We start from the raw sequence: 141,007 nt of genomic DNA on the forward strand, positions 1-141,007 counted from the left end.
TGCTTCCGGGTCTGTGAAGCAAACAGAGCGCCAGCGATGAAGAGAGACTGCTCAGCCGGCAGTTGTGAGAAATAATGGCCTCCTGCGCAAGACTGCGCGTGCGCGCACGTAGGCGGGGCTACACGTACGCGGGGCGGGACGTGGGCGGGGTCTCAGCAAGGCGCGGCCTACCCGGCGGCCCCGGCGGAGGCGGGACCAGGCTGCTTCCCGCCGTCCGCTCCCGCCATTGGTGGGCCGTTTGAATGGCGGAAGTGACGAGGTCCTGGCGATGGCCGTCCCGCGGGCACCCAAACGGCTGCTGGGTAGCGGGCTGGCTGCGGACGCCTGTGTGCGGTGAGGTCCGGCCGCACACGCAGTCAGGTGAGTGACGGAGGCCCAGCAGGGTTCTCCGGGCAGGCCGCGAGCAGGCGGGCGAGCCTTCCGGCCCTTTAAGCCGCCCCGAGGCCGGTCCTGCAGGGAGCACGGCCTTCTGCGGGATCCGCCATCCGTAGCTCCCCTGGTACTCTTCTGTCACACTCAGCTTTGAAAGAATAGCAGTCCCAGCCGGTAGTGTTGGTTCACCCAGTGATCCCAGCACTCGCGAGGCAGTGCTGAGGCAGGAGGAGTGCCTCGAGTTCAAGGCTAGCCTGGGCGACATAGTGAAACCCTGCCTCAAGAAACTACAGCAACGAAACAGGGAAAAAGTAAGGCCTGAAATAGTGTCAGTCCGCTAGGGGTGGGACAGACTTCTGAGCAGTCCTGCCTCCTCTTCCTTTTCCTCATCCCTCCGACAGCCTGTGGTCTAAAGACCAGATTTGTGACTGCTTGTGAATAAGTTAGACTTTGTTTACCTGTGCCATTTTATACACACACACACACACACACACACACACACACACACACACACACGTAAGTAACAGATTGAAGTTTTGACATTATTTTAATTGCCCTATTTTAATAATATATTTTATAGGCATTCCTGTTTATTTCTCTTCAATTCAGATCCTTTATATTTAAAATACGCAGAAATGAAAAGAAAGGTGATGAACACTGGAAAACTGAGATTGAGTCCTAATGAGGAAGCCTTCATTTTGAAGGAAGATTATGAAAGAAGACGGAAACTAAGATTGCTTCAGGTATCATTTACTTGGAGTCTAAATTTTTTGTCTTCCTCAAATCCTTGGTATTTTTTGGATTAGATCGTTTTAAATGAAATGTTGCATTTTTGAGCTTTTTCTGTCCTTGAAAGAGCCTTGGTTCTTGTTTATAAACCATTTCTGGAACATTTGAAACATAAGCTGATGGTAAGTAGATTGGAGAAGAGTTGAAAAATAGATAGTGCTTAACTCAAGTATTGGAAAATAGTTGTTTAAATGTATATATACATATACCTGTGTGTGTGTATATATATAGAATTTTTATTCTTTGGTAATTGCATATGTGGATGCAATGTATTTAGAGCATATCCACCCCTCTCATCACCCTCCATTCCTCCTTAACTTCCGCTCACATTCTCCCTACTTAATGCCATCTTTTTCTTTTACTTTTTTTCCTCCCAATAACCCACTGAGTTCCTTTAATTCTGCCTGTACCTGCATGTGTGTACTGCCATCCACTGGAACGTGGGCAGCTTACCATTGGGCCACATGCTGAAGAAAACTAACTCCCTGCAGCTATCAGCTCCCAGGGAGCTCCTTAGCTAGGCGTGCGGCATCATGAGCACTCCCTCTCCATTCAGGAGTAATGTCTGGCTTGATCTTATGCAGGTCTTGTGTCAGCCACCATAAGTCCATGTATACAACAGTTCGGTTCGGTTATATCCAGGAGATATTATTTTGCAGTAATTTCCCTCAATTTCTGGCTCTTAAAATCTTACTGCCCCATTTCTAAATGATCCATAGTTGGTGAAAATTAGAAAAGGAAGCTGGAGAAGACTACTGGAAAGATGAAACAGACTATATATATCAGCTTCTAAGACAAATGTATTAGGAAATTTCTAAAGTTAAGCCTTTGTGAGTAAAGTAATAGCTTTCTATCTAGAATCAGAGATGATATACCCTGGAGAGAGAACCCTTATCTGACCTCTTTGGCTATGAAACTTGTGAAATCACCTTACCATTTTAGTATTTTGTATGTTATCGAGGGTAGAGAGAGCAGTTGAAACAAATCAATTAAGAGACTTTAGAAATAGCTTTGGGGGTTGCTGAGATGGCTCAGTAGGTAAAGGTGCTTTACTGCCAAGCTCAGCAATCCAGGTCCTATCCCAGGGACCCTCATCCCAGGGAACTCGTGCAGGACACACATATACATAAATAAATGAATGCAATAAAAACATCTCTGAGTAACCCTCCCCTTTTTCTCTGTCAGTTGGGTTTTTCTGCTAACCATAGTCCTTACTTAACAAGTATTTAGGAAAATTGATACACCTGAAGAGAATTCATTTGAATTCCTATTCTCAATTAGATTTTAAAAAATGTTTAAACCCCCTTCATATGTTTTGTATGAAATACTCATCTTTCAGGTTCGAGAACAAGAAAGGGGCATTGCCTTCCAGAGACGAGAAGACATAAAACAGAGGCGAAATCAGCAGTTTTCCCGTTTGGCTGAGGAGCTAAGGGCAGAATGGGAAGAAGCACAAAGCCAGAAAATACAAAACTTGGAAAAACTGTATTTGGCAAGTTTAAGACATATGGGAGAGGGACATCGACAGGCTAAAGAAAATGTGAGTGGCTCATCTCATCACTGATTGAGGCAGTGTGGTTATACTAAACTGGATTTATTGAATGATGACATGAGAAACGTGTTTTAACGTATAGAACTGGGAGAGCAAGCTGACCTTTTCTAAATCAGTTTAATCTACGGTGAGAATAATGGTATTGTTTCCTTATAAGTCATGCTAAGCACACCTTTCTTCCTCTGGTGTCCAAGTTAGCATTATTTCTTCTCATTCTTGCCTGTATAAAAGATGGTAACCTATGCAATCAGAAATTGTCTGTCTCAAGCAGTTTGACTAGATCTGGGGAACTAAATTCAGATTTCCAGACTCAGATTCATCCCTGACCTCTAAATACGTAGTAGTGAGTACACATGCACTTAGCTTTCGTTGATGACTTTCCTAAAGGCAGAGGAAAGCTCAGTGTTTGAGCAGGTCCTTGAGCTCCTTTGTTGCTGACTGTGATTTAGGGCTGGAAAAATAGCAGTTTGGCTAGGTGTGGTACACGTGGATGTTTGTAATACCAACCCTCAAGAAAAGAGACAGGAGGACTTCCCTAAGCTCTGAGCCAGCCTGGTCAGCATAGTAAGTTACAGGTCAACCAAGGCTCATAACAGAACTAAATAAAATGGAAACGGGGAGAACAAAGGAAAGAAATGACAGTTTGTCATCCCAGAGTCAGTCACACAGAAAACAGGCTGGCACCAAAGAAGACTAATCTTTAGTAACAATTAATTGAGGAAAAGGAATACCTTGAGGTGATGTGGCATCTTGGTTTTTGTGTGTTTTTACCAATAGCCCTAAGTTCTAATGTCACTTATTTTAGTGATTTATTTTTACCTTTTTTGGGGTCACGATCAGCCTTGTGTTTAAACATCCACCCAAGCCTAACTCATTTGAATGACACTCATATGATTTTTGCAGACAAGACAGCCTACTATATTACTATAAATTTGATGTTTTAGTTTAAATAAAATATTTTATTGGTTAATTTAACCCTTGCCCAAAGTAGCTTGATATTTTATGTTTTTATGCTAAGCTAAATGATTACTATTATGGTATGGCAGTAGCAGTATCATTCCCATACTTTGGAAAATATCTGTGTACTATGGGAAGGGATGACAGAACTGAAAGGTCACTTTGGGGCTAGAGAGGTGGCTCAGTGATTAATTAAGAACACTGGCTGCTCTTCTAGAGGTCCTGAGTTTATTTCACAGCACCCACATGGTGGCTCACAACCATCTGTAATGAGATCTGATGCCTTCTTCTGGCATAAAGTTGTACATGCAGGTAGAGCATCATATACATAAAATAAATGAATAAATCTTTTTTTAAAAAAGATAACTTCTGTGTTGATATCAAATAGACCCATTTCTGTTGATCTACTCTAAAATGACTTTTTAAGCCATATATACTTCTAGGAACCTGACTTGGATGCTTTGGCTCGGCGGGCAGCAGAAAGAAAAAGAAAAGCTGAAATGAGGCATAAAGAAGCCCTTAAAGTGCAGAAAAGTCAAAAAGAAATGCTAATGAAGCAGAGAACCAGGTAACATGATACCTTTGACCATGTTTTCAGCTGATGGCAATGTGGCTAAAAAGAGAGGGCCTTTGGAGGCTGTGTAAGGACGGACACAGTAAGGAAGGTTGTGTCGTTGCACTCTGAACTGTGCTCACTAATGCAGTGGGGATGCTTTACCTAGCTGAGCGAACATTCTGAGTTCAGTGGCAGTTGCTAAGTTTCTGAAGAAATGTATGGACAGTTCAGACTTAATATCAACCCAAAACTGTCTCTGATGGAAAAAGGAAGTAAAAAAAAAAATCTGTGTGGTTAAGAGCATTAAAGAGATCTTGGGGCAGGACATGGTGGTACACACCTTTGGTTCCAACACCTGGAAGGCAGAGGCAGGCAGATCTTTGTAAGTTCAAGGCCAGCCTGGTCTACATACCAAGTTTTAGGCCAGCCAGAGACAGAACAAAATACACAACAACACACACAAAACACAAGGTGGACTGGAGAGCTTCAGTTGTTAGTAGTTTTTGTGTGTTGTTACTGGTCTGCACTGGTCATTTTATACAATGACCTGTCTTTAACATTTGTAGTTCTGCTCTTCCTGTAAAGAACTCTAGACTAATGGTCCTCAACCTGAGGGTGGAGTCAGAGGGCCCTTTCACAGGTCACCTAAGACCATCTGCATATCAGATATTTACATTAAGATTCATAACAGTAGCAAAACTTCAGTTATGAAGTAGCAATGAAATAATTTTATGGTTGGGGTCACCATAATATGAGGAGTTGTATGAAGGGGTTGAAGCATTAGGAAGGTTGAGAACCACTGCTCTCTATGATTATTCAGTTGACCCTCCTGTCTCTAGATAAGCCTCTTGTGGTTGGTAAACATGTTCTTATGGTCAAGCTACAGAGTGTGGACTCGGCTAGAAGATGAGTCTCTGGCTTTTATCTTTTTAGCTCTGGGTAATGATATCAAGTAAATGCATTTCTGTTCCTCTTGGTGACAGCAGGTATTACCTAAGAGACTAATTGGTGGCATCTCTTATTTTTTAAGGCACATAAAAGCTCGAAAGGAAGCGTTGCTTGTGGAAAAAGAAAGATCAGCTAAAGTGGCCAGGCTGCCACCTCCTGTCCCAGCCCCTTTTGAGGTGACTTGCCTAGAGCTTAGTTTAAACAAGTTTTAATTGTGTAATAATATAGGAGTATTTTAAAATTTTAGAGATTGTTTTACCTATAAATACTTCAATATATGTTTTTAAGAATTTTTTAAAAAATAATAGTACTGACATTTTTCTCAGTTTTACCTAATGCCTGCTATGTGTTGAGGTTTCCCCAGTGGGAATTTTGTGTTTGCGAAGCATAGTGGTTTTGGTTTTTATAGTCCTACTAATTGTTCTGGCTTTTTATTTTTTTATAGCCTGTATTTGTCAAAAAAAATCGTTATATTAGTTGTCTTATTTTATAAGACAGCCCACATTCTGGATTTGGCCTCTCACAATCTAATAAAAAAGTAGAGCTCAGATACATTTAAAACTCAGTTTACAGTCATAAGGTCATGAGAAGGTTATTTATAGTAGTAGGGTGTGTACTTTGTGATTAGACTCAATTTTGTTTACATGTTTAAAAGAGTTGAATTTTATGAGTACTAGAATGGACATGCTGGCTCATACCTACATTCTCAGCACTTGTGAAGCTGAGGCAGGAAATGACTAGTGAGCAAAACAGTAAGACTTTGTTTCTAAGGGGAAAGGAAAGAAAGAATCGGTTCTCTTATTTATATTAGCATTTTATAGTCATTGGAGTGGCTATATAGATGACTGTCAAAATTGCAGTTACTTTATGTGAGAAGTTAAATAGAGACTTTCTAAAAAAAGCTTGAAAACTTAATACTGGTGTGAGTATGTCTATCCTGTTTGTGTGTGTGCGTGTGCGTGAGAGAGAGAGAGAGAGAGAGAGAGAGAGAGAGAGAGAGAGAGAGAGATCAGCATGAGTGTCAGGCTCTAGGGTCTTCCCTGCTCTCACTAGGCCACCTGCCATGTAACACCTGATCCAGTGGCACCCAGGTGAAAGTATCCTATTTCAGCCACTCCCTCAGGACCATGCAAGATCGTAGAGTGCAGGCAGTGTTTTAACCTATGATGCCTTCTGATAGCTTTTATTATTTTCCAATATTCATAAGCCAAAATAACTTTAGCTTCTTGAAGTAAAATGCTTTTTCAGAGTGCAGGATGGGTAGAATTATCAATTCCAGGGCAGCAAATTTGTTGTTGCTTCCCTTCCCCCCGCCCTTGGCAGCGGGGGTGGATTTCTTTCATTTTTGTGAGTATCATTCTGAAGGTATTGAATTTTATTCTACACACAGCTGTTGTCATTATTCTTTTCTCTTTCTGAAGTTCATATCATAGAGGAGAAAGCTCTTCAAGCTGGCCCTGAATCCATGTTTCTCAAGTGCTTCTTTGTTCTCTAGCCCAGCAGATGACTGGCTCCCTGTGAACATACACAGCCCCACTTCTGAGTCTTCAGAGAGCCTTGCTTTGTTTGTGTGTTTCCTTGTGTGTTGTTGTTTGTAGCTATATATAGCTCTTACAAACTACGATCTGGGTGATTGTATTCTTGTTTGGTTAAAAAAAAAAAAAAAAACCATGTCTTACAGTAGGTTCTTTATTCAGACCTGCTCAGGTGTTTGGGAAAGAACAGTGTCTTAGAATATGTTTTGAGCTGGTTGTGAGTTTGTGATACCAAAGGAAAGACTAGGACTTTGTTTAAAGGGCTGAGTTGTGGAGTGTTTGGGGACCCTGAAGGTAAGGTGTACCCTTTAAGACCTTGTGTCATATACAGAAAATACAGGTACATCTGGGTCACTGTTTCTTCACATAGATAAAAATTCAAATATGGAGAAACCTGAGGAAAGAGGTGTAAACTACTTAGGCTTCTCAAACTAAGAATATCTTAGCAGGGCATGGCAGCATTCTCCTGGATGTGGAGGCAGGAAGATCAAGAGTTCAAGGCCATACCCTTTTGAAGGAGTAGATGGAAGGGGCAGGGGGGGGGGGACTGGGAGGGGGGGAGGAAGAACTGTGGTTGGAATGTAAAATGAAAAAAATTAAAAAAAAAAGTTCAAGGCCAGTCTTGCCTACATGGCAAGTTAGAAACTACCTTAGACTATGTGAGATGAGACCCACTCATGAAAAACCAAGCACACAAATAAAAAACAAGGTTTTTGTTTATTTGATCCAAGGAAAGAATATAATTTGAATATACTAAACTCTTATCCAAGAACTGTTCCTGTGGTGTAGTGAGTGGGCACTGTTGCATATCTGTGGTTTTAGGATGTCGCATTTACTCACTGTGATAGCGATGCAGAGTATCAGTTATCCCTGCTTCACGTGTGAGGAAAGGTGAAGATCAAGGTTGACTAACCTGAGTAGAGAACCAGAGTTTATGTCAAGATCAGAGTCTACAAGTCCTCATCTTTCTCCTGCACCACTAGCTTCCCATGGATCCATTTCTTTAGACTTCACTGAGGTAAACTAGTCTGCACTAAGGTCTGCGAATGTAAACAGCCATAGTATTGAAAACCTCAGTGCTGTGAGCACTGTAATGTCTGAGGTAGTATAGTGCACATTTAAAAGCATGTTCTTTTTTGCACTGCCTTTGGAGACAGTACTAGATACAGGAGAAAAACAGGCTTGTTCTATTTGTAGTTATGAGACTTGTTGGGTACATCCGCTTTGCTGGGTGAGCCAATGTCAGTACTGATGAGCTCTGCTTTTAGCCTGCACCCTGGTAGTTTAAGTCCAATGGTAGCTTACAGCAGAGCAGAACTCAGCCTGGAAGCTAGATATTGTCTGAGCAATTTAAAATCATTTGTAAATCATCCTAACGGTGCTGACAGTCCATGGACTTATTTAATGAAACTCTAAAGTCTAGCTCACTGGAAATTGTGTTTTAACTAAGGATTGGTAGCAATTAAAATCTTAGCAGGGAGTCCTGATTTCAGTCTGTATGTATAACTAACTACCTTGGTTTTGGGAGTACTGGTTCTTAGAAGTTGCTTGTAAATTGAATCATGTTTTATATTCAGCTTTTAATATCCTTGTGAAGAAGTAAGTTTTGTTTGTCTGGGGTATTTTTGGGTTTTGGTTTTGTCTGGTTTTGTTTTTGTTTTTTTGAGACAAGGTTTCTCTGTGTAGCTCTGGCTGTCCTTGAACTCTCTCTATAGATCAAGCTGGCCTTGAACTCGGAGATCCATCTGCCTCCGCCTTCCAGAGTGCTTGGATCAAAGGTTTATGCCACCACTACCCAGTGTGTTGTGTAATTGTACTGAACTTTAGTTCACAAATTAACTCCTGGCACATATTTGTAATCCCAGAGGTGGAGGCAGGAGAATCAGGAGTATAAGACCGTCAACTATAGCAAGTTTGAGGCCAGCATGGGCTACATGAGACCTTATCACAGAAATAAAATAATAGCTAGTATTTTCATTAGTGGGAAATGTTTTTTGTTTATAATTTCTTTTCTTTCTTTCTTTCTTTTTTCTTTTTTCTTTTTTTTTTTTGCCTCAGTTATAAGACTTTGAATGGGATCACCCTGTTCTCACCCTTTCTTCCCTGTGTTTCCAGGTTCCCCTCAACACCTTCTAACTTGTTCTCAATTTCAACTGAACATTTGCTACCTAGGAGCTTAAAAAATTAATACTAATGCTAGACATTATCACCAAAGTTCTGATTAGATAATTGGTTTGGTGAAGAACCAAGATGTCTAGTTTTCAGAAGCTATTTAGGTCGTTCTCTTAGTTAGCCCATTCATGCCATTTGGTTTTCCTTCATCCTGTCTTCCTCGTTTTGTATTTATTTGAGTGCTGTTTGTTTTTTCCCACTCATTTATGTTAAAGCTGTGTCTGATCATTTCTCAGTCATACTTCTCCCTGTTAATATCCTGATCCTGCCCTTTGGTGCCACTCTGTGCCCTGCCGTAAAAGCCTGTTCTTAAGGGAAAACTCTGCCCATTTCCCTCTCCTCCTCTTCCGCTTTCCTCCCACGAGTTGAGCACCTCTTGAACCCCTTGCTGCCTGCCAGCCCACCGCTGCTTCTGAGGGGGTCCCGCCACACACAATTCCTAACACTCCCTCTGAACTTGTCAGTGTTACCTCTTTGTGGTTTAACAGGTGCTTTCTCAGACACATTGTGAGTCCCACAATAATTGTCACCATGACCATGTGACCTGGAGTTTACCGTGTGCCTTCTTTTTATATCAGCTGAGGGACAGTGCCGGTACCAGGTACAGAAGAGACTCAAGGAAATTGGACTGTTACTTTATTTTCTGTACAGTACCTAGCTTGGACAGAGTGGACACTCAGAAATCCCTTGTTAGTATAATTGATCTAATTACTTATCAGGTCATGATAAACTGTGATGGGCTAAATCTACTTTTATGCCGAAGTGGTGGAAGCAGAGAACTACTTATTTCATCTTCCTGAGACTTGTGCAATTGGTATGCTTAAATATTCACTAGTATTTCTAGACCAGAACTAAATACGTGATTAAACACTGACAAGTGAGACTAATGTGAATTCTAGTGGAATTTTTGTGATTAGTTGTGCTTCTCACTTGATTGGGTGTGTCTCATAAGCATGTTTTTATTCGGGAGATTTGAAAGTGCTCTGGAGGTGGAGCTCGGTGGAAGAGCACCTCCCTGGGTACAGTCCCCAGTAAAGGGCAGAGTGTAGGAGATGCTAGAACAAAAATAATGTCTCTTTAAGTAACTTAGAAGTTAGAGTGAACTTCTGAACCGCAATAAAAACACTGACTATAATATACATATCTAGAAGGTCTTTGAAGTATTATAATACCTAGTACTTTTATTAAAACTTGAAGTAATTTAACTCTGGATTAAAAGAGTTATTTCATTATTAAGCAGATTTTAGCATTGATCTGGTTTTAGTTCATTTTCTGTTTCTAATCATACAGTGCAGTAGGCGAGGTAATTCATAGAGAAGACTGGCTCATGGTCCAAGACTGATGGGCTGCATCTGGCAGTAGCCTTCTTACTGGCAGTCATGAGTTGATGGAAAGCATCAAAGCCACAAATAAGGAGATCTAGGCAAACCAGCGTTTGTAGCAGACTCACCTTAGAAACAACCTTGGAATTCATTAATCACTTGAAAGGATTAATCTGTTCGTTAGAAGAGCTTCCCTAATAACCCCAGAAATTTCTACCCTGTTCCCTCTTAACATCTCCTAGTGGGGATTCAATTTGAACAAATTTTAGAACAAACCATAGCATGACTTAGTACACTGTTTTGTGGCAGTGCATACCTGTAATCCCAGCACTCGGGAGGTTGAGGCAGGAGGACTGCTATAAGTTCCAGGCTACATAGCAAAATACTGTTTCAAAAATAAAAACAATTTTACTTTTTGCATTGGATCTAGATTTATTGAAAATGTGTGCTTTTAACCTAAACTCTTATTTTATGTCCTATTTTCCAGAACATTGAAATAAACAGAATTCCTTCATTGAAGACCAATAGTTCCACCTACCATCATATTTCCACTTTTGTGAGTAGACAGATGGGCACAAAGCAGGTGATTGACTTACTGTTTGTTCTGTGTTTATTCCATTGAGTTTTATCTTGAGTCTACATCTGGTGTGGCCAGTTCTCAAAATTTAAACAATCCTACTAACTATTCTAGGGTAAAAGAAAACAAAAAGCCTTGTAAATTGTGTTTTGAATTTTCATGTCAGATATATGGTTATCCGGTATGAATGGAAGAGTATATGACTATTTGTGACTGTCTTTTAAAATGGTAAATATATTTTTATCATGCATTGTACAAAATAGGTCTTATTATAACATAAAGTAGGTTTTAAAACTTTTGATCATGGGGGGAGGGATGGGCGAGAGGGGGAGAACAGGGGAATCTGTGGCTATTATGTTGAACTGAATGGTGTTGTAAAATAATAATAATAATAATAATAAAAACTTTTGATCATAAAATAATAGATTCTTTGCAGAAATGGAACTTTGTATAGAAGGCAAACTAGGAGAAACATCAATGATCCTATCACCAGAAGACAAAATGGTTAATATCATATGAATTAGAGTCTGTCTTTATTTATAGACATGCACACAAAGGTTTAAAAACAGGATTTTTTTTTTTTATGTTTATGGGTGTTTTGCCTTGTACGTGTGTGTCTGAGTACCATATCACATGCCTGATACCTGCAGAGGCCAGAGGAGGGTTGTCTGATACCCTAGAACTGGAATTGAAGAGTATTGTGAGCTGCCATATGGGTATTGGGAGTTGAACCTGGGTCCTTCAGAAACATAGCCACTGCTCTTTTAACTGGTGAGCCATCTCTCCAGTCCCTAGAAAAAGGATTTTTAACAGCCCCTCATAATTCATGCTCCACTAAATAATAGACACATAATAATTTTATACGTTTATATCTATATCTGACATATATTAAGAATATATTTCTAGAGGAAAAATTCCTGCTTCCAAACTGTGAAATATTTGATAAAATGCATTGCACTGCCTTTTAAAAAGTACCAACAATATCAGAATGGCTGTCTTCCCATTCCTTTATCTTCATAGATATTATGACTTGTGGGAGCCCACAAAAGCTTCCTAGTGAGATCTGAGCTTGCTTTAAACAGCAGGGCTGCATTAGGGGATGGCTTGACCACGTGCATGGTCACCAGGTGTTTGGGATGGTCTGTACTTGGCTGTGCTGCGGGGAGGTCTTCTGTTCTACCCCTTGGCATTCCTTTAAAAGCCCTTTGGCAGAGACAGAAGGGGCTGGTGGGTTTTGACCCAGGCCCTCCTGAGCTATCCTGTGTTTCTAACTGTCTCTCTATATTTATTTCTATCTATATATTTCTCACTTCTCCCTCCTCAAGAGTACCCTGGGGGAAAAAGTGGGAGCTGATCTCTATCAATGACTTAGAAGTCCCTGCCAGTGTTAAGAGGGAACGACTGATATTTCCTTATTATAATTGCTATTACTCTGTAACAGTCATTTTTCCTGTTTTTTTTTTTTTTTTTTTTTTTTTTGGTTTTTCGAGTCAGGGTTTCTCTGTGTAGCTTTGCGCCTTTCCTGGAACTTGCTTTGGAGACCAGGCTGGCCTCGAACTCACAGAGATCCACCTGGCTCTGCCTCCCAAGTGCTGGGATTAAAGGCGTGCGCCACCGCCGCCTAGCATCTTGTTTGTTTTTTAGAGAAAGTCCCTCACCATATAGTCCTGGCTGACCTGGAACTCACAGAGATCTGCTTGCCTCTGCCTCTGTGCTGAAATTAAAGCATGTACTGGTACTCCTAGTGTAACTGTAGTTATAATACTTTTTCATATTGTATATATTTGGCTACTAGGGAAATCAGTTATCAATACAGCATTAATGTGGGATTTTAAATACAACAAAATTTTGGTTGGCTGCTTAATATGGGTGCTGAAGTCAACATACAGCCTGTAGGTTTGAAAACTAAATTTGTTTACAATTATAGGGTTTGGGGAGATGGCTCATTTCCTAAGTGCCTGCCATGTTGTAAGCAGGAACACCTAGGTTTGATTCTCCAGCACCCACATTAAAACTAGGAATGGCAGCACACATCTGTAACCATAGCATTGTTGAGGCAAAGCAAGCAGATCTATGGCTGGCTGACCAGCATAGCTGAGTCCATGAGCTTCCAGCTCCCTGAGAGCCTGTTTAAAAAAATAAGGTAGAGATTGATAGAAGAACCCAGTCAAACTCTGGCCCCAACGTGTACACATATGTCTGCCCCTAGCTTACATTTAGTTACTCTGGAATTTGTGCAATATTAAATACTTGTTGCTCTAAAATACAGTTTTCAGTCGGGCACCTTTAATCCCAGCACTCGGGAGGCAGAGGCAGGGAGATCTCTGTGAGTTTAAGGCCAGTCAGGGCTATGTAGAGAAACCCATTTTAAAAAACCAAAAATAAATTAACTAATCAAAATAAAGCTGTCCGGCCATCCCCAACCTCCCCCCCCACATGTGTGTGTATGTGTGTGTGTGTGTTTTGTGTATTGGATACAGGGCCCTGTATGTGCTAGGCAAGAGCTATAGCTGAGCTACATCCTACATCCCCAACCCTCTTTTTATTCTTCACGTTGCCTACTCCATTATCTCTGGATTAGACATAATTATCATTCATGTTGTATATTGTTTTAAAGTTTTTCATCTCATGATTTTTTTAGAATTGACATTCTGCTTTAAATTCATCCTCAAGAGAGGAGGAGAATTCCATAGCAATTTTTTTTTCATTAAAACTTTATGGCCTGAATGGGTGAAGTGTTTAATGTTCTGTGCTTATTGTAATTTTTATTTAACCTATTTTGTTCTGCCTGGCATTATTTAGATTTGTATAAGTTGGGTTTTTTTTTTTGGGGGGGGAGGTTTGAGACAGGGTTTCTCTGTGTAGTCCTGGCCATCCTGAACTCTCTCTGTAGACCAGGCTGGCCTTGAACTCAGAGATCCACCTGCCTCTGTTTCCCAAGTGCTGAGATTAAAGGCATGCGCTATAGCCACCACCCAGCTGAGAGCTAACTTTTTTTTTTGTTTGTTTTGTTTTTCAAGACAGGGTTTCTCCGTGTAGTTTTGGTGCCTGTCCTGGATCTCACTCTGTAGGCTAGGCTGGCCTCGAACTCAGAGAGATCTGCCTGGCTCTGCCTCCCGAGTGCTGGGATAAAGGCGTGCGCCACCGCTTTCTGTCAGCTAACTCCTTTTAGTAGGCTCATTTGGCTAGTGCAGTCCTTCTTACTGTCATGATCTTTACCTATTTTATCTCACTATCTGGGGACTTTTCATCTTCCTTCTTTGAGACAATGTTTCACTTTCGCCCTTTTTGGCCTTAAACTCAATCTCTTAAGTACCGAGTTTGCAAGAGTGAGCCACCATACCCACTCTGGGAGCGTTTAATCTTGCATGTAAAGTTAATAACTTCTGTTTTCATTATTATTGTTTCAATTTATTGATAGAATTTGATCATATAAAAAACAAAGTTTTTCACTCCTGATTACATTCAAAATGCTGCCTATGTGGCTGAAGACATGGTTCAGTAGTTAAGTGTTTACTGTGCTTGTAGATGACTTCTCATAACCAGCTTTAACTCCAGCCCCAGAAAATCAGATGCCCTCTTCTGGACTCCCAGGGCACCTGCATTCATGGATGCACATGTACATAATTAAAATAAGATGAATGTTAAATAAAATGGTGTGTGTATTTGAAAGTAGATGTTCAAATAATGAAGAGTAACGGACGCATAACTGGCATGGTTGCTGTGTCTGCATGAGCTCTAGGAAACCAAGGTTATGTTCAGATCATTATTCTGCCCTCAGCTGAGTCAGCATTGCTATTTAGAGGAATTTCTCTTTTTTTTTTTTTTTAAGATTTATATATTTATGTATTTTATGTATATGGGTGTTTTATCTGCATGTCCATTTGCGTACCAGAAGAGGGTATCAGATCCTATGGGACTAGTTACACATGGTTGTGAGACATCATATGGGTGCTGGGAATTGAACTTAGGACCTTAACCACTCTTAACCACTGAGCCATCCCTCTAGCCCTAGAGGAATTTCTTAAAAATCATGGAGTACTATCTTTGAATGCACAAAGCCTGATGTGTTTTAAAATGTATTTATAAGACTCTATACTAATAATTTGATCACTTTATAGCCAAATGTTGTGGTTGCATATATTAAAAACTTTTGTACTATTTAATTTTATGTAAGTAGGAAAAATTCTATTAGTCATGTTGCTTTTTAAAGCTATTTCATTGTTTCACATTAAAAAAAAAAAAGATCTAAAATTGTGTTGATTGACTGCTAGCCAGATGCTCATTTGGCTGCTGAAGAAGAAGCTAGGCGGTTGGAAGGACTACGAAGGCAGGCCGCACAGGAGAGATTGGAGCAGTTTGAAAGGGCTCATATGCGGGGATCCCAAGCCATGAAGAAGATCCACTTGGCCCAAGTAAGACCTGACATCTCCCTGTGACCTGTGACTGCTGCTGGTAGGCTGTTTGGTGGCATTGTAGAACTTCTCAGGGAGTTCTGTCCTAGAGTGTGAAGATAGTGTTTCTTACTGTCTTTTATTGTTGTTGTGATCAAATACCCTGAGAAAAGCAACTTGAGGAAGGACAAGTTGACTTTACCTCATGGTTCAAGGTACAGTCCATCATGGAGGGCAAGTCAGGGAAGCAGGAGCTTAAAGTAACTAGTCACATCACACCACAGTGAATGCCTGCAACTAACTACTCAGCTTCCTTTCTCATACAGTCCAGTACCCAACTAGGGAAAATGCCATCCATGCTGTGCAGGTCTCCACCTCAATTAATGCAATCAAGATCATTCCCCACAAGCATGCCCAGAGACCCATCTTCAGCTGATTCTAGATTTTGTCATGTTGACAGCATTAACCATCACAGAAAGTCTCTGATTTGTACAATTACATTAGAATTTTCCAAAAATCCTTCTCTTTTTTTTTAAACTTGGATTAAAGCTATTCTCAGAATGTATCTTTCACATGTTTACTGATACATTTTTTTTACATTTATTCAATCCAAAAAGAACCTGAGAAAATTAATCACTTTTTTTAATGTAGTAATTTTGATTGCATTTGTGTTATATAATTTTGTGTAATTGATTCATTAAGTATTTTCTGAGCAGAGCACTTACTGGCCCCTTTGAGTGTCGATTCAAAGGTAGGCTCATGCCCTTGCTTATTGGTGAAACAGCACAGAAGTGATTCACTTTCTGCATGCTTCACTTTCCCTTCTGAGTTTGACTACATTTGTGTATTTTAAACACCCGTCACCTTAGGAGAAGGTTTTTAAGTGCCTCAGTGGACTTATCCTAAGGAAGTTGACTTGGATAGTAGGGGTTAGATTATAACCTCCTCCCTCAAAGTTTTATTTTCATAAATTGGAAGTGAAATGTGATTTAGTTAACTGTCTGAATTATTAATCATTCCTATCTAAGAAATAAACCTCCAAGAAGTAACAACAGAAACTGTGAGAAACAGTTCTACGTTGAACACATCCTTCCATAAAAGCAGCAGTGTTGAGTGGCCACAGAAGAGAGCTTTCATGGTTTGCCTGGACTTAGCTCTGTAGTATTTGGTAATCTTAGCTCGCCTTAGCTCACTTTCATCATCTGTTTTCTGAGGACTGCATGAAGCTCATAGGAACATGCATGGAATTTAAAAGTTCCCTGTTGTTAGAAAAATACCAGTGGAGTGACACACCATGCTTTGAGGGAGCCAGAGTAATGCATTCACTCAAGTAGCAAGTAACACATCATCAAAAAAAACAGTCATTGGGGCCACTCCTCTTGATTCTAAACTACTATTTCTCAAGTAGGGAAAATCATCCCAAACCATGGCATCTCAGCATTAATAGATTCCATTGCCCTGGCTGAACCTTTGGCCTAAGACATTTTGGTCTAGAAATGGATTTATTGCTGGGTCTGTTGTAATTGGCATTTGGATTCTGTCCACTCTGGTTTTATAGTTTGTGTCTGTAATCCCTTTGCCCTCTGTGCCTTAGGCATACAAACGATATGCTGTTTTCTGGTTGCCTTAGCCGTTCCTATGTGCTGCCCCTATTTTTTCTTCTACTGCTTCATCCTCTTCTGTGTGACTAAATGCTTACCCAGAAACTGAGGAGGTTTCTCTGATCCCCCTTCTTTGTCTTTTACCATCAAAATTAAATTAGATAGCTTCATTAAGACATTCTGATTAAACTTCGTGTTAATAGTACTCTACACATAGAGAGATGCACACATCCCCTTTAATCATGGGAATCAGAATTTGGAGTGATGGGAAGCATCGTCAGTTAAGTCTTAAGTCACTTGGGACTTGAGAAGTACAGAGAGCTGAACTACAGCACCTTGCAGGAGCCCTGGCGGTTGAACAGAAAGTGACGAAACGGCTTTCCTCGGCCAGGAGAGCAGTGGTGGCAGACACTTCTCAGACTTTATGGTCTAGGCCATATCACCTCGCAGTGCTACCTGCTTTGTCCCATTACGAGTCTAGGGTTGACATCTCCCCTGATGTTCTCAGTGTGTTATCCAGCAGACACTTGTTGACCAGAGAAATTAGGGTAGTATGTTTTATGTCCGAGCAAATGGAAGAGGAGGGGAATTGTAGGCCTTATTCTTCATAACCCCCACCCCCCCCACCCCTGCCTCCAGTTAATGTGACTATCTGAAGTTTGACTCAGCTGTCATTAATCTGTTTATTCTTGAAGAACCAAGAGAGACTATTGGAAGAACTCAAACAGCTGCAGAAAGAGGACCTGGCACGGAGGAGGCAGACAGTGGCCCAGATGCCACCACAACTAGTTGAACTGCCGTACAGACGCAGCGAGGTGGAGGAAGACTGGCAGCGCGAGCTGGAGTTCGCCTTTGAGGACATGTACAGTGCAGACAGGAGTAAGGGGCACTCGGGGGCTCTGGCAGTGCTTTTCAATGTCCCGTGGGAAGTCATTTGTAGTAGTGAGCAGTGTTCATTTTGTGATGGGTTATTGTGTAAAAGGGGCCTTAAGATTTTTATAGTCAAGTTCCTTTTTTTCCTAACTATTTTCAGTCATATTAGAAGGAAAACATGTCTCTGTGTTTCTTTATTCAGAGGTGAAAGGAAACCTGATTTTGCATCTTAAGCCAGAGCCTTTGCCTGCCATGTCTGATCAGCTCCAAGATGAAGAACTGGACCTTTCAATGGAGCAAGAAAACCGAGGTGAAGATGAGAACCCTCAAGTGCAGACCCTGACCTAACGTGGTCTAGTGAGACAGGCAGTAAAAGCCTGTAAGCTGAGTGTTACAACTCATGGGAAATAATTGAATCATCAGCTAAGAATTAGGAAAATGTGTTCATTTTAAGCACCGATAATGACTCTCCTGGAAGCAGTAGCAGGAAGTGTCTGCATATTTCTGCCATTAGAGGTCAGTTCCATACTTGTTGGAGGAAGCCATTCACCTGTGATACCATCTGGAGAGCTTCAGGTTGTGTGAAATTCATTTGAAGGCTCAGCAATGTTCAGACTTGACCAGATAATTAGAAATCCTATTACTGCTGGGTACTTCATGTATCATGATGAGTTGTACAGACTTGGATCTCTTATCCTTCACACCGGGCTTCAACGTTGAACTTTCTCACTGGTTGTCCCATAGGTACTTAACACTCATATCCAGCACTTAGTCATCTCTTGCTTACTGAAACCTTTGATTCCTAACTTAAGTGAACAATGGGGGCCAGCACGATATCTCAGTGGGTAAAGGCACTTGCCTCCAAGCTTGATTCCTGGGATCTCCATGGTGGAAGGAGGGAACCGACTCCAGCAAGTTGTCCTCTGACCTCCACATTCCCTTCCCCAGTAAATAAATAAATGTAATTAAGTGAATGATGGTATCACTGTTGCCTGAGGCAGATCAAACAATTTTCTCTTTTACTTCTGTATCTCCTTAAAAACCATCTCCATACCATTGAACTGACCTCATTTTTCCTCTTTATTTCTACCTATATTGCCTTTATGTCCTGCCACTCGGGTTTACATCTCATCTGCCCCTACACCCCTACACTGGAAATGGCTCTGTGGCTCTGACTTGCTGGTGGAGGCTCAAGGTCTTCTCCCTGTCTTTTCTACAAACCCCGAGTCTCACAAGTTTGGTTCTGCTGTGGCTCAGCAGACAGCAGGGTCAGTGCTTACCCATCCTGCTTTTCAGGATTTCCCCAGAAACAGTTTCTTCTGAACAATCTTATTTTCTTGCTAGGCTAATAGTATCTTTAAGAAGACATTTTTTTTTTTAAACCATTTCATCCAGGGCTTAGTTGTTTTAGTGGAGCTTTTTATTCATATTTCTAGTTAGCCAGAATTGAAGCCTATCATTCTCTAAAGAAACACTATTTCCTGCTAAGCCCAGTTACAATCTGGCATACTGTTGCTCAGTCTTCCAGCTTTTCATAAATAGCTAGGAAGCTGGGTGTTGTGGCCCAGCCTGTAGTTTCAGCTGTTCAGGAGGCCGAGCCAAGGACAACCAGGTGTTTGGGGCTGGTCTGAGCAAAATAGCAATACTTTGTTTCTTGAAAACAACAATAACAAAGGGCTAGGGATTCCCATTACCCACCCTTCTTTAAAACTAAGTCCTCTTTGATAAATAATTACAAATAAAAGTTGGCGATGTAGCTCAGTGGTAGAGTGTTTTCCTAGCAGGTGTAAGGTCCTAGGTTCCATCCCTAGTGTGTACACACAAAATACGATGGATGGATGGCGAGAGTTAATCTGCCTTAAAAATGGGTAGGTCACAGACTAGTGGTTAACTGAAAAGCAGCCAGAAAGTATTACTTCAGTACCTGGCTCTGTGTTTATATAGAACTAAGGAACAGGGTAAACTAGTGTGTGGTTGTGAGGTAGAGTGCAGTTAAGTCATCTTTTGGGTGTATTGACTGGAAGGACAAAGAGCCTTGTCAGGGCTGGAGATGATGCACAATGGCCTGGATAATGTTGATAGACACTTAAGTGAAATTTGTTGCACTGAGCATGCAGCTTTTGTACGCTGAATTGTTTACTACATTTTTAATTCTATTAGAACTTTTCTTTAAATATGTATTAAAACATACTACTTGCCAGTTTTCAACCACTGTGGTATTCTTAATTTTTTCTTTGATTAAGCCACAGCACAGTTTGGTTCCCATAGAGAATTTTTAGTTTTGTTCTTAGTTAGCTTATGCTGTCTCTGTGGAATGATGCTTGAAGAAATACCTTGTTTCTGGTTTTTGATAAGTGAAAGGATTTGCTTACAACCACAGAAAAATTCGCTTCAAGTATTAGCAAGAATGATTTGAAAGCAAGTGCTTAACTTCAAGACTGTAAGATTGTTTTTCTCTGTAGCCTGCTAAGAACTGTAAGAAACCTTACAGTGCATGACTCAAACTTAACCTTAGTTACAAGCTGATTAGCAGAGTGAATGTCCTCCTGAGAGTTAAGCTTGAAATTAGTATATATGTATTGTGTTGTTGGAAAATGGTCTAAATTTGAATTTAAGTTTATTTTGTTGAATACACTAACCTTTAAATATTGAAAATAAAGTTGTGCCTTTGCTTAAGTAATTATAGCAATGAAAGTTTTCTTTTTATTTCTTTTTTTTTTTTTTTAGTACCCTTTGCAATGAAGACCCAACAGATCCCCTCAAGAATTCTTTTTAAAAGATTGTTAAATAAGATTCGAAGCCAAAAGTCTCTGTGGACAATTAAATCTGCATCTGAGGATGAAAGTGAAGTGACTTCAAGTGTCAGTGAGCCTGGGAGTAAAGCCCCAACCATGGAGTCGGGAGCTGTGACCCTCGAGGAGGGAACGCTGTCCTCCGAGCAGGAGCAAGGTGCTTTCTCCAGTAGTCCGTTTGATGGCACACAAACCCTCTTCAGATGTTAAAAATGATGCTCAGATGAGTTTGGGGTTTAGCACCGCAGTAGAGATTCAGGGCCCTGGCTTCAGCCTGGAGGGATGGGGTGGGGGTGCATGGTGGTTGTCTCATGCATTCAAAAACAAAGAATAGCAAGCAAATCATATATATAATTCAAGGAGATCTTATTAGTATGATCCTAGTAACCTTGGGAAATATATTTAAGACCCATTCCCCCATTCTTTAAAGTTAACAAATAAGGAAAGGATCTCTGGTGGGAATGTAAAGAAATATAACACACTCAAAAAACACTAATGTGTTTGTCTTTTAATTTTAAAAGTTTTCTAAAAATTCTCATTAAAAACTAAAGATGTGGGGAGGCTGGGCAGAGTGAGCTGATTAAGAGTGCTGGGTTTGGTTCCTAACACTGGAGAGATGGCTCAGAGGTTAAGAGCACTGGCTGCTCTTCCAGAAGACCTAGGTTTGATTCCCAGCACCTGCATGGCAGCTCACAACTGTCTATTACTCCAGTTCTAGGGGATCCAGCACCCTTACACAGACATACATGTAGGCAAAACACCAATGCACATAAAGTAAAAATGAGTAAATCACTAAAAGAAATGAGAAAGGAAAAGAAATGGGTTGGAAGGAGGCTCAGTGTTAAGAGCACTTACTGCTATTCCAGAGGCTTGGGTTCAGTTTCCATCACCTCCTGGTGACTCACGGTCTTCTGTGACTGCAGTCCTACGAGATCAGACCCTCGCTTCTGGCCTCTGAGGGAGGGTACGAGGCAGGCAAATGGTACACAGGCATACAGCCAGCAATTAAATTAATTTAATTAAATTAATCCATACACATACAATTAAAAAAATTAAAGTTAAGAGATAATTCTGCTACTTAAAGGCCACAAAAGAATGCTGCACACGTTAGTGAGTTTCCTGAACTACTGCTGTTGTTCATTGTATGAACTTCTGGAAGTCATTGAACCACATCAGTTAGTTACTTGTAATGTTTAGGCTATTGCTTTCTTATTGTTTCTGCATTATTACTGGTCTGTGGCCACATCTTTGTTCTCTATGCGCGCGTGTGTGTGTGTGTGTGTGTGTGTGTGTGTGTGTGTGTGTGTGTGTGTGTGTGTGTGTGTTTTATATGTATGCTATGCCATATGCCTGGTGATTCTCTCACATCTTTTTGTTTTTAAATATTTATTCAGTTGGTGTGGTGTATGTGTGTGTGCATGCCTGGTTCTGTGCACCTTGTGCACGTGGAAGTAAGTCAGAAGACATCAGAAGATCCTCTGAAACTGGAGTTACAGGTGGTTGTGAGTAAACATGGGTGTTGGGAACCAAACCCAGCACTCTTAATCAGCTCACTCTGCCCAGCCTCCCCACATCTTTAGTTTTTAATGAGAATTTTTAAAAAACTTCTTTAATTAAAAGACAAACACATGTTAGTGTTTTTTGAGTGTGTTATATTTCTTTACATTCCCACCAGAGAGCCTTTCCTTAATTGTTAACTTTAAAGAATGGGGGAATGGGTCTTAAATATTTTTCCAGAGGTTACTAGGATCTTACTAATAAGATCTCCTTGCTCTGATTTCAGTTGTATTTCTTAGAGATTTATCTTTTGGATATATTTTTTAGAAGGTGTGTTTGTATATGTTTGTATATTTTGCTCCCAAACTGTTGAGAGGAAAGAGAGTTGGATTTTATGTTGTATACAAGAAGCCTGGCCTGCATCCTTTACTAGGCCTCCTAACACTTCTCTCGTTTCTCTCCTTTGTGTTTTCTTTTGCTGCACCCATTAGTCGTTGCCCCCAGAGCCCATTCCTCAGCTCTGTTTTCCTTCATTCAGAACTCCCTAGTTCACCTCTCACTCACACTGTACAATATTTTTTATTTACTGATAGCATCTAAAGTGTGTGTTTCCCAAGTTGGCCTCCTTAGATTCAACTCAGTATTTGATGCTTTCACTTTCAGATCTATTACCATCTTAAATTTGCCTCAAATTGAATTCTAGATACTCCCAACCTATACAGCTGCTTTTTGTACCCCCAACTCCCTACAAGTCTCCTACAGTTCAGTACCTGGTAATATGTTAATTTATTTGCTGGAGCAGAAAGGTTTATATCATTCTTGTTCTCTTGTTTCATGACCTACAATCCAAACCATCAGCGATTTTACACCTGACTCACTGTCAGCTTTGTAATATAGCCTGTTTTCTTTACAGGGTACCTGATTGAATTCTCCACCTTTTTATGAGGTGATTCTGTGGTGTTTCTGTCCCTCTTTCAACCTTTGAGCCTCCTTGAGGCCTCTTGCCATTCAGCACAGTGTCCCTTGTCATCCGCCATGCCACTGTAGGTGGCTGAATGAGGGTGCTGTGCAGAATGACTGGCCCCTGGTATGGGGGAATTGGTGTCATAAAATCCCTAGTATCTAGTTAGCCCAGGAAAGGCATATTGACCTTTCTCTAGCACCTCTTTAGTCTTTGATTTTTCTTGTAGTATTTGGCTGGTTAATGTATGTAACTACCAAAAAGATGACTGAGCCTTCACTGAGGGTCCACTTGCTGTGGACCGAGAGAGCGGTTGATCTGATCTAAATAATGCAGGTTATTTTGCTCCCTTTAAGCTTGATATTATCATACTGACAGTGGTATTTGTTACAGTCACGGACTCTGATAGGCTGACGATTGAGTCTGGACCACTGAGTAGTGAAGATAAGCCATTTTTCTGCCAAGCAGGTGCTGGAAAGGAACAAGGTATTTCTGTCACTTCCTCAAATTAAACCTGCGTGGTTCCTCACATCTTTTCCTTCGTAAAGAAGGGTACCATAGTGGGGCCATCTTTCTGAATTATTGGAGCTAATTTTTGTTTGGCGATTCTTGTAGCAGTTGCTGTATTTCCACCTGTCACACCTGTGCCTCAGAGTTCAGTACTGCTTCATCCTCAGGAAGAAGCAGTCAGAATTCGAATGTCAGCAAGACACAAACAGGTAAGCAGGCCCTGGAGCTACAGTTTTGTTTGACTTATTCAGTTCTTCTTAATCTCGGATTGATACCGTGTCTTTAATCTTACATAACATTCGGCTGACAGGATGCTTTCGGTCTCTCCTTACACTCATTTGCCCCTTGGGTGTCTGCTGTGTGCTTCTTTCCCCTTTCTCTTGGTCCTCCTATAATCCCCTTGGCAACACCAATGGCAGATTTAAGACTACTTCGTGGATGAGAAGTCCTTTTGGTGATGACATGTATTTCTTCTTCATGCAATGTATGTGAACTTTTCCCTTGAGAGTCTGTTGTTGTTAGAACAATAGTGCTCTTATTATCTAGATAATGGAGATAGAAGAGCAGAAGCAGAAGCAGTTGGAATTACTTGAACAAATTGAGCAACAGAAGTTAAGGTTAGAAACTGATTGTTTCCGGGCTCAACTCGAAGAAGAAGAGAAAAGGAAGAAGACTCGGCAGCCTGAGGTAAGGATGCCATTGGGAAGCCAGAGGATAGCAGTCATGTGTTTATGTTCCGCCCACCTGACAGATTTCCTCATCAGGATGTGTGCTGTGCCAGTGTGGGTGTGACCAGGTTTGCTAGTGAGCTGTGTGCTGAGCTTTTTGGACTTACCTGTCATTGTAGAAAACAGTAAATTACTTCATTCATTTTTAGGTTTGCCCTGCTCCCATGTCACATGCTACGATTTCTGATGAAGACTGTCACAGGCAGATGATTCGGAACTATCAACATCAGCTTTTACAACAAAACAGGTATGAACTGGGATATAATTTTGTAAGACAGTGTCCTACATCTTTGGGATTTATTATTTGTTTTATATAAAGTTCTAATTGGAATTCCCTTAGGAATTGCCATGATGTTTTCATCAAGGGCAGTGGGAATGTACTTTTTTGTGGTAAATATGGCCAACTTTAGATTGTTACTTACAGGGTTTAATGTATAAATATTTTTTTTTTTAGTTAGTAATTAAAGTAGTAATATTTGTTTTTATATTTGTTTTTGATAGGTTACACAAACAGTCTGTTGAAACTGCCAGGAAACGATTACTTGAATACCAGACTATATTAAAGGAAAGATACCCATCCATGTTAACCACATCACTGATACCTGATTCTGTTATATCAGGACCATCACAGAAATCCCAAAGCCTACTGCTGCATCAGAGCACTGGGATCCATGCCAGAGACTGAAGCTGAGTCTTAGCAAATATCAACTTGTGCAATCCTCACAGGTCCCTGCATTAGATCAAAGTCATAGTCAGGCACTAAGACAGGGTTACTTTTCACAGAGGCAAGGAGAAACAGATGCATCAGAGATATTAGCCAAGCAGTCTGTGGGGTCACGGGAACATCTACAGCATTTCTCTCAAGTGGAAGCACATCAGAGAGACTATGAATTTGTCCCTAAAGATTCTCATGCACTTTCAAGAACTTTGTCTTATGATGGGCCACAAACATTACTGGATGCTGGAGAAGTACCTCAACCACTGAGGGGAATAACTTGTCAAACTTTAGATTCCCAACAGATAACATCAGAGGATAGTGAAAATATATCTTCTAAGCCAACTGAACCTTCTTCATTTCTCCCACTGGTGCCTGAACGTTCTTTTACTAATCTCCCTGTTAAACTTGAATCTGGAAAAGTTCAGGAACCCTTTACAACCATAAGCAAAAGTACAGTTTCCATAAACCACTCGGTAATGGGTCACATGCATGATCAGCCTTTGTCATCCTCAGACACAATCACAGCCCAGCAGGGTAACTTAAAGTTTCTCCAAGAACAGTTAGAACTCCAGAAAGAAGTTCTTCAAGCAAGACAAGAGGCCCAGGAAAAGCTGGCTTTTTGCACACAGAAAGAACTAGAAAAGCAGGCTAGTCTTCCAGTATTCTTCCCATCATCAGCTGGAGATTTCTTTACTTCACTGCCATCTACCTCAGCTGAATCGGGAAAAATCCAGGCATCTTCAGCAGAAAGTGATGCCACTGTTTCCTCAGGCAATATGGACACCCTTTGGGGTTTTTCACTACCTGTCTTATCACAGCAAACTAATTTAGAATTTCTCCAAGACCAGATCAATGTTCAGAAGGATAACCTTCAAGCTAGGCGGGAAGCCCAGGAAGTCTTGTTAGCACATAAACAGAGTAAGCTGGATGAAATTGTACAATCTGAACAGACTGGGCCCTCTGGGCCACATCAAGTGGCTCAGCAGTCATTTAGTTCACTAACATTGGCTGATAGACAATCTAGAAAAATCCAGGAACAGCCTTTACCTACAAACCAGAAAGGTCTTCTCCAAGCCAGTCTGAAATCTCAAGTTCTCAGGATGGGTCTTCAAGTTTTCTACAGCAGATCCTCCCTCTACACAGTAGTTTAAAGTTGCTGCCAGAACGGTTGGCTACACAGAGGGATGCCGTTCAGGCTAGAGGGGAAGCACAAGAGGAATTCCTTCTACACAGAGAAGGAAGTTTGGAAGCACCAGGTCTAGGCCAGGAAATTCTCTCTCCTCGGTGGTTGCTCAGCATTCAGATGCTTCTCGTGTAGTTTCAGAATCTGAGCCTGAGAGGCCCCAGGAACTGAATTCATCTGAGGAGACTATACTTCCCTCTAATCATTTGATCACCCCAGCACTGGAGGAGGAGTCTCGTGGCTTTCCGCACCACGACTTGACAAGACAAGAACAATTTGCAACACTCCAGGAACAGGCACACCTTCAGAGGGTTATACTTGGTGCTGGAAAAGAAATTCAGGAATATGCACACAAAGAAAATGAATTAGAAAAAGGACTTTGTTCTCAACAAACTGGTGACTTGTCTTCTCCATCCCAGGTAGCTGAATGGGAAAGATTCCAGGAGTTTGTATCAGTCAAGAATGATAGTACAGGGCCCTTAAGCCTTAAGATTCCAGGATTTCAGGAAAGACTGCTTAGATTTTCACAACATACATTCCCTCTGCAAAATAATTTGCAAGAACACCAAGAATGGGTAGACCAAGAAAAAGAGAGTTCACAGTTTAGTCCTCAAATTCGGGAAAATTCATCTTCTCAACAGACAGGTTTTTCTTCCTTCATGCCCTCCTTAGGACCCTCATCATGTGTGTCCCTGCCTTCTGCTGCCTCTGGTACCACACAGCAGCCCCTCTCAACAGAGAGTGACAGTAAAGTAACGTCAAGCCATCTTCAGATACCAGAGTTGCAGGACAGACTTTTGAAGATATCCCAGCTTATCCAGCCTCAGCAAGACAGCTTGAAGGCCCTTCAAGAACAATTAGCTACACAAAGGGAAACCATCATCCAGTCTAGACAAGAAGCTCATGAAGAAATACTAAGAGAGTGGAAGGAAAGAGTATTCCCAGAGCAGGTTGGTCCATCTTCTCCCCTGATACCTCAGCATTCATGCGCTTCGTTCTCTCTCTCTGACTCTGAAAGAACTCAAGAACTTCGTTCAACCAACAGTGGTGATGCAATATCTTTAGGTTGTTCTGAGATGCTGGGTTTGCCTGGCAGGGCATTGGGTTTATCACATACTGCTTTACCTCAGCAGAATAATCTGACGGCACATCCAGAGCACCTCCATGCACAAACAAATTCCTTTCATTCTACTGAGAAAGCCCAGGAAGAGTTGGTGTTTCCCAGACCATGCAGATTTGAAGAGATACCTGGTGAACGTTTTATCCAACCTCATCATGGTGACTTGAAGGCACTTCAACAGCAGTTAGATATGCAAAAGAAAGTCATTAGATCTGGCCAGGAAATGCAAGAGGAACTGCTTTTGCAAAGGTTAAATGAATTGGAGCAAAGGGTATCTTGCAAACAGATTAGCTCCTCTTCAGTCTCGTCACAGGTAGCGCTACCTGTTGCCAACTCTGAAGGGACCCTACGATCTTTCCCAACCAAAAGTGATGATACTGAGATACCCAGATCCCGTGGTGAGTATCTGAGCTTTTCACAGCCCCTTCTACCTCAACACAGTAACCTGACAAGACAGTTGGATTTAGAAATGACAAATAAAGAACTGCTTTTGCACAAACCAAGCAGCCAGGACAAAGGTGACTCTCCTGAGCGTGCCATCCCTGCTTTGTTTCTCTCCAAGGAAAGAGAGCACCCATTCATCCCATTACCTTTTGCGGAAGCTAAATCTGAAAGCTTTTGTGAGTTGTACTTACCTAAAAAGGAGCGTGCAGCTCCTTCTAGTGATTCTGTGACCCCAAGATTGCAGAACAGACTTTTGAGTTACTCCCAGCCTGTTTTAACTCAGCAAGACAACATGAGACTTCAGAAGCAGTTGAATCTACAGCGAGAAGCTCTACACTCTAGGCAAAAAGCCCAAGAAGAATTACTTGTGCAGAGACAGACAGCCTTGCAGCAGCAAATTGAAAAACACAGAGAGACTTTGAAAGATTTCTTGGATGTCAGTCAGGTATGTTCTGAATTTAAAACTTCAGCATTACACAAAGTTGTTTAAACTTGATTCCATTTTAATCCTAAACTATCTTCCCTTTAGTTATTGGGAGTATGGAAATTAAAACAAAGATTTACCTACTGCATAAGGTCATTTTAAATAGTTACCATTAAAGAATATCCATCTTCATTTATGAGTTTTGTTTGCAGTGGCTTCTTACCTGACCACAGATAAAGATTGTCAAAAGGACTGGTTAACAGAATTTTTCTTATCGTGTGGTAGATCCTGTTCTCTACTGACTTGTGACATTTGTGTATGAATCAAACTGTATGCCCTCTTTTTCTCTAAGTGTCATATGGTACAGCTGGCATGGTTGGAGGCTGATAGAGACCAGACCTATTGATGACTGCTTACATTTGAGTTGTTGAGAAGACTGGTGTAGTCACTCAGACATTGCCATATATTTATTCTCAGGAATATGAATGGGTCTATTCTATTTTAGGCCATTTCTTACGTTTCGTAGTACAAACAGAAATCTGTAACACCTAGATGTTCAGGAGGCTCTTGATTCTAGAAGTTAAGTCTTATAGTTGTGAAGGAAAAGTAAAGGGTGGGAACCCAGAGGGACAGCAGGTCTAAGCTGTCATCAGGCACAGTGGGAGCTAGGATTGGATGTGGGGCTGCATTTTGCATTAGGGGAGTCTCACCCCTTTAGTGTTGGAAGTATATCTGTTTTAATCTGTCAACATAAAACACAGAGGTTGTTTATTCTAGCTATACTTGGGCATATGGGTTCAGGTTTTTCTGAATAGCATGTTCCACTTGGAAAGTTACAGGAACTTTATAGGCACAGAGCAAAAGAAAATCATAAACTCATGGTGCTTTCCAGGTACATTGTCAGGCCCACTAGGTGGGTGAATTACAGAGATACAGGGAAAACTGCTATAGTGATGGAGCTAGTGAGTCAGCTGAGGTTCTGATTTAAGTGAGATGTAAATCTTGTGGATTCTTCACATGATCCCATAACATACATCCTCATTTCCCTATGCCATCCACTTTTTCAGGCAAGGAAGCTCACAGGTGAGAATGACCTGAAAGTGCAGCCTATAGAACAGCTCAGAGGGTGGCTTCCTCACATCCGAGGCTCTGCTTGGGGAGACTCTAATCAGGAGAGCGCTAGCAGTGCGCAGCCACGTTCAGTAGCTGTCCTTGATGAGCACCGTGGTGAGATGATCCTGTTGTCTGGTGAGCATGCCTCTTTGCCATCATCCCTGCAGCTTGCTGACTGAAGAAAAGCTTCCTGTGTGTTCACAATGTTTCATTTGTTTAACCTTGTCTTTGACCTGATAGGTGAGAGTCTGGGCAAAGAACTGAATGGTAGAGCCTCTAAGCCACCTGTCTCCAAAGTGAAATGTGGTTTGGACTTAAACCAGCATGAGCTTAGTACTATACAGGAGGTGGAGTCACCAGCAAGTGGCAGGACTTCCATGCCAGGTAAACAGCGCGGTAAAATTCAGTGTTTTACTAGTTTGATAGCTTTCTGCCCTTTTTCAGTATACTCAAAGAGCTAGTCTTGAGTACTTATAAAAGGAGAAACTGGTTTACATAAAAATAATCTAAAATTTGGGACCATGGAGATGGCTTTTTAAAGCATTTTCCTGCTTACTGTACAAACCTGACAGCTGGAGTTCAGTCTCTGGATCCCAGGTGAAAAGAGTGAGCCAACTCCCAAAAGTACTCTTCTGACCTCTACATACATGCCATGACACACCTACACACACACCAACACTCACATATTACATGGACACACAAAAATAGAATGTATTGAAGCCCTTATATTTTTGACTTAAAGAAATACAGCACTGTAGGTCGTTCAGTCTCACATGGGGTAGGCCGTGTACAATTTAACTGTTACAGCTCTGAAGGGAAAAGGTATCCTTGCAGTCGGAAGCCAAGGGTTACCTACAGCTCGAAAAGGGAAGGTATCCCAACAAAAGTGTTACAGCCCTGTTTCAGTGGGAGGTTTTCCCCAGCAAAGTGTTAAAACCCTTTCTCCAGGAAAGATTTCCCTAATGCAAGTGTAACAGCTGCTCCAGAGAAATGTTACAGCTCTGCTCAGATTCCTGGAATGTAACAGTTCTGGCCAGCGAGGGAAAGTTTCCCCACCCAAGTGTTGCAGTTCTGTACCACCTGCTCAGCTTGGCGGGAGCCATTACAGCTCTGCTCTGCTCTGCTCTGGCAAAAATTGTTACCCTTAGCATTACGGCTCTGATGGAAAGGTATCCTGGCAGCAGGAACCAAGGAATATCACAGAGTCACACTGTACAACAAACCTCACATAAGAGACTTATTGGGAGAAGAAAAAAAACAGGTGATTGGATGCCTCTCCTTGGGCAAGAAACAGCAGTAACCTGAACGGGATACAGAGCTTATGTAGAGTTTCTTGGGAAGAGGATGGAGCTTTCCAGGGTGGAGATTGGTGGGATTTAATGTCCAAAGATTGGGCTTTTTACTCTGTAGGGTGGAGGCAGGATCCAGCAGTTAGGACAGTGTTCTGTGGGTGGAACCTGGCAGTTAGAGGTCCTCAGGGAGGGGCATGGCTTGAGAGTCTTAAGTTATAGCTCTGCTCTGCTAGGGGGGTTTACCCACAGAAATGTAGCAGGTCTACTTTAATCCGGCCAGAACCATTACAGCTCTGCTCCAGTGAAAGAAAGTCTATATAACAAACCTCACTCAAGAGATTTATTGGGAGGGAGGAATCCAGGAGAGTGGCTGCCTCTGCCAGGGTGGAAGAGGGTAGCCCCAAACTGACCAGGTATAGGGCTTAGGGGAGGAGCTTTCCAAGGTGGAGATTTTTGGGGTGGGGATTGGTAGGATCTCAATTCCTGAGTTTGGGACAAGCTCAGAGATTGATTGGATTTCAGTTCCTGAGTTGGTTAGGAGCAGGGTGTATTTCCTTGGCTCTGGTCTCAGGGCCAAGGTGTTCTTTCACTGGCCCTTTTTACCCTAGAGTAACTAGTTTCTCTGTCTCCCATGGGAAGGCAGGGTGCACACTAACTAGTTTCTCTGTCTCTTCCATGGGAAGGCAGGGTGCACACTAACTAGTTTCTCTCTATCTCCCATGGGAAGGTAGGGTACACACTAACTAGTTTCTCTGTCTCCATAACAAACTAACTAGTTTCTCTGTCTCCCATGGGAAGGCAGGGTACACACTAACTAGTTTCTCTGTCTCCCATGGGAAGGCAGGGTGCACATTAACTAGTTTCTCTATCTCCCATGGGAAGGCAGGGTGCACACTAACTAGTTTCTCTGTCTCCCATGGGAAGGCAGTGTGCTGTGACAGTCTTTATTGTCCCACATTTCTGACACAGTGCTTTCTTTCATGTCTGCCTTCTAGACAGGTTTCAAAGATGAGACTCGGTTCTCTTTTTCCGTCTGCTCTCTACTCCCACTACTCTTCTCCTACATCTTAATGGAGGGTTTTTGTTTTGTTTCTAAACAGACTCTCACTTTGTAGTCCTGGCTGACCTGGAACTCACTATGTAGACCAGCCTGACCTTGATCTTTTCTTGTATCTTTTATAAGATAATTATGCCTAAAACACTGGCTTTACCAACAATCGAACAGATTTATTTGTTTACCATACTACTTTTATGTCCAGACAACTAAAAGTTCCTTCCTGAAATCCTTGAATTTCTTAACAACCTTTAGAGTCACCAGATAATTTTCTTGATGAAATTTCCTAGAGCAGGGCTTATGTAGGAGAAAATTGGCTTTTTGTTGATAAAAAGGCACATAGGAGTGAAATGTTATTATCAGCTGTTTGGGTCAAGCCATAAACTAAGATGCCTTTGTTTCTTACTGAAAGATTGTGGGAAGGTGGGGAAACAGAGAGCCCTCCAAGATTCAGTGCCTTTCTGTTCATAGTAGGAGAGAACATAAGTTTCATGAAACGAGAGGATTTTATCAGTGGTTTTGGAAGCTTTTTTCCCTTCAGGAATTAAACACTTTACCTAATTTAGAATGATTGTGAGGGAAGCCCTTGTCACTGATTCCAGTAGTTAATTGAATCATGTTTGAGATTACAAAAATGCCTTCTTGTCTAAAGAGAAAATCCACTTCCTCTTTAAGGGTTGACCCCTCCCTTGATGTCCTCCTAACACCCAGTAAATTACTATCTCTTAGTTCTCCTCTTTGAGCTCATAGACCCGCCCACTTTCCATTCCCACTCAGTCCTGACTGTCGTGTTTGGTTTGTTTTGTTTTTTTGGATGGCTGCATTAACTCCCAGCATCATTCTTTGTCTCTTTGAAGCAGAGCCTTGCAGTGTAGCTCAGACTATGCTCAGACATATGGTCTTCTTGTCTCAGCTTTCCAAGTGTTGGGATTAAGTATGTGTACCTGGCTAAACAAGGTCATTCATAAAAAATGTCCTTTCCCCCAAGGAAATGAAAACTGGTTGAGGGAAAAGTGGAAAGTCTTGCAGTGTTTTTAATTCACAAAGTAAAGCTTGGTTGAAAGTTCATATGTAAGGCATTTAGAGGGACACAGATTGATAATTAAGTTGGGTACACTAATATGTACTGATGTTTCTTTTCTCTTTTGTACTTTTGTTGTTGTTGTTTGCTTTCTGGATAAATTTCCTTAATTCTTTTATTCCACTGTTTGTTTGTTTCTGAATTTTTATTTTGATTATCCAATTGCAGTTAACAGAAAGTCATTTTCTCTGGTTCTTCCTACACACACCACCTTGGTAATATCCTACTTTTGTTTCATGAATACAAAATAGGAGTTACTTTAAAAGTTAGTTTTTGGTTTGGTTCTCTATTTTCTATTGGTCCAAAATTTTATTTACTGTTCAATTTCATGGAAAAGGTGGGGCATTTTCATCAAGGACCCTCAATAGGACAGTCCAAGCCTGTCTGGTGGGAGTAAAAGAATATAAAGGTCTGACTAAACAACCAGCACTTATCTTCTTGCTGTATAAATTGAGCCTTTAAGAGTTCAGATTTTTAAAAATTATTATCTAAATGGCCATTTTAGATGATAAAACAGCCATTTATGCACTAGAGAGGTGTTTCAGAGGTTGAACACTTACTGCTCTTCCAGTCCCCAGCACACAACCATTTTAACTCCAGTTCCATGAGATCAGTGCCCCTTCTGACCTCCAAGGGCACTGCACATACACGAACACAAAGGGGAAAATACTCAAAAAATAAATATATCTAAAAATAAATGGCCATGTTAGTTTTAACAACTGCAACTTAATGAGTCTTTGTTTTGTTTTGTTTTTAACCCAGGTAAACGAGACTTTTATCAAGACCGAGACCCCTTAAGGGTCTCCATAAGCAGAGAACAAAGTTTCCTGGGGAGTCCACTGGCACGTGACCCATTTGATTGTCACCAGCCACCTGCCCAGAACAGCGGAAGCCATGACTATGATGAAGCAGGTAAGTTGAAGTGTTGCACACAGGACATGTGGACAAAAAGTGGTGATAGGTAGTGTTTAATAGTGGTAAGTAGTTTTGGTGATTGGCGGTAATCAGATCACTGTGGTACACCCATACTCTCTTGATTTATGCCATCATTAATAGTCATGAGATCACGTGAAGCTGAGATGTTTATAGACCAGACTATCCTAGAACTCACAGAGATCCTTCTGCCTCTGTCTCCAAAGTGCTAGAAAATCTTTTTATTGTAAAACTATAGTATTATGTGAGTACCATTACGATTATATGAGATATGATTGAGTTGGTGACTTTGCAGGCCACATTGTGAATACAGTGCCAGGAAATGCTGTTTTTTGAAAATTGTGACATTCCAAGAGAGTGCTGCATGATACCTGTAAACATTGTGAAGCATTTTAAGTCAGCCAATTCCACCACCCAGTACAACCAAAGTTAATTTTCTTGCTTTTGAATTTATGGATACATTATAGATATGAAGATATAATATTGTTTACTAGCCTACAAAACAGAGCTCCAATACCATTTTATTAGCTGTAACATTCTTTTTAAGTAGTTATCTTTCTAGGATTTCTGTTTATTTTAGCTTCATTTAAACACAAATAATTGATAGGTGAATTGTAGCTATTGGAGGGTTCATAAGAGAAGGATTGACTCCAACATCTGCTTTTGTGTTACAGTTGAAACAACATTATAGGACGTTGCCATTTTTGATATTTTGATTCTCCCAACTTTATAATTAATATTTAAATATTTTAAGAGAGTTTTACTGCTGGACTAGCAGTGACTACATTTTTTTAAGTAATGAATATTGCCCTAGTGAGTAAGTTGATATTTTTTTTATTTGGCCTGAGGTAAGGCGATTTTAAGAAGCAAAATATAAAAATAAGGTATAGAAATGCAGGTGCTAAAATTTTACTTTGTCTTAACTTCCCCACCACTATTTTGAAACCTCCAATCCACATTTTAGTTAAAGTCAAGGAATCTGATGCTGAGAATCATGCGATACTGAGTCATGCTGTCTCAGAAGAAGGGTGTACATATCTGGGTCCAATTGTAAAGCCAGATGATAAGGTCAGTGATGCTACTTTGTGTTCTATATTAACCTGTTGGATTTTGTATTTCTGTTTAGTTTGTTAGAAACTTCAAATTTGTCCTCTGAGATCTACTGAGGTGGATCAATGATGAAAATAGCCAAATCTGAGCATCAGAAGACCTTTTGGTCTGCTTGGTGCATGATCTCTATAGTTCTGAGAAGCAAAACTACAAAATAGCTTAAAACAATTAGGGTCTGTGTATGGTGAGAGAAAGGGTGTGTGTGTTGGGGGAGGGGGTGGATGGTGAGAGAAGGGGTGTGTCTGTGGGGTGTGTGATCATTTCTGAGCAATGATGAAAAGGCTTTAGAACTGAACTTGTCACTATGAAGGTTTCTACACTTGACCTGAGCTCAGAAGTGACAACTAGCAATGTTGATCGTTTGTGGTTTTTCTAGATAGGTCATGATGCATCATGATCTAATATTTCCTTTTGAAATTTTAGGCTGAAACACAAGAGATTTCTCAGGAGGCATTATCTTCAGTAACTGTTTCTACTGGAAGCTTCTTAAGTTATGAAATCACAGATTTGAGCCTTACAGATCCAGGTACTATCAAACTGTGTGGATATATTGAAGGAACAGCACTGGCTGCACTGAAGTGTGGTAATGGAGGGAGCATTGCTTTTTCATGTTGTGTCCAGGTGATGTGTTTGGGGGAGAAGATGTCTCAAGTCAACAAAGGCAAACATTGGTGTTGAACAGAATACCATACAGTGTGATATTCTAAAATGCTTTTGGCACATTTTCCCATTTAGTGGAAATCTCTTTGAACAGATTTCTTGGTTGCCCCAATCTCAGCAATATATACTGCTATGACACATTATGTTTGTGAGGAAGTACCCAGACATTAACTTAATGTATTATAAATGTTAATTAAATGTTTTCATTATATTTCATTTTAGAGTCATTTTCAGAACAAATGGAGCATCAAGAACAAGAATCTACCAGTAAACAATCTACCAGTAAACAAGAAGGTATTTATCAGCAGCTGCACACCTTGGGTGCTAATGAATCTCTTTTGCCCTCGGAGGAAGAAAGGGCATCCGATCACACACGTGTTCAGCAGATCAGAGACAAGGATATAAATGAAGCAAATTTGATACCTGAAAAAAGAGACTTGCAGGGTAAAAATCATTTTAAAAGAATGTTTTTTTAGCTCTTCACCTGTCATCATTTTTGGTTTTAAGTATTGTTTGAGTTTCATCTTTTTTATGGCCTGCACATCATTTATGCCACAGATAATATTGAGGGCATTTATGAGGCAGGGCATCTGGGAGCACTTTAACGGAAGAATAGAAGGGGCCAGCCAGATGGCTTGGCATTAAATGTACTTGCTATCAGCCTATGATCTATCTGAGTTCAGTCCCCAGAACTTACATGGTTGAAGGAGAAAACTGACTTCTGGAAGTTATCTCTGACCTACACACAAGCACTATGAATATAATTTTTTAAATTTAAAAAAACAAAACAAAACAAAACAAAGCAGCTTGAAGAGCCTAAAGAGAAGATAATGAGGACATCTTCCTATAACTAAGGCAGGGATCTGAGTGAGATTTAGAGCATTTCCTGGCTATGAGACCTTTTCTTCCATAAAAGAGAAATTGAAATTAAATAAGATGTGCACATAAAGTACAGTACGTGCGCCCCAGCAACAAAGACGACAGTGAACCTTTGTCATTTTCAACTCTTGATCATGAAATGAGCTAAGTAAGAGTTCAAAGCTTATAGTTAAGCTTTCTCATGTAGTCTTATGTGGCCTGCTCTTCCTAATTAACCTGACAAGCCTTTGAAGCTGGTAGAATGGAGATTTGTATTTTAGCTTTGGTCGTAGAAGATTTCCATTTCTTACACCTGGGGAACAATTATGATTGAACTTATTTTGAATGAATCTGGTGAGCACGGAAAACAAACGGAAGTAATCCTGCCATATTAGAAATGTTTAAACACGCTAATGAGCATGTTCTCAGGACTCCTTTGCCAGGTTTCACCATGTTTTTAAATTAAACTTTTCTTTTCCCCCCACTCAAAAGTTCCAGCTGTGGACCTTGACTTTCCAGAATTGGAACACATATTTCCACACTTACATCGTCAGCTCTTTAAACCCTTAGAACCGTATCTAGATTTTGACTTATCATCATCCTCTGGAATTTCTCAAGACAACAGAGACTTTTACGAGGTAAATTAAAGTTCATTGCAATGAGTACTGATGAACAGTTGATCTTATTTTGTTTCATTTTGTTCTTTTTCGTAGTACAAGGTAAAACTGGATATACTGCCAAGACAGTCTGTGCATGTGCTGGGGTTCCAGGTGTGCACCACCATGCCTACCCTGAGTCTTTTCTTAATAATAGAAAAGAATGTCACTTTCTTCACATGCCCATGCTTCAGCAAATAGTCTTCTATCTGTGCTTATGCAAGCAACCCTAGTTAAACTCAACACGAAGACCTGAAAGTGGGCAGAAGGGCTCTGTGGGAGGAGGGAGAAGGAAAGAGCAACAGGGGATGGGGATGACTGTAATTCTTTGTATGTATGCATGAAACTGTCACAGAAGTGTTAATATACACATGATATTTAGTCACATTTTTTATTTGTATCAGTTTTGGTATATTTTACTGTTTTAAATATTAGTACACTAAATGTAGATTACTAAATTTCTTTTTTTTTTTTTTAAGATTTATTTATTGTGTATTGGTGTTTCGCTTGCTTATATTTGACCTGTAAAGGTGTCAGATTCCCTGGAACTGGAGTTACAGAGAGTTGTGAACTGCCATGTGGGTGCTGGGAATTGAACCCGGGTCCTCTGGAAGAGCAGCCAGTGCTCTTAACCTCTGAGCCATCTCTCCAGCTCGATTACTAAATTTCTAAACACACACACACACACACACACACACACACACACACACACACACACACACACACATATCCTAGCATGCACATCACACCCCTGGTCATTTAAATGAGAATCTTGGACTATTTAGACACTATGTATGTACACACCCTGATTTTCCTAGTTCTGATATAAAAAACGAACAGGTGAAGTGATGCACACTTTTAATCCCAGAATTTGGAAGCACATGAGGGATGGAGGCCAGCCTGCTACAGAGATGGCCTCATGTCTAACTTGTGTGTATGATCCCATAGGGGCCTTATGTTTTGTTTTTAAGTGTTTTAGTTTACTTCTTACTTGGATTTTATCTTATCTGTTAACATATTTTAAAAGGTAAATATTTCACAGAATCTTAAAAATGTCAGTTATAAAGCCAAGCCCAAATGTGGGACTTTGTAGCCTGTAGGTGGTTCTTTACATTTATTTTTTGTGTACCATGTACTTGTGTTATGGTTTGAAATGTCGAGGTCAAAGGACAGCTTTGGGGAGTCTTCTTACATGTGGGTCTTGAAGATCAAATTCATACCAGTGGACATAGCTGCAATTGCCTTTGTATGCTGAGCCATCTTGCCAGCCCATCCGTACTTACATAGTTCCTATTTATAAGGAAAAAAAAAATTAAGTGACCTATGTCTTTTTCAGGGATTTGGGAATTTAGACTGAATTGAGCATAGGTCCTTGCATTCATTCTCCAACACCAAGGAGACGTTAGATTTATCAAAAAGTACACTGTTACAGAGTTCACTAAGACCACTAGGAAAAGACAACAGACTCAATCCAAATTATAAGTAGATTAATTTATTAATACTGTTAGCAGGGCAACAGCCTTCCTTAAAGCCAAATTGAAGGTGTGCTGCACAAAAGGGACGAGGGGACTTTTAAAGGTAAAGACCAGTTTTGTTTTTGTGGAATTTGCAGCTACATGAGGTACTGTCCTTCTCCCCCTTGTACACATTGATAAAGGAGCTGTCTAACTCAGCATTAAGTGGGTTTACAGAAACCAGAGCAAGCAGTTCATTATCTCACAGCAGTTACACCATTATGGGCAGGATACAGGTTGCTAGTTCATCTTCTGGGAATTTAGGAGGGTGGAATGGAGTTTCTTCAGCCATCACAAGACCTTGATTATAATGGTAAAGTGTAGTGAAGGAAAAATAGTATTAAAGGTATGTGGTGTGGGTGATTTGACTGGTAATATAGAATCAGTATTCCAGCCTTTCTCTTTCTTACTGTTCTCCGCAGAGCTCCAATGTTAAAGTATCGTCCACAAGCACAGTTTGTTTCACAGCACTGAGGGCCAACTTGCATTCTTCTAACTCAAGGCTAAACCAGCAACCTGATGTTCACCTGGCTCATGCTGCAGCTCAGACTTTTGCTGCTGAGGGTAGGTGTAACTAAATTAGAGAAAGATAAATAAACTCAAGACACTCTTCATTTCTTTGGCATTTATCTCTCACGTCTTTCTTAATCTGTCCCTTTTTTAGTTTCTGTTCTTGTATGATTTAATACTAAGTCTCACACAATGAGAAGTCCCTTTTTTCCCCACCCAACCAACTGTAGTCTTCTTTCTGGATCTTATACACGCATACACTTAAGTATTTTTCAGAACTCTGATGGGAATATCCTTAGCGTGTTGATATTAGGAATGCTTTTTTGAAAATCACTGACCACTGTGCGTTATCTAATGTTTATATACATCAACTTTTCCATCTAAAACTATAGATCATAAAACCTGTTTGCAATTTAACTTAAAATGTGACTTTCTCTTCTTTATACACTGTTTATGCTGACTTTGAAATTTTTTTTTTTTATGCAGGATCTGAACAATCTTTTCAGCAGCTTCTACCAGAATTCTCTTCACAGGAAAGCCAACATGCTGATCTACCAAGTATTTACAGCATCGAAGCAAGAGGTACTTACCAAAGCATGGAAAACCAGAACTATTCTGAACAGACTGAAATACCACAAAATAAGAAAAAAAGTGTTCATTTTCAGTCCTCAACAGAGAATTTGAGTCCAGTCTGCAGTTCACCAGATGATGCTACTGTATTTGATCAGTTACACCTGCAACACAGCACTCCATGTGGTTCCATCTCTAGTGAGTGCTCAGGAAAACAATTAGAAAGCAAAGAAGAATTGTCGGGCTTTCAAGAACTGTCCAGGAAAGTGGTTACAATGTCAGATAGCCAAAGACTCACTAAAAATGAAAATGAAGCTATAAATCCACATGTAGAATTTGACTCGGAGGGAAATTCACAGAGTATTCAAATTAAAACCGAAAGAAACCTATCTCAGCTAGCACAAGCAGAGCACATCACAAATTCTAAGTCATTTCAGAGCTCTATTCCCGTCTGGGTAAGTAGGTGTGTTTTGTACAACACTTAATCACTTTTCATGAGAAATCTTTCCAGCACATCTGGCTCAGCTTATCCTGTTAGCAGTTGTTTAGTTCTAAGCTTATATAGTCAACTAGCTGTGGTTTCCACTTTCTAATACATACTGTGGCTGGAGGAATAGCAGTTACATCTAATGGCTGGGAAGACAGAGATGGACAGATATCTGCAGTCAGCCAAAATCTGTCAAAACAAAGGTCGGCTGATGCTAAGGCACACACCATTAATCGCTTATGGGATTAATCTGTTTACTGTGTAATAATTCAAAATGAGAGGAACATGTCATACATAAATTAAATTCCATGGTTATTGGACACTAAGGATATTCCAATCAGAGTTCTGAAAAATACTTAAGTGTATGTGTATACAAAATCCACAAAGAGAGTACAGTAGGTTGGGTGGGAAAAAATGGGACTTCTCATTGTGTGAGACTTAGTATTAAATCAAACATGAACAGAACCTCAAAAGGGGACAGATTAATGTCCTGAGGACAGCCAGGAGACCCTACCTCATCCACATTTATGTCATAAGTTGATTTCTTTGGCCCTGCATACATGAACATGTACACAACAAAGAACTTCCTTTAGGTTACAAACAATACTTCAGTCCACATTTAGGTTAAACTTAAGTAATGTCATTGCTCCCATATGCTCTGAATATTCCCCAGTCCCATAAGGTCTTCCTAATTTATGTATTGACACGCTCCTCTCACTTTAAATTGTTACACAGGAAACAGAATCTGGCTATGGTATAATGGAAGAACCAGACCTCACTCTAGTAAGTACCAGTGATATCAGCATTGCTGAAACAGATCTTGCAAACTTAACCCTTGAAGACAATGAAGCACAAAGCTGTTTCCAGGTAAGTGCCTCTAAGTTCTGTGTGCACAGCCTTTCTGGCTGGGAATTGGAATCTTCACTTTTTGTCATTTTTACACAGAGCAGGATTATTGGTGAAGTACAGCAGTTTTTTATGCTACCCTTAAGCCATTGAAAACATGATCTTCATGTGCTCGGAAACAAGAAACTTCTGTTTTTTCAGGCAGAAGTTGGTGACAACAGCTTGCATTAAGTACACAAGCACATCCACCCCTAGTTCAGGGTCTCCAAAGGAAGGGGGGGGGGAGGGCAAGATTTGGTTTGAGGCTAGCAAAGCCTCATATACAAGGAAAAGCCTAAGTGCCACAGTAAAACTTTCTCAAAATTTAGGAAGGTGCATTTCTGACTCCATCTCCAACAGAAACCTCTGATTATGGAGCTGTATCAGAGCCTTGTATAAATCAACCCCAAGTGACACTTTCAGGTAAGTGTAGTAATCTAGTATATCAGCCTCTAATGTTTAAGTGAAATGGGTATTTGTAAAAAAAAAAATTAATTTACAGGCACATCAATGAAAAGGAAAAACACATGTATGGGACAATCCTACCAAAAACAAAGAGAAATGCGGAATAAGACTCAACTCCCTCAAACAGGTATGCATGAATGACTCTGGCAACATGTATTGGGAATGTTTATGTGACCTAGAACCAACCCTTTAATCAATCTCTTGATCTCAGGTTCATCCCTGAGCCGCCTGAAGGGTGTGAATAAAGTTCGAGCACCTCTCCCTGAAGAGAGGAAGGCCAGACAAGCCCTCACTCACCAAAGGGCACTAAGGTATAGGTTTTGTTGTTCGTTTGCTTTTAGTGTTTGGCCATTAATGCCATTTAATTCCATGTACATTTCTTCCAGATTATACAGGCAGTTAGCTGAGGTAAAACAGCAAAGAGAAGAAAAAGCAAAGCAAGAAGAAGTCCGTGCCCAAAATAAAGCAAGAGCAAAAGAATTTCATAAGGTGAGCAGGAGCCAGTTTTTACCCTCAAAGGTGCTAACTCAAACAACAGCTAAATTTAATTTTCATTCCTTCTGCAGAAAACATTAGAGAAACTTCGAGCCAAAAATACATGCTGACTTCCTTATAAACTGTGTAAAGGGTTTTCTTTTAGTAACTGTGTAAAAGGTTCTTTTAGTTTAATGTATAAAAAAACCAGACAAAATTATTTATTGCAAATAAATTTTTATTAAATAAATATTTATTCTATGCTGCTTTTCATTCAGGTCACATGGGTTCAGGATTTCTGAAGAGAGAGTTAAGTTTAAAGTTAAACTCTTGAAACTTCTGACTCAAGGAAATGCATGTATCTTCTCAGAAAAACACAGCACTATTGAGTGCTTGTTTTGTTCTGTGGAGAACATCAATCTCTGGTCACAGCGTTAAGAGCTTTTGGTTTCACGGTCCAACAAGCCCTCTTTGAAATGACCTTCACTGTCTTTTCTTGTATACATACCTTTCCTTTCCAAGGATGCTCAGTCCAGTGTTACTTATTATCAGCCCTGCAGGACAAGAACATGGAAAGAGTAAGCAGCTGAGCATTCTAGGGCCATCTACCTCAGAAACAATCATTAGTAACTGAGAAGAGATTTACTCATCAAAACAAAATGTCCCCAACAGGTTAACTGCCAGCCAAGTAGCACATAGAAAACCTAATGGGAATTTTTTTATGGTCATGTCCACAGCAAATGAGAAACTGAATTCTCAAAGCCTTGGTAATGACCATTATATAAAAATGACATTAGAATGACTACTTGCCTTTATTTTTTTTTTTCTTTTCATGAGAAATTCAAGGATTTCTACCTGTGGAAAAAATGTTTTAAATTCACATGGTTGTAAACATTACCAATGTTTAAGTTTCCTGAAATCCACTGCCCCAAAATGGCTAAGTGTTAAAAACTGCCCTGGAGAAAATAAGGCAGGACTGTTAGTTAAGCCCGAGTAGGTAAAGATAACTGCACAACTTCCAAGATCCTCATGATTAAGGGAACAGACTTCCCAAGATCAAGTAAAATCAATCCTTTGGGTCTATATCCTTGTCTACATATATGGTATCTGGAGACCCACCAAAAGTAGATGTTCAGAAAGGCTAATTTCACTCAGCCCATTCAGAGCAGTTGAACATTTTCGCCCATCATCACAACATCATGTCTCTGACAGCAAATTCCAGTGCCTTATCCTCTAACTACAATGGTGTACATAAAGTTAACATCTTACCAGAAGATTTCTGGTGACTTCTTCAAACGACTTACTTTAGAAACCTAAAGGATTGATGATCATAGAGTAAGTATTGTGAAATGAATCATTATCTTGTCTTCACATTAGAGGCAAAATGTTACAGGTCTCATTGTCACCACTGTAATAGATCTACTGTGATGGAAGCATGACCTGTGCCTCAATTTAGCCACATTAACCAGTTCTGGACACTGACTGCCAGTGCCCATTCTTATGTAGAATGAGGCTCAGTGAAAGTCTCACACATTATTCATCAAGTAAAACCAGCTAGAAGCAAACAGAAACAATGCATTACCGTTTTAATGTAAAGGCCTCTCACTCGTTGACATCCTAGGAAGAAGAGCGATTCATTCAGCAAGTGACAGTGCTTGCCCACTGAGCATACCAGCTATTCTCCAGAATCCCCATTGCAGTCAAACTTACAAGTTAGTTGCTCTGACCTCGACAGGGCACCCATAGCCACCATAAATATATCCAGTATAAAATAATAACTGTATCATTAGAAATACCAGGTTTAACATGCACAAAGCCAAGAAACCAACGATGCCAGATAGTGAATTTCTATTGCACTGTCTTTTGAACACGCCAGCAGGAAAGAACTGCTGAGTGCAGATACCATGCAGTGCCAATTCCTAAAACCCACAGCCTGGTGCTCCTAATGAAGACACTAATTAATGGTATGGTCTCTTCTGAATAACCAATGTTCCATATATTAAGGGTGATTCAGAATTCCATCTGATTCTTCATTCCTACCCACACTGGAAAAGTGCCCAAATCAAACTTTAACTTGCCTGATTTTTTCTCTCTTTGGGAACACAGACATATGCACACGCTGTTGGGTACCCTCCCTGATCATCTATTTTCTGGGGGTTTCTCACTGAAGCCAGAGTTCCCAGATTTGGCTCTCATACCGGCCTAGCTTCTAGGGTTCTGAACCAATTACTGGGACCAATTACTTTATCTGTTAGCCATCTAGCCAGCAAGAACTTTATTTTCTGAGGCATGTTTCCAATAGTTTCCCAGGCTGGCCTCTAACTTGGATCCTCCTGCCTTCAGGCTCCTAGCTCCTACAAATGCAGGAGTGGGACAAGTACACTCACTGTACGTGGTGTGTTTAAGAACTCAATATTCCTATTGATTGAGCATTTCTAGGCACTTTGACTGACATGAGAGCACAAAGAAAGGTTTTTTTCTAGTCTATACACAGCAACTGCTTTTGTTGGGAACTATACCATGTAACACCTAAAGCATGAGACACTGAAACTAAAAACAAAAATTTAGTTTCACTTACCAACATGTTTGAAGAGTTCTGCTAATATTCATTCCTAGAGAATAGTACATAAATAAGTCTTTAAAAAAAAAAAGGATAGGATTCCCAGTTATAAAAACTAGTCTTAAGTTCACTGTCCAGACTTAATAGCTGTAGCCAGTTCTATCAGAATTAAGTTTTAGTTCATGTCTGTATCATTCAGCAGTTGAACAGTTTTAATTCATCATATGAACTGTAACTATGTTTTCCCAAGATACAGTGCCAAACTTACCTAACACTCTTAATAATTTTTTGTTATTAAGGATATGCCAGTACCTGAAGTTAAAAAAAAAACCTGAATGAAATATTAGTGTTTCATACTTTTAAATGTCTTGTAGTTCCTCCTTTTCACAGACCTAATAAGCAGTCCTGTGAATCAAGCAAACCACAAGTTACTATATGAGGCGTTTCCAACGATGTGTGGCTATTAGGGAAGCCCCATCGGGATAGACCTCAAAAGGAAAGCATTGTGATGCCAACTTCTGTATGAACATCTATCTACAAATAGGACCTTAAGGAAATCACAAAAGTCATCTCAGAACACTTGCCTAGTGAAGCTCATTCTTATAGGGCCAGGTCCTCAAGTACTCAGCACATGTTATGGATTCTTTACCAAGCTGTTTTAAGCACCAGTACAAAGTAAATTTTCTTCAAGAGGCTAAAAGGGTATAGTCTGACTTCTTTTAGGACAGTATTGACACTTTTGAAAATTAATATGTACTCAAGATTGTACAAATTTCTGCTGTAATTATACAATGTTTCAGAAAGTTTATAGGGTAATGTTTTAACTTGAGTATGAGACCTTATAGCCCTCAGTGCTTATTCTTGCACTATCATAAACATTTCAAATTACTTTCTAAGTATACACAGTTGAACATGCTCAAGGATTTCTTGAAAGCTAGAGCACTCTAAAATTTTCACAGAATAAAACTGGCATTCACAAATATAATGAAGATATAAATTGACAGTATGCTACTTACCACACTGAAACAAACATCCATTCGCAGGTATCTTCAATTCTGCCTTCATAATCAAGACAAGCCTTTAAAAAAAAGAAATATTTGTCACATTGGGCTTTTTTTACTGTTACTTATGCCTTTAAATTATAGGACAGCTAAAACCAACCTCACTAGTACCATAATCCCTTTGTGGTGTCCTATATTCCTTCTTGTATGTATCAAAACTCATACTGAACAATGAGTTCTGGGTTGCAAAAGAGGATTTACTGTTGCACCTGTCTAGCCTGCCTTTGTCCACCAGCTGAACAAAACCATACTCAAGTGCTGCCAAACAAGGCCACAGAAATCGGACACAAAAGCCAGCTTCCAACTGACCGCAATACCAACAATGGCAATATTCAACGCATCCTAGGGGAAGACACGCTCTTATTCCATTCAAGAGTTACACACCTAGCCAGAAGCTGGCACACAGCTGAAGCTGTGTTTGAGAAGGGGTGTGAAAAGGTGACTCAGATTATGATTTGGCTCTCATTACCCATGAAATGGCTGGTGAATAACCATCTTTTAAGTCCAGTTCCAAGCGCCTTGATACCTTCTGACCTTGGGTACCAGGATGCATAGCGTACACACATACACTATGGCTAAACCCTCACAGAGGCTGAAATCAGAGACGTGTGTGGGTCTTTATATTAGCACTTTTCTTCCAGCATCAGAATCACACTTGAAATCAGTTAAATAATGGCTTTCCCCAGTAATTTGTGGCTTCTTTCTCAGGCTGGCTCACGTTGTTTCTTCATCTAATTGGCGTACAAAAATCATTTGTAGTCATGTCTTCCTATTGTTTCTTTTTCCCAAGTGCTCTTTACCTTCTTTGATACTTGTATGTACATCTCCTTTCCAGGCCCTTCCATGTTCTCTCTGTGCAGTTTCGTTGGCCTTAGCTTTTTTAGAGAATGCAGACTCTTTCTTACTCTTCTCTTGCTCTAAATTTTTCTTTGGAAATTCTGAGCTTATTATGAAGCAACTGTCTTCCTGCATTTAATAGAAAAATCGGTTAGTAACTAAGTTTACCACTGACAAGTGGGTGAGTGCTACATCTATTCCTCAAAGTCCAAATAAACACCTACACTGTTTTCTCAAGTGACAGCCTTCATATCACAAGACTAGCTAAATATTCATTACAAAGTATTTTAATGGGAGGTGGAAAGATCACTCAGTGGTTATGAACACTAGCCTCTCTTCCTTTTGAAGGACTAAGATTCAAATCCAAGCACCCACATGTATATTACTCTAGCTCCAAGGGATCTACACCCAATTCCGTCATCCCCAGGTATCAGGCATGCACGTGGTATAGACATGCCTGCAGGCATCAACACCTACATACATAATACTGAAAATTAAACAAAAATCTTAAGAATGGAGCCATGTATAAGCCTGTAGCAGGAACAAACACAGTGCTGGTAGATTAATCCACTGGTCTATGGACTCGGGGTTCATTGATATCTGTGATAAAATGGAGAAGTGGCACTGACTTCTGGCCTCCACACATATATACCCCTACCTATACCTACATACAAATATTCAAACCTGGGGCTATAGCTCATCGAGCAGTAGGATGCCTTATCATAAATGTGAATGCATCGACAAGGTCCTGAGCTTTGAATCCCGACATCAGGGATAAGCAGAAGAGCCGCAAAAAAAAAAAAAAAAAAAAAAAAAAAAAAAAGCTCATTATCAAATATTCTAGAGTATTTTCATTCTTGTTTCCTACATTAAGTTTAAATGGAATTTTAATAGAAACCACTGTATACAACTTCTACATTCCATAAACATTGAAAATCAGCCACTTACAACCAATCTGATATCACATCCAGACTCAGGATTTGTTGCCTCATCTTCTGTTCTGTAACATTAAGTAAATAACTGTCACAAACCTTACCTCTTTATATTCTAACACTACTGAAATCTATGCTCTAAGGAAAGCATTAACATCCTGCCTGTAACTCTCCAAACTAACGTCCTGTGCATATACCCAATAAACAATCCTACAAGTGCTACAATTACATGTTTAAGCATTATCACTGCATACGTGCCTTTAATCATAGAACTTAGTAGATAGAGGTAGATAAATCTGAGTGTAGGCCAAAGCCAAAGTTGTGAGACTGTCTCAAAACTAGTTAAATGTGGAGTAATAGATATTTAAGTTAGCTTTAAAACACACACACAAACCCAGGAACAAATAACTCTTCAAGGTCCAACTTACAAAGGCTCTTCAATAGGAGAAAGAGGACCATCATCATCCATGTACTTGTGTCTCCGGCTGTCAAGGTCTTCCTTTTCTAAATCTTCCCCAGCATGCATTTGCTCCAAGCATTCCTTAAGGTGTTGCTCATACTTCAGTTTTTCAATGTGGTGAAAAAATCCTCTTGCAACAGCTTGCTACAAGTTAGATACACAATTCCTTAAATCTTAGAACATCAATTAATGATAATCAAGCTTGAAATTCTACAAGGGGCTGGGCGACGGCTCACTATACATCAATACCAGATTTGGAAGCACAGAAACCATGTGAATGCTGGGTGTACACAGTGGTTCTACTGTAACTAATTCCAGTCTTGGAAGGTCAAGACAGTACCCCAAGAACAAGCTGAATAGGAAGACAACCTAAATTAGCAACTTCTGCTAGGTTTGCACATGCACACACATGAAAAGAATGACTACATTAATCCTTTCTGATTACAAATTCCAAATAAGGATCATTTGTATTTTTGTAAAATTTAATGCTCAAATATTTGAAAACCCTAATTAATACCTGGGTACTTGAGTATTCCTGATTCCATGTGTATGGGTGTTTTGATTGCCTGTATATCAATGTACACATGCCTGGTGCCCTCAGAGACCAGAAGAGAGCATCCCTGAGGTTATAGATGTGAGAGACCATGTAGGATACTGGACACTGAACCTGGCTACTCTGGAAGAACAGCCATATGTATCTCTACAGCCCTTGTCCTAATTATCTTTAACTCAATTTGACATTGCTCAGAATCACCTGAGAAGGGATACTCAACTGCTACTATTATTGTGTAGAGATTGCCTAGATTGTAGGTGGTACCATTCCTTGGGCAAGGGCTCCTAGGTTAACAATGCACATGACTAGCTAGAAAGCAGCATCTTTCACGTTCCTATTCTACAGCCCTTTCTGGATACTTCTAAAAATGGGCTTTAAGAAATGATAACCTTACTTTGAAATGACAGGTTTGACTTGGGCTACTGAAAAGGTACCTTGAGTATTGTATGCTTGAGAGTAGTTTAGACAGTACGATGAAGGAATCTTCTGAATACAATCTTGGAGCATTAATCTCTAAATTTTTGCAGATTTCACTCAAACACTTGAAGAATGGAGCACACTTCACATAGAAGCCATTGTTTGTCAAAGCAAGTGTTCCAGGTGTACCTCAACTAAGAATAGCCAACACCCACACTTTTAATCCCAGAACTTGGGAGGCAGATTTCTATGAGTTCAAGGCCAGCCTGATCTACAAAATTCTAGAACAGCCAGAGCTATTACAGAGCAACCTGGTCTTGAAAAAGGAGGGGGCGGGGGTACACAAACATTCCATTTTACCTAGTGTATGCCTACATAAGAATGACTCACCTCGTATGTTAAAATTTTCTTCCAAGGTAAAGGTTTTCTTCCATTTTCAGATTCTAAGAATGGAAACACAGCTCCTTTGTCTTTAATTTGTTTGATATCTATTTGTGACCTTCTAGGATTTCTAGCATTTTTTATTCCAGGTGGTCTTCCTCTTGGTCTTAATTTTGGCTTATACTTTCTCTTTTTCCGTTTCCTTTTCTTAAATCTTTCAAAAATAGCCTTCAAAGTCAGAGGCTTTGGTTCCAGAGAGGAGTCACTTGATGAGTCAGTTTCAACCCTTGCAGGTGAAACCACACATTTTGCAGTAGGATTTCTTAGTCTTTGTGTAGGTGAAGGAACATACTGTGTTTTAAATAAGCTATCAGATGAGTCATCACTAAAAAAACAAATAAAAACTGCATTACTGAATTATCACTAAAAACAATTCTCATTCCTGAGTGGCAAGGCAGCTCACAATCATTACTAACTCCCATTTCCTGGAGCTCCACACACACCCTCTTCAAAGAACACATGATACTGCAGCAAAGCACTCACACATCGGACAAACCAGAGAAAATGTTAAAAATTCAAATGTGTCTTTCTTCCAAAGCCAACTCCCCCCCCCATCATACCCAACACTTTAGAATGGAGTAAGTACCAGTTAGTGTGACATACCAGACCACCATGTCCTGGCCATCATATCTAAAACACACAGTTATTTAAAATATTCAATTTTATCTTCCATGAGAAAGAAGCTCCAAATTATCTGCTTAACTTTTCTAACCCTTCCACTACCTACCTACTAGACAAAAATAGGCAAATTTGGGAAAACGTATGTTTTCCTAAAGTAAGACTATGTCCCATTTTTACATATTCAGGTTGGGGAGTTATCTGCAGTAGTTTGCAGAGTGTGTAACATGCCTTTAATCCCAGCTCTTAGGAGGCAGAGGCAGGATTATTTGAATGAAACCACCCATGGCCACCTGAGACCTTTAATTAAAAAAAGAAAGGAACATGGAATAGACTGAATCTAGACGTTCACACACAAAAGGTGCCTTACCTTTGGTTTCCAATGTCCCCAGCTCTATCAGATGTCATGCAGTCAACAGAACTCACTCCCGGTTGAGCCATCACTTGCTCTCTGCCCTCTCCAGTTTTCTGCGATTACAAATTTCAGTGTGATTGATGCACATTCCAGGACACCCAGCACTCAACTGAGAAGTTCAACATAAACCATACCACATGAATTTAGGTAAAATTAATTGATCTAAGGATAGTCCACTTTACATCAAGTGAGAAGCTCAGCAGTTAAGAGTAACTTTCCAGATTGAGTTCCCAGCACTCACTTTGGGTGGCTCACAACTTTAATTCCAGGTCCATGCTTTTTTGGCCTCCTGGATACCCCCACAAAAGTGGCATACATTCACAGTATTTTTTTATCTACAAGTGAAAGCAAAGAAACCACATTCCAATGCAGTTTGTTTTTTCTCCAAGTCTACCTAACAAGAGCACCTGAGTGGCTTTACCAGCAGCCAGCCACAGTACTTCAGCATTACTAGCCGGGCGGTGGTGGCACATGCCTTTAATCCCAGCACTCGGGAGGCAGAGGCAGGCGGATCTCTGTGAGTTCGAGGCCAGCCTGGGCTACCAAGTGAGTTCCAGGAAAGGCGCAAAGCTACACAAGAGAAACCCTGTCTCAGAAAAAAAAAAAACATTACTAATTTCAAGGCGAACCCTTGCAAGGCTGAAACAAGAGCGTCATCATCAGTTCGGGCAGTTGAAGTACACACAGAGATAGTGGCTCACAATTACTGTTCAAAATCACTGTAATCCCAAGAATCAGGGAAGAGTGTACAAGAGTCTCTAGGGTGAGGCTGGAGAAATGGCTTAGCATTAAGAGTACTGGCTGAGCAGGGCAGTGGCCGCACGCCTTTAATCCCAGCATTCAGGAGGCAGAGGCAGGCGGATCTGAGTTCGAGGCCAGCCTGGTCTACAGAGTGAATTCCAGGATAACCTGGGCTGTCTCGAAAAACAAACAAAAAAAGAAGTGCTGGCTGCTCTTCAAGGGCACAGAAATTGGATTCCCAGCACCAACATGGCAGCTTAAAAGGGCTGTAACTGGTGGTGCACGCCTTTAATCCCAGTTCTAAGGAGGCAGAGGCAGGCAGATCTCAGAAACCAGCGATCTACAAAGTAGAAGCTAGGACAGCCAGGACTGTTACAGAGAAATCCCATCTCCGAAAACCGAAAGGGGAGGGGCTGTAACCAGTCCTGGGCAGCGCACGCACGTGGTGCAGACTTAACAGGCAGGCAAAACACCCCCACACACAAAAGGGATAAAAACCTCAACGTTATCCTTGGCTACAAAAATCCTAGAACTAAACTAATCTTATTAATCATAACCTTCAAGGTTAAGAAAGCCAGCTGAGACTTTAGATTGTGAAATACCCACTATATGAATTTTCTTAATATTAGCTCATCAGAACTCCAATGTACCATACTTGGCCTGTTTGCACCAACGATATGTATGTGTGGAAATTCTAAGGTAATTGCAAACTACAGTACAGCTATCTATCTAGAAATCAATCCTACCTGTATGGTGCTTTCAAATGCTGAAACTGCATGTGTGGAAGCCACGTGGTGACTGCCGAACAACCGGTGCGAATATATGCCGTGGGCCGACCGACGAGACCTTCTAAGCCCTCAAAAGATGTAGGCAGGCAGCACAGGACACTAAAAAACCCTTCCTGGCCGCATACACCTTGTCATCTCCCGACAGCGACCGGGAACCACGCGCGGCCCGCGAGGCCCCGGAGCACGGCCCGTTGCGCCTCACCCGACAACTGCGCCGACTGCGTGCGGAGAGCCGCCCAAAGAGCCCTGGCCCGCGGACCCCAAAGCCCCCACTCTTCGGTCGCTCCACACCCGGGAGCCTAATGCAGTACCAGCCGTCTCCCTCCTCCACCGCGCCGAAAAGAACGTCCCTGCTCAATGCAGCGGGACTAAACAGGCCGAAATCTCGCGTGAGCTCTTAGCGGCGGGTGGGTGCGAGAGCGCGGCCACGTGGGTGGGCGTGGCTGTGTGGGTGGACTTTGTGGTGGGCGGGCCCCGGGAGGGGCGGTTCCCGGCTCGTCCCTAGGCTTTGAGCTGGCGGAAGAGATAGGCAGGACCTTGAACCTGTGCTCCTGAGTGGAAAGAAGGCATTCCTGCAAGCGCGAAGGCACTGCGCGTCAGGTGAGCGTCCGTATGTTGGGGGGTCGAGCCTACAGTGTGCCGAGTTCCCCCTCAGACGAAGGGTGCCGGGTGTTGTGGGCACCCCACCATCCAGGAGTTAGCTCCCAGCAGGCATGAGCTGCCTCCTTCAGATCCTGAGTAAACCAGTTTAGCTGGGGTTGCTTTTAACCCTTACAGTACTTTCTTTTCAATGCTCAGCTGGTTTGTGTTATTTTCCATGCTGCACCTCTGTATTGTGTGACAAGCCCAGAGCTGCCGTCCGTGCTGCACCTCTGTATTGTGTGACAAGCCCAGAGCTGCCGTCCATGCTGCACCTCTGTATTGTGTGACAAGCAAGCACAGAGCTGCTTGCCCTTAGTCAGCGCTTATTATCATTTTACGATTGGACACACCTTAAAAGTAAGGTCTTGCTCTACTTGCGAGTGCCAGTGCAGTCGCTGTGAGCTCCCAGACAGGTATCTCAAGCTGTCACATTCAGAGCCCATGTGCTGTGAAAGGACAGGGGGCAAAGTCAAAATACAGGGTCCTGTTCAAAACGAGAGAGACAGATAGCTGGGCACCGTGGCAAATCCTAGACCCGGGAAGTCTGAGGAAGGAGGGTTGCCAGGCCAGCCTAGACTACATGGTGAGACCCTGACTCAAAAACACATTTTTCCGCCCTATGTAAAGAAAAATTAGAATTACTAGCGCAAGTTTTACCATCTTTCGTTATGTTGGTACTGCCAGTGCATAAGAGCTTAATGTGCAGGGGATGGGGGAGCGGCAAACGCCTTTAATCCCAGCACTTGGGAGGCTGAGGCTTGCAGCCTCATGAATCGAGGCCAGCCTGGGCTATGGAGCAAATTCCAGGACAGCCAGGGCTACACAGAGAAACCCTGTCTTGAACAACCAAATAAGAAAAAAGAAAAGAACGTAATGAGTGGAATTGTTGTGAGGTGGTCACCAGAGCACTGTTCAGACACGGGTTTAAGCCAATAGGAAGTCTTGACTAGCTGGGTGCTCTGGATCCCAGTGTAGCACCGAGCCTTTCTTAGGGTCAGCTTTTAAGCATAGAAACCATATTCTGGACGACACACTTCAGTTAAAGTGGACAGTTAGCCAGAAGCAGAACTACAGAAGCTAAAAAGCAAGGTCAGTGCATTTGAGACTGTCCCAGAACTGCGGACTGTGGTGGATTCGCCTTTTAGTTTGGGCTGGTGGTACTGTCCACGTGCCAACTTTTACAGCCTGAATGGCACTTCCATCACCGAGTCAGTTGTCCTCAGGTCTTAGGGCCCTGTTACAGAATCACTGCAGTTTGGATTTCTGCCTCATAACTTGTACAAGTTACGTATTTGTTACTGTAGCTGTGGAACCATGTACAAAACACACTCACCTTCCTTTTACTTCCTGATCCTTGCACGTTTTGCCTGTAACCTGGAATTCTGCAGCACCTACTATGCTAGACATGGCAACTCTACCAGGATTAAGTTCTAATGGGACATCACAAACACCTTATTAGGCCAGGTGGCGGCGGTGGTGGTGGCGGCGGCGGCAGCGCACACTTTTACTCCCAGCACTCGAGAGGCAGAGGCAGGTCAGTCTTTGAGTGGAGGCCAGCCTGATCCACAGACAGGACAGCAAGGGTTACACAGAGAAGCACTGTCTCGAAAAAACAAAACAACCCCCCCAGCTTATTCCATATGTGATGAAGGACATGCCTTGGCCCTACTCATGTTTCTCTATCCTGTGAGTTTTCAAACACAGTTCAGATGTAAAGTTGTTGGCCTAGAGATACAGCTCAATTACAGGGAGCTTGCTGAGCAAACATAGCCCCGAGTTCAGTGCCTGGCACCACACACACACACACACACACACACACACCAAAACCCACAACTGAATGTGTGGTTCGATACATACAGATCTATATGAATATGGGGTCCTGTGTGACTGACTGTACAATTTGCACAGCTGTGAGACCAGACGCCCCTGCCTCTGCCTCTGCTGGAACTAAACATGTGCACCACCACGCCTGGTGTGGATCTGCTTTTGAATTCTGTTTCTGTATTTAACAGCTGTTTGATCTTGGGTAAATCCTATGTCCTTCCTGACCTGTTTCCTCTCCTGTGCACCTGTGCAATGAGAAGTGTAATGCAAGTCTGTCATGGACTTGAGAATTTGAGAGACTTTAAAGGGTGTGACAGTTTGTGACTTATACCTTCAATCATGGCGCTCAGCTTGGTTGCCACAGTTGGCCCATTGTGCTGCGCTCTCTCTCTCTCTCTCTCTCTCTCTCTCTCTCTCTCTCTCTCTCGTTAGCTTCCTGCCTGTTCGCCCTTCTCTACCTCTCTCTGAGCCACCGACCCCCCCACTTCGGTCAGGAGAGTAAGTATTTGCTTTCATCTGGCTAGAGGCTGTTCTGGAGCCTCTCTGGCTTTAGTGGACACTAAACTCCACACACACTCTGTGTGTCGTAACTCCAACCCCACCCTCCACACGCACACACACACACACACTCTGTCCCATGTTCTCCCCTGCTGTCAGCCTGCATGAACTCTACATTTCTAAGGATATCTTTGAATCTAATTTGAATTCTTATTCCTCCTGTGAGCATAATAATTGAAAGTGCTTTCATTTTTCTCCATATATACTGAATTATATTAAGGCCAAGTTTGGAGGCACACATAAAATCCCAGCACCCAAGAGGTTCAAACAGGAGGAGCACTGTTCCAGACTAGCTTGGGCCAAAAAGAAAATAAAAATAATCAACAATGGATGAATATGCTGTTCGTCGTGCAGACTTTGGTGTGTTCTTACATTAGGAAGTACCTGCTAGTTACCTGACACAGACTGTGAGGTTACGTGGAACGTCTGGGTAAGGAAAGTGTGAGAGCTGTTTGTATATGATGTACCAATCTTAAAGTATTTCAAAAGAAAAGTACGATGTTTGAGTTCGAAACAAAGATCACTCCACTGAAAAGGATGTTTAGAGTAATTCAAGTACGATTATACCAGTTGGGGCCCATTTTCAATAGTTACTTGGCTTCATTTGAAAAACAAGAGTAAATGTGTTAAATAACTAAAGGGCAATAAAACCTGATGTTCGTAGGTACTCAAGTAATTGTCACCTATTTAAGCTACTTTGGAGACTGAGGCAGGAGGATGATTTGCAAGGGTAATGTAGGGATCCTATGTCTTAAAAGAAAACTATAAATGTCAGGTGCTAAATATGTGCAATGGCATGTTCATGGACAATATATGTTCTGAAAGTGTAGTCAAAAATAGAAATTGCACCCAGCACTCGGGAGGCAGAGGCAGGCGGATCTTTGTGAGTTCAAGGCCAGCCTGGTCTACAGAGCAAGATCCAGGAAAGGCGCAAAGCTACACAGAGAAGAAACCCTGTCTCGGAAAAAAAAAAAAATAGAAAAAATTGCAGGTCAGCAAGATAGCTTAGGAGTTAAAAGCATTTTTCGACAAACCTGATAACCTGAGTTTGATCCCTGGAACCCACACAGTGGAAAAAGAAAACTGACTTCTGCAAGTTGTCCTCTGACCTCCACATGTGTGCTGTGGCATATATACACACACATGTACACACAAATAAATAAATATTTTAATGAAATCATTTTTAAAACTCCTGTGCCTAAGAAACCCATGAACCTGGAAAATATTTCCAGAGATTCTAGGCTAGAGAAACGGCTCCACAGTTAAAAGTGTGTATGGCTTTCCAACAGTACTGAGTTCCATTCCCAGCACACAGGTCAAAGCTTCCCTTTTAAACCAGGTATGAATTCGCTTTTAATCCTAGCACTGGAAACACAGAGGCAGGCAGGAGGAGCTCTGTGAGTTGGAGGAGGAGTTCCATTATGCAGACAGGGTGTGGATATCCTGCCTCAGAACAAAAAACGAAAGAAACCCACAAGAGATCTGAGGGACCCACTTTTTTCTTGCTGCTTGGGCACTTTTAAACCCCACAGTTTGGATTAAAGAAGTGTTCCATTAACATATTTTTTTTTTTTTGGTTTTTCAAGACAGGGTTTCTCTGTGTAGCTTTGCGCTTTCTGAACTCGCTTTGGAGACAGGCTGCATCGAACTCACAGAGATCGCCTGGCTCTGCCTTCCGAGTGCTGGGATTAAAGGCGTGCGCCACCACCGCCCAGCCTTCCATTAACAATATTAAAGACTACTCCCGTGGTGCTCTGAGAGGCAAAATGCCCTTAGTGATTTGACTGTCCTAGGCTGTGATTGGCCTTGCCATCATCTCCTCACCCCTCCTTTTCCTTCCCTGAATAGCTCTGGTCATCTCACTCCGCTTGTCAGCCTCACCTCCTGAACGGGGTGTGTGTGTGTGTGTGTGTGTGTCTGTCTGTCTGTCTGTCTCTGTGTCTCTGTGTCCATTTCCCTGTGTGTGTGTGTGTGTGTGTGTGTGTGTGTGTGTGGTCTTTGCATATTTGTGTCCATTTTCTGTAAAGTGCTCTTGCTGTGCATTTTTGAGAAACTTAAGATTATAATTGGTTAGGTTATTAGATTAATTTAATGTTAAAAGTATTTACCAAGTAAGTATGTTTATTTATAAATTAAAGTAAAAATTTGACTTTCAGAATCTATTCATTCCATAGGTTTCCATTTCAATTGGTAACTAAAATTGTCTCTTATTAAAATGATAGATAAGAGGAATGATTTGAATGTAAACAAATGAAATTTTACAACATATCCTATAATATAATTTTGTAGCTTCAGGGAAGAAATAAAACAAACTCCTGGTGTCCTGTTTTTCTATTAAAATGCAGCTTTTGGTATTTTGTTGTTACTGAGATCCACTTTTAGAGTCAAATTTGTTCTCCATTGAGAAATAATAATAAGGGTAGTCAGGCCAGCAAGATGGCTTTGTGGGTAAAGGTACTTACCATCAAGAGTGACTGTCTGAGTCCAGTCCCCAACATCCACACGGTGGAGAGAGAACCAACTCCTGTAAGTTGTCCTGTGAGCTCCACAGGTGTGCTGTGATGTACACACACACACACACACACACACACACACACACACACACAAATAAATAAATGCAATATTAAAAACAACTTATTAGGGCTAAGACAATTAACTTCTAGTTTAAATGTCAAATAGAGAGTAGAAAAAAGTGATCTATCATATGTTTTCTATATAGGTAAAACAGTGTAGAATCTTGTAAATGGTGCATACCTACACACATGAACAGAGTTCAACCACTTGTTTGTGATCCTTAGTACCTATCTTTTGTTTCCAGACCACATTCTTAGACCCTCTGTTAGAAAAGCCCAGGTTCGAGCTGAGTACAGCACCCAGTGAACAGTGCTTTCCTGGCATGCCCGAGGCCCTGGCTCCATCTCAGAACTGAACACAGAAACGAAGAAGAACAGGTTCAAATACAGTATTGGGCTGGGACATAGCACTCAGCTGAGGCCCTGGGTTCTACATACAACACTGCCAGGAAGCGGGGAGGGGAAGGAGGGAGGGAGGGAGGGAGGGAAGAACAGAAAAACGGACTGAAAGGGAGACGAGGGAAGAGAGTGGGGAGAGGTCCCTCTCCTCCTGCTCACATGGAGTGGACATGGCGCTGTGTTTGGGGCACTTTGCCCCCTTACATAAGTGAGCTCTGAGGATGTGGAACCTCGATGGCCTTTGCCTTCATCAAGTAACTGAACTCTGGTACTCATTTCCAGAACCCCCGGGGACTGTTGGTGCTGGTGCCCTGTGACCTCTCGTGATTGTTCGCCAACAGCTGCTGTGTTTGAGCAACCTTGCTGAGAAGAAGAAAATGGCTTGTATTGAGTTTTCTTTTCATGTGCCAAGTCTGGAGGAGCTTGCTGAAGGTAAAAATGATGTTAGCCTTGGGATTTTAATGATTGTCCCAGGAAATAAAACCAAAAGATCCCTGAGATACATATGTAGCTAATTACCTATCTGTATCTTATTGAAATGGTACTTTTGATACAGGAATTTCCGTTTCAGTATCTGTTCAGTATTATTTTTAAATTTAAAAAATCCAAAATTCTATCTCTCAAAAATAAAAGAAAGCAACTCTTATAAGTTTTTATGCTATGTTATAAGCATTTTCACTTATTAGTCCATCTTATGGAAGTTGTTTAATTTCAAGATCCTTAGCATCACATAAAACTGCACATAATACCTTAAAAGCTGGTCCTCTCTACATACTGACACGTATTCAGAGTTTTAAATTTTTTGAAAGATGATTATAGATAAATTCAAAATTCCTTTTGTTCCCAACCCTTGTGGTGGTTCCTTCTCTGCTTATTTGTCCTAGAAGTAACCATCATATCTCATTTATAGTGATCTTGTTGTGCAATGAAAACTAGCAGAGAGTTGTGCAATATTAACAATAACAGTATTCTTTAAATATATAGTTTGCTGGAGCTGGAGAGATGGGTCAGTGGTTAAGAGCACTGGCTGAACTCAAGTGACTTGAGTTCCATTTCCAGAACTCCCATAGCTCACAATTGTCTGTAATTGTCAGTTCTAGGGGATTCAGTGCCCTCTGCTGGCCTTCAGCCCCAGACGGTGCACAGACATACATGCAGGCAAAACACTCACACATTACAGATAGATAGATAGACAGACAGATAGATAGATAGATAGATAGATAGATAGATAATCTACTATTTTTGCTCATAGTATTGCTCATAGTCCCAAATATACTTTGCCTGCCTCCTTATTCACAGATTGTCAATTCACTTACTCAAATTTGTCTGTGGATATTTCTTGTGTTTTGTTTACCTTGTTCAAACAAGAATTTAAGGAAGTTCCCCCAATCTAAACCAGAGAAGGAAAAAGATGATTGAATACACAAAATGAAGCCCAGAAGGTATGCATTCAAACCTTTGATGTCTCAGGATCTGCCCTGTCCTTGATGTGGTTAGCTTCCATTCTGTGGAACTCCTGTCTCTGTAACGGTCCTATACTTCTCACAGTGTGCTACCTGGTAGTTAACTGTTCTTGAAGAGACTGAGACTCAAACATGTACCTGCTTTTTGCTTTTTTTAAATTGCTTTCCTATACTATCTTTCTGATCCTTAAAAATATATTGCTCATAGGGCTGATGAAATGGCCCAGTGGGTAAAGATGCTTGTAGCACAAGTAGGACAACCTGACTTCCATCCCTGGGACCAACCTAGTGGAAGAAGAGAACCAATTTCACAAGTTGTCACCTAATCTCTACATGCACCTTAGCGTGCATGGGCATGCATGTTCTATAAATAAACAAAATACATATATTTCTGTTAAATTGATCTGCACTGTACTAGTCTCCCTAGTCATGGAAGAGCCTGTTCTTGTTGGCAAAGCTGTAGTTGGTTTTTGTTTTTTTTACTCTTTTGGCTCTTTGCTCTTTTTGGGGGGCCTGCCCCCCAGCTCCCAAATAAATACACATGGAATCTTATTTTTACTTATGAGTTTCCGGCCTTATCATGGTTTACTCCTGACCAGCTTTTCTTAAATTATCCTGTCTACCCTTTGCCTCTGGGCTTTTACCTATCTCTATTTCTGTATATCTTTTCTTTCCTTCTTATTCTGTGTCTGGCTGGGTGGCTGGGTGGCTGGCCCTTTCTTTTCTCACTTCTTCAACCCACTTGCTCCTAGATCTTCTTTCTGTTTATCCTCTCTGCCTGCCAGCCCAGCCTATCCTTTCTCCTGCACTGCTATTGGCCGTTCAGCTCTTTATTAGACAATCAGGTTTTTAGACAGGCAAAGTAACACAGCTTCACAGAGTTAAACAAATGCAACATGAAAGAATGCAACACATCTTTGCATCATTAAAACAAATGTTCCATAGCATAACAAATGTAGCACATCTTAAAATAATATTCCAAAGCCAGGTGGTGGTGGCACACACCTTTAATCCCAGCACTTGGGAGGCAGAGGCAGGCGGATCTCTGTGAGTTCGAGGCCAGCCTGGTCTACAGAGTGAGATCCAGGAAAGGCACCAAAGCTACACAGAGAAACCCTGTCTCAAAAAACCAAAATAATAATAACAATAATCATCATCCATAACACAAAGCTGTCACTCACTTAATTGGTATCAGATTCTGATTTTCACAGGTATCATTCTTCTCTGGTAAGGAGCTATGGGATACCAGGTTATTGGACATACTTTTATAAGTTATTATTAAAATTCTCTTGAACAGGGTCAGGAAGATCTCTCTCTAAGTTTGAGGCCAGCCTGGTCTATGTAATAAGTTCCAGGACAGTGAGACCTCTTTCAAAAAAACCAGTAAAATAAAATAAAGTTCTTGAAGAAAAAAGTTCTGGAATGTTAAGACACTATGTTTTTCTACATTTGTATTATGGTATAATGCACCTACAATAAAGTATAGTGCTTGCAGAATGTGAGCACCACACTTAATGTGTGATGGTTTGAACAAGGATGGCCCCATTTGTGTTTGAATGCTTGGCCTTGCTGGAGGATGTGTGTCAGTATTGGGGTGGGCTTTGAGGTCTCAGAAGCTCAAGCCAGTTCTCTGCCTGGTGCCTGCATATTCATATGCAGAACTCTCAGCTTCTTCTCCAGCACCATGTCTGCCTGCATGCTGCCATGCTTCCTGCCATGATGATAATGGACTAAACTTCTGAACTGTAAGCCAGCCCCAATTAAATATTTTCCTTTATAAGAGTTGCCATGGTCATGATGTCTCTGCACAGAAATAAAACCCTAACTACATAACTACCATTCAAGTCAAAATATATATTCAGCATGTATATCCTTGTGGGGAAGCAAATGTTGTTCTAAGTCTCTGTCTTTTTATTTTACCAATAAAGACTCAGGAGCCAGATGCTGGAATGAAAATCTGCTAGCTCAGAGAGGCAGAGAAAGCAGCCGGTTGACCTTCCTCCTCTGCCGTCTTAGAAAGAGATTTTTCTCCTAGTCTGTCTGAAACAAAAACTCCTCCAACTCCCTTCTACTTCTTGTGCCTCTCTCTCTGACCTCCTGACTTCCCTTCACTCTCTATGATTACTTCCCGTCAACTGGTTGCTTGCCCCTCCTCTTGACCTATGTTGATTTTATTTAAATAACGCAGTCTCAGGGTTCACAGTGTGATCAGATATCCAGCAACACTTGTCTGTAACCTCCACGAAACATGTGGCTTGAAATCCCTTTCATTGGGTTTTTGAAATCCCCTCCTCAAGGGAAGCTAGCCCTTACTTACTTGTGTGCCATCTGCTTCCTTTCTGCACGTCTTAGTCACTGCTCTGTTGCTGGGAAGAGACACCAGGACAAGACATGACTAACTGTCCTTCACATCATAGAAAAGAGGGACAGACCCAGGGCTTACCCAGGCACCATGGCAGCTCCTATAAAAGAGCATTTAACTGGGGCTTGCTTACAGTTTTAGAGGATTAGTCCATGGTCACCTTAGAGGGAAGCAGACAGGCATGGTGCTGGCGCAGAAGCTGAGAGCTTTGCATCCTGACCCAAGGCTGCAGGAAGAGAGAGAGAGAAACTAGGCCTGACAAGGGCTTTGGAAACCTCAAAGCCCACTCCCAGTGACACACCTCCTCCTTAAGGCCACACTTTCTAATCCTTCTCAGACAGTTCTACTCCCTGGTAACTAAGCATTCAAATATATGAGACTATGGGGGGCCACTCTTCTATAAACCACGACACCAAGGTTAGCAATTATTGGTAAGTATATGTCATAGAGTACATTATATCTTCTGATCATGTCAAAGTCTAATTTTATTCATCAGTAAGACCATTCCTCAGTTGGTGGTACAGGTCACTGGTAGACTGCTTTGTGTCGAAGTCCTGGGTCCATCCCTCCTTTTTTTTTTTTTTTCTTTTTTAGTTTCTCATAACAGAGTTTCTTTGTATAGCCCTGCCTGTCCAGGGAACTCACTCTGTAGACCAGGCTGGCCTCGGACTCCCAGAGATCCACCTGTCTCTGCCTCCCGAGTGCTGGGATAAAAGGTGTGCGGTGCGCCACCACCCTGACCCATCCCTCTTTTTTTAGTGGTCTAAGTTTGAAGGAAGACTTAGTATATGGTGGCCAGATTTTGCCTAATGCTAAATCCCTCCTTTGCTTGTCTTTTATTAGTTTTGCAGAAGGGGCTGACGGACAACTTTGCTGATGTCCAGGTTTCCGTGGTTGACTGCCCAGATTTAACAAAGGAGCCATTTACCTTTCCTGTAAAAGGTGCGTAGTCTTAAAAAAAAATGGTTTCAGTTTTCAGCCATACTCTTCTTCAAAAACCAGTATTATTTTCCTCTATGAATAAAGGCTGTTGTTACAACTTTCAGGCTCAATTTGGCTTAGTTTCTGTGGGCCAGATTTCATTGTGTGTTCATAATCCTTCATGAACGTTTGGTTATGTAACATACTCAGTAGGCTAAAATTTGAGAGCACAAGAATTTTGTTTTTAACTTCCCAATTGACTTATGAAAACTTCTTTTTGGGGCCTGGAGAGATGGCTCAGAGGTTAAGAGCATTGGCTGATCTTCTGGGGGGGTCCTGAGTTCAATTCCCAGCAACCACATTCAGTTCTCATCTGTAATGAGATCTGGTGCCCTCTTCTGGCAGGCAGGCATACATGCAAACAGAACACTATATATAATAATCTTAACAACAAAACTTCCTTTAATTTTTGGTTGTATTATTTACTCAAGCTCAGAAAATCTCTTAAGAGGCCTATATTTGGGGCTGGAGAGATGGCTCAGCAGTTAAAAGTGCCTTTGCTCTTTCAGAGGACTCATTTGGTTCCCAGCACCCACATTAGGTGGTTCACAGCTGCCTGTAACTCCAGCTCCAGAGGATCCAAGGCCCTATTCTAGACTCCGAGGGAGTCTGCATTCCTGAGCACATATGCCCACACATACACACATCATACACATAATTTAAAATTAAATAAGCCTCTTTTTAGGGCTTATATTTGATTCATCTATTAAATGCTTAGACCTCTTCAAGAAATTTGTCAAGTTTGAAGTGAGAAGGGAAAGAAATGACCATTGGTTGAGTAAAACAGTCTCAGTGTGACAGACTGGAGCAGACGTGCTGTGGCGGCAGCATTCCAAGGTAAGTGGAGCGTGAGAGAGACTCAGTGAACTCAGGATCGCCCTGCTCAAGACCAAAGGCAGGTCTTGTTTCAAAGTCCAACCCACTTTGATATGCCCTTTGGTAATGAGGGATTAAAGATCAGTGTGTTTTTCTGTTTCTTTTATTATGTTAATTGACATTTGGTTAAAAGTAATCTGCTTGGAATTCTTAGCCACTAGTCCTGCCTCTCCCTCGTGTCTGTGAACCCCATCACCTGGACTAAGCCCCATAATTTACCATAGCCTTAGAGACATTAGATAGGAAAGTTCAGTTTCATGTTGTGGGAGTCGTCCAGCTCCAACAGTCTGTGATTGTAAGTAGACCAGACGGCAGTCTCGAGTCTCAACACCTGAAACCATTAGAAACCATCTCAAAAACGTTTACTTTATGTGTATAAGTGCTTTGTCTGCAGGTGTGAGTGTGCACCTTGTGCATGCCTGGTGTCTGTGAAGGCCAGAAGAGGACGTCAGATCCTCTGAGACTGCAGTTACAGACAGGAGATGGTGGTGGGTGCTGGGAACTGAACCCCGGTCTAGAAGAGTATCCCTGCTCTTGACTGCTGAACCATCTCTCCAGCCCCAGTGAAACCTTGTGAACAAACAAACTAAAATCGCCCCTTTTTTCCTCTCCCTTGTAATCACCTGTGGCTTCTGATTTCATTTTGAAGAATAATTTGTTTCTCCAGCTGCCTTTCTCTGTCTAGCAGACTCTTTAGGATGCTCATCCCAGGATCTTCCCCTCTGCCTCCACCTCTTTTGTATAATCTTCCTGACTTTTTCATCTAATCTTGTCATTTTAACCAGGATCTAGCACCTTTGAAATTTGTCTCAACTGGCTCTCTAGGAGTTTTCAGTTGTGTGTAGCACAGCTCCGCCTGTGGCTCCCTTCCTTCCTGTTCCCTGGACAGCCAGGAGCCCTGCAGGAGTTCCTCCTCCAGCCACCACCATCTCCATCACTCAGTGCACAATCGGGGTGATTTCTGCTCCTCCCCAAACACAGAAGGCACCTGTAAGACTTTGCATCTCTCCTCTATATAACAGCAGGGAGATTACATGTACTTCAGTGAGTGATGTCCCTGCAAGACTTCTCAAGTAAAAGATCATTTCTACTCTGCTTTAAAACAGTGCCTTCTCCCAAATTGTGTCTCACTTCACTGTTATAATAATTACTAAAAATGTAGACAGAGGGGCTGGCAAGGCGGCTCAGCAGTAAAGCCATTGCTGTCAAACCTGATGAGCTGAGTCTGATCCCCAGAACCCACATGGTGGAAGGGGAAGACTCTCACAAGTTGTTCTCTGACCTCCACCGTCACGCACATACGAAATAAATAAATGTAAGAAAGAAAAACATGTAAGTGGGGAGCTGGAGAGATGGCTCAGTGGGTAACGGCTCTTACTGCTCAAGCCTGAGTTCAGATCCCAGCACCCACATAAAAACCTGAAGTTGCCATGTGTACCCAGAACCCCAGCACTCTGGGGCAGATGCAGAAGGTTGCTGGAGATTGCTCCAAGGTCAGTAAAAGACCCTCAAGGAATAAGGTAGAGAGTGATAGAGCAGGTCACCCAGCATTCTCCTCTGGCTTCTGCTTGTGACATACATGTGCAGTATGTGCACATAAACATGTACGGTCACACATACAACACGCTCAGATATATACACATACAATCAATTAATAAATCAAATATATTTTAAAATGTAAGCAGAGACCCTGGGGAGGGGACAGCTTAGTGGCAGGGTATGTTTTTAGCCCTGGGTTCAGTCCTTCACACAAAACAACAACATACCTACACAACTACAGACACAGAAGAACACAGACGCACAGAAACGTCCTAGCATCTGAAGGTTTTCTGTCAGACTTGGTATTTGTATAAACAACTCATAAAAAGATTTCTCACTGGGCAGTAGTGGCGTGCGCCCTTAATCCCAGCACTCTGGAGGCAGAGGCAGGCAGCTCTTTGTGAGTTTGAGGCCAGCCTGGTCTACAGAGTGAGATCCAGGAAAGGTGCAAAGCTACACAGAGAAACCCTGTCTCAAAAAACCACAAAAAAAAAAAAAAAAAAAAAAAAAAAAAAAGATTTCTCAGCATGGATCTAAAGAAGAAAATTCTAGCCGAGCAAAATGTCTTAAAATTTTAAAAATACAACTTATGCCAAAAGAAAGAATACATTTTTTAAAATGAAAATGCCCTTGGCAGGGGAAGATTTCTAAGGGATTACTAGGCAGATGAATTCTAAAAGCTCTACCCACAAGTTGGCCCCTGTCCTCTCAATAACCAGTGGTTGGTATGCCACCAGCCCCAAGCCACGCTCAGTGACAAGTGATGATGTTGCCGGCGGCAGTTGAAGCAGGACAAGAAGGGACCACTTGCACCTTCCCATCCCTATTAGTTCAACCCTGGGATCCTCTTACATCTGTTCCTGATGAGTCAGTGGCTTCTGGAATCTTATACTTGAATGCTGTGTTTGCCTGCTTTTAAGATGGCTTGTGTTTTTTAGGCATCTGTGGGCAAACTAGAATTGCAGAAGTGGGAGGTGTGCCTTACTTAATGCCTCTTGTAAACAAAAAAAAAGTAAGTATGCTTTTATTCTTTGTATTCACAGACTAGAGAAACTGGGTTGACTCCTGTTTGTCACTAAGAGGAAGCAGTGGACTGTTGTAAAATACAAATCAGGAAATTGTTATACTACAACTTCAGTAACTTTTTTCTTTTTATAGGTTTATGACCTAAATGAAATTGCAAAAGAAATAAAGCTGCCTGGAGCTTTTATCCTTGGAGCAGGGGCAGGTCCATTTCAGACGCTTGGGTTCAATTCTGAGGTCAGTGTGTGTATAGTATTGTTATTTGTTCATTTGACATCTGGTTATTCAATGGCCTGTTAAAATCGACTTTTAGCTGGGAGTGCTGGTGCCTACATGTAGTTCTAGCACTTAAGAGGCAGGAGGATTGTGAAAGTTCAAGGCCATCATGGGCTACATAGTGAATTCCAAGCCAGTCTGCGTTACAGTGGGAGAGCCTGTCACAAAGGAAAAATGAAACCACCTTCTTTTTGAGTGAATTGTAAGTAGTTGACGACTCCAGATTGGGAAGTGGACGACACTCCTGATCCAATGCTAAGGAAGTGCCTATCTTCACTTTCCAGTTTTTTAGGAAACAGGTTAAGCCCAAAAGGTAGGGGTGTGTGTGTGTGTGTGTGTGTTGTATGTATTGTGTGTGTATGCATGTGTATTGAGTGTGTCCTTGTTTTTTCAGGCAGAATCAGGCCATGGAGTCCAGACTGGCCTCAAATTCACAGTCATCCTTCTCTGCCTGTCCAGTTCAGGGACTGCCACATCCACTGCACACCTAGTGATTTTTATTCTTACGTATATTAGGATCCCTCACTTCTCTGCAAATCCTTGTTGTCATATAAAAGCAGCTTTGGATTGAAAGAGAAATGGTGGGGATAACTCCATCTTAAAAACCAAACACTAAGAAACTATCAGAGTGAACCAATGGCTACTTAAAAAAGTTAAAGGCTAGTGCTAGTGTGTATCATGCGTGCTATATGTGGCACGTTAATATGTGCCATTTATACTAAGTACAGTATTACTACATATGCCACATGATAGTAAGATACCACTGTTGATTTACATCTTTTGATGATGAGACCAGACTGCCACTCTCTTTTAACCTCACCAGATAGACCGAATGTTCAAAAATCACAGAACCTCTCACAGAAGATATAATTTTCCCAGTGTTCAACATAAAAAAAAGTTAAAATCTATGATTAGACATTTTGAGCCATACATCATGACTCATGCTTGTAATCCTAGTACTTGAGAGGTTGAGCAGGATTACTATAAATTTGAGGTCAGCCTGATCTACATAGGTAGCCAGGATCACAGAATATGACCTTATCTCAAAATATAATTAATTAATTAAATAAGAAGACATTTTGTCAGGTGTTGGGATAGACACAATAGTATTAGAATTGAGGCAAGATGAGTGTATCTGAGTTCGTGAGTTCCATGCCAGCTTAGGCCTCATAGCAAATTACTAAGATACACAGCCAGAGTCGTCTCCAAAAAAGAAGTAAGTGGCTACTCTCCCAGTTCGGTTCCCAGCCCCACATGACAGCTCACAACCGTTCTGTAAGTCCAGTTCCAGGGATCCAGTGCTGCCTTCTGGCCTCTGTGAGCACCGTATCTGCCACACATGTGCAGGTGAAACACTTAGACACATAAAATAAATGACTCAAAGAAAAATTCAAAAACCATTTTATAAGTCATGATCTTTGTGACAAGATCATGGCAGTAGGTAGTTCAAAGGACATACTTTTGGTTCATGGTTTCAGAAGTTTGCGTTCCTCCTGGTTTTCCCGATTGCTTCATCCCTCTGGAGAGAGAGAACAGCAGTGAGGAAGACATGGTGTAACAAAGCTGCTCACCTATGCAGCTGGGCAACAGAGAGCAGGGAGAGGGGAGCCAGCGCCTCTCCAGCCATTAACTCCCACAGAGGGTTAGCCGGTCCCTGAAGTGGCGCTGGGGAATGGTCATGGTGGTGGTGGATTACAGTTTGAAATAAGGGCAGGGAGTGGAGGCCAGTGGGGGAGCCCTGTCCTAGCATGAGCAAAGACCAGCACCACCAAAGTATGGGGACATGTTGGGAAAGAGACCTGCGATAACATTTCTTAAAGTCTGAGAGAAAACGTTTTATTCATTAACACTAAAATTGACTTTTGTATTTCCAGTTCATGCCAGTTGTTCAGACAGCAGGTGAACACAACTGTCCTGTGAACGGAAGTTACTTTGCCCGAATTAACCCTGCAGACGGGACGTGCCTGCTGGAGAAATACAGCCAGAAATACCACGACTTTGGATGCGCACTGCTGGCTAATCTCTTTGCCAGTGAGGGCCAACCTGGCAAGGTGATTATGCCCATCACACCATGCATTCTTTATGTCTTCTCAGCTAAAAATTGAGCTTTTATTGCCCCCAGTACAGTTCTCCAAAGAAAATCAGATGTGCCAATGCCAAAGCTTTTCTATAATTAAATAATATTAATTAATTAATTATTCAGAACGGTGCAGGGAAAGACAAAAATCTTTTTTAAAACCAAAGTTAAGAATATTACTTAGTAAACAGAACACTTTTCTGAGTAGAAGATAACAAGATACTAATCTAGGGTGTTGTCACTTGCATGAATCAATAAGATTGTGCCTACTTACAGATAGTAAATAGACATCTGTTTATTTCGGGATAACACGATTGTGCCGGAAGTGGTCGCTGAAACAAGAAAAGGAGAAGGAGAATCAGTGCCTGCTTCATCTCAGTATTGGCCTCTGTGAGGACTTAGATCTTGAAAGAAGGGCCACTTGAGCTGCCTGAGAACTGAAATAGAGATCTAAAAGTACCCAAGAACGTAGAGAGACCTCATCCAGAATTTTATAGGAAGTGAGGCCTTGTAAACATGTCGTGAGCCCCCATTACCAGAGATGAATCCCGTTAAGCCTGGTAATCCTCAAACTTTTCCCATCTTGGTCTCCAGAGTTCAGTGTAGGACTCAGTTCAAGGACTCATGAATAAGAGTGTTGGAGTCACACATAGCTGGTGTGTGTGTATGTGTGTGTGAGAGAGAGAGAGACAGAGACAGAGAGACAGATTTAATTAAGACAAGGACTGAGACCCCTCAACTCTAATCTGTGCTGAGCAGACAAGAATATTTCCTGGAGGCAGTAAGTTTTATAATGGTACATTTAGGTAGTTATCTACATAGAATCTGACAGTTGGTGAGGTTCTGTGCACCATTTCACCCTCCGCAGGTCATCAAGGTGCAAGCCAAGAGAAGGACAGGACAGCTCAACTTTGTGACTTGCATGAGGCAGACTCTAGAAGAGCACTATGGAAACAAGCCTGTGGGGATGGGAGGCACCTTCGTTGTGCAGAAGGGGAAAGTCAAGGCCCACATCATGGTAAGGGCTCTGTGGCTGCCTGCACAGACACAGAGCTTTTCACCGTTTGTGAGGAAGAGGGGGCAGAGTCTTGCTGGACACTTCAGGCTAGTCTCAAACTTACTTATAGACTGCATTGACTTTGGATTAACACGTCTTTGGCCTCAGCCTCCTAAGTGCTAGGATCACAGATATATACCATTCATGGTAAAAGTTTTTTTTAATTTTCACATGGCCCAACAAACCATCATCAACCCCAGTGTCACAGGAATGTTCCCCTGTGGTTTTTTTGTTCATTTCTGTAAATTTTAGCTCTGACGTTCTATCTTTGCTCCATTGAAGGTAGCTTATATATGGTGCAGAGATCACATAAGCTTCATCCCTCTGCATGTGTGTGTGTCCGTTTTTCCCATTGACGCGTGCTTGACACTCTTGGTGAAAACTCACTCACCCAGGCAGGAGAAATGACGGAGTGGTTAAGAGCACTTGCTGCTCTTGCTGAGGACCTGGGTTCAATTTCCATCCCCCACATAGTGGCTCACAACCTTCATTAACTCCAGTTCCAGGGGATCTGATGCCTTCTTTAGGCTCCACGGGCACCAGGCATGCACATGGTGTACACACATACATGCAGGAAAAACATGAAAACACACAAAATTAAAATAAATACCGTTTTTTAAAAGGAAAGAAATCATTTACCCCCACTCCATGCAAGGCTTTGTTTCTGGCCTCTCTCCTCTGCTGCATTGGTCTGCATGTGTTCTGGTTAGTGTTTGTCAATTTGACATAGGTCGGTCACCTGGGAAGGGAGAACCTCAGCTGAGGAATTGCCTCCATTCGATTGGCCTGTGAGCAAGTCTGTGGGGTATTTTCTCAATTAATGCTTGATATGGGAGGGCCCAGCTCACTATGGGCAGGGTGGTGTAAAAGATAAGGCCTAGCCAGCCACGGAGAGCAAGCCAGTAAGCAGCACTCCTCCGTGGTTGGGCTTCAGTGCCTGCCCCGACTTCCTTCGTGATGGACTGGAAGCTGTAAGGTAAAATACCCCCTCCCTACCGAGGCCTTTGGTTGTGGTTTATCACAGCAGCGGACAGGAGCAGGGAGAACATGCCTGGCTGTGCAGCTGACCCCTGTCAATCACGCTAGCTAAGAAGTGAAAACTTCTCACTTCCTTTACAGATTTGTTTTTAAAATTTCACTGGTATTTCATAGAAAGTTTAGGTGGGTTTGTCCACTTAAAAAGAAAGAAAGAAATCATTAAGATGTAAATAGCAGCTTGGTGTGGTGGTGCATGTCTTTAATCCAGGACTTGGGAACAGAGGCAGGCAGACCTCTGTGAGTGCCAGGCCAGCCAGAGATACATAGTGAGACCAGCATCTAAATAGCGATTACGTTGATTTTCTCTTTGCCATGCTGATGATCAAACCCAGGGCCTCACAGTCACTTTTCCACAGAACCACATCCCTGCAGTGATGAGTCTTGTTACTGGATAGGAGTGGGGTTCTAGGGATAGAAGCCAAGGTCTTACACTCAGGAGGCAAGGACTGTAGTGCTGCTAAGATGCCCTCAGCCCTGACCAAGTCCTCAGACAGTCTTCATGAGTGCCGACATCTCAATCTCCAGTCATCGCTGTCTTCCCTAAGCACAGCACATTCTCCATCCTAACTTCTCCGTGTTTTTATTATTGTGTGTGGTGTATGTGTGAATGCAGGGGCACGCGTGTGGAGATCAGAGGACATTTTCAGAAGTCTGTCCTCAGACTGAGAGTTGCCTGCTCTGGAGGCCTGGAGATAAAGGTTAATGCCCAAATCCCACTTAGACAGACTCTTTGTAGTCCTCTGACCACCATATTGGCACTGTGACACACACACACACCCATCATACACACATACATTAATAATCTTTTTTTTTAATAGAAAGTTGGATTTTTTCTTCCATTGTGCATTTGAGAGGTCAAATTCAGTTTGCAAGGACTTTGACCTGCTAAAGCAAATTGCTGGCCTCACTCTAATTTCTTCCAGCAATTTTTATAGTTTCCTATATATGTTCTCTCACCTCCTTTTTTAAGCTTATTGCAAAGTATTTTATTCTCTTTAATGCCTCTGCCAACTTGCAGGGCCTTGTTTCTCTCTCCACCACTTGCTATTCCTGGCAGCAGTTACGGGGTACAGATCAAACTCACAAGCACTGGGGCCTCAGTGAAGAGGCTTTGACTAGCATGTGCAAGGCCCTGGGTTTGATCCCTAGCACTGGAGAAAAAAACAAAAGACTGGGGTGGAAGGATTGGAAAGGGAAAGCCAAGTAGCTCTGTGATCGAGTGCTGCTGGTCTCATTCCCAGAACTACAGCAGAAACATAGTTTAGAATGGGGAGGGGCTGGGGCCATGGCTCAAGGGTACAGTACTTGCATAAGTATTATCAGGTCCCCAGTTATCACAAAAAATTAAATTAAAATCACACATCAAATGGAAAACATATTCAGCAGAGAGACTGAAGGTCTATGAAAAGTAAAAGCAGATAGTGATTGCCTCACTCCTTCATTGACTTAGGAATTAATTTTAGTTTGTACAAATTGATTGGCCAGCCTTAAAACTGGGGTATGTAATTAATGCCAAAACCATTCAGTGAGATGTATAAAATTTACAATGAAGTCACATTTTAAATGTTTTTAATTCTCATTTAATAGTCGGTGTGTTTTCCTGTTTAACAATTTTCTTTTCGCAGCCAGCAGAGTTTTCTTCCTGCCCATTGACCTCAGATGAAGCTGTTAATAAGTGGTTACATTTCTATGAGATGAAGGCTCCTTTGGTCTGTCTGCCAGTCTTTGTCTCCAAAGACCCGGTGAGTCTTCATCTGCCTCTTATACTCAGTCATAATGCTTGGTGGCATACTCATTTTAAAATAGTTACTTGTTGTGTGGTGTGTGTGTGTGTGTGTGTGTGTGTGTGTGTGTGTGTGTGCACGTGCACTTGCAGCACACGTGTGGAGGTCAGAGAACACCTTGTGAGAGTCACTTCTCTCCCACCATGTGAGTACACAGATCAGACTCGGCTTGTCTGCCTGGGCAGCAAGCACTTGGCCAGCTGGACCATCCTGCCAGCCGAATATGGATTTTGTTATTTAAGCAGGAGGATAGCCTTGTGGATTTTGGGGGTGGGGGTGGGGGTGGGTTTTGTTTGTTTTGTTTTTTTTAGATTTTTATTTATTTACTATGTATATAGTGTTCTGCCTGCATGTATGCCTGCAGGCCAGAAGAGGGCGCCAGATCTCATTACAGATGAGCCACCATGTGGTTGCTGGGAATTGAACTGAGGACCTCTGGAAGAACAGCCAGTGCTCTTAACCACTGAGCCATCATCTCTCCAGCTGGGTGTTTTTTATTTGGTTTTTTGTTTTTGTTTTTGTTTTGAGACAGGGTCTCTCTACACAGCCCTAGCCATCCTAGAATTCACTGTGTAGACCAGGCCACATGCCTCTGGTTCACAAGTCAAGTGTTGGGATTAAAGGCATGTGCCATCACACATGATTTCTTTTTTTAAATTTCTTGACCTCATGCATCAATCCAGGCCACCACCAACTCCTTCTGTAGGCAAGGATGACCTCCTGCCTACATCTGCCTTCTCAGTGCTGAAGTTACAGGCGTGCGTCACCATGCCCAGTTTATGGGAACTGTTCTGAAAGATGAAGGGATGTGTGGCTTTCTACACTCACTGAGTGTTAGGCAGAGCAGATTTTACCTTCAGTAAAGTAAAAGAACAGGCATTGTAAACTACGCAGAAGTTGTTCTATTAAATAATAAAAGAGCTGGGCGTGGTGGAACATGCCTTTAATCCCAGCACTCCCTAGGTTCTCTGTGAGGTTCGGACCAGTGAGACCCTGTCTCAAAAAACCAATAAATAATAATAATAAAGCACAAGATTTGGATCTCTTTCCATTGTGTTTGGAGTTCATCATAGTCTAATGCTACAGGCTAGAAGTAAGTGCTGTCAGCCAGTTGAAAGAAAGTGTCTGCCAAAATAGTGATGGGTAGGCCTTTGGAGCCAGTGGCAGTATCTAAGATTTTGTCTTTACCAGACTGTAAAGTGATCAGTTAGCGGATGACAGTGACAACAGTCTGGAGTAGAAATACTGTAAATGTGGCTGGTGACAGGGCCAGTCCCTGAGCGGAACGCCACACGGGTGTCACAGAGAGCCGAAGCATTTAAACTCCCCAGCTATATTGCAGTTTGTGAAGAAAAAACTAAACGTTGTTACTTTTGAGTGTGTGGGTGCTTTGCCGACATGTGTGTCTATGTACATGTGTGTGCCTGTTGTCCCTGGAGGCCAGAAGAGGGTGTCCGACTCCCTGGAACTGGAGTTACAGATGGCTACAGCTGCCACGTGGGTGCTGAGAATTGCACCGGGTCCTCTGGAAGAGCAGCTGTGCTCTTAACCGCTGAGCCACCTCCCCAGCCCCCTGTGGTGTTCATTTTTAAGTAAGCAGTATGCAGAACAGTCACAGAAAGCTACAGTTTGGGTGAAAATGTTAAGAGTCTTCCCAGAAGGACATAGAGGAAGGTGCTCATGTCTGCTGCCTTGAGGAAAGGAAGGGAAGAACGAGGGAAGTTACATCTCCATGACTGTGCTGACTTACCCTCTTGCATCCTTGGCTTCTCTTACCATGTGACTCCATTGCTTCCTTAAACACTAGTCAGCTGGAAGATGGAACTCAGTGATAGAGCCCTCGCCTGGCATGCCTGAGGCCCTGGATTCAAGCACCAGCACTACAAAACATTTCATTGCAGGTTTAGTGATAGAGGCCTGTGATCTGTCATTCAGGAGATATAGGTCGGAAGATTGAGAGTTCAAAGCTAGTCTCAGCCATGTAGTAAGTTCCTGTCTCAAAGAAACAAAAAGTAGTGTTAAAAAATTTTAAAAGTAACAAAAGGTAGCAGGGGAGTGGTGGTGGTGGTGGTGGTGGTGGTGGTGGTGGTGGTGGTGGTGGTGGTGGTGGTGCACTCCTTTAATCCCAGCACTCAGGAGGCAGAGGATCTCTGTGAGTTGGAGGCCAGCCTGGTTTATGAGATCCAGAACAGGCACCAAAACTACACAGAGAAACCCTGGGGAAAAAAAAAGCTTCTCCTTCCCTTAAATACATTGTAATAAAAATAGTTGGAATCCATACTAACAGACTGTCCGTTGTCCTAGGGGCTCGATTTGCGACTGGAGCACACTCATTTCTTCAGTCATCACGGAGAAGGCGGACATTACCACTATGATACCACCCCAGACACAGTGGAGTATCTTGGCTACTTCTCGCCTGCACAGTTCCTCTATCGCATTGATCAGCCCAAGGAGACCCATGCGTTTGGGAGAGATTAAAGCAGCTGATGCTTGCTTAGAAGAAGAAATGATTAGCTAAGGTTAAATCACTAACTCAGGAGCTGATACTAATTCAAAAATCCACTAGAGGGCCCTGAAGAGAGTGCTTCCATAACAAGCAAGACCCCAGCTTAACCCCCAGCACAGAAGAAAAACAATAAGTAATTTCACTATGTAAATGCTATTTTTATGGCATTTGAAATGCAAGGATATGGATACATGATACTCATATTATTTTGCATCTTTCATGTGAAGGAGATTATTGGGAACAAAGATACATAGGCATACCTCTTGCCTTCTCCTTAAACCTGAACCTTATGCCAAGGACCCCAACCTGGATTTAGCAGGATGGTGGGGAATGGTTGGGAATCCAGAGACCTGTTTCTTCCTCTTCCTAATGGGACTGCATTCAAGAAATCTTATGCGCCGGGCGGTGGTGGCGCACGCCTTTAATCCCAGCACTCAGGAGGCAGAGGCAGGCGGATCTCTGTGAGTTCGAGGCCAGCCTGGGCTACCAAGTGAGTTCCAGGAAAGGCGGAAAGCTACACAGAGAAACCCTGTCTCGAAAAAAAACCAAAAAAAAAAAAAAAAAAGAAATCTTATGCTTTTCAAAAAAAAAAAAAAAAATGACAAGTTACTGTGTGATGGTGGTTAGTGTGTGGTGATGATGATTGGAAAAATTCTTGCTGCTCTGTATCATTAGCCAGAAATCAACTCTCCAACCTTGATAATGTCGACAAGGTGTGGGTCTAAGAACTCCTTAGAACTAAGCTACAAATAAGTGTTCTGATTCTCTACTTTGTAATGCACACAACTTGAGTATAAATCCCCAAATTATTTTTAAATAAACATGATTTTGAGGCAAAACTGAATAAAATTATGTTTAATATTGGTTTTAGTATCTTACCTACATAAAAGGAATATTACTATTCTTTTTAAAATGTGTATGTATATGCTACCTGTGTGCATGTCCTCATGTGTGAATGCATGTCAGTGCATGTGCATATGGAGGCCAGAGGTCATGCCCAGTATCTTTCTCTCTACCTTAAAAACTGAGGCTTGCTGATTGAGCGAGACTAATGAGTCAGAGCAATCCTGTCTTCTTTTACTGAGCACTGGGATTACAATGAGCTGCCACACCCACCTGGCGTTTTAATGTGGGTTCTGGGGATCCAAACTCCAGTCTTCATATTCATGCAGCAAGGACTTTATCCACTTTCTTTCTCCAGCCCAGTGTTTGTTTGTATGTTTGTAGGTATGTATGTATGTATTTTGGTTTTTTGAGACAAGGTTTCTCTGTGACAGGATAGCCCTGGCTGTCCTGGATCTCACTCTGTAGACCAGGCTGGTCTTGAACTCACAGATATCCCCCTGCCTCTGCCTCCCAAGAGCTGGGTTGAAAGGCGTGCCCACCACCACCTGGCCCAGTGACAGTATTCTTTCATTTTACTTCCCCGCCCTCTGGAGCTGAGTGAGGTGTTGATTCCCCGTTGGAGCACAATGCCAGCGTAAGCATACACTAAATATTTGTTGGTGGGGTGGATGATTATGCATGACATGTCGCTAGATTCTGGGATATGTTTAGTTGGAAAAACCAAATAAAGATTATGTTATTAATAGATGATATTAATATGTGAAGAAAAATACAGGAGGGGTGGAATGTAAGAGAATTCTATTTCCTCATGGGGGCCCATGCTGAGAGGGTGGATTCACTTCCTTAATTTAGTTTGGGTATCAAAACTAATGAAATCACATACCAATGAGGTATTAATCCTGATGTAATGAAGCTTTCTGGACAGATCAGGACAGCTGCTAGGCCTGTCTGAAAAAAATGGCCTCACAGAACAGGGAAAGATTGGCTTTAATGGTTCCTGCATGAGCTTTGAATTTCCCACAGGTATCAAAGGAGCATCTGGGGGCTCTTGATTTGTCAAATTGTAGGGTACAAGGGAAAGTGGAGACAGTACATTTTAAAGGCATGCCATTTAATTTAATAAGACAAGCCGTGGCAACTCTTACATAGGAAAACAATCGGGGTCTGGTTTACAGTTCAGAGGTTTAGTCTATTATCATCGTGGCTGGAAGCATGGCAGAGTACATGTAGATGTGGTTGGTGCTGGAGAGGGGCTGAGAGTTTTACATCTGGATCCTCAGGCAGCAGGAAGGGAGAGTGAGCCACTGGGCCTGGCTTGAGCTTCTGAAACCTCAAAGTCCACTCTCTGTGACACACTTCAACAAGGCCACACCTCCAGACATGCCACTCCCTGTGAGTGTATGGGGCCATTTTCATTCAAACCACCACAGCAGTCAAGCATCAAAAGTAGAATTGGGAGCTGGCAAGATGTTTCAAAAGCACTTGCTGCTCTTCCAGAGGACCTGAGTTCATTCCCTACCACCCATGTGAGGCAGCTCACAACTGACTCCAGCTCCAGGGATGAACACCTGCACATGCATGCAGGGGTGGACACACACACACCCCTCTGCTGGGACTGGACTGCCACAGAGTTACATTGAACCAGGAAGAACTGATACACAGCTGGCCAAGTAGGGTAGGCAGGCTTGCTAAACGTTGGTCTCCAGCAGCTTTCGACTCCCTCAGTGTGACAGTAGTGAGTGGTGGCAGTTGGTGGGAGGGGCCATTGTCAAATGGCACTCTCTAATGCTTCCACTTTCCCTTTTCTCTATGCCCTGACCACTGTAGGAACTTTTCAGTGTTCACCTTTAGTTAAATGGTTGCTGGCTTTTAAGCCACAGCTGTCTGAATCAGCAACATCAACTCCGCCGCAGCTACCAGCAACAGTTATGCCGCAAGGGCCGTAGCTGGAGGGGATTCTGTTCCCTCTGGCTCCAATTCTGGCAAAGCTTCGAAGGGAACTTAACTAAACCTCTCTCCCTCTAAAGAACTCAAGATTTAAAGGTTAAGGTGGAATTCTGCTCTGCAGAGGCTGAATACCAGGTAGCTCCCCTCCTCTTCTTGCTCGCCTCCTCCAAAAAGGCCTCGTGCTTCACCTCCTTGTCCCTCCTTAAAAACCCTTTCTCATCTGGCTCCTCCCTAAGACTTCCTGTCAGCTAGTTGCTGACTCAGCCTCCTAACCACAGGTGAACTTTATTTAATCAAATCTTTTCGTCATTAAGCTAATGTTCCAGAGCATGAACAAAAGTAACACACCTTGAAATAATATTCGACATTTCAGCATCTTCAGCTATCAGTGCCATGGTCACGACTACTTGGGATGTGCTAGAACCGTGTTTGAGAGCCAGGGCACCTGAAGGGCTGTTCAGACTCTGGACACTGGGCCCAAGGAGGACCACTTGGGAAGCATCTCCTCCAGCAGATGGACTCTCCAGGGCTTTAGGGACTGCACCAGCTCCGCCAGGGGCACTCTTGCCTGTGGGCATTGTCAGGAGTAAGTCAGAGGCGAGCCACAAGAAAACATTACAGAGATTCAGCCGTGTATTAACGCTATACTTTGACCGGCCAAGGGTCTGTCAAAAGGCAAGCCATTTATTATGAATATTTGGTGCTATCCAGATTTTAGAATTTCAGCTGTCTATGAAATTCTGTGTGCCCAAATATTTTCCTGACCATTTGGCTAACATTTCAGCTCCCCAAACCTGCTGAACTTCTAGGTTACTTACTGCCCCGACCCAGACATGTAGCTTTGCTTCTTGGGCAAATGAGGCTCATACGATCTCCCTGCCTAGAGGCCTAGTGGCTCTCTAGAGCAACTGAGAACATAAGAGGTTTTTACATATCAAAGTAGAAAGTAGAACAACATCCTGAGAAGGCAGAGAACCTCGTGGCCAGGCAAAGAGAGGACAGGCATTTTCTGTAGAGCAGACAGAAGGCGTGGCCAGAGAGAAGAGAGGAAGACAGGTTTTGTAGGCGGTAACTCCTGTAGAGTCCGTCACTGCCAGGAGTAGAGAGCAGTAGAAATGGAGAACGAGGAAACAGAGGATGAAGATGAGGTTGGAAGCATAAGAGCTTAGTCGTTAGCAGGACTATGAGAGGGAACCAGAAGGAATTGAAGCTATGTAGACAGGATTTCACCCCAAAGAAATAGAGTAGACAGATATAGAGCTTGGTGTACCTAGCTAGGACTATTCTTGTCCTGAATGCCTGACAGAGCTATAGCTGTATTGATAGAATTTTGTCTTAGAGGGATAAAGTTACAGACATAAGAACATAGTGTACGTAGATGTAGATTTTTTTTTTCCTCAGATGTCCCACACCAGATGTATCGAAATCCCCAGGATAATCAATACTTTTGCAGACTACAGCTTCCTCAGCTGTCAGTCAGCTGTGCTGAAGCCTCCATCCACACTTAGTCTTGGGAAGGAAGGGCCCGAGAACTTACAAAAGATTATTAGACAAGGCAAGGTTGTTCAGGAGACCAGCATCAGATTCATGGTGGTATCAAAAGCCAGCCTGGTCTAAAGAGTGAGTTCCAGGACAGCCAGGGCTACACAGAGAAACCCTGCCTCAAAAAACCAACCAGCCAACAAAATAGCAACAATGAAAACACTGGACAGAAGTAGAGGAGTTAGTACCTGCCAAGCTGTGGGCCACAGTTGCCAACCTGCTAATGTTTCTTGCTTTTTCCAGTATGGCCTACATTACTGAAAGTAAGCACGGAAAGGCCATTCACTAAAAGGCATTGCTGCTGACATCACAACACCGTGAGAGGCAGTACAGGAAAGAGCCTCCTGACAGACCATCTGAGGAGCAGCCTGCTTATACAGTCCAAGAAGGGACATTTGGGCCAATAACAGCCATTTGTTTCACTAATGACGTGTGGTGTGTGTGTGTGTGTGTGTGTGTGTGTGTGTGTGTGTCCGTGTCCAAAGTCCAGATCCCCAAAAGACCACCAAGAAGACCAAATCTGATACAAAAATCAAAGAGTCTTTAATTGGAGTTAACTCAGGCCTCTCTGCCGGAGAGACTTCAGGTAGCACAGGTTGAGGGTTTTTATAGTGGCTAGGCAAGGGGGTTGGGGGACTCCAAGACTCCCTAGTTACAGACCTGGGATTGGCTCAAGCCCTGGTTAGGGGTATCTGGACTGAGCTGACTGGCTCTCTTGTCTAGGGAATTGTAACATTTTAGTCTCAGCAGAGGAACACCTAGAGCTACTTGTCTGCTTCTGGTTGGCCCTTCCCTGGGGGGTGGGGGTGGGGGTGAGTTGTTCCAGTTCTCTCTGTAACTAGGGCAAAGGTCAGGGGCAGTTGGGAGTGTGTGTGGGGAGGGGGGCGGGGTAGGCATCCTGTTCAGGCCTCTTTGTTGTGGCTGTACTTCTGCTGAGGCCTGGGGCTCCCACGTGTGTGTCCGAGTGTATGCCACATGTGTGAGGTGGCTGCAGAGACCGCACAACGACCCTCCATTTTGTCATTAATCACCTGCCACAGTGGTCCCTCCACCAGGTAAGCGCGCCCTCTCTGGCCAAGTGAAAATGATTAATTCAGGTTTGTGACTGCACAAAGTCCTGGCCCAGGCTGTGAGGACAGGGCCAAGACAATCAGTTGCAATCTTTTGTGTAGGTGTCCTCGGGGTGTTAAGACAGATGGTGCAGCCTGGAGGGTAAATCTTGCTGTTTGACTCAGTCCTTTTGCTGGAGGCAGCTCCATCAACAAAAGAGATGTTCATTGAGAGTTAAATTCCCATCTACAGTGTTTTTGTGAGTGCTTACATAAAGCACTTACTTGTAATGGTGCATACATACATCTTCACCGTCAACCTCACTGAATGTAAAATCACCTAGAGGAGACACCGCTGGGTGTGTCTGTAAGGATGTTCCCTGAGAAGTTTAACTGGGAAGTGAAAACCTACCCGGAAGATGGGTGGACGCATCTCATGGACTGGTGTCCTAGACTGAATGGGGGGGGAGGGGCTGCGTGTATAAAAAAAAAATCAAACTAATCAAATGATTAACCCGCTAACAAGGGAGCCACGCGTCTCAATAACCAGTTAACAAATTAATCAAGTCAGTAGGAAAGAAGCTATTTCAAAAGCCAAGCTGCCAATTAACCAACTAACGGAGATACTTCCAGACCAGCCCACCCTGCCTTGCCGCAGCGGCTCCATCTCCGTCGACCGGAAGCTTCCGGCTCCCTTGTGCAGCACACCGGAAGTGTCCGAGCAGCTGGACCTCCACGCCTGCTCAAAGTGTTCCGCGCGACGCGGAGCATTGTGGGGTGGTGGTGTGCGGTTGGCTTCCGTCTGGGCGGCAGGCGCCGGCTTTCGGGGAGTGTGGCGTGCAGGCTCCGCGTCCCTCCTTGTTACTGCGTCTCCACCGTGCTGCCCGCAGGCCACTGCCAGCATGTCGGGCGTGCGAGCCGTGCGCATCAGCATCGAGTCGGCCTGCGAGAAGCAAGTGCAGGAGGTGGGCCTCGATGGCACCGAGACGTACCTGCAGCCGCTGTCTATGTCCCAGAACCTGGCGCGCCTGGCGCAGCGCATCGACTTCAGCCAGGGCTCGGGCTCCGAGGAGGACGAGGCGGCGGGGCCCGACGGCGACGCGCAGGACTGGGCGGGCGCCGGGGCCGAGCAGGACGACGAGGAGGGTGAGGTGTTCTCTGCCCCGAGGGTCTTCCCGAGGGGTAAAGTGCGTCTTGTGGTGAAGAGCTAGGCGGCCTTGAGCCTGTCACGGTGCTTCTCTGTGCACGTAGGTGATGAGTAGCAGCCGTCACTGTAGAGATGTGTTAACTGCAATGCGAAGGCCGACCTAGTCTGGACTCAGGTCGTGTACAGCGTAGCAAGCCAGGAGAAGCATTCGGCTTTTTTTTTTTTTTTGGGGGGGGGGGAGACAAATTTAGATATTCTTTATTATTATTATTATTATTATTATTGAATACAGATTATTCTTTCATACAATACATCTCAAGGATAATTTCCCCTCCCTCCAATTCCGCCAACCCTCAACCTCCCCTTTTGCCCAGGTCCACTCCCCCTCCATCTACGTGCAGAAAAGAGCAAGTCTCCAAGAGAAAACAACCAAACACAACAAAAGAAGATAAAATAAAACAAGGCAAAAGCCTTCATATTAAGGCTGAACAAGTATGCCCTTGTGATAAGATACGGTGTCTTTAGTATATGCCCAGGAGTGGTAGAGCTGGGTCTTCAGGTTGATCAGTTCCCAGTTTTCTGAGAAACTGCTATATTGATTGTTAGAACAGCTGAAAGCTTTGCGGGAATTTTGGTGGAGACAGGTGATTCTTAAAGATGACCTCGGAAGCTTTGAAGTGAGTGAAATACAAGGAAACAAAACTCAGAGAGGAATTTGGAGAAGCAACCAGACTGGGTTTTAGATTATCCTCATTATCAGAAGATTATTATTTTTTTTTGAAACCACAGTTCGTGATTTAGTGATGCGACAGGATCGGTATAAGTGGAGATGTTCATGTAGAGTGTGGTAATACAGGCATTCCTAGCCCTCACCAGGAAGAGGCAGATTTCTAAATGGTCACAACAGTCTGAGCTAATAGTGAAATACCATCTCAATAAGTAAATAAAAAATTAAATGTAATTTTTCATAAAGTTGGTAGAAAATTAAAACGTTATTATTGGCTTGTGTTTTGAAAGGTAGATCAGCTCAGCAGTTGATCCATTTGATCCATTAAATCCCCCACTTACAGAAAGAACTATACAGCACAAGTATATATTGAATTACAGTACTGACGTCATTAGAAGAGCTTGACCTGTCTATTAAGTAGGAGTGCTTAAATGTGACACGCCTTCAGGTTTCCAAATGTCCTGTGGCAGCGTTTCTCAGGTTGTGACCTCCTTGGTTATCTACCAGATACATACATTATGATTCGTAACAGTAGTGAAATTACAGTTATCAAGTAGCACCAAAAATAATTTTATGGTTGGGGTCACCACAACATGAGGAACTGTATTAAAGGGTCGAAGTGTTAGGGAGGTTGAGATCTGCTGTCCTAGGGTGTGTGAAAGAATGCATGGGTCCTATGTGCTGGTGTGAGGGGTCTCTAGGACACAGCGAATGAAGGAAAGAGCAAGTAGCAGGAGAATAGGAACGTATGTGTGTAAATTAGCGGAAAAACCTTTGGAAGGGTTTATCCCCACGGTTAATGGGTATGTCTCAGAAGGGAGGATACTCAGACCTGGGAATAAAGGAAAACTCACTTTCACTCCCTGATGCTTTTAGCTTGAATTCTGTGGAGTGAGCGTGTATTAAACATTGATTAAAAGGAAAATATGCTCTTGCAGCCAATAGCAATGCTGGTGTTGAAGGCCATTTGAGGCTTTGCCTGTTTTTTTACAGTTTAGAAACCCACTACAGTGATTCAAGTTCTAATGCTGGAAGGGAGCAGGTTGTTTACAGTTCAGTGCTTGTATGGCATGAATGAAGCCCTAGGTTCAAAAAGATATTTGAGTGTCTACCTAAGACACAATGACAGATTTGGCCTGTGGAAATTAGATTGCATTTGTTTGCCATAGAAGGAATGCTGTGTAAATGTTAACAGCTCAAGATAGTGTGGTGAGGAGGAGATAAAAAGGATGGTTTGGAAGAAAACCTGGTTCTCCTTTTCATAAATAAAAATAATAATAATAATTTATTTAAATTCATTTATGTGCATTGGTGAGAAGGTGTCAGATCCCCTGGAACTGGAGGTACAGACAGCTATGAGCTACTATGTGGGTGCTGGGAATTGAACCCAGGTCCTCTGGAAGAGCAGTCAGTACTCTTAATTGCTGAGCCATCTCTCCAGCTCCCTTTTCATACTGTTAAAACCTCTAATTAAACCGCCTTTTATTCAATATAACTAGTAAAATGTTTCTGTTTTTCCTTTCTGTTTTTCAGGGCTGGTAAAATTCCAACCTTCTCTGTGGCCTTGGGACTCAGTGAGGAACAATTTGCGAAGTGCCCTCACGGAGATGTGTGTACTCTACGATGTTCTCAGTATTGTCAGGGACAAAAAGTTCATGACTCTGGACCCCGTCTCTCAGGATTCGCTTCCTCCCAAACAGGTACATGTGGCCTTAACCAAACAGCTTCTCTTAAGTCCTGGGACCAACATTTGGTTGTATGCATTTTATTTTCTTGAAAAATTAAATCCATGAGCTGACTTAGTGATTAAGAGCACATATTGTTGCAGATGACTGGAGTTCAGTCTTAGCGACCATATCAGACAGCTCACAACTGCCTGCAGCTCCAGCTCCAGGAGATCAGACACTCCTCTGACCTCTTCATATGCACAGACACACATGCTCACATAATAGAGTAACATTGTTATTAAGAAAGAGAAAAATTAAGTCCCCGTGAAGATGTAAGGACTGAGCGCTTCACAGATGAGGAGCATCTTTGAGTCAGGCTCCTTTAAGTAGGACAGAGTGATATGGTCTCTCTCCCATCCGAGTATTAGCCAGCCTCACCCAGCTTAGCTAGCTTCTAAAGTCAGCTGAGGTTGGGGGTATTCAGAGCAGTCTGGTCATAGAAGACTGTGGCCTTTTTATAAAACTTACCTGTGTCTTTTTGCTTTATTTTTTGATACATTCCTACAGTAAGAAAACTTGCACTTATTAGACTTACCACTTGGTTGTTGTGGTATCCACAATCTGAGGTCAGTTTTCAACATCTTCAGTCAGTGAGTGTAGTGCTGTGTGACTGACGCCAGTCACAATTTCAGAAGCACGTTAGTGGGTTTAAAGTGTGTTCCCAGGAGGTACCTACCCCGTCATAGTCGTTTATTGTAAGCTGGGCATTGATGTGTGCCGTGTAGGTGGTGGTTTCTATGCCTAGTTTGTATCTAAGCAGGGATTTGGGCTTTACTGTAAAGTGTGAGTGCCACAGAAGGATATGAACGGGGTAGGGCTGGGATGGTGAATAAGGACAGGGCCCTGCCTAGCTCTGCCCTGGGTGGTGCATTGCTGAGTTTAGTTTCTAGGCCACTGTGGCAGTTTTGACTTAAGGTCTTTTTGTAACTTGGCCAAGAAACAGGTTACTTCTGTTTAAAAGAAGGTTTGCATGGAAAAGTGTTTTCAGAGTCTTGGTGTATGTCACTTTACCACCCACCTGTCTTCCTCTACAGTTATTCATTTGTGTATGTACTTGTATGTGGAAGGGTGGAGAGGACAGAGGTTACTTTGGGTGTCTGCCTCAATTGCTCTCTGAATTACTCTATCTTTGAGTCAGCTTCTCTTTCCGAATGTAAAATTCACCAGTTGCCTAGACTGGCTGTCCAGCAAGCCTCCGGAATTGTCCTTCCTCCTGGGACTGGGGTCACAGGTGCGTGTGGCTGCCCCGGGCTCTGTGTGGGTGCTGAGGCTGGAACTCAGCAGGCCCTCGTGCTGGCACGGCAAGCCCTTTGCCGACTGTCACCCTCTTCCTCCCTGTTTTCATTACGGACTTCTGCTTGAGAAGAGATGTAGTTTTAAAGTTATCTAAATTTTTGGAACTCCAGTTTTGGACAGGAAAGATGCTGACTTCTTTTTGGTAGAGTCCTCAGACACTGCAGCTGATCTCTAAGAAGAAATCCCTTGCCGGAGCAGCTCAGATCCTACTGAAGGGGGCAGAAAGACTGACCAAGTCAGTGACTGAGAACCAGGAAAACAAGCTCCAGCGAGACTTCAACTCTGAACTCTTGAGGCTACGGCAGCACTGGAAACTGAGGAAGGTTGGAGATAAGATCCTGGGCGACCTGAGCTACAGAAGTGCGGGTACAGATTCTGACCTTAGAAACTGCTTTGTGTGAGCAAAGGGGGTAAACTAGGATGTCTTCCAGCCTCCTGTCGTGATCATTTCTCAGCTCCCTGTTGTACAGTGGTATTTAATTTCTTTACCTATAAGGCAAAACATTCTTGGCAGGGCCTGGTGTCAAACACCTGGAATCCTAACACTTGAAGGCTAAGTGGGAGGGTCAACAGTTCAAGGCAAGCTTTGCCTACGTGAGACCCTACCTTTAAAACCCCACACAGACCAGTCTTACTATAGTCCTATAATAAACAACCTACCATCAGTTTGAAAACCTTTTAGAGACATTCAAGGATGGGCTGTTTAAGGTTCAGAGCTCAATGGGAGGTGGCCAGGCATTCCTGCTGGAATGCTTGAGAACAGTAGTAGAAGTGTACCAGAGTCCTTGTGCCAGAGTCAGGCTCCTACACTGATGTGAATTCTACTGCAAGATGAATCGGGGCTTTCTGCTTTTAGACATTGTAAGTTCTTTTTCCCAAAACAATTATGGGCAGATATTTAATTTTTCTTTGTGGTGGTCCTTTGAGATTATAGAAGAATTTAGTTGCATTCTTTAACTGCAAGAAGATCCTGACTGTCTTCCCTTGTTAGACAGGCATTGGACCTAACCATCCACTCATAATGTAGCAGTTACTTAGACTTCTGACCTGCACAGAGGTGCTTCACATAAAAGTAGAGGAACTGGCTGGAAATAGTACTGTAAGCACTGTTGGTCTGTCCTTCTGATGCTGAACTCAGATCTAAGGAATGTACTCGTAGAGGCATGTTCATTTTATCAACGCTCCATTAGTTACAGTGTGTGGCTTGTGGAGGTCACCACCATGCTTGCGTAGTATTATTTTGTTGTTGTCTTTTGGTTTTATTTTGACATCCGATCTCATTGTATAGCTCTGGCTGGCCTAGAATTCACTGTGTAGCCCAGGCTGGCCTCACACTGTGTAGATTACCTGCCTCTACCTCTCGTCCACTTCCTCTTTTGGTTTGGCTCAGCAGTGTCTCCTCTCTCTGCACATACACATTTCCAGTGGAAAGAATTCATGCTTTAGTGATGTGGGTGTGACATGCTATACTTGACAGTTTGTGTTCAGTTCATGTGCTGTATTAATTGTTTTCATCTTTAATACCCAATTAGGCTCTCTCTTTCCCCATCATGGCACCTTTGAAGTGATTAAGAATACAGACATTGATTTGGATAAAAAGATACCAGAAGATTACTGTCCTCTGGATGTCCAGATTCCTAGTGATTTAGAGGGGTCTGCATACATCAAGGTACTGATTAGAGTCTTTTCCAAGCCATTTCTTGCCAATTACCCAGAAGCAACTTTGCTAACATTTTTTATGTTGTCTAGGTTTCTATTCAGAAACAGGCTCCGGACATTGGTGATCTTGGCACAGTCAACCTTTTTAAGAGACCATTGCCCAAATCCAAGCCAGGTATGTCATGGCGTCCGACCTCCACTCTATACTCTTATAGTCAGTAAGAGGAAAAGAGACCTGCGCTGTGAAAATAGTAGGAAGTCCATCTTTAAAAGCAGAGCTGGTGGTTATTGAAGACGGTTTAAGCATTGAGGGTTGAGAGAAGGAGGGGCGCTCAGAAAGGCACCCCGAGCATGGGCATGGGTTTCTCAAAGAACTGTCATCTGTTCTGGCTTTTTGAGGTAATCTTTGACTTTAAACTCATAATCCTTCTGCCTCAGCCTCTTGTGTCCTGAAATTGCAAGAGGTAAGAGCCATGATTGCTTCTGGAAGTGAACTTCTTATAATTTACGAGTAAACCGCTAGTGAAGAGCTGGGTGTTTTTGTAGATTGTAAAAGAAGTAAGATTTCAACCCATCCAGGGCTCAGGGAATACCATGAAAGTAGAGACAGAAAGAACGTAGGAGCCAGAGGTGGGGAGGAGGGCTGTGAAGCAGTGTGTTCTGGGTATGACACACCCGTTCCACCGGTGCTCTCCGTGGCTGTGGTTACCTGCTGCGGATTAGTACAAGACCGGGCCCTCACCATTTTACTGTGGATGGCCGAGGGGCTCAGGAGGTCCCGGCCCTTACCGAGGGACTCTAGGCAGCTGATGTTTCTAGGCAAGGTGCAGCCTTTTCCTCTGTGGTGTGGTGCAGGGTCCCTGCAGTCTTCACAGCCAGCAGAAAATGATCCGGGTGAGGTAAATATGGAACCTGGTTCATATTGACTTAGTCAGCAGCACTGGCACATCTTAGCCATCACCAGTTCATCTTGACTTAGCCATCACTGACTTACCTAAGTCAGTCATCACTGTTCATCTTAGTCATCACTGTTCATCTTAGTCATCACTGTTTATCTTAGTCATCACTGTGCATCTTAGTCATCACTGTGCATCTTAGTCATCACTGTGCATCTTAGTCATCACTGTGCATCTTAGTCATCACTGTGCATCTTAGTCAGCTGTCACTGGTTCAGACTTATAGAGTCTGACACCAGGTCATTTATTTTAGCCATATTTAAGCACAGCACAATTTTGGAAAAAAAAGTTGTTTTGATAACAATTAACTCAGTCCTGTGTGTACAACAAAGCTTAGGTCATGTTTACATTGAAACTCTTTACAAAGTACATCTGGCTTCTTCCCTAAAAATGTTCTGTTGACTCAGAGACAGTGCCCAAGATAAAAGTCTAGGGAGAATGACTGCAGTGAACGTAACGTCCGTGGGAGTTCAGGATTTGGCCTGGTCCTGTGATAACATAGAAGTCACTTAGGCTGTTGTAAAGTACACGTGACATCGTCACAAGGATGGGATTAAGGGACTTTTTTTTTTTTTGGTTTTTCGAGACAGGGTTTCTCTGTGTAGCTTTGTGCCTTTCCTGGAACTCACTTGGTAGACCAGGCTGGCCTCGAACTCACAGAGATCCGCCTGGCTCTGCCTCCCGAATGCTGGGATTAAAGGCGTGCGCCACCACCACCCAGCCTGGGATTAAGGGACTTAGAAGCAATGCTCAGGATATAAAGGGAAAGGTCTGCGACAAATAAAACATAAATTCCAGGGAATGTGGGTGAAGCTTGTCTCTATAGACAGCGAAGGATCACAGGTTTTAAAATACATCCTTATCCAGTATCCTGGGAGGAGGACATGGTAAACATATCCTCCCTTTGAAGAGATAAGCCTGGGTGTTTAATTTTTCTGGGTTCTCCAGTGCTTATCTGTGTATACAAGAACCTCTAGCCCTCTACAATGTAGCCACTGATTAGCTGCCTACATTCCTGTAGGTAATCTCGTGTTCAATAATCTCAATCTCGTTCCTGTAAATAATCTACTCTCATGCTCAGAGCAGCCACAAACTGTCTGTCTGTATTGTCTCTGTCTCTCTCTGTCTCTGTCGCACATGCACGAGGGGGGTCTTTGGACGAAGAGTTAGAGTAGGAGAGGAAAGGGGTAGGGGAGACAGTGGTGAAAATGAACAGAAGTTTGTTTGCATCTGTCAAATTGTCAGAAAGTTAAGTGAGATTTCATGTTGGAGAAAAGACTCTACCAGTCTTCCGAACCTTGATTATGAAGTCAGGTTATCATTTGTGCACTGTGTACATAATCTGGTTGGACACTGGGATTATACATGCCTTCTGTCTTCCAGGTTCCCCACATTGGCAGACGAAATTAGAAGCAGCACAAAACGTCCTTCTTTGTAAAGAAATTTTTGCACAGCTTTCTCGGGAAGCCGTTCAGATTAAGTCTCAGATCCCTCACATTGTGGTGAAAAACCAGATCATCTCTCAGCCCTTCCCAAGTAAGAGCAGCCAGCCTGCTGAGGCCTGTAAACAGGACTTTATGGGGTGGGTGGGTGTGTGTGCACTCGCGCTGTGAAAGAGCTACAGGAACAGGCTGTGCTGTGTATCCAGTAATGCTGTGGGCCAGCGGTGCCGCCCATTCTGTTCTGTGTCCTGATGGGGGCATCTTGGCTTTCACAGATTGTGTTTAAAAATGTGTGGTGCTGTGGTAGTTGCTGTAGTTCAGTAGCTGCTGTCAAGTGGCATTTTATTTCAAGGATATTGCCTTTTCTAAATGAGGTTTCAATTTAAAAATACTTTGCAAAACTCCTCCTAATTTGTAGACATGAGATTTTTGTTCAGAAGCAAACAGGCTTAACTTAGAAATCATTTGTCATAGCTGTGCTCGTGGTTTAGGCAGTGGTTCTCAACCTGTGGGTCGTGACCCTCTGGGGCTACATATCAGGTATTTCTGTTACAACTCCTACCAGAATTACGGTTATAAAGTAACAACTCAATCATTTTATGGTTGGGGCTCACCACAACACGAGGAACTGAATTAAAGGGTTAAAGCGTTAGGAAGTTGAGAACCACTTGTTTAGGGTTAGACATGAACAATTTTTTCCCTTTTACTTTTGGGAACAGGGAGGAGAGCCTGTTAAAACCAGGTACTAACTGCATGTTGAAACAGACCTAGAAAAGCTTGTTTTTAAGATGGTGTGTTTGTGAAAACAAGAGTTGCATTTCCCCCAGCCTTCAGCTCACTCAGGAGCAGCACCACATTTTAATCTGGAATTAGAGTCCGGCCTGTGGGAGTTTACCATGTTAAGTAAGGGTCAGTGGAGTACAGGTGCTCACATGAAGCAGTTGGAGAGAGTCTTGAGTCAGGTGCATTGCCTGATTGTCCTTTGTGAAGTTGGTCTCGTGTCCAGTGCTTAGCTCTCTGCATCTGTCCTGCCTCTCTCTACACAGGCTTGCAGTTGTCCATTTCCCTGTGCCACTCCTCAAATGACAAGAAGTCCCAGAAATGTGCCACCGAGAAGCCGGGTCCGGAGGATCACCTCTATGTTCTGGAGCACAACCTGCACCTGCTGATCAGAGAGGTAACAGTTGAGCACGGCTGAGCAGTGCACAGCCTCCACCACTGCGCCGGCAACCTGCCGCAGTGTGGAAAGGCCTGCTGCTGTGTGCCAAGGGATTCAGAGACACAGTGCATGGGCCTTGCTCGCAGGATAACTTGTAGCACTAGGGATGTACAGCACGTTCTGGAGTTACCATGAGAAGCATGTGCCACTGGACAGAGAAAGGGTGGCCGTGGTGGGGAGGCCTGAGCTGCACGGTAATACCCTGTTTTGAGAATCTCTATAGATGAATATATTCCAGCCTCCCACCTCCCTACCCCCAACTCCCAAGGTGGCGTTCCGTTGGTCATAATGGTGACAAGCCTGTGTTTTTTTTTTTTTTTTTTTTTTTTTTTTTCGAGACAGGGTTTCTCTGTGTATTTGTCCTTTCTGACTCACTTGTAGCCAGGCTGCTCAACTCACAGAGATCCGCCTGCTCTGCTCCAGTGCTATTAAGCGTGCCACAACGCCCCTAGCCTGTGTTTTTAAAAGGTTTTCAGACTGAGGATTTCACTCAGGGTTGGGCACTTGCTTAGTATGGGTGATGCTCTCAGTTCAGTCTCAGTATTACATGTTCCTGGGTTCTACCAGATAGGCTAGGACAGTTCATCTGATCATGATATGAGACTTAATGAAGAATGCTTTGTAATTTAAAACTTTCCAGATAAAAATGACAGCTCAAAGGAGCCCTCCTCTTTATAGACTTGAGTCATGCCCATGGCCACTCAGTGCATTTATCTCTGCATCAAGAAGATGATGATGATGATTTGGAGGCAGGGTCTCACTGTGTAGTCCTGGCTAACCTGTACCAACCATATAGGTAGACCAGGCTGGCATCTGCCCCCTGAGTACTGAAATTAAAAGCATTGCTACTACGTCTGGCAAGATTACTTTTTAATTCATTACTTTCATTATTTCAAAAAATTTGAGCCAAGCTTTGATTAAACATTTTTGTCACGCTTATTACATAGGCACTGGTTATTAAAGTGGCTTTTTTGTCAGTTTCACAAACAGACCTTGAGTTCCGTCGTGATGCCTCACCCAGCAAGTGCTCCTTTTGGCCACAAGAGAATGAGACTTTCAGGTCCTCAAGCTTTTGATAAAAATGAAATTAATTCAATACAGTCCACAGAAGGACTCCTAGAAAAAATCATCAAACAAGCCAAGCATATTTTTCTGAGGAACAGGTAAGAATGAAGAAATTACTGCTTTTCTCTGACATTGGTCCTTTTCCTGCTCTCTCTAATGTGTGTTCATTTTGAGTGTATGTAAAATTCTTTTTTCCTGCAGGGAGAAAGCGGCTGAGAGTAAGGTTATGGTGATGGACTGGGTCCTCCCAGCTAGCTGAATGCTCTGTTTTTTTGTTTGTTTTTTGTTTGTTTGTTTGTTTGTTTGTTTGTTTGTTTGAGACAGGGTTTCTCTGTGTAGTTTTGGAGCCTTCCCTAGAACTCACTCTTGGTAGCCCAGGCTGGCCTTGAACTCACAGAGATCCACCTGCCTCTGCCTCCTGAGTGCTGGGATTAAAGGCGTGTGCCACCACCACCTGGCTGAATGCTCTGTTTTTAATACTACCCTGAACTGGTGCTAACAGTTGGCTGATAGCCAGGAAAACAACTTTTCTCCTGGTTTTGTGTTTTGTTTGGCAGCTCATCCTTGAGGCCTTATTCTCACATGTTGATTTAATTGTTACTGGGGGCAAATAGCATTAAAGCCATTTTCACTGATGAGCTGGTTGAGGCTTTGATAATTTAGTCAGTTTGCTCAAGGTTACCCAGCTAAAGATAACAGCTCAAGGTTGTGTAAGCCCAAACAGCCTTGTCTTTCTGAGAAGGGTTTCACTGTAGACCTGGCCTTGAACTGACAGGTCTGCGGCCTCTGCCTGTGTGTGGCACCAAAGGCACGCGCTGCCACGCCGGCTTTGTTGTCCGTCTTCCATGCTCAGTATTTGCAGGATAGCGGGCGTCATGAGAGGGAGGGCATCTTGTTGAGGGCTGCCCTCTCCATCGTTACCGTAGCTGATGGGGGAGGTCTGTTTCCACTTGATAATCTTGCCTTGGAAGGTCTGTGGCATTGTCAGTGAATAGGTGATATTGCTGATGGATGTCTTGATTTTCAGTGTCTTCTTCCCAGTTGTCATGGTGATGCTATCTAGGGGTGCAGGAACAGGTTTATTTTCTCTGTCAATCAAAATAGTAAATGGCAGGAGGGCTGGAGAGATGCCTCAGCTGTTAATAAGAGCACTAGCTGCTCTTCCAGAGGACTCACGTTCAATTCCCAGCACCCACATGGTAGCTCACAGCTAACTGTCTGTGTCTCCAGTTCCAGGGGATCCAGCATTTTCACACAGACATACATATAGGTAAAAATAAGTAAATAAATAAATCCTGTTTTTTTGGGTTTTTTTGTTTGTTTTTTTAAAGTAAGTTAAACATCAGGAAAGATTACCAGAATAAATCTTGAGGGGACCTAGCAGAGCCATCTAGTGGTACCTGGGAATCAGGGTCCCCTCTTAAGAATAAAACAGTTTATTAGAGTTTAAAAGGGACACCACACACACCACACACACACACACACACACACACACACACACACACACACACACACACACACACACACACACACACAGAGAGAGAGAGAGAGAGAGAGACAGGAAAGCTGTGAGTCTCCCAGCCGCCCAGAAGGAAGGAGAGTGGAGAAGAGAAGGAACCATGGAGTGCAACCTGAGCTGAGGCAGTGGAAGGTGGGAGCTTTAGCAGAAGAGCAGAGAAGCCCAAGGCAGTTGTTAGGGAGCTAAAAACACAACCTGAGCTCTTGCCAGCACCCAAGGAAAAGAGACAGAAGAAAAAGAAATAGTTCTGTCGTTCTGAGTCAGGCCTGAACAGGCTAGGCAGACCTAGCCAACCCTCACCGTGTAGTGGCTCCTGCGACTGTACGGGGGAAGACCTTCTGGGAAAGAAAAGCACACGTTATCTTAAGGTGCCTGCTTCGCTTCCTAGGGGTGATCTACGAGCTAGGTCCCCGCCTCACCCCACCAGATTAACCTTTCCGGAAGAGACAAGGGCTTGTCTTCCCCTGGAGGCAGATTCCGTTCTTTACAATGGTTTATTAGGATGTTTGCTTATGGTCCCAGCAGGAATGAAAACATGGATCCTTCAGCTTCTAGTCAGCTAAATTAGGAAGAGGTTTTAGAGTGCTGTGATGCAGCAGAAGGAAGGTGGGGTTCAAGACCAGTCTAATCACTAATGCCCTTAGTGTCCAAGGCCCTCTGTTTATTCCTGCTTCACTGTGGGTGTAAATAAAAGCCTGGGCTTGGGACAAATTGCGTAACTTGTGCAGATGTATCTTAGAAACATAAAAGTGCTGTGTCTAAGGTACTGCTTTCCTTTATGGATTTCAGTGATAGATGGTATTGATATGAATGTGTTGTTAGTCTTACATTTTTCTCATTGACCATGAAGTTAAATATTCCTTGAAATATGTGCAAAATGTGTAGTGTGGAGGGTACTTGTATGCATGCTGCCACACCTGAGGATCATTAATATGCTGGTGATGTTTTACATGTGTGTGCAGTGAATGAGTTGTGATTTTTGTTGGTGGTGGTGGTGGGTTTTTTTTGTTTTTTTTTTTTTTTTTTTTTTTGAGACAGGATCTTAGTCTATGAAGCTCTTCCAGAACTGCTTTGTAGACCAGGCTGGCCTTGAACTCACAGAACTCCACCTACTTCTGTCTCCTGAGTTCTGGGATTAAAAGTGTACACCACCATGCCCAGCCAGTCCCGTTACTTTTTTGTTTTGTTTTGCAGTGCTGGATCAGCCTGTGAGTGCTGGGCAAGTACTCTCCCACTAGCCTACACCATAGGCCCAGTAAGATAGCGGCTTATGTAGACCTTGGCTGGACTCGGGTGTGCTTTCCTCCTGCCTCTTCTTCATAGGCCTGTGCGCGCTCCTGCTCTCTCTATCTCTTAAAACAAAAAAATTTAGAATCATTTAATCATTACTATTATACATTTTTCTTTCATTAAGTGTTTCTCAAAGATATTTTAGTAGCTGTTAACATAGCATTAGATACATATTCCATGATTTATTTCCCCAGTTAGTGGCTGGGGGGCGGGGTATGGATCAAACTTGGCAGCTAGCACTTGGTAGGCAAGCCTCTGCCACTGAGCTGCATCTAGTATGTTTGGATTGTGCTCAAGGCTCTGGTTTGCCTTGATTATGATTTTAATAACAGGTCTGGGTGTGTCCCAAGTCACTTGTTGCCAGAGATCAGGCACTAACACCTGTGAATGGTGCGTGACAGATTAGTACCTGGGAACCTAGGAAGTATCTTACTGTATGTGATAAGCTTTCATGAGCAGGACAGGATGAATGGAGTCGTAAAGGAACCAGCCGTCAGGATAATGAGAGGTGGTGTGTGTGTGTGTTACAGTGCAAAACTGGGACCAACAGAGCAGTGTGTGTGCAGGGGCTCCCATAATCAGCTCATGTCTCTAGAAGCTTCACCTTCTAGATGCTGATATGATCAAAAAGTAAGCAGAAATGAAAATGCTTAGGTTAGGTTTTTGTAAAATTGATGCTTTCATGTATATGATGATTTTAATTTTTTAATTTTCCTTTTAAAGAACAGCTGCAACGATTGACAGCTTGGCAAGTCGTATTGAAGATCCCCAGATCCAGGCCCACTGGTCAAACATCAATGACGTTTATGAGTCTAGTGTCAAAGTTTTAATCACATCTCAAGGTTATGAACAAATATGCAAGTAAGTGTCCCCAGCACATCACACAGGTCGCTGCTGAGGTCTGGCTGTGTCTTTCTCCAAGGGACTCTATAAAGCCTCAGGTTATTTGCTAGTTGTCATGGAGTTCCCATAAATTATATCACCTGTAAAGTATTTGCAAAAACAAGAGGTAAGAGGCTGGAGAGATGGCTCAGTGCTCTTCCAGGGGACCTGAGTTCTGTCCCTAGCACCCACATCAGGTGACTCACAACTGCCTGTACCTCTAGCTCCAGGGAGTCTTAGATTCCCTTCTGACCTCCAGGGGTGCCTGCACATATGTTACCTACACATACAAATCTTTTTTAAAAACACATAAACTCTCGTGTTTGCAGCTTTGTGGTGGGCCATATTCATAGCTCTCCTTAGCCACATGCAGCCTGTGGGCTCCCAGTCAAACATGCCTAGGTTTTAAAGTGGAAAATGAGCCCCAGCATTGAGCAGAAAGCTACCTCACTTGCTGAGACGAGCCTGTGTCAGTTCTTGTCTAGAGGCTGTGCACGTCTAGTGTGTCAGGCGTGAGTTTGGCCATCCGAGTCTGCACTCAGCATTGTCTGCTCAGGGCAGTCTGAGTTTGTAGTTCTCTCCTGACTTGGCGTTGCCCTTGCTTCTGATGCATGAGTTGATAATTGTTTCTCTCAACCAGGTTGACCATTGTGTGTCTGAAGATCAGCACAGTCCTTGTCCTGGCATTCTTAGGCAGATGCTTGATAAGGTGTATGGCTCAGAATGCTTGTTTGGTGCGTTCAAGGCCCTGGGTTCCATTCCCAACATTGCAACAAAAAGAAGTGTATTTTCGGTTTGATCCCCAATTGGGTGTGGTGGTATACACCTGTAATCCCAGAGCTTGAGAGGTGGAGGCAGAAAGACTGCAGTGAGGCAAGGCCAGCCTGGGCTTTACAAAACAAGATCCTGTCTTTAAAAACCGCAGTAAAAAGGTACAGCTGCAACCCCTGTGTTGGTCTGAGAGACCTGATCCTGCCTCTCCAGGCTCTGCAAGTGCTTAGATGCTAAGTTAAGACAGCTAGCTGGCCACTGTGAGTGGGCAAAGCACTCCCCGTGAGGGAGGAGCAGCAGATCTGCAATAACAGTAACCAAGATGAGATGAAGTACAGAAAGTAAAAGTATGTGATGGAAGGAACTGAGGGGAGTGTGTTTTCCATTTATTTCCTTATTTGGGCACTGTCGTGTATGCATGCCATGGTACATGCCTAGAGGTAAAGGACAATCTGTGGAAGTTGGTTCTCTCCTTCCACCATGTGGGTACCTGGGATTGAACTCAGGTCCTCAGGCTTGGCTGCAAGAACTCTTATCCACTTCTTAAGTCAGGGCCAGTCCCACATATCCTGACATTTGGGGGATGAAGTGTGCTGCTGTGCGCATGTCCTATGATGACTCCAACTAGCCTGCTGTGGAGCTAGTGCTGGGTGCAGACTTCTAGGAAGTCTGCCTTGGATCCCATTCGGTGGAGGCTGAGAAACCACCCTCCTCTCGGTAACATAAAGGTTAGTTTAGGTTGTCAGAACTGCTGGCGTCTTTGTCCATGCTGTCAACATGATGTCAAGAGCCTTGCGATTGTACAGACTGGAGTGTGTGTCTGCAGGTCCATCCAGCTGCAGTTGAACATTGGTGTTGAGCAGGTACGAGTTGTACACAGAGACGGACGGGTGATCACGTTGTCTCATCAGGAGCAGGAGCTGCAGGATTTCCTTCTGTCTCAGGTATGCTGCACGCTGTTTGGGTTGGAGATTTTGTTGTTTTATTTCTTTAAGATAGGGTCTCACTGTGGCTCAGCCAGCCTGAAATGAGTTGTGCAGCCCAGTGGTCCCCAGCCTCTGCCTGCTGGTTGCTGGAATTGCTAGTGTGCAGTACATGCCCAGCCACACTTCACGCCTCAAGTCCCTTGTCATTAACTGCTTAACGAACACATTGGACAAGCAGTACTGCCATGGTTACAGAAGGAGAAACCATTTTTTCCACCTTGTCATTTATTTCCAGTGCACACTTCTGGTTCATCTTCTGTCCTGGTTTTATTTGCACTTCTTTGTGGTGCAGTGAAGGATGTGCAGTTCTGTAGCCAGCAGGGGAATAGGACCTCTCTGGGGTGGGGAAGTATTAGCCCAAGGAAAGCAGAGAGAGCAAGACAGATGCCAACTACAGCAGCCATTATCCAGAGTAACAAGTGCAGTGGTTGAGTCTTTGGCCCTGGAGAGGGCTGCTCCTGTTGAAAGGGCAGTACAGAAAGTCCAGGCTTGTTCTGACACTGGAGTGTAAGGGCTTTGGTTTCCCTTCTTGCTTGGGATTATCTAGTACAGTGATGAACTGTGGCAGAAATGTAGGTGGTTGGTTTTAATGCTAATGTAAAATAATGATTATTCACACAAAGTAAGAAAAAAATATGTTAAAGTTCCTCCAGGTGCAGTGCTCTCATAGAGGATTTATCTCTGTGATGCCTGGTAATGAGGTGCATCTGTGAGGGCCATGGCTAACTTAGCCCTGCCTGGTTACACCCTAAGTGGGTTTGGCTAACTGGAGTGCACACAGATGTGTTGGAGTGTCTCAGAGAATGGCGTGTCTAGAGACCAAGGTCTGCAAGTGGACAGGAACCAGGGAAAGCGGGTAGTGGTGGTACCGCTGCCTTCGCTGTTGGTGGTAGAGTGCATTCTACCGGATGAGAGTGAAGAACAGGGAGGATGCTGTTTACTACGGGTCAGCTGATCATGTGAGCCTGAGGTCAGTAGTCTTCTGGCCTTGAGGGCTGTCGTGTAGAACAAGCCACTTGATGAGCAGCTTTTTGTTATGATGTCCAACTGACCTAGCCAGCCTCCCAGGGACAGTGCCAGGAGGACAAGACCTGACCCACTCTGTTCCTTACCATTCTGCATTACCGGCCGCATTAGGTACCCCTGCTTAGATGGCTGCTGTTACTAAAGCCAGAGAACATAGTAAGCTAATGGTGTCTGCACTCCAGCTGCCAGTGGACACAGAGGGACAGTACCAGGCAGCTGCAGTTTCTGCAGGGAAGGTGGGATCTGCCCTCCTCTAGTAGTCACAGAAGTCCTCAACTTTGGGCCAGAGGTTGAGAACCCCAACAAACTTAGAATTACATCAGATCACCAAAGTGGGCCTATGATTCAGTCCCATCTTCTCATTCACAGATGTCACAGCACCAGGTGCACGCAGTTCAGCAGCTTGCCAAGGTTATGGGCTGGCAGGTCCTCAGCTTCAGCAATCATGTGGGACTCGGACCCATAGAGAGCATTGGCAATGCCTCTGCCATCACAGTGGCCTCCCCAAGTGGTGACTATGCTATTTCAGGTACTTCCCACTGCTCCAAATGGGAGGCAGCTCTGTAACATTATGCTTTAATGTTATCTCTGGGATGAGCTGACATGTTTACACTGCTGTTATCTGATGTTATTTGTTACTCCAGACAGGAGAGAGAGAGAGTGTGTGTGTGTGTGTGTGTGTGTGTGTGTGTGTGTGTGTGTGTGTGTGTGTAGGGGGAAGGACAGAGGGAGGAAAGAATGTGTGTGAGAACTTACTAAGCAAGCCTTCTGTTCTTATAACTAAGAATATTGGGAAGTTCAAGGGGCCATTTTTTAATTCTTACCTGCATCAGTTAAAACTTCACTAAAACCAAGCATTCTCCCTTTATTTACTTTTTTCTTTTTCTGGGAGACCAGGTCTTGTGTGCAGTTTAGGCTGGCTTCAAACTCTGTGTAGCTCAGGCTGGCATTAAATTTACTTTGTAGCCCAGGCCAGCCTTGGTCCTCCTGTCTCAGCCTTTGAGGGCTTGGATTGCAGGTCACCACACCTGGCACATCTTGTCTAATTTTTATAGAACAAATAATTCAAAGATATTTAAATCATCTTAGAGTGTGAGCAAAAATTTGGCATTGGATGTCAGACAAGGTGGTGTAGCAGGTAAAGACACTTGCCATGATGTGCCTTTGATGACCTCTTTGATCCCAAGAACCGCATGGTGGTCAGAGGTAACAATTGAAAGTTGTCTTCTGGGTCTACAGAACGAGATCCAGGGCAGGCACCAAAACTACACAGAGAAACCCTGTCTCGAAATCCCCCCCTCAAAAAAAAAGCTGTGTTCTGACTTTCACACATACATACACACATGCATTCATACATACACATGCATAAATTATTAATAAATACAGTATTTTGGAACTGAGACACACTGCCCTTGAACTTACTATGCAGCCAAAACTAGCCTTGAACTCCTGATCCTGCAGACTGCACCACTAGGTGCCAGGCCTCAGAGTGTGCCAAACCAGATGCCAGGGTTAGGGGTGTGCCCCGCCATGGCCAACTCCTGAAACACTTGTTAAGGAGATTGGGTACGTTTCTGTGCTCCCAGAACGAAGTTTGTTTTTCCATCACTTCCTGAGTTGCAGTATATGTGCTGATGTTTGGTTTCCTCAATAGTTCGTAACGGACCTGAGAGTGGCAGCAAGATTATGGTCCAGTTTCCCCGGAACCAGTGCAAAGACCTTCCGAAAAGTGATGTTTTGCAGGACAGCAAGTGGAGTCATCTCCGTGGACCGTTCAAGGAGGTTCAGTGGAACAAGATGGAGGGCCGTAATTTTGTTTATAAAATGGAGCTGCTCATGTCTGCACTGAGCCCCTGTCTGTTGTGATTTTCTCCAGAACAAGTTCCAAAAACATTGACTTGGATGTCTGCAGATCAGTTACAAGCACAAAGGAGAGATGTCTTCCATATAAGTACTGGCACTCCAGTCCTTCACAGGAGCACTGTGTAAAAGTTAGCAGCTGGCACCCTCACTTTATAAGTGACGAGTGCTTTGGAAAGGGAAAGTTTATGTACAGTTGTAGTATACAGTATGGGGAGATGTAAAATAATACATTTTTTATATGGCTAAACTGAAAACATTACTAACTTAAGGGCTTGAATTTGCTTTTTAAAATAAAAATCCTATCTTTGAAGTTAATTTGGTGTTTAAAATCTCCAAGTACTTTGTGAATGTAAGCTGTATCAAATCAGCCACTCCTGTCTCTTTAAAAACCACCTAAGAAGCACATCTTTGACACAGTCACTGAGCACAGCCGACCCTTCCCCTGAAGTTCACCAAGATCACCCACAGGCAGCTGTCTTCCCCAGCACTGGGTTCTTGGGGGTCTGGGAAGTGACGCCCATCTCACTCACCTGGGCCAACAAGAGCAGGTTAAGAAGTTCCTCAGGGAGCGCAGAAGGAGATGGGTGCGGTCTAGCACTTGTTTTCCCACTTACGTGGCTTTTCCACTCCAGACATGCCCACCCTGCTCTCCATGCTTCCTGGTTCCTAGGAGTCTGACTTTATCAGCGGAAAGAGGTCATCAGATCTTGCTTTTCGGTGTGAGTTTTTGCTCTGTGTTTTGAGACACAATCTTACTCTGTATCGAAGGTTGGCCTTGAATTTGTGACAATTCTGCTTCAGCCTGTGAAGTGTGATTCTAGACAGTTGCCATGTTCCGTGTTTTTCACCCTAACGGTGTTTGGACTTGGTGTCCTGCCTCACTTTGTACAGAAACCAAGAAAAGCTACCACGATACAGCCCTGTTTCCCCTGTTAGTGGTGACTGAGTCTTTGTATAAAACCTTCCGTAGAGCTGGCTGCACTTGACTTGAGATTTGACAAGTCTGAGATATAAAGGAGACATGCCAAGTGTGGTGGCACATGTCTATAATCCCAGGACTAGAGTTGGAGACAGGAAGATCAGGAGTTCAAAGTCAAGCTGATCTGCATGAGATTCCGTTTGGTTTTTTGAGACGGGTTCTCTGTGTAGTCTTAGCTATCCTGGAACTCACTCTGTAGACCAGGCTGGCCTCAAACTCACAGAGATCTGCCTGCCTCTGTCTCTCAAGTGCTGGGATTAAAGGCGTGTGCCACCACTGCCCAGCTGAGATTCTGTTTTAAAAAATAAATAAAATAAATGTGACATACAAACTGAGAAACCGGGTAATAACTAGTGAAGTGAGTACGCCTGGAAGAAGCAGAACATAGCATCCCCGCTTTCTCTCTCCTCTCTCTGCCTTGCAGGAGTGCCCAATTGGAGTCCCTTGTTGGATTTTCTGGTTGGCTAAAACTACTGAGGAATAAAATAGAAAACTGAATTACTTAATAAGTCTACTTTGTTTAGTCAGGGAAAAAGTCCTAAAGCAGACAAAGGATGAGGTTCCCGAAGAAAAATATTTGCAGGCATAGCTGGGTCTGTTAGACCAATGGAATTTAGCCTTCCCATATGTACACTGTAACCAAGTCTAAGGGAGACATTTTGACTCATCCTACATTGGCAGTGTCCTCTCACCCCAGTACTCTGACAAGCTTCCCCTGCAACCCCTCCACTTCATAAAACACAGAATTCCCAGATGGACAAAGGCATCACCAGTGGGGAGCCAGGCTGGGGAGATGGCCTTGGGGGAGCACTTGCAGTGAGTGTGAGGACGGGCTTGGGTCCCAGCATCTACTTAAATGTTAGATGATTGTAACAATCTGCCTCGCATCCCAGTTTCCTGTGGCAGAGCCGGGGTCCCCAGAGCCAGCTCTATCTCAGCCTATAAATTAGAGAGCCATAGAGGAAGATAATGGACATCAACCTCATGTCTCCATGTGCACAGTACATGCACACGTACCACACATGAAAAAATGTGAGTGGGAACCATATGCCTGTAATTTGAGGTAATAATAGAAAGTTGGCCTAAGATTTTCATTTTTGCATCGTGTGCTCTAAGCCTTTAATCTCAGAGGGAGGCAGAGGCATATGGAGTTCCAGGCCATCTGGAGCTGCATAGGGAGGACCCTGTCTCAAAATTTAAAAAATTAAAAAAAAAAAATACGTCATGGAATAAAAAGGATTTTAGTAAAGAGACATGAAGTAATGCAAGACTCGTCAGAAAGAGCAGTAGGTGATGTGTACTGACTAAACAGGTTAGGGGCTGGGATGTAGCTCAATGGGAGAGTGCTTGCCTAGCATCCATGAGGGCCTAGGCTCAATCTCCAGAAGTGCGGAGAAGTGGGTGTGTGTGACTGTTGAAATGTGTACTGTAATGAATAGACAGATTTATGTATAGGTGTGTGTAGAAGATACTGTTCCCTCTGGGAAGTAAAGTTGAAGAGGAAGAACTGTCACTGTATTAGGGATGTGTAACCACTTGACTTTTCAAAAAGCATTTATTATTTTTCAATTAAAGATTCTTGAGAGGCAGGAGAAATCATGACTCCAGCAAGTATGCTCTCATGAAGGTTTGATTGGCAGCTGAGATGGTGGTCACATGCAGAAACACACACACACACACACACACACACACACACACACACGGGCAACCCACCCCTCTGTGAGTGGAAATAGATGTGTAGCTGTGCTAGCAGTAACTTCTCAATCAACTAAAGGGGTCTGGTGTCTGGAAACAGCACAGGAAGCCAGTTCTGATGTGTGAAAGCTGGCGACCTCTGGAGGGGTCTCCACCGTGAGAACCCACTAGGTTCTCAAGGCAGCTGCGTCTGAGACACAGTCCTGGAGGCTATCCCATCACATGTGGTTCCTGTTCATTCCGTGGCACCCCAGCTGCCACCTCCTCCGCCCATGGTTACATTCCTCCTGCCTTTCTGAATGATGTCCTAGCAACCTCACCTCACGGTATCTGTTCTTCACCGTGGTGTTGCTCCCAGTTGTGCCCGAGACGGTCTCAGGCAGTCACCGTCACTGGGCCTCAAGGGCCTGGGGTTCTATGTCAGCTCTTTAAACCAGGAAGCAGCCACATGAGCACAGCACACACCTCCTTGGTTCTCAGTTCACACTCTGAGAAGACACAGATGCCCACAGGGTGTTCTACAGGGCAAGGACTGCACCGTTAAAGTAGGGGCATGGCAGTCTCCGGTCTCCCCTTTCCAGAAGGAGCAAGGACTCAAGAGTTACAGAATTTTGGAAGTACACAGTTCAAAATGGTTTGCTGGTTACAACACGACAGTTTTGTTTTTCTAAGGTGGGAAATATGTTGACAGGACCAATGTAAGTTCTGTTGTCATTTAAAACATGCATCTGTCTTAGCATGGTATGTACTCACTCATAAGTGAATACTAGATATACAGCAAAGGATAACCAGACTGCAACTCACAGCTCCAGGGAGGCTAGCTAGTAAGGAGGACCCTAGGAAGGACGCATGGATGCTCAGTGATGGAGAAATGGATGAGATCTACATGAGCAAACTGGGGGTGAGGGGAGGGCGATGGAGGGCAAGGGACAGGATGAGAGCTTAGGACAGCAGGAGGTTGAATGGGAATGAGCAGAATGGGAACAGAGTGGGAGAACAAGGAAAGAGACACCATGATAAATGAAGACACCTTGGGAATAGGGAGAAACAGAGTGCTGGGAGTGGGGATGTTCCCAGGAATCCACAGGAATGACTCCACCATAGACTACTGGCAATGGTCAAGAGGGTACCTGAGCTGGCATACTCTGGTGATCAGATGGCTGATTACCCTAACAGTCATCATGGAGCCCTCATCCAGTAACTGATGGAGACAGATGCAGAGATCCATGGCCAGGTGCCAGGCCGAGCTCCAGGAGGTCCAGTCGATGGGGGAGAGGAGGGATGCCGTGAGCAAGGGATATCGAGACCATGACTGGAAAAAGTACAGAGACAACTAGCCAAACTACCGGAAACACGTGAACTGTGGACCAATAGCTGACAAGACCCCATGGTACTGGACTGGGCCCTCTGGATAAGCAAGACAGTGGGATGGGGACCTGTCCCTAGTGCATGAGCCGGCTTTTTGGAACCAATACCTATAGTGGGACACTTTACACAGCCTTGGTGCAGGAAGGAGGGGCTTGGACCTGCCTCACCTGAATGTACCAGGCTCTGCTGACTCCCTATGGGAGACCTTGCCTTGGAGGAGGTGAGAACAGGGTGTGGGGGGTTAGGGGGGTGGGTTGGGGGGAAGACAGGAGGAGGGAGGACAGGGAAATCTGGTTGGTATATAAAATGAATAGAAAATCTCTTAATAAAAACAAATTTTATTTAGAAAAAAATAAAATAAAATAAAACATGCATCTGACTCCAGGCAATGTTTGACAGGTCTGTATGTGTTCAGTACCAACTGGAAACTTCGTCCAGAGCCTTTGACTTTTTTTAATCTTTAAATTATTATCTTATGTACATCGGTGTGTTGGCTGTTCCACATGCATGCCTGGTGCACACGAGCCAGACAAAGGCATCAGATCCCCGGAACTGGAGTTACAGACAGTTGTAGCTGGGGCGCAAACCTGAGTCTTCAGGAAGAACAGCCAGTGCTCTTCGCCTCTGAGCCATCTCTCTGGCCCCAGCGTTTGTCTTCTTGACAGGAGTGTGCTCACACAAAAAACTAGGACCTTAATTTCAGAACTATTTATTTTCATTCTTTTTTTTTTTTTTTTTTTGGTTTTTTTGAGACAGGGTTTCTCTGTGTAGCTTTGTGCCTTTCCTGGAACTCACTTGGTAGCCCAGGCTGGCCTTGAACTCATAGAGATCCACCTGCCTCTGCCTCCCGAGTGCTGGGATTAAAGGTGTGCGTCACCACTGCCCGGCTATTTTCATTCATTTTTAAAACAATATTTCACAGTCTCTGAAACAACTTATTATTTAACATTACATTGGTCATTCTCTATCATTTATTATTTTCTTAAAAAAAAAAAAAAAAACAGACAAAACTTCAGACCCTAAAATTTAAAAATGGAGTGGCTTCAGAGGTGCCCAGGAAAGGCCCTTTCCAAATAGGGCAGTGGAGAAAATGACTCCACGAAGATTCTCCCAGGACAGTGTGAGCTGCAGAGGCTTTGCCCGTGGAAGCCTCCCTGGGATCCACTCCATTTCTCTCTCTGTTCATCAGGCTTAGCCCCCTGACTCCCAGCCGGGGTGTAGAGCAGCACAAGCTTCCGCAGCGGAGAGCCAGGGTTTGGGAGCCATGTGTCCTTGAGTCCTCTGCCCCAGTGGAACGCGTGGAAAGTGCCCTGGCCCAGTACCTTCTTCCTCAGCCCGCTGCTAGGAAGGGGCACGGGTGTGGGCGCCCGTACACAGGAAGTGGCAAGGGTGAGTGCTTCCGCTGAGTCAGGTGCACACCACCTCCTCCCTTCTCTGCTGTCTGAGCCCCTCTAGCCTGCCGCAAGGTCCTGTCTGAACCCTCCCCAGCCCTCTTCCTCTAGCTCCGGATTTGGTCTTTAAGGAAAGGCTTCTAAATGGCTTCCCAGGTAACTCCCATTGTTCGGGACTATCCTCCATCTTCAGGGATTCTGCAGGGCCTGTGGACTACCTACTTTTCCTCCTAGAAGGAGGGGGCAGGAAGGATCCTGGAACCCTCACCTGCATATCCAGCCACCCCTCCCAACCGCTTGTATGCAGCTCTGGCCTAATGCGCGTGGTCTTGCCTGGAGAGCCTAGAGCATATAAGTAGGAAAGAAAAGGTCTTCATCGAAGCAATCCTGAGGAAGTCATCAATGCCTCTGGGTGCAGACTTATTATTTTAAGGTCACCTCTGCCCATATCCACTCATCCAGTGCTCTGTAAGAAACCTACTACATTCATTGGTTCCTGGGTGAACTTTGGTGGCATTGCCCCTTGGTTGTTGGGACTTGAGGAGGAGAGGCAGCTGATGTTTATGTTTCCCCAAGGAAAGGGATTTTTAGCAACAATCCTTTAGCTGCCACATGGGAAGTAGAAAAGATATGGACAGGCATTGAGGACCTGAAAGGAAGGAGAATAAAAGGAATGTTCTAGCATGCTTATCTGCAGCCAAGGGCCTGCACATAATTACTGACCTCAGCTTCCATCATAGTTGGAATGGTAGCTTTGATCTGCAGCTGTGGATACTGAAGCAAGAAGGGCGTGACACCTGCTGCTAGAGCTTGGCAAATGGAAGCTGGGAAGGAGGCCCTTTCAAGCAACCTGAGACTGTGAAAGCCAAGGCCAACTCAGACCCAACCCCCAAGCTCAGCTGGAGCCCTGATAACCCAGGTCATGGGGAAACATTTTAGATTTATTTTTTTAATTTTATTTCATGTGTATATATGAGTACACCATGTGCATACAATGCCCATGGAGACCAGACAAGGGCATCAGATTCCCCGGAACTGAAGTTACAGAAGGTTATGAGCTACCATGTGGGTGCTCAGAACTGAATCTGGGCCCTCAGCAAGAACAGCCAGTGCTCTTAGCTGCTGAACCTTCTCTCTAGCTCCATCCCGGGGCATTTTAACCTTTGCTACTCAATACAGCACTTTCCCATATAGCTTTCCAGATTCTTCAAGGATTCTCATGCTTTTCTCCATCATTCAAAGAGATCTAGGCTAATGCTGGCTTCCCCTCATGCCCTGTGAGGTAGGTGAAGGCCACACACTCTTCAGTCCTGGATCTGACTGGAGACGAGAGTTGGTGATGACTAGGCTGTAGCTGAATGAAGCCTGACATTATGGATTTTTCCTGTTATACCACCCATCCAGCTGCCGTGTTTTCCTCACACTAAACCCAAGTTTAGGCCACCTGATTAATTTTGTATGAGGGAGGATGAGAACACTACCTTCTGTTTCCTCAGTGCGCTCAGCTTCGCTTGCTGAGGCGCAGCGCACTCCACCTCATCAGACTGTCTCAGGGCCTCAGGCTTGCTCACGCTGTCTCCACAGCAGTGTTTATGGGACGGAAGACAGGGAGATGGAGGGTGCAGCAGTTTGCAGACCAGACAGGAGCACAAAGGCACAGAGAGCATGTCCTAGTGCTGGCCGCACATCAGCCCCTCTGTAGACACTCTGGCCCTGGAGACAGGGACTCGTCCATCAGGCCAGCCTGGGATCATAGCCAGTGCTGTAAGCAGCTACTGATGCCTGCCTGGTTAAGAATCAGCATGGCCCTGAAGCTGCAGCCAAGGAAAGCTCCTGGCAGAAAGCCTCAGTTGAACTGTTCCTTGAACTACACACAAGTCCTAGAGCTGGCTGTCTGTAGTGAACTGCCACCTCAGCTGTTCCCGTCAGGAAAGGGGTGCAGGCCAGGATGGCGAGAGGCTGCCGCAAGGATCGGCTCACTTTGTTCTTAGACTGGAAAACACTGTTTTTCTTGAGGTAGCAGTGTAGTTGGGCATGGTCTTGGCTAACACTCGACGTCTTTCATTTCAAGCTCCTCAGTGGTGCTTTCTGCAAGCAAACGACAAGTCAAAGGGTTGGGAGATGGCTCAGTTGGTAAACTGCACAACCATAAGGACCTGAGTCCAGAGCCCCAGAACCCAGGGACAAGCCTGGGCACACATCTGGAACCCCAGTGTTGGGGGCATGGGTGGAGACAGCAGATTCCAGGGTGTTTGGCCAGCCAGTCTAGCCAATCGGTGATCTTCAGGTCAGAGAGAACCTGCCTCAAAAATAAGGGGTGGAGTGTGCGTGAGGAAGAGACCTTATATTGACCTATGACACACACACACACACACACACACACACACACACACACACGCACGCGCACACAGAGTCAAGAGGTTGAAAACCTACCACACAGTGGTTTCTTACAGTGAATGAAGTAACAAGTACCACCTGTGGCTTCAGAAGCATGAAGGGATTATCACCTGTGGCTTCAGAAGCATGAAGGGATTATCACAAGGCCCAGCGCATTACCTTGGAGCTTGTGTCTTCTCTTCCTTTGGAATTTGTAGGCACACCGATTGCAGACCCACATGAGGCTGATGAGCACCGCAGCCACAGCGGCGAGCAGAGCGAAGAAGACAGCGACAAAGTGGAGGTCTTCATAGCGGATCTCTGCGGAGGGACGGGGGAAGGCAGAGTCTCTCAGTACTACAAAGTTGCCTGCCTGTGCCAGCAGCTCAGGGAGTCCTGGGGCTCTTACCAGACACATGCAGTACGATTGTGCCAAACTGCCTGCTCCCCGGGTGCTCTGTGACAGTGATGACGTAGTAGCCAGAATCCCTCACGCCTACACTGAAAAGCTGGATGGAGCCGTTGTCGAAGGTGCAGACTCTGTCTCTGTGGCTTTGGGAGACATTGGCTGGGGTCCCGGGTTTCCACTCCACAATCTTCTGCACACCCCAGTTTGAGGTGTACTTCCACTCAATAGTGGGCACGCCGTGGCAGGAGTAGTCCACGGACAGCAGGATGTCTTCTTGGACAGTGGCATTGATGGCTGACCGTGGGATGTGCAGAGACACACCCTGACCTGTAGGGTACACATACAAACCCATACTCAATCAACGGATCAGCTTCTTGATGAACATTTACTGAGCATGCCTGCTGAGAAGACAGAGGCCCCTCCAGCTCCGCTCTGTGTTCAGCAAGGGGTGGAATACTAGGGACCCATAAACAGAGCAACCTGCTGTGAGATAATGGCCAGTGCGCTGAAGACAGTAAGCCAGGCTAACAGTGAGCAGTAGACGGGGATACACAAAGGCTTGGGAAGACCTCCCTGAGAGAAGGGTCTTTGAGCTCAGACTCAGTGGACAAGCAAAAGGAGGAAACCCCTGTGAGGGAGACATGGGGCAGACAGGTCTGATGCCTGTGTCCTGAGGGTGAGCAGGGTGTGTTTGAGGGTGGCCAGATCATTGGAAGGCAAGAAGCACTGGGCAGAGCTTAGGATGCAAAGCTAGAGAACTGGACAGGAGTCCAGACCATGCTCAGAGGTCATGGGAACGGCAGGGTGCCTTAGGCCCAACGATGATGCTAATATCTGCCATGGAGACCAGCCTGGGGGCTGGAGGGTAAGAATGGGAACAAGGGAGGCCACCAGGTGGTTATTGCAAGAGAGAGAACCGAAATTAGAAAGGACAGGGTGGGGCTGGAAAGATGGTTCAGTGGTTAAGGGCTCTCCCAAAGAACCTGGGTTAAAATTCCAGAACCCACATGCACATGGCACATGGCAGCTAACAACTGTCTTTAGCTCCAAGATCTGACATTCTCACAGTCTTCCTGCAAGCAAAATACCAATGCACATAAAATAAAAGTAAATAAATTAACACAAATAAAGGACAGTGTGATTTAAGACATGCACTCGGAAGTACTTGGGACTGGAGCATGATCAGCTGGATGTGGTGTGGGGTTGGGTAAGGCAGAGGCACCAAGCAGGGATTTCTGCAGTGTGTAAGGGAACAGCAGTGCTACACTGAGTACAGATGTGTTTCACAAGTACTAAATAGGTACTATGTTGACCAATGCACACCAGACACCAGGCCCATGCTATTGAAGCCTCCCATAAGTCATTGCCAGTTAATCAGTGGTTAAGCCTCAGGCTCATCATGATTAGAAAGCCTGTCCAGGGTCAGTCTGCAGGGCTGAGGTTTATACATGGGCAGCTGACTTCAAAGCTCAAGCATTTACATCTAGATTCAACTAGAAGGCCCGTGACTGGCAGTGGAGGGGACAGATGTGACAGGTGCCTCCCACACACAGGAAGTCTAGAGTGGTGTGCTGCCTAGTTTTGGGTCAACTTGACATAGCTGTAGTCATTTGGGAAGAGTGAACCTCCACTGAAAAAATTCCCGCCCCAGACTGGGCTGTGGAGCAAGCCAGTAGTGCATTTTCTTGATTGATGATCAATGTGGGAAGACCCAGCACACTGTGGGTGGTGTCACTTCTGGAATGGTGGTTCTGGAGTGTAGAAGAAAACAGGCTGAGCCAGCCATGAGCAAGGAAGCTGGAAAGCAGTGCTTCTCCATGGCCTCTGCTTCAGTTCCTGCCTCCAGGTTCCTGCCCGAGTTCTTGCCCTGAGTTCCTTCAAAGGTGGACTGTGATGTGGAAGTGTAGGTGAAATGCACCCTTTCCTCCCTGGGTTGCTTATGGCCGTGGTGGTTTTACCACAGCAATAGAAACCCTAACTAAGACACTTAGTTTCCACCTTCATGTCCTGGTTAGCTTTCTCATCCTTTGGTGCCCTGGATCCCTGCTGTTGGCTGTAAGCACCCCCACATGTAATGTTTCCAGGCCCTTTCTATTGTCCTATGCTGCTGATAACAGTTTCCCTCTTGCACCCATTTCCGAAGGCCTGGCTGGGTAACTAAACAATGCAATGGATTTCATGCTAAAATATGGGTAGTAGGGCCATTGAGATGGTAGTAGGGCTCAGTGGGTTAAGGAACTAGTCACCATGCCTGATGGCCTGAGTTCAGCCTCTGAGACCCACATGGTGGGAGAAAACTGACTCCTTCAAGTTGAGCTCCACACGGTCCCCATGGAATGTGTGTGCATGTGTGTGTACCTTTTCCATACAAAATAAATAAATTCAGTAAAAATCTAAAAATAATGACTTTCTAGAGTGATTCTGCCAAGAAACAGGAGTGCATTTACTTTCTCCCTCTAATTATGATACAACAAATAATTGTCACTGCATTCCTAAAACCCTGGACACAACATGACTGCTGGCTGGCGACCCCTAGGTAGTTTCAGGATTGGACTGGTCACCAGGAAAGACAAGGAGTGATTGGAATGTTGGAACTCTAAGTCCCTCTCCCAGCCTTCAGGGAGGGGAAGGGGGCTGTTCTTCCAATGGTCTGAGAGTTCTGGAGAGTCACACACACAGATGCCCTCAGGGAAGCTCACCCAGAAACAGTAAAAAGCCACATTTGGGCAGCTGACTTCAAAGCTCAAACATTTACATCTAGGCTCAACTAGAAAACCAGTGGCTGGCAGTGGAGGGGACAGAATGTGACAGGTGCCTCCCACACACAGGTGCCAGAGAAGCCCTCCCTCCCACACCCCTTTCCTGAGTCTGTCTTCCTCTAGTGTCCATCTGCAGCATGTGTACAATCCTCATGACTGAGCGAATGTAAGAAAGTATTTCTACATGTTTTATGAGCTGTTCTTAGTTGAGTGCAAAGAGTGGGGCATGATCACTCGAAACGTGGCCAGGCAGTTGAAAGCATGGAGACAACCTGGGACTTTTTAAAAACAGTTGTTTATCTTTTTGTGTGTATATATTGTGTGCATATATGTATATGCACCACTACATATATGTCTGGTCCCTACAGAGGCTATAAAAGGGTGTCAGATCCCTTGGAACTGGAGTTACAGATGTGAGCTGCTATGCACTTGCTGATGACTGAACCCCTGTCCTCTGCAAAAGCAGCAAGTGCTCTTAGCAAATGCACCATCTCTACAGCCCCACCCTGGGACTTTTGATTGGCATCTGAAGAGCTGGGCAGCTTTGGGAACTGAACCATAAGGAAGTAAGTTACAGACACCCTGAGACCTCAGAGCAGTTGGTCTCAGACATATGCACACCATCATCCACCCCTGAGATTTAGCTTTGGAATAACACCATTTTCTTAGTACGTGTTGATTTATTTATGGGTGTGGCTGTGCGAGTATGTGCAATGTGTGCCATGTACGGAGGTCTGAAGACAGCGTATGGGAGCCAGATCTCTCCTTCCACCACGTGGGTCCCGAGGATGAACAGATTGTCGGTGTCGGTGACAGTCAGCCGTCTCTCCAGCCCTGCGAATGACACTGTTTGCTAATGTACAGCGTATCTTCAGACTTTCTTCACTGTTCACAGAATGACCCGTTGTGTTCTTACACTGAATCTGCTCACCGTGTTTGGTCTCAGGCCATGTTAGTCCTGTTTAATCCCCCAAAGCTTCTACACCTTAGAGATGGTGTGGGACTTTTCATGATGATGTTTTAAAACATCTTACTCTACATGTTTGGAAACAAGATAAAAGCACCGTAAAAGTGAGGTTTTCATGTAGCATCAGTCCAGAAAACAAATACCAGAAGTTTGTCCCATGGCTGGGGGGCTGCGTTGGCTAGATCACCTGGGTTGTGGTTGGCACGTCACCCCTTTCCTCTAGAGACCACATGACCACCTTGCTAGGCAACACTGGTGCATTTGGAGGTTTGGACGTCTGCAGATGTGCCTCCCCTCTGTGGGCTGCTTCATAGGTGGTTACTGTCTTAAACCCATGATTTTTTTTTTTTTTTTTTTTGAGACAGGGTTTTTCTGTGTAACAGCCCTGGCTGTCCTGGAACTCACTCTGTAGACCAGGCTGGCCTCAACTCAGAGATCCGCCTACCTCTGCCTCCCAAGCACTGGGATTAAAAGTGTGCACCACCATGCCTGGTGACTTTTTTTAAATTTTAATTTAATTTTTTAATTCTATCATTCTTGTAAATTTATTGGCTGGTATTATTCTGTTAAAAATAATAATAACAAAAGCCATTTCTCAAGAAAGACTTGTCTCAAACAAGATAGAAAGGTTTGACCTCATGCATGCCTCCCAACCCCAGTACAAAAAAAAAAAAAGCTATTTTTCAGGATTAGCACAGTGGCCTATAATCCCAGAATTTGGGGAACTGAGGCAAAGCATGGGAAATTTCAGGCCAGCCTGGGCTACATCATGTCCCAGGCCAATCAGAGCTACATAGTAAGACCCTGTCTGAAATTAACAAGGAATGGGGATATTCTTCTTGGTGTTTTGTAGACTTGCGGAATATTTTCAAATTTACTCTGTCATACTGATATCATGTAACATGTCCTAGGAGGTAGCTACATTTGGCCAGTGGGAGCTTCTTTAGACCTGTTAACTGTTCTTTGAAATGTCCTTGCTGATCTTTCAGCACTTTCTTGGACTGATGACATTTTAACAAGGACCTTCATGTCTCAAAGCCAAAGAATGAGAAACAAAGATGATTCTGGCACCAAGCCAAGCTGGTGAGGGGATCTCTGAGGGTCAGCAGTGAGGTGATCTCTGAGGTCAGTGGTGAGATCTCTGAAATGTAGTGTTAAGGAGATCATCTAGAGCTGGTGGTCTTGAATCTGGTGCACCACACTTGTGGTGGCCACGTGGTCACCTTTGGGCCAGAAGCCTGGACTGGTGCTATGCACAGGTACATCTCAGCCTCTCTAGGTGTAGACTTCCTGGCCAACATTACCTCCGGATGAGATTTAAAGAGCTCAGCTTCCAGCCTCTGCCAGGACTCCCCCTCAAAGACAGTCTGCTCAAGGCTGCCTTTTCTAGTCTCAAGGCTCCCTCAGGAAGCCGCCCTTGAGCCCAGCCTGGAATAGTAATGTGAATCACAGGAGTTGTCCAGAGTTGGAGAGAGTCAGCTACCTAAGGGCCATGCCTGTGACTGCTGACCATTCCCAGGACCACTCTGACCCTGGCCACTGTGGGACAGTTAGTTGTCCTTTAACAAAGAACATGGGGCAGAGTGTAAGGCTCCTGGAATAAATAAGAAAACAGGTCAAATTCCAGGTCAGATCTGGAGGGTCAGACTCCTGCGTGTCTTCATCTTGTGCCTCCTGTAACCAGCACAATATGGGGCACATGGTCAATCAATGTCTGTTGAGCCAGTGAATACTCAAGTGACAGTGAGAAGTGTCAGGGTTTTCTCCCAGGAAAGCTGCTGCTTTGTGGCTTGGAAGATTAGGCTCATCTAACAGCCAGTGTGTGTGTGTGGTGGTGCGGGAGGGGGGTGGCGGGTTGAGGGGCAGGGCTTGGAATTAAGGATTTACTTTTTCTTTTTTACTTATTGTGTATGTGTGTGCCTGTTTATGTGTGCCTGTGTGCATGCGTGTGTGTGTGTGTGTGTGTGTGTGTGTGTGTGTGTGTGTGTGTGTGTAGATCAGAGGGTGACTTCTGGAAGTTGATTCTGGAGATCAAACTCAGGTCCTCTAGTTCACACAAGTGCCTTTACCTACTAAGTTGTCTCTTCAGCCCAGAATCTAGGCTTTTTGTGTTTGATGTACTTTACAAGCATGTATATATGTATGTATGTGTATATATGTATGTATGTATATATGTGTATATGTATGTGTGTATGTGTATGTATGTATGTGTGTGTGTATATGTATGTATGTGTTCATCTATCTATGTATCTACCATCTATCTATGTGTCTACCTACCTATTTATGTATCTATCTACCTAGTATCTATGCATATATGTATGTATCTATAATCTATCACTGATTATTATTTTTACTTATTATTCATTTATCAACTACTATTATTTATCATCTATCTATTATAATCATTTATATATCATGTCTTTATAACCTATAAGTCATCTACCTACTATCATTAATCTATCTATAACCTATCATTCATCTATCCATCATCCATATATCTATCAATTTATCATCTATTGTCTGTCAATCTATTTATCATCTGTCTATCATCTATTTGTTTATCTATCTCTCTATCCTCTATTATCTTTTTTAATATATCCTACACCTCTCAATTTATTTATCATCTATCATCTATCACCCATCACCTATCAATCTATCTATCCCTCTATCACCTATCAATCAATCTATCTATCTATCTATCTATCTATCTATCTATCTATCTATCTATCTATTCACTTGCTGTGTGAGTTGGGGGTCCTGTTATGTGGTCCTGGCTGTCCTGGAATTTGCTTTATACACCTGGCCTTGAACTTGCACTGACCCCTCTTTCCTTAAGTGCTGGGATTACAGGATTGAACAACCATACCACCCTTTTACATTGAATCACTTTTAATTATTTATTTTAGGTTTCTTGTTTGTTTTTTTGAGGCAAATTTTCATGTAGTACAGGCTGGCCTTGAACTCTTGATCCTCCTGCCTGGGATTTATGGTTGAGTGCTACTACACCCAGATTTTTCTTTTCTTTTCCACTTAATCTTAGCCAAAAGGCTGAGAAACATGATTGTTTTTCCGCATTTCAAATGGGAATCGATAATACACCCACAGATCCATTCACTGGTACAGGTGGGGTTTTATTGCAGCTTAGCCTGGTCTGTGACTATCTTATCCATCATCTCTTTATCTTTGTTTCCTGTGCCTCTGACCTCAGACATGAGAGGGGATTACTGTAAGATTCGAGAGATATCTGCTGACAAATTTGCCTTCCAGCCCCTGTGCCGCTCTGTTTGTTAGGGTTACTGACGACAGGCCAGTGTTCAGGGAGACCACAACCCCTTTAGTAGCCCCCAGCCCAGGGCCTGGCACCTGACTGGAGCTCAAGTGTACTCTGAAGACGAGTAAATGACTGGATGCAGGTCCTGCTTGTCAAACTGTCACCAGTTTGGGAGGCCAGTGGGAGAGGATGTGCTGAGCTGGCAAGGGACCCCTTTCTCATCTCCAGGCCTGCCAACAGGTGAATGTCTGGGAGGAGAAACGACAGGTTTAAGCAGCAACTAAATACTCATGTCCTGGCCAGATTCTGCCACTCTCGACCCAGGCAAAGTTACAATTTGGAAGACACCTTTGTGTGAAGGCAACCAAATACGAGCTGGACGTTTTAGCTGCCAAGAATCATGTTAATGGCTCACACGGTTTATGATCATCGGTGTCTGGTTACACAGGAACCGAAGTTCAGCTCACCCTTCAGGAGTCCCCACCATCTTGCTGATTCATGACCTTGAGAAGTAACCCCAATTCAGGCCAAATTCAAACACCATGGGCAGAGATAGGCTTAGGTGAAGGTTGCCATGGCTACCTCTTCACCAAAATTCAGAATTTGTACCCCCCACCATAAAAAACACTCTAAAAGAGCAAACCTTGGACGGTGGTAGTGCACACCTTTAATCCCAGCACTCGGGAGGCAGAGACAAGTGGATCTCTGTGAGTTCGAGGCCAGCCTGGGATACAGGGTGAGTTCCAGGACAGACTCCAAAGCTACACAGAGAAACCCTCTCTCGAAAAACCAAAAAAAAAAAAAAAAAAAAAAAAAAAAAAAAATGCCTGAATGCATCTCAGGGCTCCAGACCCATATCACAGTCCAAAAACCAAGGGTAGGAAGTTCAACGACTCTGCCATTATCAGATTGGCAAAGATAATAACTTGATAACATTTTGTTGTCAGGGGTGTGTATAGAAGTTATACCCAAGCACCACTGTTGATCGTAAACCAGTGGAAGGCTGACTGGAAAGCCTGTCCTAGCTCTGGTCTCCTCTCAGGGCACCTTTTCATTACCACACTTGCCACGGCCTGTATGTCCTTACATGTGTGACTACCGAACATCTCTCCCCTTTAGACTGTAGCTTAGCCTGCTTGGGCTATGTTGCACCCCAAGAATCCTACAGAGCACCTGGCACCTGAATGGGAACTCCTGAGCAGTGGCCTTCCCTTAATGGGTTACACAGCTGGCCTGCAGGTATGGGGTGCAGAATGCAGAACCAGGCCAAACTGGTTGGAGCTCAGGCCCCATGGCTAGCTCTGGTGAGAACCTCAGGACTCAATTTACCTCCCCTGTTGTCTAAAATCAGCAGTGACTCCTGTGTTTAACATGTGCATGCAAGCCCTGCTCCCAAGGTTCCCACAGAGCCTTACTTTCTTGCAGATGACAGCCATACACAGAGAAAAGCCCAGGGAATCAAGGCTTTCAAAGGAGATGAGTTGGCCGAGGTGGGTTCCAAAACCAGCCTACTCTTGACTGTTGTGACTCTGGCCTAGTTACGGCTAATCCACAGACGAGGTCTTTGTTCCACATCTGTACTGATGTTTGCTGTGATGGCCATAGCCACTTCATAGGCCTGGCGTGTTAGAGGAACCAAAGTGAAGTTGCCAACGCCAAAGCCAGCCCAGGACCCCAAACCTCCAGTAAGTGTCGAGTAAGTGGGAGGCACAGGTTCAGGCAGTCCTGCCTACATGTAACCCAACAGGAAGACACTGGCTGTACACTTCAGGCTGCTGCAAACACACCAGGAACCCCCTCCCCCGTCTCGAGATAGGGACTCATTATGCTGCTCCAGTTGACCTGGAACTCACAGAGATCCTCCTGCCTCTATTGTGATTAAAGACATACACCACCTCGCCCAACAGAACCCCCACAATTTTTATAATAAAGAAAATAGGCAAACTTATGCTCCTGACCCTGATGAGGTCACTCAGCAGTCTTACAGAAGAGGACAGCTCTGTGTTACCTTTCTCAGGGTAACAGGAATAGGGCAGAGAGGGAAGGGATCTGCCAGCAAGCAAGGGGAGGGGCCAGGGGTTCCATGCCAGCTGAGGGAGACAGGGGTTACGAACAGAGCAGAAGATCCCAGTGTAGGATCTGTCTTGACATGATTGCAACCATCTTGGTTACAATCCCATCCTGCCCATCGGCTCACACTGGCATATGTCTGAAGTCGTACGGAATAAACAAAGCTATTAAGATGGTCAGCTAAGCACACGGGTCTGGGCTCTGACACTCGGGTGTTTCTTAACTGACATCTCACAGTTTCATAGTTTGCTTTTCTTCTTTTTTGAGAAAGCCCATATACATTCAGTTTGCCTTTGGCCTCTTTGTCTCCTCCCACCCCTGCTTTTTTGAGGCAGAGTCTCATGTAGCCAGGTTGTTCTTGAAATCACTATATAGCAAAGATGACCTTGAACTCCATATCTCCCTGCCTCGACTTCTCCACTTCAGGGATTAGAGTCCTATACCGCCATGACCACTTTATACTGTGTTGGAGGTTGAACCCAGGCACTCTACCAGCTCCACATCACTTATGTTTATGTCTTTGTCTAGCATATAAAGCCCTATCTCCCATCTCTGGGTTCACAGGTCCCATTCTGTCGTCGGAACCTACACTCCCTGAGACTCAGGAAGTCGTGTTCTGTGCTGCAGTCTTGGCTCTTGGCTTGGTCTCTAGGTCCCTTCCCCATCTGGCAGCTGGTTCTTGCACACTGCATTTTGCTGTTTTGGCTGCTTGCACCCCAGTGCTGTGAGTTTTCACAAATCCCTTCACCTCTCTCACTTGTAATTAGGGATCTTTATGGGTTGGCAGTCAATGAGCCCCAGAAAACTGCCAGTGGAAAGGAAGTGGCCCACCAGGAACAATTAACTCCAGGGCCACGGGGCTCCTTTGCCTTCCATCCAGGGCCACTCTGATTCCATCCAGGACACTCACGTGGCATGGATGTTAAGCCCATTCTCTGGTAGGTTAAAAAATATGTTCCCAGACTCCACCAGAGCTAGTTTGAAGGTGTGGGACAGTGAGTGACCACAGACCTGGCAAGGGTAGGTAGGGGGGAGTCACAGGCTGCATTGATGACCCTTTCTCAGACTTGTGTCCTACCTGGAGCTCCACCTTCTTGTCTGCCTGTTATAATGTTTAAATGTTTAAATCATCCCAGCCAGTCTTGTCATGTGATCTTTAGAGATTGTGTCTTTACAGAGGTCATCAAATAAAAATGGGGCCCTGGATGCAATTGACCTGGTGTCTTTTTAAAAAGAAGGACTTGGACCCATAGAGACGGCATCATGTGCAGGCAGTGAAGGCAGAGATGTGGTGGTGTGTGTACAAGCCAGGGCGCACCAGAGATTGCCAGCAACCAGCAGAAGCTGGGAGAGGCCGGAGCAGAGTTCTTCACAGGCCGCCCGCCTGCCCGCACTTCAGCTTTGAATTCCATTCGGAGTGACTTCACTAAGTGGTCCAGCTGCGGGAATGCGGGGCCTCTGTGGCTTTTGTCTGCAGGAGTCACGGGCCTGGGGTATTTAGTTTCCCAAGTGCAAATTGCCTTGACTCTGGAAGGCCTCAACGCTGGTTCCAACTTTCTTTTCTGCCTCCATCTCCCATGATTTCGTCTCACCCCCAACTCCAATCACCCCAAACTATGGGCCACACTCCCCAGTGGCCTTAACCTCAGCTCAGCTCACCTTCTCCCTGGTCTCAGGGCCATTCTCTCTTTTCAAAGACTGTCTTAAGCGTCATCTGTTCTGCCTGCTAGGCCTGTTGACAGGGGCTGCTGAACTGAACTGAACTTTAACCCTGGTATATGAAGAGTTGTCCTCTGGCACATCAGGCCACACCTGCTGCAGCTTTTTTCCAGGTACAGGTGTGAGGAGCAGACAGGAAATGCCTGTTCTGACCTTTCCCCTGCCACCTAGGAATCAAAAGCAACCCACCCACATGTACATACTGTGGGTTACTCATCAACCATAATCTATGGGACTGCCCATCACCCCCACACCCCCTCAAACCTGTCATTCTGATTTGTCCTATGGGAAACTGAAGCCTCCTGATTTTGGAGCCGCGACACTCTACCTGTGACTTTCAATAATTCCCTTAATATACCTTATACTCTGAAGGATACCTTCTCTCAATACCTTCATCTCAAGCCTCTATTCTGTGTCTAACTCACCTAATATAAAGGAGAAAAAATTCTAGCTCAAGAATATCTCTGAAGTCTCATCACAAAGGATGTCAAGGGGCTGGATGATAGGGAAAGGCGAGGGGAAGTTTGGGATTCTGCTTTCAGGCCTTGGCTTGAGCCTAGGGCAGGGGCCTTACTAACCTAAGGTTGTCTGTGCAGGAGGGCAGACAGAGCTCCGTGTTAGGCCCTCACAGTGCTTGGTGTCCAGGGCTCTATCTCCCTCCTTCTCCAGCACTAGAGTTTATTCCAACAACTTCCACCCAAGATCCATGACCTTCCCAAGCTCTATCTTCTTAATTGGCAGGGTGCTGAGCAGGAGAGGAGGTGGATGTGGACTGCCTGGGAACTGGCTGCTGGCCGGCTTGAGGCTCCCTGGACTTGGGTCCCCCGGAAAAACAGCATCAAGAAAGGAACACATGGGCATCGCTGCTCAATGACAGCAGGCATTCTGAAAGAAGAGTGATTGGTAGGTGACTTTTTCCCATGATGCAGTTCATGAGTGGGGAAAATATCAAACAGCCCCGTAGGGCACAGGAAAGAATGATCCCCTCTTTACTGGCCAAGGACAGGAGTCTCCCCATGGTCCCTGCAGCGCCAGCTTTCTCGGCTCATCTACTTATTTAGCCACCGAGACTTCCTCTTTAAGAAGTCCTCCCTACTCCAAACCAAGCTCCAATCTCAATGCCCAGTGCTAGGCACTCACCCTCTTGGGATTAGACTTTCCCAGGAGATCCCTCAGAACCTCTAGCTCCTGATGGCCAGTCATAGTAAAAGTTCAAGAACTTCTGAGACCAGTGAGACCAAAGAAAAGTAGACTTGTTTCCTTCCCTCAGCCCTGTAGGAGAGTCTTAGTCTGTGTGGATGAAACCACATAGTAAGCAAGACTCTGAGACAATGGCCGGTGTTTCGAGAGACAAATGGACACTTGTGGGTCAGTTCTTCCCCTAGGACCAGACTAATGGACATTATCTAGGAGAGACATGTTCTGCCTGGCCACACTTTAGCTGGAGAAGCTCAAAGGCAGAACCACACAGACTGCTCTCTGCCCTGGGCCCTGTTGGTCTTATTGGTCTGGAATAGGGGACAGGCACCTGTGTTTCTTTTTGAAAAATTACTTAGTTGTTTTATTGTATCTTGCATGTATGAATGTTTTGCTTTCGTGTATGTATATGCATCCTATGTGTAACTGGTGCTCATGGAGGTCAGAAGAGACCATTAGATTTCCTAAAACTGGAGTTACACGTGGTTATGAGCCACTATGTAGGTGCTGGGAATTGAACCTCTGCAAGGGCAGTGCCCTTAATTACTGAGCCATTCTAGTGCCGGTCCCCTAAAGGCGTTTTGTTTGTTTGTCTGTTTGTTGTTTTGCACCTGTTTTTCTGAGCAAATTCTAATGTGCTGCACTGTTTTGGAACCACTGAGCTCCTGTCCTCCCTGTCCCTGCCCTGTGAATTCAGGGCTTACAAGGCCGGAACTGTCTCTGAACCTTGAGACGTTCCTCTGCCATCTAGGGATTCTTCACAGCCTGCTTCTCTGGGTCAGCACGGGGCAGGCCTGAGATACCCCATGGTGCTCCTCAGCAGGCACACATTCTCAACTGGCTGGACCTGTGGACAAGAAATGTCCTTTCTGATCCATTTGTCATCTCCCCTGTGTCCCGAGGGCTGACTGATGTCTAGCAGACTAGGGAATCAGTTATGAGAAAGCCACTTTGAAACTCTGAACTTGGTATTTCTCCCTCTTCCTCTTCCTGTTTCAGCTATCTATGTAAACACAGGCACACACCACAGAACCATGGGCCACAGATATAGCTACCTCATGGTGACATCAGAGATAGCTTGGTTCCTGTGAGGCCCTCTAAGATGCTCTCATTACACCCAGATCAGCTAAGAATGCAAGTCTCAGAATGCATCCCCATCTTAATGGCACAGCTATGCTCTCCACCCGCAACCCCACTTCCCAGGAGGAAAACCCAGGACCAGGGCATCTGTGGTTTTGATGAGGGAGGACTCCTGCCCTGGCCTTCAGGCTGTCGTTGTCTTGTTATGTCCTGACATAATAGAGAGAAGGCAGATTCTCATCCTTCCTAAGCTTGTGGAGACACTTTCACTCTACACTTTCTATTTCTGGTCCCGCAAACTCATATCCATTCTACATAAAAAACACATTTATTTTATCTCAGTAGCCTTGCAAGTCTGAACTCACTCTGGAATTAACTCTAAAGTTAATTCTGAAGTCTTACTTAAATGTCGTCTAAAAGGAAGCTGTGGGTGAGCGGCTAGGGACAGTTCAACCTGAAGCAAAGTCCTTCCTGGCTGTGCTCTGGGAACTACGGAAGCTACATATTGCAAAACACAGTGATGAGACCACTACGGGACAGGGCAGAGATTGTCACTTCCTTAGGAAGAAACTACAGGGATTGATGGGGCGATGGGTTCCGAACGTAGTAAAACACCCTGTTAAGACCAGAGCTTCTTTGGTTGGAGGCTCTGCCTTCAGACACGCTAAGGTCACCCCTGATGTTCCTCCAGGTGGCCTGTGTCCACCGTCTGGGCAGCGGACACTGAAACAACGTCCCCTCCTCTTTTCTTTGTGCCGAGACAGTCCTGAGGCTGCCAGGCCAGGTAAGCCAGGCAAGCTCACTTTCCTGTTTGGAGGAACATGTCTATAGCTGCATAGCTTTGTGGGTCAGTCGAGCAGGACCTAAGACACTCACATTCTTCCTTCATTTTGCCCTGGCTCCTTCAGTTTAGATTGGCAGTGTGTCTGCTGGGGTGGCTGATTAGTGCCTAGGTTCACACACATACTTACCAAGGCTGTTCACCACACCCTTGCTGTTCTCTTCCTGATATTCCTTTATTATCATCACTATTGATGTTTTTTTTTGTTTTGTTTTGTTTTTTTACAGTTTTGGCAGGTTATGGCCACATCCTTAAGCTCTGACTTCTTTTTGTTTGTTTGTTTATTTGTTTGTTTTTGATATGGTCTCACTATGTAGTCCTAGTTGGCCTAGAATTCATAATGTAGACCAGGCTAGCCTTGAACTCCTGAGTGCTGGGATCAAAGGTATGCACCATCACACCCAGCTCAATTCATTTCCCCCACCCCCTTGGATTTGCTATAAGCATCCAGGAAGAACCAAGCCCCTTCTTCAACACTTTGCTTAGAAATCTCCTCAGTTAAATAACCAACTGCACCACTCACAACTTCTGCCTTCCACAAACCACTCTAATGCAAAGACATCTCAGTGGGGATCTTTGCTACTTCATGAATCCTCTCTCCATTGTTCAATAACCCTCCATGTTTCTCTGTGGGACCTCACCAGGGCTTCCTTTCAACCCCAAGTGCACTCTTCAAACTTCTGAGCCTCCACCCAGTAACTGGTTCTACAGCATTCGGTGCTTACGACAGTAGTTCCCCGCTTCTCAGCACAGCTTCTCTAGTTTGGACTGTTCTAAGAGTCTACGGACCGGATGACTGAGGTGACAGGCATTTATTTCCTCCTCTCAGTTTTGGAGGGTGGGAAGTGCAAGATCCAGGGTACTTCATACAGTCATATTTTATTTTATCTAAAAACTATTTTCACCCTTGTTTATTTGGGTGACTATTACTCGTGTGGGTTCATGTGTGCCATGGAGAGTGTGGCCCTCACAGGGCTTATGAGATCAGTTCTTTCTTTTGACCTTGTGGGTCAGGGGTCAAACTCAGGTCGCCAAGACTGGTTGGTGAAAAGTGCCTTTACCTGCTGAGCATCTCACTGATTTATTGAATACCCTCCTCCTGGCTTATTAAATTGCTCCCTGTGTTCCCACCAGCAGAAGAAGAGTTCGGATCTCACCACAGGGGTTCCAACTTCACACCAAGGGCACTACCTCCAAATAACATCACAATAGAGTTTTCATCCAATGCATTTGGGGGATGTATATATAGTCCATAACAACAACAGCTTTGACAGTGAAAAGACTTCCAATACAGGAATTTTGTGTGCTTGGGGGCATGTTTTTTTCTTTTTCTTTTCTTTTTTCTTTTTTGTTTGGTTTTTCAAGACAGGGTTTCTCTGTGTAGCTTTGCGCCAGTCCTGGACCTTGCTCTGTAGACCAGGCTGGCCTCGAACTCACAAAGACCCACCCGCCTCTGCCTCCCAAGTGCTGGGATTAAAGGCGTGTGCAACCACCGCCCGGCTTGGGAATGAAGCTTCATCCCCCGCCCCCCCTTTATTTTTAAACAGTGCTTGGTCGAAAGCCTAGGGCTTTGTTCATGCTAGAAAAGAGCTCTGCAGTTGCACTCCACCCCAGCCCTGACTGGAGGATACAGGGAGCCAGGGAGAAGAGGACAGGCCCATATCACCAGGGTTGGCCTCCAGCACAGGCCTCCCCCAGGCGGGGACACACCCCCTCATTTGAGAAGATTAGCTTCTGGCTAGTATGGGGCAAACATTAGGGACTGATCAGAGTGGACAGGGCTGGCCCTCCTGAAGCTTACGGCTGTGTAGGACACAGTCACCAGGTGATGCGAACTTTCACCTGCTCTTCAGGCTTGCATGTCTGGAACACCCTGTGTTCTCTGTCATGGTGGCTCCTATCCAACCGCTAGGTCCAGGTAAGAGCGCTTTCCTTTGGATAGAGAGCTCTGGTTTCCCAAATCTGAGTTCTAAGTGTTCCCAGAAGGCAGCACTTACCTCCTCCAAAGGCCACTTCAAAGAAAAAACTGTTAACTATAGTGTTCCCTGTGTTACTGTGTGTGGCCTGCCTGCTTCCTGCGGGGAGAAGCCAGGGTTTGGACATCACCGTCTGAACATCACAGACGTAGGTACCGAGAGCAAGGCCGGTGTCTGGAAAACACTGGGAGAGGTCACAGCCTAGATTCCCAACTGCTGGATTGACAGCCCGCTATGTCCTGCTCCCAGCGGCGGGTACCGGTCCCAGTCCTGGAAACACCAGTGCTGTGCTCCAGGAAAAGACCTGGAGGCTCAGTGTGAGCCCTGGCTGAATCACCACACACGAGGTAGGCTGTCACCTTGTCCAGGCAGGATGGCCTTCCTGCGCCTCAGTTCCAGCACTTGCAGGACACAGAGAAGCGGCTCTGAGGACTAAACTGTCAGGAGGCTGTAGACCCCCCAGGATCTGTGAACAAAAGGACTCAGAAAGGCCAGCTCTCCCTACTAGCCCTCACAACTCCAGTCGCCCCACTCTGGCCCTGTCTACACCTCTGTTGACTGATCTGTAAGGTGGGAACGGTAGTACTGATAGTCCTTGAACAAGAAAGTAAACTGTACTGTAATCAGTCATGTCTACAAATGATGATGGACATGTGCTACACTCCGACTCCAGGGATTCTAGCGCTGGCTCACCAGGCACCTTCTCTGGTCTCATGCTCCAGCGAACCCCAGGACCCCTTTCCTGACACCAGGCTACCTGGAAGTCGTCTTCCTGTTAAGGGAGGTCCATAGGACCCAGGAAACCCACAGAGGGTGTGTCTCCCACTAGGGGCTGGTGGTAAGCGACCTCGGGGTTTGCAGTCGTCTTATTTTCCTGGAAGAAAATAGAAATTTCTGCCCAGGAGGCCAGAGCCCTGCAGCAAGCAGAGTTATCTCCAGGCCGGCTTCCTGCTCCGATAACAGCAACAGCGGCCCAGGGCACCAAGAGAGCCTTAGCTCGGCCTAGGACTCTGCAGCCGCACCCCTCCAGCCTGGAGGCGGTGAAGTGACCCTAGCCCGCATCTCCTCGCCCTCCTGGCGCGCACCCGAGGGGTCACCCTTTCCAGCGATGTGGTTCCCACCCGCCAAGTTGCTCCCACCTGCGAGGTCTCCCAGTCGGGTACTCACTCTGCAAACAGCGGGCGGCGGCCACCCAGAGCGCCAGCAGCCCCAGCGGGATGCCGCGAGTCCTCCTCCCGCACCACGGCGGCCTCATGAAGGAGCAGCCGGCGGCACTGGCCCCGCATGGGCCTCGGGGAGGTAGCTGGGCCGATTGCTCGCCCTCGGCACCCCGCACTGCGCCAGCCTGGCCTCTCTAGCCTCAGCTCCGCAGCTCTGCACGTCCCAGCTCCTGCAGCTGCTTCAGCGCCAGACAGAGGTAGATGAGCAGGTTGTACTCTGGTTGAACCAGTTCCCAGGAGAGGGGGAAGAAAGGAGGAAGGGAAGAGGGAGGGAGGAGAGAAGGAGGACTATGAATATAGAAAGATATGGATAATAGGAAGGCACGCACTCTCAGGCACTAATGGCAAATAATGAGCAATTTCCTGAGAGTCACACCCACTGTATCAATTCAAGGTTCAGTGCAGGGAGGTGGCTAGAGAGAGGGCTAGTGCTAACTGTTGCCCCAGGAGGACCCAAACTGACAATCTGAAGACTTCATGGGCACTTTTAGGAAAGCCCAGTGACAGCCGGAGGTGGGGGTGAGCAGTAAGAGGTGATAGAGAAGGAGACTCAGGCTGGCTCTGTGTGGAGTATATGGACAACAATGGCATCCATCCATCCATCCTTTCATCCATCCATCCATTCATCCACCCAGGAAAGGGCTCTGAAAGCTGCTTACTGCTCAGGACCTGGCACAGGTGGGCATGCTGGTCCCTCATAGGACAGCGGTGGAATGACGTCAGCGCTGAGCTGGCTACAACCACACTGATTTGGAAAGCCCCTAGAGGTGGCCCACACCTGCAGTCCTAGCGTTCTGGAAGCAACAGGAGTGACTAGGTACTTTAGGAATCCTAGCAAGGGGCGGGGCCTGGAGACAATGATCGACTGCTCTATAGTCTGCCTGTTCCTGTTAAAACCAAGAACCAGGATGCTGTAGGGCTAGAGCAAGAGCAACTGGCCTCCAAGGGGGGTGGGCTGGTGTGTGAAGATTCGGAAGCTGGGGAAACGAATATCGATCCAAGCCACTTGTGGCATTCTAGTCTACTTTGTCAGAACTTATAAGACTCAGGGTGCCAGGGCACGTACACAACTCTTGGATTATATGAACAGTAATAGCTGCCAGGGGAGAGGAGACTTCCATGGAGCTGCAAGCAAGTCACGCAGGGAACTCCAGCAATGCAGTGGGCTTTTCTGTAATCCAGCTGCTCGAGTCTCCCATGCTCCTGACCCTTGCTAACATAAGCGACTTCAATGAACTCATGGGCTCACCATCTAGGACTTGGAATTCTTTCTTTTTGATCTGTGATGGATAGAAGCAGTCTCTCCAGGAAAAGCCACAAAGCTCTACCCCTGCCTCGAAGACATTCCTTTTCCCTAGATCTGTGGCCCCTGTCATACTTCATGAAGTTTCAAGTGAAGACAAGCCTCTCTAAGTAAGGATGGGGAACAGAGAGACAGGAAGTGCCCAGGAGACCACGGCATCTAGCATGCCCTCCCATGTCCTTGCTCTTAGCGAGCTCCTTGTTGATTCCACGTCATGTTAGTTACGTTCATAATGGAGAAAAGGTTGAGTTCGGCTCACAGTTCACGGTACAGTCCGCTGTGGCAGGGAGCCGTGGTGGCAGGATTTGAGGAGGCAGGCACCACATTGCATCTCCCAGGAAGACTCCGGAGCTCAGCTTGCGTTCTCCCTTACATTCGGTCCAGGAGCCTAGGCCCTGGGATGGTGCCACTCCAAGTTAAGGTGGGTCTTCCCACCCGGATTAGCTGAATCTAGACAATCTCTTACGGGTGTGCCAAATGGCTTCTTTGCAAGGTGATTCTAGAACCATTAAGTTGATCCTTGTGAGAGTATGATCCTTGTGAGAGCCACAGCCGTGGTGCCCTGTCAACTGCAGTCAGGAAGGGATGTGACCAGGCTAGCCACTCAGTGTCCTCTTCACCAGCTAAAGTGTTGGCTCATGGACGGAAAGATGATACCATCTGGAATGCCCCTGGGAGTGTCACGTGGCCATTGCTGGGGTTGCTAAGGTGCAGGACATGACACTGTAGGTATTAGCGGGCCATGTCTGTCACGTGAGAGGTCCTGGGCTAAGAATGAAGCCAAGTCAGTCATGGTGATTCACATTTGTAATCTCAGCACTCAAGAAGCCGAGGCAAAAGGATTGCAAGTTTAAGGCCAGCCTGGGCTACATTGCAAGACCCTCTTTCAAAAATAATAACTAAGCCGGGTGGTAGTGGCACATGCCTTTAATCTCAGCACTCAGGAGGCAGAGGCATGAGGATCTCTGAGTTTGAGGCCAGCCTGGGCTATGGAGCGAGTTCCAGGAAAGGCGCAAAGCTACACAGAGAAACCCTGTCTCAAAAAAAAAAAAAAAAAAAAAAAAAAAAACCCAAACCAAACCAACCAAACAAGCAAAAACCTAAATAAAAATATTTTACAAGCTGGGCTGAAACACCTGGGCTGGGAACCTGGGAGAGATGCAGACACGGTGTGTGCTCTGGAGTTTGACTCTGCTGTACCAGCTGGCAGCTGACAAATGTTTGTTGTTGTTTGTTTGTTTTTGTTTTCTTCTTGAGCAGGATTTCTGTGACATAAAACTATGTAAGGGGGAATGAGTTCGAGACATCTATTGTACAGCGTAGCACACAATGATGATGGATGAGGAAATGTTGTGTTGAGGGAGTGCTGAGTGGATGAAGGCAAACGGTGACTATGTGAGGTGTGTTACTTTCCCTAGATTTAACCAGCTCATACTATACACATACTTTAAAACATTAGGTTGTGCACAGTAACTACTATTGTTAATTTAAAATAAAAAAATAAATGTATGTGCAGGTGTGTGCACACATGTGCATGCCAGAAGTCAAGATCAAGATCTGTGGTTTCTCTCTACTGTATTTTCTGGTTTTTTTTTTTTTTTTTTTTTTTTTTTTGTTTTTTTGTTTTTGTTTTTTGATTGATGTGAGGGTGTCAGATCCCCTGGAACTGGAGTTACAGACAGCTGTGAGCTACCACGTGGGTGCTGGGAATTGAACCCAAGTCCTCTGGAAGAGCAGCCAGTGCTCTTAAGCGCCAAGCCATCTCTCCAGCCCCCTGTATTTTCTGTTTTGAGACAGAGTTTTTCCCAGAACTAAGAGCTCATTGATTCTGCTGTATTGCATGGCCAGCAAGTCTCCTGCACCCACTTCTCTGCTGGGATTACGGATGTATACTGCCATGCTCAGGTTTTTGTTTTTGTTTTTTATGTAGGTGCTGGAGATCTGAATCCAGGTCTTTTCTGCTCACACAGCAGGCATCTTTACTGACTGAGCCATTTATCGAGTTTTCCCAGTTAAAAACCCCAGCCTTATAGTCAGCATCTGAAGTGTTCACCTTGAGGTTCTGTTTGGCATGCTCATTCTCCATCTAGTGGTGCTTTTTGGTGGTGGTTCTGGAACCTTTTGGAGATGGAGCCTAACGCAGGCCCCTAGGGTTAGACATTTGCTAGTTGCCTAGTCCAGTTTCCTGCCTTATGAATGGAGCTGTCCTGCCTGCCTTCCCTCTGTGATAGCCTGGAGCCCTCTGAAACTGTGAACCTGAGTAAATCCTGGTCCACCAAGTTATTTCTGTCAGTTACTGTGCTCACAGGGTACAAAATTAATGAATATGCTACAGCCAACCATCTATAAAGTCAGAGAGTTGGTCATCTTCTATTTTGAATCTTATCAAATTGGATAAAGAGAGGGGCTAGAGGTAGAATGTGATGGTAGACTGTTTGTCTAGCATCTTGAAGCCCTGAATTTGATCTCAAGCACAGGAAATAAAACACACCGAAATGTTAGAAACCATTTTTAAGGTGAGAGTCTCATGACTGAAACAAGGGGATTTCTAAATGTTTCTGTTTCCCATATCCTTTGCATTCATTTGTTTAGTTCATTAAACATTTACCCAGAAGGCCCTGTAGCTAGCACAATGGGCACTCCAAAGATGAATGACTCATGGTTCTACGTTCCAAGGGACTCACACACTGATGGAGATTCAATGACTTAAATTACGAAAGGCCTCTAGGCCCATAGTCCCTTTCTATGAAGCTCAAGGGCAAAGGAAAAATTTTGTTTTGCTCACTGCCATTAACCTGGTACCTGACATGTGGTAAGCACTTAATGACTGTTGGTCAAATAAATGCATAAACCGGGAAGGCTAAAGCTCGAGAAACACAAGTTAAAAGGAAGACTCCCTTGAGATAAAAATCTGGTAGAAAGTAGACGATTCAATAATGCTCTGAATTCCTCCTCTGACAGCCACCACCTATCTCTCTGGTCATGGAGGAGAGATACCGACCTCTGACAGGTTTAAACTGCATCCAGCATCCAGCAAGGATTTAGAAAATGCACCACAGTCCACGCCCTACTCCAGTCAGATGTCCTGGGAGTGGGGGTGCACGAGTTGCTTGCCTTGTTCCTGAGACAAAATACCTGCCGAAGCAACCAGTTTGGCTCCCAGTTCAAGGGTATCATTCCACCACTGTGTAAACATGGCTCAAAAATGGGGAACTCCAAAAAACTAAGACTCTTGTGACCTTGGTTTCTTCAAAGACACAGACTTGGTCTTGGATTTGCTTTCATACCCCTCCTAGGTGTATCAGATAGGAATGAGTTCTCCTCAGATTATTCATTACAACTGGCTATAACAATTTGTTTATATGCCTCTACAGTGAAACATGTTTCTGCCACATGCAGCCTGTCTACCGTGTGCAGCTGGCCTTCGTGACTGTACAGTTTATTCATGAGGCTCTTCTTAACAGAGTATACATTGTCTGATGCTCGGAAGAAAGTCTGTCTAGCCCAGACTGCCTCATTTATTGGCTACACTTTCCTAGGTCCCACTCTAGAGCAGTAAACATACCATGCTTGGGAAAGGCATCTCAGCAGGAGCAGAAGGCTGGCTGGTCACATTGCATCCATAGTCAGGAAGCACACAATGAGCAGGAAGTAAGGCCAGGCTATAAAAACCCAAGGCCCGCCCCTAGCACCCCAGGTTCCCTAGCACCCCAGGTTCCCTAGCACCCCAGGTTCCCTAGCGACTGCTCCACCTCTTAAAGTTGTACACCCTTCCCAAAGAGACTACCAGCTGTGCTACAGCACAAGTGGACATTTCCAATCATATACATGCAAATGACAAAAAAGACTCTGCAGGTATTTATAGTGTATTATATTACATTGTATTTGTATGTGTGTGCATACACATACATATGTAACAATAATAAAGAAAATAGGCCATCAACTTGAGAGTTGGGGGGGTATTGTGGGAGGGGTCTGACAGAGGGTGTCTGGGAGGTACTGGGGGGAAATAAGGAAGGGGGAAAAGTGTTGTAATACTATTTCAATTGAAAGTATATTTAAAGCGTGATGGTGGTGGTGCACTCTTTTAATCCCAGAACTTGGGAGGCAGAGGCAGGCCAATCTTTGAGTTCGAGCTCAGAATGGTTTACAGAGCTAGTTCCAGAACAGCCAGGGCTACACAGAGAAACCCTGTCTCAAAAAACAAATAAACAAAAAGTATATTTTAAAAAATAAAAATTGAGCCGGGCGGTGGTGGCCCACGCCTTTAGTCCCAGCACTCGGGAGGCAGAGGCAGGTGGATCTCTGTGAGTTCGAGGTCAGCCTGGGCTACAGAGCAAGATCCAGGAAAGGCACAAAGCTACATAGAGAAACCCTGTCTTGAAAAACCAAAAAAAAAAAAAAAAAAAAAAAAAAAAAAACCAAACCAAAAAAACATAAAAATTGAATTAGACAAGTAGACTGGGAGCAATCCCCAGCACTTCTGCTGAGAGAGTGTATCTCAAGAGTCATGGAGCATGCAAAGCTCCCCGCCCCCACCCCCGACTTTAGCATACATCATAGCCCGCAGGCTCTGGTAATTCTTCCCAGTCAGGAAAAACAACCTTAGAGCCCTTTTTCCCCTCCACAAGAATAAAGTGTGTTGTTCCTGACACTGCTCTCTCTGTGACAGCCTCATTTCTGACCACAGACCATATTTTAAATATGTTCTTCTGTTGTTCCAAAAAACATTTGAACATCACACTTGTGTGACCTTATGTCTGGATTTTGTGTGGATGTAGATGCTTCTTTTGTTTCTCTGAATATACTTCCTTCCTCCTTTCTTTCTTTCTTTCTTTCTTTCTTTCTTTCTTTCTTTCTTTCTTTCTTTCTTTCTTTCTTTCTTTCTTTTTGAGATTGGGTCTCATTATGTAGTCTTGCTGTACTGAAACTCACTGTGTAGACCAGACTGTCCTGGAACTCACTGTGTAGACCAGACTGTCCTGGAACTCACTGTGTAGACCAGACTGTCCTGGAACTCACTGTGTAGACCAGACTGTCCTGGAACTCACTATGTAGACCAGTCTGGCCTGAGGAAATATGCCTGCCTCTGCCTCATGAGTGCTGAGGTTAAAGTAACCACCATTCCCTGCCACTTGTTTCTTGGAGTATGATGTAACTATGGTGACAGATGGGTGACTGAATTAGGAGGCTAATGTGTTCAATGCTACAATGGAGAATAACTATATGAACTTTTATTAGGCCTGGTTCCTTTAATCTAGGCTTCTGTGTGCCATCTGAGGCTGTAAGAGTATCTTAGTCAATGTTTTGTTACTGTGAAGAGACACCATGACCATGGCAATTCTTTTTTTTCTCGAGACAGGATTTCTCTGTGTAGTTTTGGTGCCTATCCCAGATCTCACTCTGTAGATCAGGCTGGCCTCAAACTCACAGAGATCCGCCTGGCTCTGCCTCCCTAGTGCTGAGATTAAAGGCATGCACCACCACCGCCCGGCGACCATGGCAATTCTTATAAAGGAAAACATTTAACTGGGGCTTGCTTACAGTTTCAGCGGTTTAGTCCATTATCATCATGGAGAGAAGCATGGCAGCATACAGGCAGACATAGTGTTGGAGAAGGTGCTGAGAATTCTACATTTGGATCAGCAGGCAAGAGGAAGAGAGAGATTCTGGGCCTGGCTTGAAACCTCAGAGCCCACCCCAAGTGACACTCCCTCCAACAAGGCCACACCTCCTAATAGTGCCACTCCCTATGGGCCAAGCCCTGGAACACACGAGTCTATGGGGGCCATTGCTATTCAAACCACCACATAGAGTCTCTAAGATGAGCTGGTTTGTGGTGTCCCTGTCACCCTGGGGCCTCATGTAGGCCAACATTATTAAGAGGAAGAACCATGAGGTTTAGTTCGTTTCTACTTTGAGCTCTGATAGTCCAAAGAGCCTAAACTAAAAACTGTTTTCAGTCTGTAGTCAGAAGGCATGGATGATGTATGCAAGCCTTGGTTCCTGAGTAGCCTGCAGGTACCTAAGGAGTGTCCACACTGGGCTGTGTTTGGAGTGGTCCTGAGTCAGAAACAGCTTTGTGAATTGAGCAAATGTCTCCACCTTTGTAAACTTGGGCTACTCAGTCTTTGAATTGAGTGTTATCAGTCCCCAAGGCTGTCATGAAAAGTGAGTCAGTCACTAACAGTGGAGTGCCAGGGCTACCCAAGGTTACCTACCTGAGACACCGCAGCACTAAGTCAACCCCATGAGGAGACACCACTATCATCATGGCCCACTTTTTTTTCCTCATCCAAGCAACTGTGACTACCCACAACCCTCAAGATGGAGTCTGTTGACATTTCTTAAGAAAAAGGGGATGGGGAAGGTTATTTGACCCTTGTTTGAGACACCACTCCAGAACCTACCTGGTAGCTACAGGTGGTTCTCATGGTGACAGGTGGTGTCTACAGTATATAATGTACAGAAAGTTCACAGAATGGGGGCTCCATCTATGCCCCATGGGGATCTCATCATTCATTGTGATGGCCATTCTTAGTTGTCAACTTGATACATCTAGAATCAACTAAAACTCAAAAAATGACGGCACACCTGTGAGGGATTTTTGCTTAATTTCAGGCGGGAAGACCCACTTCTAATCTGGATCTCTAAGGTGGAAGCTACACCTTTAATTCAAGTCACTTGAGCTGGGAAAACCTACCTTTAATTTGGGCCACACCTTCTCCTGGAAGCCTGTGTAAGGACATGGAAGAAGGAAGCTTTGCTCTTTGCCGCCTTCCTTTCTCACCTCACTAGCAAGTCCATTTCTTCACTAGTGTTAGAATCTATCTATCTATCTATCTATCTATCTATCTATCTATCTATCTATCTATCTATCTATCTATCTACCTATCCATCCATCCATCATCCATCCATCTATCTATCTATGTATCTATGTATCTATCTATATCTATCTATCTATCTATCTATCTATCTATCTATCTATCTATCTATCTATCCAGCCATCCATCTGTCGAGAGACTGAGATTCATTCCTTAAGGTCTGTTGCTCTAGAGAACCTGACTAATACATTCATGCTGAAATGAGACTTTTCGGTGATGTGGCTGCTTTGGCATCCTTCATTCTTCTATAAGTAACCCCTCATCCACGTGCTGTAAACAAGCCAAAGAAGCTTATTGGGCAAATCAGACTGTGGCAGAAGAGCTACTTGGGCCTGTTAGTCTGGGACAAGTAGACACTCCTTCGTGTCTTCCTAGGAAAAGTACATGCAACACTACTTGCTAGCTTTGTATAAATACTCACGTTTTACCTTTTTTAGGTATAAAATCACAAAGCAAGATGTCAAATATCTGTAAGTCATCTCCAGCCTGGAGAGAAAGCACAGCAGTTACAGAGAGCCTGAGTTCAGTTCCAGTACCCACACTGGGCAGCAATTACAGAGAGCCTAAATTCAGTTCCAGTACCCACACTCTGTTGCCAGAGTTTTCCGCCTTGCCCACAGTCAGGACAAATCTTTGTCACCCGCCAGTCCCACAGCCGCTCAGACCCAACCAAGTAAACATAGAGACTTATGTTGCTTCAAACTGTATGGCCGTGGCAGGCTTCTTGCTAACTGTTCTTATATCTTAAAGTAACCCATTTCTAGAAATCTATACCTTGCCACGTGGCTCGTGGCTTACCAGCATCTTCACATGCTTCTTGTGCTGGCGGCATCTGGCAGCCAGTCCTTCTGCCTTCCTGTCCTTTTATTTCTCCTCTCTGTTAGTCCCGCCTATCCTTCCTGCCTAGCCACAGCCAATCAGGTTTTATTTATTGATCAATCAGAACAACTTGACATACAGACCATCCCCCAGCACAGCCAAGTGCAGACCATCTCAAACACCTGCACTCAGGCCCATGGTCCTAATCATCCTCTATACGGACCTGCTGGGTAACGCCACAAAGAACCCAAGAAGGGCTCCCACAGGACATACAGATCATCCCACAGCACTGGGCAGCTCATACAGCTTCCTATAACTACAGTTCTAGGAAATGTGATGCCATCTTTTGGCCTCTGCAGGCACTGCTTGCATGTGGTGCACATAAACTCAACAGGTACACTCATACACTTAAATTATATATCAGAAATGTGAGTGTCCCACAACAGGGAAATCATCCAGAAAATTGAAGTACACTTTCACAATGATCTTCAGTAGCCATTAGAGGATCAAATGCACAAAAAATGATGAGAGGAAAAAAAGAGACAAAGATGAAAAATGTATAAAGACAGTGAAGGATGGGAGTTGGCACAGGATAAAGGAGGAGAGGGTCAGTGCCCATGCACTAGGCAACCTCGGTGTGGCCAGGACCGGAGGGAGATGCTTTTGACAGTGGCTCTGTCTGTGCTCCTGGTGAATGACACTGAGAGCATCTTTCATTAATATGAGAGGCTCCAGGCAGCTGCCATGTTGGTGGGTGGATGCCAGGCCATGCTCAGATAAATGGCCTCCTGCCAGACTAATCCAGGGTCTGAGCTAGGCCAAGGAGATCTGAAGGCTGCTGAGTGATCAGGGCTTATTTGTTTGAAGCAATCAGTCCCAGCCTTTCTACACCCCCCTTCTCTGCAGAACCCAAGAGAAGCCCACTCTTGACAGTCAGAGGGAAGCAGCCTACGGCAGCGATGTCGTTCGGTCCTTTGCATTCTCCTCGATGGTCTCCGAACCTTGCCTGGGACCATCTCTCTTGGAAAAGCCCACAGTGCGGTTAGGCAGTAACAGTCAAGTAAGCTACTCATAAGACTAAACTCATAAGACTTAAGGAGATAAATATTGCTTCTCCTTCAGATGCTAGGGATTCAGTGAAGACTAACTGAATGGATGGGTGGTGGATGGGTTGTTGATGGATGATGGATGGATAGATAGATAGATGGCTGGGTGGGTGGATGGATGGATGGTGGATAGGTTGTTGATGGATGATGGATGGATGAATAGATGGCTGGGTGGGTGGATGGATGGGTTTATGATTAATAGATACTGTGAAATTCATGTTCTGCTGCCAGAGTCAGAAGGGTTAGTCAGGGATCGGTTCTAATATAATTTTCTTTAGTGAATTTCTGATTATATTTCACTGCAGAGAAAAGGAAATACTCCCCAGGGAAGTGATTCTGGCTGCTGCTGGCCCTGGAAACTTAGTGTGAACGTAGCCATGTCATCTACTTTTGCTGGTGATTTTGGGTCCCATTATCCGTCTTGTATGCCCCAGGGAAGCCAGCTGCGTCAGCATGGATTTCTATGTTTGTCGAGGAGCAAGGCACTGACAATGGGACCCGTGTCCTGTGGCACCAAACTGGGGCACTCAGGCCACACTGGGAGAATAAGACTTCTGGGGGCAGCTCTGTCCTATTCCTACCCCGTGGCCAGGTGACAGCTAACGCAAGGGGCTTTGAGGCAGTTGATGGTTTCAGAGGGAAACCGATGGCTGTTGGGTGTGGGAGCTGTGTTCCAACTCTAACGCAGCAGCTTTATGTAAATCATCTCCTCTAATTATCACAACTACGTGATGAAAAGAGACTTTCTTTTCAGTGCTGGGGGACTTGAACCCAGGGCCTTGAGCATGCTGGGTGAGAGCTTTACTGCCGAGCCACGTTTTCAGCCACAGGAGAGGACTTTACTGTTAAGGAAATAGGCTCAGACAAACCAAATGCTAGTGTCCTCAGTCAGAGCTGTGGACGTCAAAGCAGTCACTCTTCCAGCTGCCATGGTTATCATCTGAGGCCATTTTTGGAGAGAGCAGAGCAGGGTGGCAGCTTTAGGGTTTCTCTAGCAAGCTGCAGTTGCTCTGCAATGTGGTGGGAGTAGGAGCATCCCAAGACTCCAGGTTCTTGTGCTCAGAGAGAAAGGAGGCCATTACCACACAGGAGTTTGCATTATTTAGAGACCCAGATTCCTGATGCGGGTCTGTTTAACAGTCTCGTGGGGAAAAACAAACAAACAAACAAAACAAAAACTAGTGAATTTCCAAGAACAGCTCGATGCTCCTGGGTTTGGGAGCTACAGTAATGAGGTCTGGCAGTCTTGAACTTCACTCCAATGCTGCTCAGAACTTGGGAGGGGAAAGATGGAAGACAGTGGACAGAGCAAAGTAACAGGCATCACACCCATGTCAGGAGATGGGATGCAGCCCAGTCCGGTTATACCACTATTCAGGAGGCCTAGGGCAGGATGATTAATTTGGCTGCCTCTCTTTTTCCACATGGTGCAGTAGGACAGGGATATGGGTCCCCTGCTTCTCATCTGAGCCACTTGCCCATGTCAACCCCATCACTGTCCTCAGTTAGTCCTCTGAGGGCTCACGACCCACTGAGATGGGGAATTTTATGTCAAAGTTGTGCTGGCCCGCTTTTTGGTTGAATGCGGCTGTGAAGGCATTCAAGGGTATGTATGGTTTACATTCGCAATCAGTTCGTTTTTGATAAACCTCTCTAACGTGGTGGGCCCCACCCAGCCATATATCCTGTGTTCTTCATCTGCCGATGGCTCTTCCAGTTCCCACAGTGTCGATCCAGTGGAGCTGTGGCAATGGCCGCACTGTCCCAGCTCCATCTAGGACTGGAAGACTCGGCAACCGACTCTCCACCACTCTGTTCCTTCTTGGCCCCTAATGGTCTCAAGAACCCATCTGCCTTTAAAGTCCTAGCACTGGGACATGGCCAGTATGAAGAGGACATTACAGTTCTATTCATATACACATCAAGCTCAGGCATATCCAATTTTATAAGAGAAACACTGCTAGATGTAAAGCCACAGATGAAACCAAATGCATTGACAGTAAGAAATGTCACTACTCCACTCTCACCAATAGACAGGCAATTTGCATAAAATGAATAAAAAACATTGACATTAAATGGTATTATGTATCAAGTGGACCTAACATGTCTCTAGAATGTTCCATTCAAATATTAAGAATATACGGGAGAGACACTGCAGCCACCACCAGGACAAGCAGCATGTAAAGACGCCGGTAAGCCACCAGCCATGTGGCAAGGTATAGACTTACAGAAATGGGTTAATTTAAGATATAAGAACAGTTAGCAAGAAACCCGCCACGACCATACAGTTTGTAAGCAATATAAATCTCTGTGTTTACTTGGTTGGGTCTGAGCGGCTGTGGGACTGGTGGGTGACAGAGATTTGTCCTGACTATGGGCAAGGCAGGAAAACTCTAGCTACAAATGGTGCCCAACGAGTTGGCAAGAGTTTCCACCTAAAACCTGAGAAAAAATTCTAAAACGGAACTAAAAACAGCTTCCTAATTGTCTCTCTCAAATGAGCAGCAGCTGCCGGTTTGAGTTACTGGCTACTATGTCAGGTTCCTGGCGTGTGCACTTGACCTGCAGTATGGCGGGAATGAGGCCTCTACAAGTGGCACATTAAGCTGCGTGGTGGATTTAGCCTTTGCTAGTACAAAACAAAAAGAGGTTTCTGGGCTACACGCTGCTTTGATAAGAAGCATAGACCCTCTATTTCTGAGAATTGATGGCTCCCAAAGCTGGTGGAAAACGTACCACCGCCATGTTGGGAAGCTGAAGTGGGCGGAGCCAGCAGCCACACCACCGTTTCAGTCTTAGAATGGTGCAGTTTAAAGCAATAGGCTCAAGGTAATATAAAACATAAGCCACATAAAGATGGCTACCACACAGAGAATCTGGATTATGTTCTCTTTGATATTCGTAACTGAAGAAAAACATTTGATTGCAAAAGCTGTTGAGTTATGCCAAAATGTATATTTTAAAGGTACCTTGACTTCAAAATTTGGCTATAAGGATATGTTGCTTTGGAAAAGAAGCTCTGCTTTTGTTTCTACAGAAAGCCAGAGGCTATGGATTTGTTCCAGATTAAGATACATCAGGTTTGACCAACCAATACCACCTGAAAGGTCTCCGATGACACCATGGCCCAGATGATCCAACATCCAGAATCGTTTCAAGGCAACTGGCTCAGATGATACAGTCTCACGGACTACCCCATGATCCTAAAATTTTCTTTATGTCCCCATAAGATACAGCGCCCCCCCCCCCTCCAGCAGGAAGTAGTAAGAGAAGCTACGCCCAAATTCCCAAATATACCAAGCTGGCTTTGGAGATGTGTAAAAGTTAAAACCTTCCTTTTTAAAAAAAGAAAAGGGGAAGTGCTAAAAAAAAAAAAAAAAAAAGAATATACATTATTCTCAGCAGCTCATGGACTCATCTCTAAAACACACCACATATTAGGACTCAAAGTAAGCCTCAACAAATATAGGAATATTGAAATAGTACCCATATTCTATCAGATCACTATAAAAACCTTTAATCCACTAAACTGGAAAATCTAAAAAATGTGGACAAATTTCTAGACACATATAACTAACCAAAAATTAAAACAAAATGAAATAAATAATTTAAAAAGATCAAGAACTAGGCATGAGATTGAAGCAGCAATAGTGTTCCAAGAGAAGGAAGTCCAGACAGATTCAGACAGAATTCTTCTCATAGTCTCAGAAACCAGCACCAATGCTAGTCAAATGATCCCACTAAGGGAAGGGAGGGAGGCTTCCAAAAGCTTCCTAAGAAACTAGTATCACCCGGACACCCAAACCAGATGACGAGTCAGGAGCAGTGAGAACAAAACCACAGAGCAGTCTCCCTGACGAGCGGACACGCATGCTCAGAGTCATGCCAAGTTAAAGACCGTGTAAAGAAGACTGTTCTGCTGGTGGACTTCAAGGCATGGTCATGCTTCCTGGATTTTCCATCCTTGGCTTTGCTTCCGCTTGAGTTTTCCCGAGTGTTTCTTCTGTGTCGAGTCAGCTTTCATATCCTGCGCTGTCCTCGTTATTTCCCTCAGCCATTTGCTTGTGCTTTCTTGGACTTCAGTCACTTGTCCTGGTCCTCTTTAAGTACACTCAAGCTTTCACGTTTTTCTCTCTTTACATGCTTTGAACGCATTGACCATGCTTATAATTGTTCTTTTGAATTCTGTATCTATTTCATGTAAGTTGCTCTCCTTAGGGGACATTACCATAGAATTGGTGGTTGGGGGGCATATGTCTGCTGTCATGATGTCCATGGCAATGTATTTGTCAGCCAACATTTGCTGAAATACTTCAGTTTTCTTCTTGTACAGATAATGCAGCTCCCAGACACCATAAGAATTTAATGCCTGAAATTAATTGCCACCAGGTGGCGCTCCAAGGCTACCGAGAGCAGGTTATACTTGCTGAAGAATGAAGAGGGGCTGTGTGTGTGTCTTGGTGTAAAGGAGGACGGGGCAGAAGGATATATATGTATACATACATGTACACATATTTTTAAAATTGAAAATAGATTTTTTCATACAATATAGTCTGATTGTGGTTCCCCTCCCTCAACTCTTTTCAGATCCTCCCCACCTCTCCACCCACCCAAACCCGAGTTCTTCCTTCCCCACTCTCGTTAGAACACAAACAGGCATACTTACCTGGCAGGGGAGATGCCATGATCATGAAGGTGTATCTTCCAGGGTGAGGCTTATCCATTGCACCCCGCATGTGCTGACCTCTATGATTTCCCCAAATCTGGGAAATTCAACTGCATAATTTGTGGTATTGGGTGACTGTGCTCACTTTTTTCCTTGAAGAAAAGAAAAAAGAAAACAAACAGGCATCTGAAAAATAATTATAAAGAAACCGAATAAAATAAAATCAAACAAAATAGATTAGGACAGAACAAACAGAAAAAGGCCAAAGAAAAACCAAGAGACACACGGGTGCGGAGGCACACTCATTTGCACACACAGAGACACACAGGTGCGGAGGCACACTCATTTGCACACACAGAAACCCCATAAAATGCAAAACTGGAAACCATTATATTAAAACAAAAGACCTGTAAGGGTTAAATAAAAGAAAATAAGCCCAGCCTAAGCATTATGCAACAAAAACACCTAAAAACACCATTGAGTTTGTTTTGTGTTGGCCAACTGACTGCCGGGCCTGGGGCCTGCCCTGGAACGTGGTTTGTGTATGAGCAAGACCTCACTGGAGTGGTTCCAGCAGTTCCAGTGGTTCTCAGCTGGAGACAGCTTCTGGGCTAGAGACAGGGCTCGTGTCCACGGCCCTCTCAGTGCTGGGACCCATCCGGCAGAGGGCTGTGCAGCCCCGTGTGTGCTGCCGGCCTCTGTGACTCGTGTGCACGAGTCCTGTTGTGGCTAGAAGGCCTTGTTCCCTCAGTGTCCTCCATCCCCTCTGGCTCTTACAATCTTTCCACCTCTTCTCCTTCAGGGTTCCCTGAGCCCCGAGAGGAGGGATTTGACGGAGACATCCCATTTAGGGCTGAATGTTCCCAGGTCTCTCACTCTGCACATTGTCTTGCATGGCTCTCTCTTTGTTCCCATCTGCTGCAGGAGGAAGCTTCTGTGATGATGGCTGAGCAAGACACAGGTCTATGGGTCTAGTAGAATGTCATTAGGAGTCACTTGGTTGGTAAGTTCCTTATTAGAATGGTAGTATTTGGCTTTCCTTTAGGTCCATGGCCTATCTGCTCTCGGGTTCTTTGGGCATGGGTTCCATCTCGTGGAGCAGTCCTTAAATGTGATCAAACAGTGGTTGGTTACTCCACAACTTCTGTGCCAACATTGTGAAAGCACATCTTGCAGACAGGTCACCATTGTAGAAAGAAGGTTGGTGGGTCGGTGTTTACCTTTCTCCTCTGGTACCTTCCAGTACCATGAACACTAGGGGTGAAGGTTTTATCTAGCTACCAGCTTGACTTCTCCATGTTCAATGAGTTATGTAGGTGTTGTCTCCAGCAATAGGGCCTTACCATTAATTTGTGGAGAGCAACCAACAGCCTTGGCAATGGCTTGGGTTGTTTGGGTGTTCCCATGGGGCCCCTTTGGCCAACAACTTGATTAGACATAACCAATTTCTGGAACTGGACGTTT

General features: G+C 44.1%; 5 protein-coding genes, 1 long non-coding RNA gene and 11 other non-coding genes across 27 annotated transcripts; 6 read left to right on the plus strand and 11 right to left on the minus strand.

Annotated features, from left to right (window-relative positions):
* The first annotated feature begins 227 nt into the window (after positions 1-227).
* Positions 228-41,937, plus strand: Cep295 (centrosomal protein 295). The gene is given in 33 exon segments (XM_037207744.1): positions 228-360; positions 982-1,115; positions 2,501-2,701; positions 4,114-4,238; positions 5,257-5,350; positions 10,691-10,786; positions 15,055-15,195; positions 17,471-17,654; positions 17,851-17,958; positions 20,376-20,597; positions 23,292-23,384; positions 23,514-23,617; positions 23,955-24,095; positions 24,286-24,383; positions 24,638-24,771; positions 24,774-25,919; positions 25,922-26,101; positions 26,104-28,046; positions 29,093-29,273; positions 29,379-29,522; positions 33,328-33,477; positions 34,463-34,566; positions 35,032-35,134; positions 35,491-35,712; positions 36,619-36,764; positions 38,719-38,860; positions 39,293-39,831; positions 40,599-40,730; positions 41,078-41,171; positions 41,251-41,340; positions 41,425-41,524; positions 41,600-41,702; positions 41,780-41,937. Coding segments are annotated over 33 exon segments (7,551 nt in total). The 5' UTR covers positions 228-242; the 3' UTR covers positions 41,819-41,937.
* LOC114696382 lies at positions 34,669-34,748 on the plus strand. Its single transcript, XR_003735008.1, has one exon. It is a non-coding gene; the product is annotated as a small nucleolar RNA U2-19 (small nucleolar RNA).
* LOC114696381 lies at positions 34,874-34,942 on the plus strand. The gene has a single exon (XR_003735007.1). It is a non-coding gene; the product is annotated as a small nucleolar RNA U2-30 (small nucleolar RNA).
* On the minus strand, positions 41,908-42,491 carry LOC119088344. Its single transcript, XR_005091998.1, has 2 exons — positions 42,196-42,491; positions 41,908-41,985 (listed from the first exon to the last, which is right to left on the minus strand). It is a non-coding gene; the product is annotated as an uncharacterized LOC119088344 (long non-coding RNA).
* LOC114696388 lies at positions 42,042-42,170 on the minus strand. The gene has a single exon (XR_003735014.1). It is a non-coding gene; the product is annotated as a small nucleolar RNA SNORA25 (small nucleolar RNA).
* Positions 42,345-42,464, minus strand: LOC114696379. The gene has a single exon (XR_003735005.1). It is a non-coding gene; the product is annotated as a small nucleolar RNA SNORA32 (small nucleolar RNA).
* Positions 42,492-42,496: 5 nt separating the features above from the next.
* Positions 42,497-51,873, minus strand: Taf1d (TATA-box binding protein associated factor, RNA polymerase I subunit D). 8 transcript variants are annotated; one of them, XM_037207752.1, is made up of 12 exons: positions 51,469-51,872; positions 49,937-50,034; positions 48,898-49,273; positions 47,506-47,681; positions 47,094-47,145; positions 46,109-46,274; positions 45,264-45,325; positions 44,516-44,559; positions 44,266-44,299; positions 43,270-43,304; positions 42,957-43,000; positions 42,497-42,542 (listed from the first exon to the last, which is right to left on the minus strand). In XM_037207752.1, exons 2-7 carry the CDS (start codon positions 50,005-50,007, stop codon positions 45,315-45,317), a joined length of 852 nt encoding a protein of 283 aa, XP_037063647.1. In that variant the 5' UTR covers positions 50,008-50,034; positions 51,469-51,872; the 3' UTR covers positions 42,497-42,542; positions 42,957-43,000; positions 43,270-43,304; positions 44,266-44,299; positions 44,516-44,559; positions 45,264-45,314. The 8 variants fall into 8 exon arrangements, with proteins under 8 accessions (XP_037063647.1, XP_037063648.1, XP_037063644.1 ...); XM_037207753.1 differs by lacking the exon at positions 44,516-44,559; XM_037207749.1 differs by having other exon boundaries at positions 44,266-44,559.
* On the minus strand, positions 42,814-42,887 carry LOC114696386. The gene has a single exon (XR_003735012.1). It is a non-coding gene; the product is annotated as a small nucleolar RNA Z40 (small nucleolar RNA).
* LOC114696378 lies at positions 43,070-43,202 on the minus strand. Its single transcript, XR_003735004.1, has one exon. It is a non-coding gene; the product is annotated as a small nucleolar RNA SNORA1 (small nucleolar RNA).
* Positions 43,464-43,601, minus strand: LOC114696387. Its single transcript, XR_003735013.1, has one exon. It is a non-coding gene; the product is annotated as a small nucleolar RNA SNORA8 (small nucleolar RNA).
* Positions 44,405-44,477, minus strand: LOC114696384. The gene has a single exon (XR_003735010.1). It is a non-coding gene; the product is annotated as a small nucleolar RNA SNORD5 (small nucleolar RNA).
* LOC114696380 lies at positions 44,609-44,741 on the minus strand. The gene has a single exon (XR_003735006.1). It is a non-coding gene; the product is annotated as a small nucleolar RNA SNORA18 (small nucleolar RNA).
* Positions 45,441-45,568, minus strand: LOC114696383. The gene has a single exon (XR_003735009.1). It is a non-coding gene; the product is annotated as a small nucleolar RNA SNORA40 (small nucleolar RNA).
* A 103-nt stretch (positions 51,874-51,976) lies between the features above and the next one.
* C7H11orf54 (chromosome 7 C11orf54 homolog) lies at positions 51,977-74,885 on the plus strand. Of its 4 annotated transcripts, XM_037207745.1 has the most exons (11): positions 51,977-52,110; positions 54,755-54,964; positions 57,353-57,485; positions 57,789-57,938; positions 62,175-62,273; positions 65,666-65,739; positions 65,886-65,987; positions 67,901-68,077; positions 68,972-69,121; positions 71,824-71,940; positions 74,287-74,885. In XM_037207745.1, the coding sequence occupies exons 4-11, from the start codon at positions 57,884-57,886 to the stop codon at positions 74,458-74,460; spliced, it is 948 nt and encodes a 315-aa protein (XP_037063640.1). In that variant the 5' UTR covers positions 51,977-52,110; positions 54,755-54,964; positions 57,353-57,485; positions 57,789-57,883; the 3' UTR covers positions 74,461-74,885. The 4 variants fall into 4 exon arrangements, with proteins under 4 accessions (XP_037063640.1, XP_028729881.1, XP_037063642.1 ...); XM_028874048.2 differs by lacking the exon at positions 54,755-54,964; XM_037207747.1 differs by lacking the exons at positions 54,755-54,964; positions 57,353-57,485.
* Positions 74,886-80,617: 5,732 nt separating this feature from the next.
* Med17 (mediator complex subunit 17) lies at positions 80,618-99,762 on the plus strand. The gene is made up of 12 exons (XM_028874052.2): positions 80,618-81,018; positions 83,280-83,446; positions 84,916-85,135; positions 86,302-86,438; positions 86,519-86,603; positions 88,768-88,920; positions 89,873-90,003; positions 91,024-91,208; positions 94,643-94,780; positions 96,399-96,516; positions 97,954-98,113; positions 99,239-99,762. Exons 1-12 carry the CDS (start codon positions 80,775-80,777, stop codon positions 99,448-99,450), a joined length of 1,950 nt encoding a protein of 649 aa, XP_028729885.1. The 5' UTR covers positions 80,618-80,774; the 3' UTR covers positions 99,451-99,762.
* A 6,189-nt stretch (positions 99,763-105,951) lies between these two features.
* On the minus strand, positions 105,952-125,391 carry Vstm5 (V-set and transmembrane domain containing 5). Its single transcript, XM_028874055.2, has 4 exons — positions 124,713-125,391; positions 107,666-107,992; positions 107,437-107,577; positions 105,952-106,968 (listed from the first exon to the last, which is right to left on the minus strand). The coding sequence occupies exons 1-4, from the start codon at positions 124,798-124,800 to the stop codon at positions 106,925-106,927; spliced, it is 600 nt and encodes a 199-aa protein (XP_028729888.1). The 5' UTR covers positions 124,801-125,391; the 3' UTR covers positions 105,952-106,924.
* A 14,144-nt stretch (positions 125,392-139,535) lies between these two features.
* On the plus strand, positions 139,536-139,697 carry LOC114696377. Its single transcript, XR_003735003.1, has one exon. It is a non-coding gene; the product is annotated as a U1 spliceosomal RNA (small nuclear RNA).
* The last annotated feature ends 1,310 nt before the right edge of the window (positions 139,698-141,007 follow it).

The sequence above is a fragment of the Peromyscus leucopus genome, chromosome 7, assembly GCF_004664715.2.
Source record: "Peromyscus leucopus breed LL Stock chromosome 7, UCI_PerLeu_2.1, whole genome shotgun sequence".
NCBI classification, from domain to species: domain Eukaryota; kingdom Metazoa; phylum Chordata; class Mammalia; order Rodentia; family Cricetidae; genus Peromyscus; species Peromyscus leucopus.

Coding starts and splice junctions, on each gene's coding strand:
- Med17 (XM_028874052.2), top strand. CDS start 80,775: ATGTCGGGCGTGCGAGCCGTGCGCATCAGCATCGAGTCGGCCTGCGAG. Junction 81,019..83,279: donor CGAGCAGGACGACGAGGAGG/GTGAGGTGTTCT, acceptor TCTGTTTTTCAG/GGCTGGTAAAATTCCAACCT. Junction 83,447..84,915: donor ATTCGCTTCCTCCCAAACAG/GTACATGTGGCC, acceptor TCTTTTTGGTAG/AGTCCTCAGACACTGCAGCT.
- Taf1d (XM_028874045.2), bottom strand. CDS start 50,007: ATGGCTCAACCGGGAGTGAGTTCTGTTGACTGCATGACATCTGATAGA. Junction 47,682..48,897: donor AGAAAATTTTAACATACGAG/GTGAGTCATTCT, acceptor TCTAACTTGTAG/CAAGCTGTTGCAAGAGGATT. Junction 46,275..47,093: donor GATGTGATATCAGATTGGTT/GTAAGTGGCTGA, acceptor TATTAAATGCAG/GAAGACAGTTGCTTCATAAT.
- Vstm5 (XM_028874055.2), bottom strand. CDS start 124,800: ATGAGGCCGCCGTGGTGCGGGAGGAGGACTCGCGGCATCCCGCTGGGG. Junction 107,993..124,712: donor CGCCGCCCGCTGTTTGCAGA/GTGAGTACCCGA, acceptor TGTACCCTACAG/GTCAGGGTGTGTCTCTGCAC. Junction 106,969..107,436: donor GAGAAGACACAAGCTCCAAG/GTAATGCGCTGG, acceptor GTTTGCTTGCAG/AAAGCACCACTGAGGAGCTT.
- C7H11orf54 (XM_037207745.1), top strand. CDS start 57,884: ATGGCTTGTATTGAGTTTTCTTTTCATGTGCCAAGTCTGGAGGAGCTT. Junction 62,274..65,665: donor ATTTACCTTTCCTGTAAAAG/GTGCGTAGTCTT, acceptor TGTGTTTTTTAG/GCATCTGTGGGCAAACTAGA. Junction 71,941..74,286: donor TCTTTGTCTCCAAAGACCCG/GTGAGTCTTCAT, acceptor CCGTTGTCCTAG/GGGCTCGATTTGCGACTGGA.